The sequence below is a fragment of the Hyla sarda genome, chromosome 5, assembly GCF_029499605.1.
Source record: "Hyla sarda isolate aHylSar1 chromosome 5, aHylSar1.hap1, whole genome shotgun sequence".
NCBI classification, from domain to species: Eukaryota; Metazoa; Chordata; class Amphibia; order Anura; family Hylidae; genus Hyla; species Hyla sarda.
The window spans coordinates 141,583,857-141,728,035 of NC_079193.1; the positions used below are offsets into that span (position 1 = coordinate 141,583,857).

The window sequence follows — 144,179 nt, forward strand, 5'->3', positions numbered from 1 at the left end:
CAAAGACTGGCCCACCTTCTGTTCCACATAATTGTGCAGGTCTGGTACTGCCTTTTTCTCAAAGAAATTACTCCCCACCTCGGCTCGGCACAAGCCATCAGTTCTCTGAAAGGTGCAGAGTCCACCACTTGAAAAGGGAGGGACTGCAGTACCAGCAACTTGGACAGGAGCACATTCAGCTTCTGTGCCGTTGGATGAGTGGGCGCATACTGCTGTCTCTTGGACATGGCTTCGCTGATGGATTGCTGGCGGAATGACTGACTGGAAGTAGGAGGAACAGGAGCATCTGGACTGACAGAAGATGGGTATGACAGACAGCTCCCTTCGGCTGAGGTGGTAGAGCCTTGGCTGGCTGAAACCGTGAGTGGTCTGCTACTGGCTAATGCAGCAGGCTGGACCACCGTATTGGAGCCACGGTTCTCCCAGGCCGGTTTATGGTGACACTGCATATGTTGACGTATTGGAACCCTGGCCACGCTTCACCTTCTGCTGACACATCTTGCACGTGGCCATGTTAACCTCCTCCGGATGCATGATGAAAACCTGCCACACCACCAAGTAGCTGATTCCCCCCCCAACAGTCCACACTGACTGACTGCTACTGCCACCGACTCCAGGAACCCCTGTTCCACTACCTCCCGGGAAGGAAGGCTGCTGCAAAGCAGGTGATCTTCCCCGGGCATGTTTGTCTTCAGACTTCCTACTGCTGCCACCATGCTGACTCCTAACCATGCTACCACCTTGCTCAGCTGCTGCCTCACGGGCAACCTGCAACCGTCTTCTCCTGATGATAATGAAGCCCCTTCTGCACCCGGCTCCCAAGTGGGATCGGCTTCATCATCGAGTTGTGTCTGCACGTCACTGATGTCCTCCTCAGGTTCCTCAACAGTGTCATCTGCAGGAGCCTGAACGCTTGCAACACCACCTTCCACGCCACTCTCCTCATCACTACTTGCCCGCCTAGCGGAGGAAGCGGCGGATGTCTCCTTTAATTCTTGGCTGGGCAGAAGCTGCTGACATTCCTCTAGTAGATCGTCCTCACTAAATAGTGGAGCTGAACTCAGAGGATACGATACTTATGTAGGGGAGGGAACAGCATAGCACAGAGACAATTGGAGGACAGCGACTGCTCCCGGGCCATGCCAACTGAGAGTTGTGTCTGAGAAACCAACCGACTGTTGACTGGGAGTGTCAGATGTCACTTGTGATGAAGTGGTTGACCGAGTTAACCAATCAATGACGGCAGATGGATTGCTGGTCGAGACACGACCGCTAGCTGATTCCAGGAGCTCAGGCCTCTCACTGCGACTCCTGCTGCCACTCGCCCCTAGTCTGCTGCGACCTCATCCTACACCTGATGAATTTAGGCCTCTGCCACTCCTCTGTGCACGTCCTGGCATTTCTCCGCCTGAAATACTTATACACCCCTTGAGTGCGTATATGTTACATTAACCCCTTAAGGACCAGGCCAATTTTATTTTTGCGTTTTTTGTTTTTTCCTCCTCGCCTTCTAAAATCCATAACTCTTTTATATTTCCATCTACAGACCCATATAAGGGCTTGTTTTTTGCGTGACCAATTGTACTTTGTAATGAAACCTCTCATTTTACCATAAAATTATTTTACTCAAAAAAAAAAATTTTTTTAGGAGGAAATTTTTATAAAAACCACAATTTTGCACATTTTGGACGGTTTCTTTTTAACACTGTAGACTTTATGTTAAAAATTACATGTTCTTTATTCTGTGGGGCAATATGATTAAAATGATACCCATGGCTAGATACATTTATATTTTTGTACCGCTTAAAAAAATCAAAAACTTTTTGTACAAAATCAATAATCTAAAATCGCCCTATTTTGACCACCTATAACTTTTTCATTTTTCCGTATATAGGGCAGTATGAGGGCTCATTTTTTGCGCCATCATCTGTACTTTTTATCGATACCACATTTGCATGTATAAACCTTTTTAGATAATTTTTTATTATCTTTTGGGAATAAAATATGACTAAAAAGCTGCATTTTTGGACTTTCTTTAATTTTTTATGTTTACGCAGTTCACCGTACGTATTATTAACATTATATTTTGATAGTTTGGACATTTACTCACACAGCGATACTAATTATGTTAATAAAAAATAATTTTTACCCTTTTTGGGGGTAAGATGGAAAAAACAAAAATTTTTATTGGGGGAGGGGATTTTTCACTTTTTTTACTTTTTATTTTTACATTTTTCAACATTTTACATTTTTTTTTTTTACACTTTATAAGTCCCCATAGGGGACTATCTATAGCAATCATTTGATTGCTAATACTGTTCAGTGCTATGCATAGGAAATAGCACTGATCAGTATAATCGGTCTTCTTCTGCTCTGGTCTGCTCGATCTCAGACCAGAGCAGGAGATGCCGGAAAACGGACGGAGGGGACCTTCGTCTGCCATTACAGATGATCGGATCCCTGCGGCATCCCAGAGTTCCTTGCCCCATGTCCTCACATGTGAAGCCTCCATTTTAGATGCCCTGGAGCCTGGACCACACTAAATGGAGTTTAATTAAGCGATTAGTCTTATCGAATCGCGGCGATATTCAGATTCGTTACTGATCAATTTGTTTTAATGAAATTGGTAACGAATTTGAATTCATCAGATACAATTCGCTCATCCATAGCTGTATACAAAGGGAAGTTGAGTAAACCATCCACTGCTATGAAGAAAATATACATATATACTCACAGCAGTTAATGCAGATAAAAACAGTGTGTATATATATATATATATATATATATATATGTGTATATTATAGATGCAAATCATAAAATGTTGCAGTATCTTGTAATACCTTTTTTATTGGACTAACAGCATTTTGTAGAGACAAGCTTTCGGGATTCCTCCCTTTATCAAGTCCAAAGCAAATCTAAGCTCACAAGTAGAAGACACAGGTTACATCTAACAAATATGCAGGGGTTAAGACAATAGATGTGGAGAATTCACACTAAGATAGGCCATAAATTGTCTTGTTATGGGAACATAGACTAAATAGATACCACGCGTACCACTGGTAGCCACATACAATCCGGCCCTTGAAGAAATACGAAAAATTATCAAGGACCTACAGCCGATATTGGCGGAAGATGAGATGCTAAAAGAAATCTTCCCTGAACCTCCCATCTTGGCCTTCAGACAACCACACAATTTAAAACAAAAGCTGGTCAGCCGAAAGTTACCTACAGAAAGAACAGACACAGAGAATAGGACCAAACCCTGCAAGAAACCACGCTGCAAACTCTGCCAACATATCTGCACCAAGATGGAAGCCACCCACAACAACAAGACATATAACATTAGGGGACTTTACTCCTGCACATCCCCAAATGTGGTCTACATGATACAATGCACCAAGTGTGACATGGGATGCTACATTGGTGAAACCAGCCGGAAACTCAACCAAAGGATTAATCTACACAGACATTCCATCAACCACCATAAAGAAAATGACTACTGCACCCCTGTTAAACATAATTTTACCCAAACAGGCCACTCCATACATGACCTTACAATCAAGATACTGAGAGGGAACTTCAAAAACACACACGAGAGAAAGACATTTGAAGCCAAAATGATACTGTTTTTTTGACTCGAAAAACAGGGGACTTAATGTGGATTTGAGCCTCTTATCTCATTATCAAAATTTCTTATAACCTGTGCTGTACTGTATTCTCTTATAACCTGCACTGTGTTCTCTTTTACATCTCACTATGTCCTGCTAATTATCAGTCTCTCCCCTGCTCCCGCTCCCTCCCCCTTTTTCTCATTCTTATCTATTTAGTCTATGTTCCCATAACAGGACAATTTATGGCCCATCTTAGTGTGAATTCTCCACATCTATTGTCTTAACCCCTGCATATTTGTGAGATGTAACCTGTGTCTTCTACTTGTGAGCTTTGCTTTGGACTTGATAAAGGGAGGAATCCCGAAAGCTTGTCTCTACAAAATGCTGTTAGTCCAATAAAAAAGGTATTACAAGATACTGCAAGATTTTATGATTTGCATCTGCATCACTGGACTAATACGGCTACTCAAATTTACTATATATATATATATATATATATATATATATATGTATATATGTATCTGTCACAGCTGACACTGCAGAATGAACAGAAGAAAAAACAGTCCTAAGTGCATACAAGGTCTTTAGCAATGCTACGCAAAAAAATATATATTACCAAGTGGCTGGACAGGGACCTCCACGAACCTGACGTTTTGTCTAAAGAGACTTTCTGGGGCATAGTTTGGGTGGGGATAACATCTCCTATTTATCTAAGGAGTGACCAATCACTGGGTCAGCTGGGTAAAACATGTGAATTACTAAGAGCCAATGAGATAATGACCCGTCATGCAGAAGGAAGTGAAGTGGGTGTGTATGTAAACAAAGACCAGCCGAGAATAAAATAAATCACCCACATATTACATATCAAATCAGCACACCGATTGGAATAATGAACGCTACACCGCAAATATATACTGCAACATAAATTACTATTCACATATGACTGCATGCTGCTGTACTTACAGCTGCTAGATGGAGGCAGTAACCAGGCGGCATCTTGCTTGCATTTATCCCGAGATCATGCCACGAGGTAAAGTATACAGCCAGACGGTGTCATACTCTTGTCGGTTCTAACCGTCATGTGACACATGGAAATCAGCGCCATCATAGTTGAGTGGCCGAATATGCTGGCGCAGCATCTGGACGCTTGCATGTTTTGTAACATGCAAGCATGCGCAATAGCAGACAGGCTAGATAAAATCATTGTGAATAGACTAACTAGAATAAAGATAGTTCTGGGACACACTAAAAAAAAGGAGGAAGAAACAACCTCAGGAATTAGATAAGTATATAGTGTGAGGACAAAAAAATTTATAAAAAAATGAATTATGAGCAATGTTTTTGACACATATACAGCATATCAGGGGATTAACCTTGATAATATCTAAAAAAAAAAATTACACACATCTATACTTTTTTTCAATAATTATTTGGCATTGGGGACAGCCAACAAAGTAAGTGTTTCACAAAAACTTAACACCAACACAAAAAAACGGTGTCACTTAGTATCATCAGACAGATGGCAATTATAACAAGGACTATATATCAAATGCAAATAATCAATATGCAACTATACAATTTACATGATATGAACCTTAAATTATTATATTGAATATATTGAATACTTATACACATATTGCAGAGCTTTCTTATGCACAAAGGACAATAATTGGCTGATATATTTATAATATATATATTTCACAGGTGGTGTTTAAAATTGTTTAAGGATCCAACATGTCACCCAGTCAGAGGCTATATGCCCAGCAGAGGTGAGTGGATATGAGTGTTAGGCTCAGAATTTGTGTTAGGGTCCCATCCTAAATGAGGCCACCTCACCGTGGTGGATGGGGGACACACGTTTTGATCAAAAAGTGCGCTAAGAGACTCATTTTTTTGACCAATGTGTGCTGCTGCAATCCTCTTTTTTTTGCATACTCTGTATTTGCCACAGCAGTGTGCACCCGTGTATTAGGTTGTTGTACTGGCTATTTTTCTTTTTGCTTGTTTGTACAACTCAGGGGGAATGGCACCCTCTAGCTGTGCACCCCTCCCCCTTTTTCACAAGTGGTGTTTTAAATTGTTAAAGGATCCAACATGTCACCCAGTCAGAGGCTATATCCCCAGCAGAGGTGAGTGGATATGAGCGTTAGGCTCAGAATTTGTGTTAGGGTCCCATCCTAAATGAGGCCACCTCCCCGTGGTGGATGGGGGGACATGTTTTGATCAAAAAGTGTGCTAAGAGCCTAAATTTTTTGACCAATGTGTGCTACTGCAATCCTCTTTTTTTGTATTCTCTCTCTCTTTCTCTCTCTCTCTGTATATATATATATATATATATACATATATACACACACACATTGTACTGGAACATAAAACATATATAGTATACCGCAGAGACAAGACAGGTGAGGTGGGTGTTAAGTAAGAGTGCAAGGTGCAGACAAGTGTACAATCCGATGCTAGGGAATCTAAATGACAAACATTAAGACAGACCAAAAAAATAGGCTACCCAACCAGGATAGTAAGAAAGGTGAGAAAAAATGAGGAAAAAAACTATTGAAAACTACAAATGGATGTGGAAACACAATAAATGAAAGTGAGTAAATAACCATGCATACAAGATTACTAGTACTACATTCACACATGCATGAGACCATCTGAATGCATGGTATTATACTCATAGTTATAGACATATTCAATATACCATGATGTGTGCCAACATACCAGTGTCCGCATTGAGAAGTCTATGTATTCTGTGAGATGACAAGTAATCCAGAGGTATGAATTTATGCTTGAAATATAATCTTTAAATTTTTGGATAATCTTTACATTTCTCACAAAGCTTTCTTTGTGAGATGATACGGCTCCCTCACTGCAATATAGTATCGCGAGAGCGTCAGGTGACCAGAACGAGTTCCGATCCTATGCTTTAGCTTTGTTTACAAGCAGAGTCGGGGTGATACTGCGAAGATGGAGGTGTATTTCTTTTTTTGTATATACACATGGTGAGTCTCAATCCACTAAGTGTTGTTATGATAATGTGAAGATATGTGAAGTATTATATTTGTATAAGAAAATATGATCGTAGCTTGTATATGAAGATGTGCTCACAAGTAAGGAAGCACTATGATACAGTTTTTTGATGAGAAGAAACATGCATAGATTTTTTTATGTAATTTAGTATGTAAATGAGTTAAGCTGATGTCACTGATTGAAGACCATATAAAAGGAAGTAGTATCACTATTGTAATTTGCTTGAGAAAGGTCTCATTGAGAGACTGAAATGTAGCTGTCACATGAATGGGTGAGTAAAACAACCTTTTTTCATGCTACATTGGATTGCCACCTCTCTACTTTTGTGGATTGAATGCATGGTATGATAAATAAGCATGGTATATATAGTGAAACCATCTAAATGTCAAGTGACAACATATGTGGGAAAAAACTAACTGTACTATTGGGACTTCAATAAAGTGCAAGTGCACCTTCATAAAAATAAAATACATGGAGCAAACCATCAGGTATAAAAGAAGCATTATTGTATTAATATATTGTTGGAATATTGTTAAATGATATATGGTAATTACAAAGACTTCCAAGAATATATTTATGTGTAGATATAAAATGCATTAAGGAACTGATAAGACAATAAGTTAAGATCTCCGTGCATGAAAGAGAAAAATTCTCCAGAAAATCACAATTGAAGGCATTTACAAGAGAGCATCACATGTCAACGACCCAGGAATGCAAATTCAACAATACAATAGAGATGGAGAGAAATATAAAGAAATTTAGAGATTAAAAAACACAACACAATAATGAAGTTAAAAACAATGATTCAAATAAATAAAAAAAACACAGTATTCCATATGTGGTCTGACTAGTGATTTTTACAGTAGGAGAATTATTTCCTTGTTGTGGGCATCTATGCCCCTTTTGATGCACACCATAATTTTAATAGCCTTGGCAGCAGCTGCCCGACACTGGTCACTACAGCTAAATGAACTGTTAACTAAGACCCCTAAGTCCTTTTCCATGTAAGTCATCCCAAGTGTGCTCCCATTTAATACATAATCCCAGCCTGGATTTTTCCTCCCCATGTGCAAGCCTTACATTTATCAGTGTTGAACCTCATCTGCCACTTCCCAGCCCAAACCTCCAACCTGTCCAGATCCATTTGTAACAGTGTACAGTCCTCTATTGTGTTAACCACTTTACAGAGTTTAGTATCATCTGCAAAGATTGTTACTTTACTATTCAACCCATCTACAAGGTTGTTAATGAATATATTTAATAATCGAAATGAGGAGAGAATAGTAAAGTACTAGAGAGTATGGTAGGGTGTTTTTTTTGAATGGGTATAGTAGAGCTGCTGCACTTTGGATTGGTACTGGACTCCTGTGGGAAAACCAGTTAAGTAATGCAAACGGAAGGAAAAAAAGGCGGTTTTGGAGGCGCTGCTCAAGGATGGTCACGAACCGACAGACTCAGGCCAGCACAGGACAATAAATAATTTATTTGACAAATATGGGAAACGCATTTCGGCACATACCTCAGGTCCAATAAGACAGTGATAGAAAGACAGATATAAAGCTATTCACAATGTAGATAAAATATCAATTATATGCTAAGGGTTACATAAAAAACTGATACAAGTTGTTAAATTAATATGTAAAGGTGGAACCACGATCGTAAGGTGGACTTTTCTTTCTGTTAGCATATAGGAAAACTAGGACCAGGAGTTGTAAAATAAGAAGTAAAAGTCCATGTAGTTGTAAAGTAAAATCTAGAAAAACATGTAAATATATATATGGTTGTTAAAATAAGTCTTATTTGATATATTGATATGTTCATATATACACATCGTTCATATATACTCAGTCTATTTTGAGGCATGTGTAGGACTGAATATCAGAAGTAATTATTAGAAATGACTATTTTGGATAGGAATGAAATTAGTGTGTATATAGTAAGGAGGGTTCAGTACTATATACGATATATAACGTGGTGTAACAAGTAATTGGGAATAGTAGGTGCATAAAAACACATGTATCCTGTGTTCTCTTGGTGCTGGCGTAGTCTGGCTGCGCGTGCTGGGAGCGCGCGCATTATGCAGGGAATCCCGGCACGTCACTTCCGGCCAGCACCTACGTTGCCATGGAGCCACGGACACTAAACTGTCAGCGGCGCGCGGCACCAAGGAGCGTAGTGTTTGCTCTGTGTCTGCACTATAGTGTTGCGGCCAACGTTATTGACTCTGGTGCAGGGAGGAGGAAGAAAGTAAGATGTATTGTGGGTGATGGGATATGTATATAGGAATGGATTACTGCTTGGATTGTGATAAGTAGGTGAGAGTGGCTAGTATGCAGTATATGGGGGATTTGGCTGGCATGAAGTAGAATAGGACCTGATTCGGGGTATGACAGCAGTGGTACTAAGACCAATGGAGAGATGGAATAAGGTAATGGAGTGGGTATGTAACTGTAATTACCAAGGATACATACAGTGGGGCAATAAAGTATTTAGTCAGCAAATAATTGTGCAAGTTCTCCCACTTAAAAAGATGAGAGGCCTGTAATTTTTATCATAGGTATACCTCAACTATGAGAGACATAATGAGAAGAAAAATCCATAAAATCCCATTGTCTGATTTGGTTAATAACAAAAGTTCATCTCAATACTTTGTAATATAGCCTTTGTTGGCAATGACAGAGGTCGAACGTTTTCTGTAAGTCTTCACAAAGTTTTCACACACTGTTGCTGATATTTTGGCCCATTCCGCCATGCAGATCTCCTCTAGAGCAGTGATGTTTTGGGGCTGTCGCTGGGCAACACGGACCTTCAACTCCCTCCAAAGGTTTTCTATGGGGTTGAGATTTGGAGACTGGCTAGGCCACTCCAGGACATTGAAATGCTTTTTCCAAAGCCACTGCGGTGTGTTTGGGATCACTGTCATGCTGAAAGACCCAGCCACATTTCATTTTCAATGCCCTTGCTGATGGAAGGAAGTTTTCCGTTCAATGTTTTTTATTGAAATTTTATCGTATAACAACAATACAGTACAGGACAAATAGCGCTGAACATAGCGCCAGATGACAAAAACAAACAAAAGAAAAATAACAACAATAATGATTGTTTGATCTCTGGACATCTCAATAAAGTTCACAGTTAAAGCTCGGAAATTCAAGGCGCTGCTCAAGGATGGTCACGAACCGACAGACTCAGGCCAGCACAGGACAATAAATAATTTATTTGACAAATATGGGAAACGCATTTCGGCACATACCTCAGGTCCAATAAGACAGTGATAGAAAGACAGATATAAAGCTATTCACAATGTAGATAAAATATCAATTATATGCTAAGGGTTACATAAAAAACTGATACAAGTTGTTAAATTAATATGTAAAGGTGGAACCACGATCGTAAGGTGGACTTTTCTTTCTGTTAGCATATAGGAAAACTAGGACCAGGAGTTGTAAAATAAGAAGTAAAAGTCCATGTAGTTGTAAAGTAAAATCTAGAAAAACATGTAAATATATATATGGTTGTTAAAATAAGTCTTATTTGATATATTGATATGTTCATATATACACATCGTTCATATATACTCAGTCTATTTTGAGGCATGTGTAGGACTGAATATCAGAAGTAATTATTAGAAATGACTATTTTGGATAGGAATGAAATTAGTGTGTATATAGTAAGGAGGGTTCAGTACTATATACGATATATAACGTGGTGTAACAAGTAATTGGGAATAGTAGGTGCATAAAAACACATGTATCCTGTGTTCTCTTGGTGCTGGCGTAGTCTGGCTGCGCGTGCTGGGAGCGCGCGCATTATGCAGGGAATCCCGGCACGTCACTTCCGGCCAGCACCTACGTTGCCATGGAGCCACGGACACTAAACTGTCAGCGGCGCGCGGCACCAAGGAGCGTAGTGTTTGCTCTGTGTCTGCACTATAGTGTTGCGGCCAACGTTATTGACTCTGGTGCAGGGAGGAGGAAGAAAGTAAGATGTATTGTGGGTGATGGGATATGTATATAGGAATGGATTACTGCTTGGATTGTGATAAGTAGGTGAGAGTGGCTAGTATGCAGTATATGGGGGATTTGGCTGGCATGAAGTAGAATAGGACCTGATTCGGGGTATGACAGCAGTGGTACTAAGACCAATGGAGAGATGGAATAAGGTAATGGAGTGGGTATGTAACTGTAATTACCAAGGATACATACAGTGGGGCAATAAAGTATTTAGTCAGCAAATAATTGTGCAAGTTCTCCCACTTAAAAAGATGAGAGGCCTGTAATTTTTATCATAGGTATACCTCAACTATGAGAGACATAATGAGAAGAAAAATCCATAAAATCCCATTGTCTGATTTGGTTAATAACAAAAGTTCATCTCAATACTTTGTAATATAGCCTTTGTTGGCAATGACAGAGGTCGAACGTTTTCTGTAAGTCTTCACAAAGTTTTCACACACTGTTGCTGATATTTTGGCCCATTCCGCCATGCAGATCTCCTCTAGAGCAGTGATGTTTTGGGGCTGTCGCTGGGCAACACGGACCTTCAACTCCCTCCAAAGGTTTTCTATGGGGTTGAGATTTGGAGACTGGCTAGGCCACTCCAGGACATTGAAATGCTTTTTCCAAAGCCACTGCGGTGTGTTTGGGATCACTGTCATGCTGAAAGACCCAGCCACATTTCATTTTCAATGCCCTTGCTGATGGAAGGAAGTTTTCCGTTCAATGTTTTTTATTGAAATTTTATCGTATAACAACAATACAGTACAGGACAAATAGCGCTGAACATAGCGCCAGATGACAAAAACAAACAAAAGAAAAATAACAACAATAATGATTGTTTGATCTCTGGACATCTCAATAAAGTTCACAGTTAAAGCTCGGAAATTCAACACTGTAGGTCTGTGTTTCATTGCCTACCTTGACAGGTGTTAAATCAAAATAGTATCTTTTTCTTTATTATCCAATGTATGCTCTGGTCTGAATTGCTCCAGAAATTGGGTATGTTATATTCGGTAACATACCTCAGACACATCATCCCTATGAAAACTTATATGGGGAGAAAAAGTGTACCACACCTCTTTCAGAACAAATACCATGGACAAGGGGGAGCTCTAGAGCTTTTAAATATCAACACTATTAGGAGAGGCGGACCAACTCTGCCATCTATCTGCAAAAGATTGATACCTGCCCGATCCCAATGCTATTACTTTCTCAAATGAGTAAGTGGTATTCAATTTGCTAATTACATGGGAAATGCTTGGGACATGCAAGGTTTTCCAACCACTCAAGAGCACAGTTTTGGCTACTATACATATTATGCAATACAGGTCTCTAAAAGGGGGGGGGGGGACATCTTCTAAATTTAAAAATAACAATACTTGTTGTGGGGACCAAGGCACCTGACACGGGAAAAGGGATTGTGTCAATAGTTTGCAGGAAACCCAGAAGGTTTGTATTAAAGGGCAGTTCCACAAAATATGAAAAAGGGTCCCCTTGTGTCCACACCCTCGCCAACATTTATCAGACGCTGTGGGATATGCTTTAGAAATTTTTTCTGGCGTAAAATACCATCTTAGAATAGTTTTAAAAGCGCTTTCCACATGGGATGAGCACTGGAAGGCCCTGTGAATAGTTTTAAATGCCCTTTCCCAGGTACAAGCCTCTATCCTACGTCCCAAGTCCCTTTCCCAAAGTCTAAGAGGGTACTGCCTAGTACATTTATCGGAACCTATTAATAGTCTATAAATCGGTTTCAAGCCTTTCTGAGTGCCAGACAAATATATTTTAGTCAGGGGATCTATGCCTACAGAAGGATTGTTCAATGAATTAACCAGGTGTCTAATTTGTAGGTATTTGAAGAAATCCCTCGTGGAGATGGGAAACTTCTTGCGAATATCCCCAAATGACATTAGACTACCTTCTCTGCATATGTGTTTCAAGCTACCCACTCCTAATTCTCTCCAGTGTTTCAAATCCAGATCAGGGATGGTGGCCTGCAACAGTGATAAGGAAAGGTCATCTATCCTTCCCCTTGATTGTGAACCTACATGTTTCAAATAGAATTCCCAGGCTGGATAGGAAGCTTTCACAACAGGATTATGCGTTGGCGGAGGTGATAGATTCCATATAGGAATGTGCAGTACGTCATGTAGGGAGTAAGGGTAAACAGACTGTCTCTCTATTTGCGCCCAGGGGGAGATGCTATCATCTTTCCACCACTGCCTGAGGGCAGACACCAGGGTAGAGATATAATATCCCCTGATGTCAGGAGAACCCAGACCCCCTGCTAATTTATTTTTAATAAGTAGAGCTGGAGACAGCCTCGGTCTCCCTCCTGCCCAAATCAATTTAGATAGAAGTCGTTGTGCAGTAACAAAAAAAGAATGTGGTACTGGTATCGGTAACGTACGGAAAACATATAAAAGCTTAGGCAGGAGTAACATCTTGAATGCCGCCACTCTGCCCACCCACGACATTAAGTGCTTGGAGATAGCGTCAGCCTCAGTAGCCAGGGAAGACAAGAGAGGGATATAGTTAGCATTGTATAGTGCAGATATGGGATATGTAAGGTGAACTCCTAAATATTGGATATTAGATTCTCTCCAATCAAAATTATAGGTAGTCTGAAGGAAGTGTGCCTCTTCAGGCAACAGATTCATAGATAAAGCCTGTGTCTTGGCATTGTTTAAATGATAGTAGGACAATAAACCAAATTGCTCAATATGATGCACTACAGCTGGTATCGACCGTTTAGGGTTGGAAAGAGACAATATGACGTCATCGGCGTATAACGATATCACATGCGATGTTCTCCCTATCTGTATACCCCCAATCTCCCCGTCCAATCTAATAGCTTGCGCAAGGGGTTCAATAGATAAGATATAAATAAGGGGAGAAAGGGGGCACCCCTGTCTGGATCCATTGGTGATTGCAAATTCATCCGATACTGCACCATTTGCAAGCACCTTAGCTGAGGGGTTGGAATATAGAGAGACGATTGCCTGTCGTATATTGCCCCCAAATCCCATTGCCTCTAATACCGAGAAGGCGAAGGACCACCGAAGGCGGTCAAACGCCTTCTCGGCGTCCAGGGCCAACAATACAGCTGGGACAGAGTCTCTTTCAATATAATGCATCACATTGATCAATCGCCTTGTGTTATCAGAGGTTTGCCTCCCAGCCACAAAACCAGCCTGATCCAATGAGACCAAGGATGGAAGGACCACCGCTATTCTGGAGGCTATCAACTTAGCGAATATTTTTAAATCCTGGTTGAGTAATGATATAGGTCTATAGTTTTGTGGCAAATCATCCGATTTGCCAGGCTTGGGTAGAGTCGTGATCATGGCCTGAAGATTTTCCTTCGGGAAGGAGCCAGCTACTATCGCCTCCTCACAGAAGTCAAGTAAGTGTGGAGATAGTATGTCATTGAATGTTTTATAGTAGGCGCTGATAAATCCATCTGGTCCAGGAGCCTTACCAGCTGGGAGGGAGCGGATTATTTTCTGTATTTCACTAATCGTGATGGGGCTATTTAAATCAGATATTTGCTGCATAGATAAAGTGGGCAAATTCAATCGAGCCAGATAGTCCCTAGTAATAGAAATATGGTCTAATTGCTCGGGGATAGAGTCCTTCAAATTATATAAATGGGCATAAAAGGATGCAAAGCCATTGGCTATATCCTTGGGCGTGATTAATTTTGCGCCAGAGATAGGGTGTATGAGTCCGGAGATACGTGTTTTCAGTTGTCTAGTTTTCAGTCTAGCGGCCAATAGCTTACCAGATTTGTTATCTTGCGAGTAATAATGGGCCTGCAATTTCCGATGCGATTTCTCATAGCTGGTGAGCATATAGCATCTGAGTTCTCTACGTAATTCCGCTAGTTGGAGAGCCAAAGAATCAGATGGGGATTTTTTATTTGATTCTTCCACACATTTTAACTTGGCCAATAGTTTCTCCATCTTCTCCTCCCTATCTTTCTTAAGGACAGAACCGTATTTAATACACATTCCCCTAACTACCGCTTTGTGGCAGTTCCAAAGGGAAATCCTGCTTTTGACAGAATCCCCATTAAGTTGAAAATATGTAGTGATATCCTGCCTAATCTGTTGAGAAAATTTAGGGTGAGATAAGAGAAATGGGCTAAGTCTCCACATATAAGTAGGAGTGCTATGTAACTTGTCTTCCATAACCACCGAGACCGCCGCATGGTCCGACCACCTTATCGAGTCAATAGTGGATTCTCGCACAGAGGTTAAAAGGTGACTAGCGACCAGTATCATATCAATCCTAAAGTAAGTGTTATGTACCCCTGAATGGAAGGTGTAATCTCTCTCCGTTTCATGTTGGATACGCCATACATCATACATCCCAGATTCCCACACCCAGGGGGAGATATCTAGGGAGGATAATCTGGAGGACGAGGAGGTATCTAGAGTGGAATCCATAATAGAGTTTTAGTCTCCACATATCATAAGGGAACCCCACTTGGTACTATTAGCCTTCCTAAGTACCCTCTGTAAGAACCGAAGCTGTCCTGAGTTGGGGGCATATATAGAAACAATGGTAAGAGGGACAGCATTAATTGTACAGTACAATATAATATATCTGCCATTAATATCCAAAATCATATCTGACAATGAAAAGGAGACTGTGTTCCTTATTGCTATCATAACCCCTCTAGATTTGGTAGTGAAGTGGGAGTGAAAAATGTGGGGATATTGGGGGTGTTTAACCCTATATGCATCTTTTGCTAACAGATGTGTCTCCTGGACACAGATGACATCACTTTTAGTAGTCAATGCTTCTTTCCATAGGTACGAACGTTTGTGGGGAGCATTCAGACCGTTAGCATTAAGACTAGTAAATTTTATAACCATAAGGACATATGAAGATGATACACAACATAGCAAGTAAATCAAAATAATAGTGGAGATGTGTGCCCCCCAGCCAGCACACACACCTCCTGAATATATCGGTAAGGCAATTACAGTGAACAAAGTAAGTTAGCAAAGTAAAATGCAACAAAACAATAAAGGGCCATAACGTATATAGCAATATAAAAAAAAGAAAAAAGAGGCTCATGGAACAAGAGCCCACATTGTGGAAGAGGGCAAAGTCCACCTTGAAGCCCATAGTGAACAGTTAGCTCCGTGCCTGAAACAAGGAAAAAAAATCAGATATACATCCGAGGAAAAAAATAAATAAATGTCAAGTCACCTCTCATCTCACCCGACTGACCAGTCCTTTTTCACCCTGCGAGGTCGTGATCTGGGCGGTAAACCAGAGGGGGGAACAGCTTGAAGATTCCATTTGGAGAGCAAATCCTCGCCCTCCGTCAGCGATTTAATAACATGCATGGTGTCCCCTCTGCGTATAAGCAAGCGAACAGGAAAGCCCCATCTGTACGCTACATTAGCTGCTCTGAGAGCTTGAGTGATAGGCAGAAGCAGCCTCCTGGCTTGTAGAGTGGCATTAGAGAGATACGCATATACAGACACATGGTGATAGGGTGCGGGCAGACCCCCATTTTTTCTCGAGAACTCCAATACCTTCTCCTTCACTGAAAAAAAATGGATCCTAGCCAGGATATCCCTAGGAGTGGAGTCATCCAAATGCTGGGGTCTTGGGATCCTATGAGCCCGGTCAATCTCCAGTTCCTGCGCAGTAACCTCAGGTAGTATAGCTTGTAGTAAGGAACGAACATATGTAGGGATGTCAGCGGGGTGCACTGATTCAGGGACCCCTCTAAGCTTTAGATTGTTCCTTCTACTTCTATCTTCCAGATCAGCTATTTTTGCTCTAAGTGCTGCAACTTCCTCATCCAGATCTGTATGAGATTCCACAAGTGTGTTATGGAGTTCAGAGAATTCCTCTAGCTTCGTCTCTATGTGGGTTACACGGTCTCCAAGCTCCCCCACTGATGCCTGCAGCGGAGTTATGACCCCAGCTATGTCTGACAGAAAAGTCTGCCTGAGGGCCAACAACATGCTCTTCATAGTGGTATCAGTTAGTGTGAGATCAGCTACCTGGAGAGCTTCTAGCTTAGAGGGTGCAGCTTTACTGACCTTCGTGGTGTCTTTTCTTCCTTCAGTCCGGCAGCTCTCCTCCGGATCTGTCAGTCTTTGTTTCTGTCGCATCGGACTAGAGAATGGCGATATCGCTGCCTTCTGTGCTCCGCCATCTGTGCGGTCCGGCCAATCCCCGCCATCTTGTCCTCCTTCATCACTGCACACAGAGGTCCCCACTCGTGTCTGCGAGACATTATCCGCTCCCTCCGCTTCAGCAAGGCAATGCAGAGCGGGATCAGACAGAGAGCGACGCTAGTTAGACAGTCCAGGAGTGAAACCAGGGAGTGATCTTTCAGTCGGAGAAGCCGAGAGAGGATAGCCGCGCTGGCCGCCGCCGCCATCTTGGGAGGAAGGTATGCGCCTTGTAAAGTTGAATTTAACAAGGGTTTCTTGTTTGGAAACCCTCTTCCGGCGTCCTCTCATGGTTAGGGACCGTCAGGTAGCTGCAGGTGGTCAGATAGGAGTGTCGGAAGTTAGGTATAATAGCTGTTTCAGGCCGGGAAGACGGAGCTCACTCACAGTGCGACCATCCACCTAGGCTGTCAGGCCACGCCCCCTGGAAGGAAGTTTTCATGCAAAATCTCATGATACATGGCCCCATTCATTCTTTCCTTTACATGGATCAGTCATCCTGGTCCCTTTGCAGAAAAACAGCCCCAAAGCATGATGTTTCCACACCCATGCTTCATAGTAGGTATGATGTTCTTTGGATTCAACTCAGCATTCTTTTTTCTCCAAACACAACGAGTTAAGTTTTTACCAAAAAGTTCTACTTTGGTTTCATCTGACATGTACTGGCTTAAGCAGGGGGACAAGTCTGGCCCTGCATGATTTGAGTCCCTGGCGGCGTAGTGTGTTACTGATGGTAGCCTTTGTTACTTTGGTCCCAGCTCTCTGCAGGTCATTCACTAGGTCACCCTGTGTAGTTCTGGGATTTTTGCTCACTGTTCTTGTATTGTAATCACTTTGACACCACAGGGTGAGATCTAGCGTGGAGCTCCAGATCGAGGGAGATTATCAGTGGTCTTGTATGTCTTCCATTTTCTAATAATTGCTCCTAAAGTTGATTTCTTCACACCAACTGCTTTCCTATTGTAGATTCAGTCTTCCCAGCCTGGTGCAGGTCTACAATTTAAGTACATTTGAGTAAATTCTGATTGGACTAAGTGGATGTGATAAATCGAAGAAATGTGGTAAGAAAGTTTGTACATGATCATCTGGACTGAGAAAAGGGGGGGGGGAGACGGGGACAGGGGTGGAAGAGGGGGAACAGAGGAAAATTTGAGGGGATGTATTGAATCGCTGGGTGAGATGGGGGCTAGGTTGGATGTGTGGTGGGGATAAGCTAATCAGGAAAAGAGATACTACTGATCTGTAATATGTTATTGGAATAAAGTTGACCAGTAGTCATACATATATCACAGTGTTAGAGTTCAATACATTCGTTTAGACCTTCTGGATTTAAACAGCGTATTTTAAAAATCCAATAGGCTTCTCCTTCTGTTCAAAGTTTGTATTCTTTTGTCTGTATCACATGGAATCTGCTTGATTCGTGTGATACTGATGGAAGAAAAGTCTTTGTTGTGTTTCTCCGTGAGGTGACGGGAAACACTTTGCTTCAGATGGCCTTATGGGGGTGGCCATTAAAGCTTTTCCGCAATCTCTGGGTAGTTCTCCCGATGTACTGTATTCCACAAATGCATTCATTGAGGTAGATGACGTAGGAGGAACTACAGTTCAGATTCGCTTTGATGGAAAATGTGGTGGAAGTATTTCTAGAGGTGAAGGAGCATATGTTATGGGTGATACTTTCACAACAGAGACAGCCTTTTTGGCCACATTTGTAAGATCCCATTGGCAGAGGGGTTAGGGTTTGTTGTAGTGGCACCTTAGTTGTTGCTTACACCTAGTGTATATATTTTACCTTTTCCTTTACAACTACATGGACTTTTACTTTTTATTTTACATCTCCTGGTTTTACTCATTCGTCACGAAAAAATCGTAGTTTTCCTATGCGCTAACAGAAAGAAAAGTCCGCCTTACAATCGTGGTTACTCTACCGCATTTACATTAATTTAACACCTTGTATATGTATTTTATGTAACCCTTTGCAACTCGATATATATTTGATATTTTATCCGCATTGTGAATAGCTTTATATCTGTCTTTCATGTACTGTCGTATTGGACCTGAGGAAGGCACTCTGTATGTGCAAAAAACGTGTAGTCCGTATTTGTCAAATACATTTTTTATTGGCCGGTGCTGGCCTGAGTTTGGTTCGTGACCATCCTTTAGCAGCGGCCTCCAAAACCACCTTTTTCTCCTTCCGTTTATATTAAACAGAATGGGACCCAAGACTGACCCCTGTGGTACCCCACTAGTAACAGTCACCCAATCAGAATAAGTACCATTAATAACCACCCTCCTTTCCTATCACTGAGCCAGTTACTTACCCCTTAAGGACCGAGGTCTTTTTGGACTTAAGGACTGAGACATTTTTTGCAAATGTGACCTGTGTCACTTTATGCATTAATAACTCTGGGATGCTTTTATGTATCATACTGATTCTGAGATTGTTTTTTTGTGACATACTCTACTTTATGTTGGTGGTAATTTTTCACCAATACTTGCACCATTTCTTTGCGAAAAATTCCATAATTTAATGAAAAATTTTAAAATTTTGAATTTTTCTAACTTTGAAACTCTGCTTGTAAGGAAAATGGACATTCCAAAAAATTATATATTGATTCACATATACAATATGTCTACTTTGTGTTGGCATCATAAAGAGACATGTTTTTACTTCTTGAAGACATTAGAGAGCTTCAAAGTTTAGCAGCAATTTTCAGGACTTTCAAGAAAATTTTTAAATCTGAAAATTTCAGGGACTAGTTCAGTTTTGAAGTGAATTTGAGGGCCTTTAAGTTATAAATTAACCATGAATTAACCCATTATGAAAACGTAACACCTCAAAGTATTCCAAATGAAATTCAATAAGTTTGTTAACCCTTTAGGTGTTTCACAGGAATAGCTGTAAAGTAGAGGCGAAAACTCAAAATCTCCATTAACACTAACATGTTATTGTAGCCCCATTTTTTTTTTCATTTTTACAATTGGTAACAAAAGAAAAAGCTACACAAAATTTGTAACCCCATTTCTTGTAAGTATGGAAATACCTCATATGATGATGTAAAATGCTCTGCTGGCGAACTACAGGTCTCAGAACTGAAGGAGCAAAATTTGGCTGAAATGGTCTTTGGGTGGCATGTCGCATTTAGGAAGCCCTCATGGTGCCAGAACAGTGGGAACCCCCAACATGGCACTCCATTTTGGAAATTACACCCCTCAAGGAATGTAACAAGGGGTACAGTGAGCCTTAAGTCCCCACAGGTGTTTCACAACATTTCGTTAAAGTTTGAGGTTTAAATGAAAAATGTGTTTTATTACACGAAATTGCTGGTGTTAGCCCGAATTTTGCATTTTTACTAGGGATAATAGGAGAAAAATCACTCCAAAATTTGTAGCCCCATTTCTCTCGAGTATGGAAATACCACATATGAGGATGTAAAATGCTCTTCTGGCGAACTACAGGTCTCAGAAGGGAAGGAGCAAAATTTGGCTGAAATGGTTTTGGGGGGGGGGGGTCATGTCGCATTTAGGAAGCCCCCATGATGCCAGAACAGTGGGAACCCCCAACATGGCACTCCATTTTGGAAACTACACCCCATATGGACTCCATTTTTTGTTGTAGCAATTTTTTGACCCTTCAGGTGTTTGAGGAAAGTCTGTAGATAGAACTCAGCAGTGAAAATGAAATTTCAAATTTGGATGCATATTTTGCACTTTTAGCACCAATTTTTTCACTTTCACAAAAATATGAAACTAAGCCTGCCAAGGTATTCATCTAGGTGTATAATGAGAATTATTTTTAGTTTTTTTAGGGGTTTGGCAAGGTGGTGAAAATATAAAACTACACCGGGCAAAAGTATTCAATTAGGGGATGTGATGACTCGCTCTTGCAGTGAGGTGCGGTTAGCAGTATAGATGTACGGATATTTCCTGATATCCAGATCAAAGCTCCTCACACAGCTTCTCCTGGCTGTGTCAGCTGCCAAAAGACAATCCTCCTCACCTGTTGAGGGAGCCTAGCTTTAAGACCAAGAAAAGCCGTCCTGGATTGTGGGGAATGACCCCCACCCTACACTTAGTCATTCCTAGTAACGCCGTCCCATGTTGGCCTTCCAGCCACACTACAGACATAGTATCAGGCTGCAGCATAGCACAGATACTGGAAAAATATTCGGCTTTACTTCACCAAGGCCAGGAACCTTGGTGACACATAGAGTACATCAATCACCATCCCTTTTACCTTCTCACAGGGTATAGTGAGAATGGTTTTTAGTTTTGTTAGGGGTACAGCAAGATGGTGAAAATTAAAAACTACATCGGCCAAAGTATTCATCTAGGGGTGTAATTAATTTTTTTTTTGTTTTGTTAGGGGTATAGCAAGATGGTGAAAATGAAAAACGTCATCGGCCAAAGTATTCATCTAGGGGTGTAATATGAATTTTTAGTTTTGTTAGGGATTTGCCAATTTGATTTTTGGAAATAAAATGTAATGGAGGAAAAGGGGAAATTACTGAATTGCTCACTAATAAGTAATAATGTAATTTCAAGGGTGCGTTTAGGGTTATCCAAAGTAATTGTAAAAATAATTAAATTTAGATATCAATAGATGTATGATAAATTCTGAAACAGTCTTCAGTGCTTGAGGGGACATGTCTCACAGTGGTACTTTGTGTCTTTTCTAATGCCACCCTTGGAGCACACCCGACACCTTTTCTGTTGACTATGCCCCGATTCTCTACATGGGGAACTACTACAGGAAAATGTTGCCCTGGTACAATTCTGTTCTCAGATCCTGTGGCGCTGCTTCCCTCCCCCTCCTGATCCCCAAACAAAAAGGTCTTGAAGACGTTTTCCCTGAAATTGCAGGAATGTACCTGTATTTCCTGCACGTTTGTACAGCACAAATGCATTGTACAGGGCAATTTTGAGGAGTTGCAGTGCCAATTTTTTATACCAGGCCCAGGTTTTGCGAAGGGCAGTGTATGGCTGCAAGACCTGATCAGACATATCCACCCCTCCCATGAACTTATTATAGTCCTGGATACACACAGGTTTAGGGGCTCTATCTGTAGTACCACGGACTTGGACAGGGGTGGATCTGTCTGGGTGTATGGCGGTAAGTACAAGGACATCACGCTTGTCCCTGTACTTGACAAGCATCATGTTGTCCTTGCACACAGCCTTGCTTTCTCCCTTCTTCAATTTTTGCTGTACAAAAATTTTAAGCAGATCCCTTTGGTTTCGCCTAATGGTACCACAGGCATTAGTACCCTTGGCAAGCAGGCATCTTAGTAATGGGACACTGGTATAAAAATTATCAAGGTAGACGTTATACCCTTTATCTAGCATGGGGTGAACTAGATCCCACACTATTTTTCCTGTTGTTTTTAGTACAGGGGAACACTCTGGGGGATCTATTTTTGAGTCTTTCCCCTCATAGACTCTCAATTTGCGAGTGTAGCCTGTTGATCTCTCGCACAATTTATACAGTTTTACCCCATACCTGGCCCGTTTGTTAGGCAGGTATTGCCTAAAGTGCAACCTTCCCTTGTAGTGCACAAGAGACTCGTCCACTGCAATCTCTTTTTCTGGGGTGTAGGTTTCAGAAAATGTTCGTTTCAAATAGTTAATAAGGGGCCGAATTTTATATAAACGATCAAAATTTGGATCACTGGGGGGAGGGGGGCAATTTTCATTATTGGCATAGTGTAAAAATTTGAGGAGGACTTCAAACCGAGCCCTTGGCATGACAGAACGGTACAATGGAGTAATCAAATCCATACTCCAATATGAACGAATTGTGGGCTTTTTAATTATGGCCATGTTTAACAATAGGGCAAATTTTTTTTTAATTTTTTTTTTTTTAGCTCTAGTGGATTGGTTAGCGTTCACTGGTAAGGCCTGGCATGATATGCCTGTGGATGGGCCGCAATAAATTGCTCGCCATACCGATTTGTTTCCTCCACAATCATGCTTATCAAATCTTCTTAAAAAAAGAGCTAAAAAAAATCTGCTTCTTTTAACCCCGTGGTGTCAACATGAATGCCTGCAGTCGCCACAAACTCAGATATGGTACTAGGACCTGGCTCAGTACTATGCCTAGGACAGTGACGGGGAGGTTGCTCATCAGAATCAATAGAGGACGAGGAAGAAGAGGGCAAATAAAGTAACTTCACCGCTCTCTGAGCTCACTGGTGTATGTGCGACGCCTTGACATATTTGGTTGTGTTTTTTTTATGTACGAACACTAAAGCTATATATTTCTTTGTATTTTTATTTTTTTATAATTTTTTTTAACTTTTTTAAACTTTTTTTTTTTTTTTACGGAAACAAACTACAAACAACAAAACAGTGGCGAACTGTCACCGCTGTCCTGAATCCCTAGAACTAGTACAGGTAGAAAAAAAACAACTGTAACAGCACCACTGGTACTATATCACTAATAACTAATATATATATATTTTTTACTTTTTTTATATATATTTTTTAACTTTTTTAAAAAAAATTTTGTAACTACGGAGAAAAAAAAAAAACAACCTTTAATTTCTTCACTGTAGCCTGTTCACAGGTTACAGCAGCTGAATGAATGAATTAAAATGAATGAATATGAAAGAATGAATCAGCAGCAGGGTAAGGGGCACTGTAACACTTACTGTACTGTCACTGTTATATTCAGTGACAGTCACAAGGATCTTCACTGCAGCCTGTCAGTTCACACAGGCTGCAGTCTTCAGGCAGGAAGGGACACTGCTGGGCACTGTATCACTGCTGGGCAATGAATGGGCACTGTGGCACTGCTGGGTACTATATCACTGCTGGGCACTGTCACTATTATATTCAGTGACAGTGACAATCTTCACTGCAGCCTGTCAGTTCACACAGGCTGCAGACTTGAGACATAGCACACTTAGACTGGTGTTACGCCGAGCGCTCCGGGTGCCTGCTCCTCCCCGGAGCGCTCGCGGCGTTTTCCTCCGCTGACCAGGAGCCCTGCTCTGACACTGACGACGGGATGTGATTCGCATAGCGGGACGCGCCCGCTCGCGAATCGCATTCCAAGCCACTTACCTGTCCCGGTCCCCGGCTGTCACGTTCTGGCGTGTGCGGCTCCGCTCTCTAGGACGCGCGCGCCAGCTCTCTAAGATTTAAAGGGTTAGTGCACCAATGATTGGTGCCTGGCCCAATCAGTCTCATTAGCTCCCACCTGTGCACCTGTCTATATAACCTCACTTCCCCTTCCCTTCCTTGACGGATCTTGTTGCCTTGTGCCAGAGAAAGCGTTTAGTGTATGTCCCAAGCCTGTGTTCCAGACCTTCTGCTGTGGCCCCTGACTACGACCCTTGCTGCCTGCCCTGACCTTCTGCTACGTCCGACCTTGCTCTTGCCTTGTCCTTTTGTACCGCGCCTGTCTCAGCAGTCAGAGAGGTTGAGCCGTTACCGGTGGATACGGCCTGGTTGCTACCGCCGCAGCAAGACCATCCCGCTTTGCGGCGGGCTCTGGTGAATACCAGTAGCGACTTAGAACCGGTCCACCGGTACGGTCCACGCCAATCCCTCTCTGACACAGAGGATCCACCTCCAGCCGAATCCTAACAGTAGATCCGGCCATGGATCCCGCTGAGGTGCCGCTGCCAAGTCTCGCTGACCTACCCACGGTGGTCGCCCAGCAATCTCAGCAAATCACCCAACAAGGACAGCAGCTGTCGCAGTTGACCACCATGCTACAGCAACTTCTGCTACAGCAGCAACCATCTCCTCCGCCAGCTCCTGCACCTCCTCCGCAGCGAGTGCCCGCTCCTAGCCTCCGCTTGTCCCTGCCAGACAAATTTGATGGGGACTCTAGACTCTGCCGTGGTTTCCTGTCTCAATGTTCACGATTTTTTTTACAGGATTCTTCAGCTTTTATTAAAGCTTTTGACACACTGTATCTTCTTTCTTCTTCTGTAACTTTAAAGGAGTAGTCCAGTGGTGATTCAGTGGTGAGCAACTTATCCCCTATCCTAAGGATAGGGGATAAGTTGCAGATCGCGGGGGGTCCGACCGCTGGGGCCCCCTGCGATCTCCTGTACGGAGCCCCGACAGCCCGCTGGAAGGGGGCGTGTCGGCCGACACGCCCCCTCAATACAACTCTATGGCAGAGCCGAAGCGCTGCCTTCGGCAATCTCCGGCTCTGCCATAGAGATGTATTGAGGGGGCGTGTCGGCCACCGCCTCGTGCGGGGGTCAACACCCGCTATCTCGGCGGAGAGCCGGGGCCCCGTACAGAGAGATCACAGGGGGCCCCAGCGGTCGGACCCCCCGCGATCTCAAACTTATCCCCTATCCTTAGGATAGGGGATAAGTTTTTCACCACTGGACTACCCCTTTAACTCCGGCTCCGATCGCTACTTACACAGAAGTGAGAGCTTTGGAGCCGGCGTTACAGTAACAAAGATGCAGAGACACTGTGATTGGTCCTCAGGGACCAATCACAGTGCTTCCTGCGAGGACCAATCACAGATGGTCCTGGGATGTCAGGCAGAACTTGTCTCCCACCAGTAACCACGGTAGTTCTGCCGCACATCGCCGGGTTAACTGTATGATGTCTATTGACGGCGGAATGCACGAAGGACCTGCTTAATCCGCCGTCAATTGACGTGATTCTGCGGGAAGGGGTTAAACACATTCTCCCACAGCCCAATTCTTCTAATTTTATGCACTAACCTTTCATGTGGCACTGTATCAAATGCTTTAGAAAAATCCAGATATACAACATCCTGCGATTCCCCCTGGTCCAGTCTGGAGCTCACCATCTCATAAAAGCTGGTCAGGTTTGTTTGACAGGACCGATACCTCATAAACCCATGCTGATATGGGGTCATGTATTTATTTTTATCAAGATACTGCAAAATAGTATTTCTCAGAAAACCCTCAAACAATTTACACAACATGGAAGTTAAACTAACAGGACTACAATTTCCAGGGTCACCTTTTGATCCCTTTTTAAATATTGGCACTACATTTGCTATGCACCAGTCCTGGGGAACAGACCGTGTCACTATAGAGTTCTTGAATATTAGAAATAGAGGTCTGTCTATTACATTACTTAATTCCTTTAGAACACGGGGGTGAATGCCATCTGGACCTGGTGATTTGTCTATTTAGATTTTTTGTAGGCGGCACTATACTTCTTCCTGGGTTAGACAGGTGACCTGTATTGGGGAGTTTATCTTATCTTGCTGTATTTCACCTGGCATTTTATTTTCCTCTATGAATACAGTGGAGAAGAATGCGTTTTAATATATTTGCTTTTTCCTGATCCCCGTCTATAAACATTATTTTTTAAAGGGCCAACACTATTTTTGTCGCTTTTATCTGTTTTTTACATATTCTACATTTTTCTCGATATCTTTTAAATGCATCTTAACTGCCGTCTTGTTTTAGTAGTTTAAATTCTTTTTTTTTTTGTCATTTATTGCCCCCTTAACATTTTTATTCATCCACATTGGTTTTCTTCTATTCCTGACCCTTTTGTTTCCATTAGGTATATACCTCTTAAAGTGAGGCTTTAAGATATTAAGTATCCCATTAAGTGTCAGTATTCTTGTTTTTCCCAATTTATATTGTTTAGGGCTTCTCTGAGTTGATCAAACTTTGCCTTTCTAAAGTTCATTGTTTTTGTGGCCCCTCGAGAGATTCCCTTATTGCAGAACAAGTTATAATGTATTTTATTATGATCATATTTCCTAGGTGTCCTTCTACCTGCACATATAGTTACTCTGTTAGGTCTGTTGGTTAATATTAAATCCAGTAGGGCGTCCCCTCTGGTCGGTCCTTCATCATTTGGGACCGAAGATTGTCTTTAGCTATAGTCAGAAACCTGTTTCCTTTATGAGATTCACAGGTCTCAGTCTCACAGTTTATATCAGGATAGATAAAATTCCCCATTATTATCACCTCATTTTGATTTGCTGCCTTGTTTATTAGTCTCAGTAATTGATCTTCTGGCTTTTCCATTATATTTGGTGGCTTATAGCAAACACTTATTAGATACTGTAATTTTGATGTCCAAGAAGTCAATGTTGGTCCGGCTCACTCAATATGTAAGATGTATATTCAAATGGTTGTCCTTCAAATATGCCTTGAACAGGTCCAATTCTTCTGTGTTTCCCTGCCATATAAAAAGCACATCATAAATATATTGGCCCCATGATATTACTTTTTCATGAAGGGAGAGATTCAGATGTGAAGAGGGTCTTCTCCCATAGCCAAGGAACAGGTTGGGGTAAGAGGGTGCACCTGGCGCCCCATTGCTGTTCCCTGGTGCTGCAGGTAGAGGACCCCCTTAAACATAAAAAAATTATTTTTCAAAGCAAAAGTAAGAAACTCAAGAATGAACAATATCAGCTCGACATTCAGATCACTTGATTCCAGAAAAAAACCTGGTGGCTGCAATCCCATTAGTCTGACGGATGGAGGTATACAGTGACTCCACATGACATGTAACTAGGAGCATGTCATGCTCAAGTTGGACTCCTTCCAATTTTCTAAGGACATCGTTGGTGTCTTTAATATAAGAAGGCAATAATTCCACCAAAGGTTTTAAAAAGAAATCAATATACTTACAGATTGGTTCTGTCAATCCATTTGATTCCGAGACAATTGGCCGTCCTGGGGGTGTTGGAGTGGTCTTATGGATCTTCGGTAAAAGGTATATTGTATCCACCGTGGGATGCTTGTAAAATAATCCTTTGAGGGGATAAACAAGAATGCAAGGTGCAGACAAGTGTACAAACCGGTGCTAGGGAATCCAAACGACAAAAAGTAGGAGGTCTGAAAAATAAAAATACACAATTAATTAAGGCAGACCAAAAAAATTGTCTACCTAACCAGTATAGTAAGGAAGGTTAGAAAAAATTAGAATGAGATGAGCCGTCCTGTGGGTGTTGTTGCGTTCTTATGGATCTTACGTATAAGGTATATGGTAGCCACCGTCGGATACTGGTAAAGTAATCCTTTGAGTTGGAAAATTAGTACTACGAGGTAGTAGATGGTCCGGATACCTGCCTGTGGGAGAGATGTCCTGTTATTCAAGTTAAGATTGAAGAGTATGTAAAGTTTCTAGATAATTTTCAAAGAGGAGACCATGGTCATCAGTTTCGTGCAAAGTGCAGTTTCTTCAGAACTTCCTCCTGTTGTGGTGTAAGAGAAACATTAGAAAGATTAATTACCTTGGTAGTCTGATTTTATCTCGAAGTATTATATTGCTGTCTTGTTTGTCGTCGTTCTACTTGTCTCTGGTTATAATCAGTCCTACGGCAAGAACCCCCGTATCTACCCTGGCCCGATGTATTTGAGGAGGTATTGGATACTGCTCCTACTGAGGAAATGGATGACGTAGATACTGTACGTACCAAGTTTGTTTGATTCTGTTTCCAACGGTATACCCGGTTTTGTTGGAAATCTTGTAAGTCCCTTTGGAATTTCTTTACTTTAGTTGTTTAAATTTTAATTTCCCAGTCCTTAAACCATAGGTCCAGTTCCTGATTCCATAAACTAAATTCGTCTGTAGATAAATCAGACTTAATTTTTCTCGTAAGCTCCTCAATTTCATTCACCAACATGGTCAGAGTGGACATATTATGGCCCACCAACAGCTCTAAAAAGATTTTAGAGCAAGATGAACATGCCGCTTCCCATTGTTGCTTGAAAACTTCATTCTCTATAGGGAAAGAGGGAAAAACATGCACTCTTAACGCGTGCCAAGTATTTCTGTAATGTGGTTATTCCACCATGTGCATTACCTCTTTTGTAAGAGGTTTTTTAGTAGACGTTTCTGCTCAGATTTATGACTACTCTCTGCCCCATCTAAGAGTTCCCTGGAAAAAGCTGTCTCGGCCTGTGCTGTCCAGGAAATATCACAACTTTTGAAGTCCATTTTAAGGTAACAACAACAACAAACCTGTGAAAACAGGGAAACATTGAAGAGTATCTTTTTTTATTTTTATGTTTAATTTCATTTTGAAAAACTGGCCACTAAAGGTCTCACTACATGTCCCGGCCGCTCGTCTCTTATAGATTTCGGACTCATGCTGGCCTGGCATGAGTCTGAAATCTCATAACACAGCTGGGACACGTGACGAGCACAGCACAGCTCCCTGCCTGTCAGACAGACCGCAGCACAGCTCCTGACATAGCCGGCTGGTTCCACTTCTCTGTATGGCACATACTGTGTTATGCAGAGGAGGAGATTCAACAGCTGTCGGCCATGCTGTGTGCAGAGCCTCTATGCAGCGCTCCTTAAAGGGATCACAGCATAGAGGCAGAAGAGCGGAAGTGAGCCCAGGCAGGCTTAAGATGATGTTGTGCCTGCCAGGCTATGCCCCTTCCTCCCTCACACACGTCCAGCAGGAATGATATGAGAAGAAAGGTATTTAGAAGCTATTTTTAGGAAAAATTAAAGTATGGATAGTGTCATTTTGACATTTTGTCTTAAGAGACTTCTTCAGGGGTATAATCTGGGTGGGGATAACCTCTTCTATTTAGCTAAGGAGTGACCAATCACTGGGTCAGCTGGATGAAACATGTGGATTACTAGGAGCCAATGAGATAATGACCCGTCATGCAGAATTAAGTGAAGTGGGTGTGTATGTAAACAAAGCCTAGCCAAGAATAAAAGAAATCACCCACATATTACGTATCAAATCAGCATGCCGATCAGAATAATGAACACTACACCACAAATATATAGTGCAACATAGATTCCTATTCACATATTCCCTGGTAATGGTGATTACAGTAGGGCAAAAAAATTCTTATTCAGCCACCAATTGTGCAAGTTCTCCCACTTAAAAAGATGAGAGTCCTGTAATTTTTATCATAGGTATGCCTCAACTATGAGAGACATAATGAAATCCATAATATCACATTCTGATTTTTAAAGAATTTATTTGCAATTATGGTAGAAAATAAGTATTTGGTCAATAACAAAAGTTAATCTCAATACTTTGTTATATACCCTTTAACTTTCTGTAAGTCTTCACAAGGTTTTCACACACTGTTGCTGGTAATTTGGCCCATTCTTCCATGCAGATCTCAGCAGTGATGTTTTGGGTCTGTCGCTGGGCAACACAGACTTTCAACTCCCTCCAAAGGTTTTCTATGGGATTGAGATCTGGAGACTGGCTAGACCACTCCAGGTCATTAAAATGCCTCTTACGAAGCCATTCCTTTTTTTGCCTGGGCGGTGTGTTTGGGATCATTGTCATGCTGAAAGACCCAGCCACATTTCATCTTCAATGCCCTTGCTGATGGTAAGAGGTTTTCACTCAAAATCTCACGATTCTTTCTTTCCTTTACACGGATCAGTCGTCCTGGTCTCTTTGCAGAAAAACAGCCCCAAAGCATGATGTTTCCACCCCATGCTTCACAGTAGGTGTTACGCCGAGCGCTCCGGGTTCCCGTTCCTCCCCGGAGCGCTCGCCTCATCTTCGTTGTTGCAGCGCCCCGGTCAGATCCACTGACCGGGTGCGCTGCGGTCCCGCCTTCAGCCGGGGTGCGATTCGCGATGCGGATAGCGCCCGCTCGCGATGCGCACCCCGGTCCCCGTACCTGACTCGCTCTCCCTCGGTCCTGTCTCGGCGCGCGCGGCCCCGCTCCCTAGGGCGCGCGCGCGCCGGGTCTCTGCGATTTAAAGGGCCAGTGCACCAATGATGGTGCCTGGCCCAATCTTCCCAATTAGCTTAATTGGCTCCCACCTGTGCACTCCCCTATATCTAGTCTCCTCCCTTGCACTCCCTTGCCGGATCTTGTTGCACTTGTGCCTAGTGAAAGCGTTCCCTGTCTGTTCCTAGTCCGTGTTCCTGACCTCCTGCCGTTGCCCCTGACTACGATCCTTGCCGCCTGCCCCCGACCTTCTGCTACGTCCGACTTTGCTTCTGCCTACTCCCTTGTACCTCGCCTATCTTCAGCATCTTCAGCAGCCAGAGAGGTAAGCCGTTGCTAGTGGATACGACCTGGTCACTACCGCCGCAGCAAGACCATCCCGCTTTGCGGCGGGCTCTGGTGAAAACCTGTAGTGGCTTAGAACCGGTCCACTAGCGCGGTCCTCGCCATCCCTCTCTGGCACAGAGGATCCACTACCTGCCAGCCGGCATCGTGACAGTAGATCCGGCCATGGATCCCGCTGAAGTTCCTCTGTCAGTTATCGCTGACCTCACCACGGTGGCCGCCCAGCAAGCCCGACAGATCGCCCTTCTAACCCGTCAGCTGTCGGAAATGTCCACCATTTCGCACCAACTTCAGTCGCAACTTCTCCAGCAATCTTCTCCTCCGCCAGCTCCTGCACCTCCTCCGCAGCGAGTGGCCACTCCTAGCCTCCGCCTGTCCTTGCCGGACAAATTTAATGGGGACTCTAAGTATTGCCGTGGCTTTCTTCGCAATGTTCCCAGCACTTGGAGATGATGTCGGACCAGTTTCCTACTGAAAGGTCTAAGGTGGCTTTCGTAGTCAGCCTTCTGTCCGGAAAAGCCCTGTCATGGGCCGCACCGCTCTGGGACCGCAATGACCCCGTCACTGCCTCTGTACACTCCTTCTTCTCGGAAATTCGAAGTGTCTTTGAGGAACCTGCCCGAGCTTCTTCAGCCGAGATTGCCCTGCTGAACCTGGCCCAGGGTGTTTCTTCCGTTGGCGAGTACGCCATTCAGTTCCGTGCTCTTGCTTACGAGTTGTCCTGGAATAGTGAGGTTCTCTGCGCGACCTTTAAAAAAGGCCTATCCAGCAACATTAAAGATGTTCTGGCCGCACGAGAGACTCCTGCTGACCTACATGAACTCATTCATCTAGCCACTCGCATTGACATGCGTTCTTCCGGATGGCGTCTGGAGCTCCGCCTGGATATGGACTTTGTTCGCACGAAGCGTTTTTTCTCTCCGGCTCCTCTCTCCTCTGGTCCTCTGCAATCTGTTCCTGTGCTTCCCGCCGCGGAGGCTATGCAAGTTGACCGGTCTTGCTTGACACCTCAAGAGAGGACACGACGCCGCATGGAGAATCTTTGCCTGTACTATGCCGGTACCGAACACTTCCTGAAGGATTGTCCTATCCGTCCTCCCCGCCTGGAAAGACGTACGCTGACTCCGCACAAAGGTGACACAGTTCTTGATGTCAACTCTGCTTCTCCACGCCTTACTGTGCCTGTGCGGATATCTGCCTCTACCTTCTCCTTCTCTACTATGCTCTTCTTGGATTCCTGATCTGCAGGAAAATTTTTTTTGGCCTCTCTCATCAACAGGTTCTACGTTCCTGTGACCAGTCTCGCCAGACCCCTCTACATCTATTGTTTTTACAATAAAAGATTGGACTGTCTCGTACGTTTCCACACAGAACCCCTCCTAATTTGCATCGGACCTCATCACGGAAAAATTGAGTTTTTTTTCCTCAGGTTCTTTGGCCCCAAGAAGAGGGGGAGACCCAAGGGGGGGGGGTACTGTTACGCCGAGCGCTCCGGGTTCCCGTTCCTCCCCGGAGCGCTCGCCTCATCTTCGTTGTTGCAGCGCCCCGGTCAGATCCACTGACCGGGTGCGCTGCGGTCCCGCCTTCAGCCGGGGTGCGATTCGCGATGCGGATAGCGCCCGCTCGCGATGCGCACCCCGGTCCCCGTACCTGACTCGCTCTCCCTCGGTCCTGTCCCGGCGCGCGCGGCCCCGCTCCCTAGGGCGCGCGCGCGCCGGGTCTCTGCGATTTAAAGGGCCAGTGCACCAATGATGGTGCCTGGCCCAATCTTCCCAATTAGCTTAATTGGCTCCCACCTGTGCACTCCCCTATATCTAGTCTCCTCCCTTGCACTCCCTTGCCGGATCTTGTTGCACTTGTGCCTAGTGAAAGCGTTCCCTGTCTGTTCCTAGTCCGTGTTCCTGACCTCCTGCCGTTGCCCCTGACTACGATCCTTGCCGCCTGCCCCCGACCTTCTGCTACGTCCGACTTTGCTTCTGCCTACTCCCTTGTACCTCGCCTATCTTCAGCATCTTCAGCAGCCAGAGAGGTAAGCCGTTGCTAGTGGATACGACCTGGTCACTACCGCCGCAGCAAGACCATCCCGCTTTGCGGCGGGCTCTGGTGAAAACCTGTAGTGGCTTAGAACCGGTCCACTAGCGCGGTCCTCGCCATCCCTCTCTGGCACAGAGGATCCACTACCTGCCAGCCGGCATCGTGACAGTAGGTATGGTGTTCTTTGGATGCAACTCGGCATTCTTTCTCCTCCAAACATGGCGAGTTGAGTTTTTACGAAAAAGTTCTACTTTGGTTTCATCTGACCATATGGCATTCTCCCAATCCTCTTCTGGATCATCCAAATGCTCTCTAGCAAACTTCAGATGGGCCCGGACATGTACTGGCTTAAGCAGGGGGACATGTCTGGTACTGCATGATTTGAGTCCCTGGCGGCGTAGTGTTTTACTGATGGTAGCCTTCGTTACTTTGGTCCCAGCTCTCTGTAGGTCATTCACTAGGTCTCTTCGTGAGGTTCTGGGATTTTTGCTCACCGTTCTTGTGATCATATTGACACCACGTGGTGAGATCTTGCGTGGAGCCCCAGATCGAGGGAGATTATCAGTGGTCTTGTTTGTCTTCCATTTTCTAATAATTCCTCCCACAGTTTATTACTTCACACCAAGCTGCTTGCCTACTGCAGATTCAGTCTTCCCAGCCTGGTGCAGGTCTACAATTTTGTTTCTGGTGTCCTTCAACAGCGCTTTGGTCTTGGCCATAGTGAAGTTTGGACTGTGACTGTTTGAAGTTGTGGACTGGTGTATTTTATACTGGTAACAATTTCAAACAGGTGCCATTAATACAGGTAACGAGTGGAGGACAGAGGAGACTCTTAAAGAAGTTACAGGTCTGTGTGAGCCAGAAATCTTGCTTGTTTGTAGGTGACCAAATACTTTTTACAGAGGAATTTACCAATTAATTCATTAGAAATCCTACATTCTTCATAGTTGAAGTATACCTATGATTAAAAATGTCAGGCCTCTCTCATCTTTTAAAGTAGGAGAACTTACACAGTTGGTGGCAGACTAAATACTTTTTTGCCCCACTGTACCATTCACAGATGTATTCCCTGGTAATGGTGATCCTATTTGGCTCATCGTTGCTTTTTTGTATTTTTAATTGTACTTTTTGTCTGTTATGCATTTATGTTTAATTCATTCTTTTCAACTGATATAACCTTTATATTATATCTTTACAAAATCACAAACTCATTCAAATCCCCCAAGAAGACTGGTCGCCCTCGAAAGACAAATGCAAGAGAGGACATGGGTAATCGTTTCAACGCTGCAGCTGGAATTGCTGCCAGTTCAGCACTAAACAGGGTAAGGATCTGTCTCGTCATACAGTATCTGGACTAAAAGCCCACTCTGCAGTGACCAAACCTCTCATTAGCAGAAAAAATCAAAAGGCTAGACTCACCTTTGCGGAGGAGCATGTTGTATGTACAGAGAAGTGGTCCAGAGTTCATTTTAGTGATGAAAGCAAGTTTAATTTATTGGGTGTGATGGGAAACATCATGTTCATCAACAAACTGGGGAAAGACTGAACCCAAAGTGTGTGAAGAAGTCAGTGAAAGGTGGAGAAGGAAGTGTCGTGGTTTGGGGAATATTTTCTGCAGCAGTAGTTGGACCTCTCATATAGCTACATGGCAGAGTGAATGCAAGTGTGTATCAGAACCTTCTTCAACAACACATTCTCATAGAGTAAAGTTTTTGGACAACCAGTATATATTCCCTGATGACAAAAGGAAGAATGGAGAAAAACTGGGAGGAGTGTACCTCCAAACACGGGCAGTCAGGAAGTCAAAGGAAACCGATCAGAAAATGGGACTGTTAAATAAACCTCAGCAATACACCCTGTGGATTGAGGTGAAATTAACCAAAACAAAAATATCTTCCTCATATGATATTTCATAGAAAACAAAGAACAATATGCCCTGTGACATCTCTGGGAAACCAAGCCCAGGAATATCTAGCCTGGGAGAGGAATGAGGAAAAAGGCAGGACCCTGTTACATCCTATACTGAGTACTCTGGGCCTAGACGGCATAGATGCCCTAAAAAGGGTGGTACCGTAAAGCAGGAACCTCCTGTTATATACTGGGATATCTTACACTGAGAGTGAAGCTAGAAGGTAGCCAGCTTTGGCTCTCCCTAATTGCCTAATTACCACCTTTGGACAAGGTTCCCATGGTCAAATAAGGAGGCATATATAAGAAAAAGAACCTAAGGGATCAGACAAACTACACCGTCTATTAGTCTTTGCATTCATTGTAGCCTTGTCTACCTGCTATAGCCTATCTTTTCTCTGGCCTTAAACCAGTTTTAGAGTTACTGTCAGTCCATTGCACTCGCCACCTCAAGGGGTTAACTCACAAATCTTGCTGTAGCTCTCTCATTTGGTCCCGCCCCTAATCGTCATTGGAGGCTCTTAGCTGGTTTAAGACGCCGGCTCGCATACAGAGCATGTCCTCCCTTGATACCAGCCAGTTGCTCTACCAATGCTGGGCCTGTTAGCATGAACAATCAAATTGCCTTGCCTGTAAGTGCATTTTTGTCTTTAGGGGTAAGATGAGACTTGGTTGGGACATAGTGTCCATTGTCCTTACTTCTCATTGGTCTCATTTTGTTTTAGGCAGCACTTTATCTCCTTCCCCCTGAGTTATCTCCTAAGATCATTTTGACATTAACGCCTGGTGTGTCATTAGACACTTTCCTATTTTTTATAGGAGTTGCGCAGTTACAAATTGACAATCAATTTGACATGGAATCATAGATAAAAGTAATAGACACATACATATTTTTCTGTTTCACAACAAGCAATACAATTCACATTGTTGGTTTTTTAGTTAGTTTTCTCCTCAAAAAACACTGCCAAAAGATAAATGGACACTGTCAGATACAAAAACTTTTGATATTTTGTAAACCAATAGGTTTTGCAATTGCTTTCATTAGAAAATTTTCAGTATTTCATACTGGAAAAGCCAGTCAATCAACTGCCCCCAGCATGGACACATACTTGACCTGCTGTGTCCATGCGTCATCACCTATGTCATGGATACACTTCCTTGATTGACAGCTGTGAGCACAGGGCAGGAAAAAAATCCTCCCACTGTCAGCTTGTGTCCCGCTACTGCAAGTGAGGACAAACTGAGAGTTGTAGTTTTGCTAATGCTATGGGAGATGTGAGCAGACAGCATATTGAGGGAGGGGGCGGAGACCTGCACAGTGGGGCCATGCCCCCTCACTTTGAGATTAATTCAGACTAGTGAGCTAAATTAAAAATGTAATAAAAAATAAATAAAGGTGCTAAACACAGGTCAGGATTAGGTAATACTGAGTAATATAAAAAAAAAATTGTTGTATCTGACGAGTACGCTTTAACTATCAAATACATTGCAAAAAGTATTTTTTTGTTGTGGTGCTTTTCCTTATGCATTTTAATTTGTTCTTGCCAATTCTTCAAAACACTACACATACTACAGTACACATAGGATGACATTTTTCCAGGGATGTTTTTATTGAAAGATTTTCAATAGGGTACAGAAAGGAAAAATACATATTTGTAACAGGTGACTTTTTCTATGTAGTACGCTTGCATTATAATTAGATTAAGATAGAGATTGAGGCAGTGAGCCAGAATATGAGGGTCCTACTCAAGGGAGCAGTCAAGGGGACAGGAGAAAATAACCGTAACAACGAAGTGTCTCTCTCATGTTAATTCCCTCCACCTCTAAAGAGATCATCTGTCCTAGATGTCTATATTTCTCTCCAGCATCCGCCCCTCCACAGGCCTTATCAATGCCACATACAAGGCAGATAAACTTAGCCAGAATTCAGGAATGTCTCACACTAATGCATGTGTATGCTTTTTCCATAAGACACATTGTTAACTGTCATCTGGATGGTGATTACCGTAAGGTTACTGAGATCTGATATGGTTTTGGTACGTAAGTGCCACTGTGAGGAATAGGAGAAACATCAATGTCTTCAGGATCCTTGTCACATTTAAGGTTAAACTTCTGTAGAAGGTAGGTAAGGAACAAGAAAATTTCCATACGTGCAAGTCCCTCACCAAGACAAACACGTTTACCTAAAAAAAAAAGAAGTATATATACATATATATGTTTTTCATAAAGAATATACAATTTATGTAATCCCACTCCCCCAAAAAAAGACAGTTTACATGGCAGATTTTACAGTATGTGTTGGAATGCAGAAACTTGTCTATTTGTATAATGAGTTTGTGTTTAAAGGAGAACTCCAGAATATAAAAATTGTCCCCCATACTGCCGGCAGCAAAAAAATAAAGATGTACATACCTTCCTCTGCTCCCCCGGGGCCTCCGGTAACCGGCTCCGGTCTCCGCCGCGATCCTCTTCCTGGTTGCTGGTTGTTGATGAGTCATACTGCGCTCAGCCAATGACCGGCTGCAGTGAAGTCCTGACTCGGCCGGCGATAGGCTGAGGGGCAGTGTGAGAACGCTTCAGGACACAAAATTCTTCACTACACTGGCACCTGCTGCCGGGGCCGAAAACGTCACATTGCCGCTCAGCCTATCGACGGCCGAGCCGGGACTTCACTGCGGCCGGTGACTGACCACCGGCAACCAGGAAGAGGATCGCGCCGGAGACGGTTACCGGAGGCCTCTGGGGAGCGGAGGAAGGTATGTACATCTTTATCTTTTTATTGCCAGCAGTATGGGGGACAATTTTTATTTTCTGGAGTTCTCCTTTAAGCCTTGCTTCTTGGGTATAATTCCTCTTAATATGGCATCTGATGGAAAAAGCCTTGATTTTGTATGTTTCTATAAGTAGAGGCTCAAAGATTTTTTATAGAGTTCCATATAAATCATCAGTTGTTTGGAACCATATGATTTTGTGCATTATGTCTAAGAGATGCTACAATGATCATTACCTATTGAGAAAGGGATAAAAGCTTCAGTTTTCTTCAGTTTGCCTTGCTCATCTAAGAAATGTGTTGGATCAAATAACTTTGGATTCTTAAAAAATCTTGGATCCTTTAAAACAGAAGTTATCATGGGAAACACCGTCACGCCCTGTGGAACAAAAACATGCATTGTAGCAGAAATAAACAAGAACATTTCAACACCAAATATCCTGTTCTTCAAAAAGCATTGACAACTTTGCTAATTTAGTGCTTAGAGTGTTACGTAAGAAAATGCTTAAGGCTGGGTCCACACTACGTTTTGTCCCATACGGGAGCGCATACGGCAGGGGGGAGCTAAAAGCTCGCGCTCCCGTATGTTACCGTATGCGCTCCCGTATGTCATTCATTTCAATGAGCCGACCGGAGTAAAACGTTCGGTCCGGTCGGCTCATTTTTGCGCCGTATGCGCTTTTACAACCGGACCTAAAACTGTGGTCAACCACGGTTTTAGGTCCGGTTGTAAAAGCGCATACGGCGCAAAAATGAGCCGACCGGACCGAACGTTTCACTCCGGTCGGCTCATTGAAATGAATGACATACGGGAGCGCATACGGTAACATACGGGAGCGCGAGGTTTTAGCTCCCCCCTGCCGTATGCGCTCCCGTATGGGACAAAACGTAGTGTGGACCCAGCCTAAGTCAGTGTAGTAATGTGCCCTAATACGTTCTGATCTATGTATTACTTTGATGAGTCTTTTTGCATTCCTCTGGGAGGCTTGGGACTTTTCGCCTGGAGCACAATGAGCTCCTTCCCTCCCCTCTCTCTTGTCCCTTGCACAAACATTTTTACATGTGCAAAGCTTTCTACCTAAAATGCATGATCTATATTATTCTAATGCAGCCATGTGGAACCTTTATGGTGGAAGTACAGAAGAAAAACCTGTATTTTGTGCCAAACAATAAACATTCTTACATTTGCACAGCTTTGCAACCAAAGTGCATGCTTTTTATAACCCTAAAGCAGCCATTTGGAACCTATATGGTTAAAATACATCTTTGCAATCTTTAGATTTCCTTTCTTAGACAAAAGGCAAAAGTTTGATAAAAGCTAAACTTTATGAATTTTGAAACAAAGATTTATATTTGTTTATCAATTGAAAATTGTTAAAGGTATTATCTGAGTTATATAAAAAAAAAAAATTGGTTAGCGTTTAAGATTATGCTAATAGAAATAAAATAAAAAAATAGTAGGCTAACTCCTGCTGTTTGCCACTTTCAGCACCAGCACTGTGATCCTTTCCTACTGGCTTATTTTATATGGCTGTAGTGATGATGTGTCTGTATATCCACATCACTTTTAAAGCTAACCACTAGCATCAGTAGTCTTGTTCACTATACTGCTAAGGCCAGTTAAATGCATATCAAACATATTTTAGTGGCAGTGCCCATTTAAATGTATTGAATTCAAAACGTCATGTACTTACATAAGAATAAAGTAAATCATAGTGTGGCTATGTTTAATGAAAATATATTAATAGACCAGTTCTAAACACTGATTTTTTTTAGATAAAAGCCCAAATTTTTGTGGCATTCTGTGAGATGTAATATTTTAATCTATAGTGCAACAAGAAATGCTTTTATGCTTATCCCACAAATCTGTTTTTTTTCTCAATTTCATAATACATTATATTGTAAAATAAAGCGGTGACATTTAAAAATTACTACTTTTACTGCAAAATGTGACTAAGGCTTTGTAGAAAAAAAAAATTATAAAACAGCATTATGGATCTTAGAATGCAGGAGGAAAAAAGGGGAAAAACGAAATCCCTGTGACAGGAAATGGTTAAAGGAGTAGTCCAGTGGTGATTCAGTGGTGAGCAACTTATCCCCTATCCTAAGGATAGGGGATAAGTTGCAGATCGCGGGGGGTCCGACCGCTGGGGCCCCCCGCGATCTCCTGTACGGAGCCCCGACAGCCCGCTGGAAGGGGGCGTGTCAACCTCCGCACGAGGCGGCGGCCGACACGCCCCCTCAATACAACTCTATGGCAGAGCCGAAGCGCTGCCTTCGGCAATCTCCGGCTCTGCCATAGAGATGTATTGAGGGGGCGTGTCGGCCGCCGCCTCGTGCGGGGGTCGACACCCGCTATCTCGGCGGAGAGCCGGGGCCCCGTACAGAGAGATCGCAGGGGGCCCCAGCGGTCGGACCCCCCGCGATCTCAAACTTATCCCCTATCCTTAGGATAGGGGATAAGTTTTTCACCACTGGACTACCCCTTTAATTACAGATGCTTAAAAATACATACTCCATCTCCTTTACACTATATGCTGTGGTGGTGAAATGAGTGGTATAGGTAGTGGCTGATGTATTTAAAAGGGTGACAAAGTTTGGTTCTATGCATCCTCTGACCTTTGGTATATGGTACCCTCTGAGAACTGTGTCCTGGTTGGTGGCTCGTGGTACTCCTAATGGTGTAATATCTGTAAATCTCTGGATCTCATGAATCACTGCATCAGTATATGGCATTTTTATCCGATCCTCTATTGAAGGGCATCGTGAATTTCCAATGACCTGGTGAATCTCTTCTTGCATTTTTTCTGTGGAGTATTTAACAGCAAATTAATTTATACAAAGAAATTGTAATTCCCACTAGTAAATTCCAGATAAAAATGTCTCATAGAAAAAAAAGCAAAACCTGGGAACAATAATTACACACATCTGCTCTCTTAGTACTTTGCAGAATGTATGTCTTTTGTAAGTAAGTGTCACTTAGGAGCACCTTCTACAGAAGGGGAAGGGTGTTCCTCCTTCTTTGCGACTGTCACCGATTAGAATAGAGAGAAAAGGTACTGAGGAGGCAGTGTCTTCACACAGACCCATGCACCTCCTTGTGACACGCACCAATGAACTGCACTCTTGTAATCATGGCTCACTTATCAAGCTTCTAGAAAGAGAAAGAGGTCAGTGCAGAAGACTAGAGCATGGAGAGGACCCACAACCTGAATCATGTCCATCAGGAATGGCAAACACCTGCCACTGAATAAGCAGTTAATTGTAAGACTTTTTTTTTATTACATCAAAATAATGTTTTTTAAATTGTGGATTTAGTACTGTTGCAATACTGTGCAGAGGATTCAGTCTGTTTAGCTGTTTTTAGATCATGGTTTGTGTCTCTTCCTAGCAGACGCTTCAGTGCTGCAATCATACTTACTTTAATGTATTTCCTTGGTTAACTGTTCAGATGGAGGAAGAAGAGAAACAACATTTTCCATTAACAGCCACTGATGTGCACTCAACATTTCTAGCAGGTTGTGATCTGTTATGTATGCAGCTAAGACTTTCTTTTGTTCAATTAGACTTTGCATTATGTACTATTTGCTGTTCCAGCAAGTGGCTACATCTGGTTGCAATCATTTGGGTGACATTCCAAAGTTTTCACAGCCTGTAAGGGCATGTTCACACTGCTGTCGAGCTCTGTTAGGAGGTGCTCCATTGGAAGTTCAGTCAAGTTTAGCAGAGAAAAAAAATGCTTCTGTAAAATTCCTGTAAAATTACCGGGTCACCAACAGACCCCATGCAAGTGAATGGGGTCTGTCTGGACCCAGCACTAGCAGTTTGCATCCGACTTGTTTAAGGGTCCATTTGGCTCAAGGAAAAAAAAAAAGCCGTTTGGGAATTGGCAAGCGAAGAATACATGAAGTGACCCACTATTTCTCTCCCTGTTGCTGTTATTTCTGAAATGCTATGATTCAAAAGAATCCCATGCATGTGTGCCATGCATGGGATTCTTTTGAGTCTACTATTTACCAAAGCCTTTGCCATGATCAGTGCATTATCTTGGAAAATCAATTACATTTTTGCATTTTAGAAGTTTCTCTGCACTGTAAAACAAAGCATACTTGTTGGAGTGATGTCTGAGCTCCAAATGTCTGTGGTGAAACTTAACAATGCAAGAAGAAATGGTCCTGCACATCTGCCTATAAAAGAAAGGTGTCTGTGGAAACTCAACGAGAATAATCCATGGCACTCCAGGTTACAAAATTGCAAGAATTTTATTTACACAACATCAAAACATGTAGAATCAGAAACAGATAATAGTCCATATTGAGGACAAACTTCTGATTTGCTCTATAGCAAACTTCATAGACGTAGCTGGCGTACACAGAAAAAATGATGTATAATAATGTTTTGAAATGCTCTGGATCTTTTTCAAACCCATATGTGTATGCCTATGCGTGGTGTGAAGGAAAAGTCAGCAGGAGTTCAGAAAACTCCTAGATTCATGACTATTTGGGATTAGGGAACAGATGTGAAACGTGTCAGAGATGCTTTCCCTGATCCAAATAAGGAATAATTGGTTTACAAATCCTGTAATGACCAAGCTGCTGAATTCATACAGTAGCTTTTGAATGATTTGTTTATTCTTATTATGTCAAGAGCTGTAGACCCCCAAATATAGAATATTAATAAATGTCTATAATATTTTAGAACACGTGGTTGAAAAATAACTAATTTGTTCAAATATACATTTTCCAGTTTGATATGAAAGGATTTATATGTTCATTGCTATTATTTCTAAGGCTATGTTCTCATCAGCATTAGGAACTCCGTTTGAGAGCTCTGTTTGCTGATTCCACTAAAATGACAGGGTAAAAAATCCTGCATGTCAGGTTGATTGTCCACTAAAATCATGCATAATAACAGACATCTAACCAAACCCCAACAAATCCCATTTATTTTTAGTTCATGAATCTTGCCTGTTTTTAATCTTGTTCAAGAACTTGATGATTTAAGTGAGAAGATACTCTAGTCTTATTTTCAAAAATCTTTTCCCACTGCAGCTCACTGATTGGGTCTAACTTCTCCCATTTTTTACTTTGTTTTATTTCAGATCCTCCCTGGGTCAATGTTAAGATTCTTATAAATTAATCTAAATAAATTCTTAGGTCTTATATCATAGGCTCTCCACAACACCTAGGGCCAAGTAGGTATACACAATAACCGCCTGGTTCCTCTTTATCAAGATTCCTAATGATAGGGAGGGCGCAGCTCCAAATCCCCGGAAGGTAGTATCCACCCAGGCTCACGGAACAAAACAAAGAAAAAGGGGTGCTTGCGCGCAGGAACCAAGAATCGGTAAAAAGTAGGGTAGTAAATAAAACTGAATCAACTCACTCCTCCTTGGGGGGACCAAAGGATGGTATAATGGTGCCCCCCTCCGCATCCGCTTTGTGCAGGCTCCCAAATAGCATTCACAAAATTCAGGTGATGGTAAAACTTCATAGGAGACCACTGGAGGCGTGCGTAGCAGATAATGATTTATTCTAATAAAGTGCTAAAATATATTATAAAACTATGGCAACGCGTTTCTGGGAGATGTAGTTATTAAAACTCCCCTTCATCAGGCCGTACAATAGGAAAGGTACATCACAAGTTTATATACAAAATAACAATACTCACGTGGTCTTCAGTGGGCGCTGCCGGCGTGTTTGGGTGAGCTTCCGGTTTTTCAGCGGTCTCTCATGACGCCGGCGGCGTCACAGGAAGTGCGTCACCATCAGACCGGAAGCCACTCCCCCCACGGCACCGCGACACGCAGTGTGCGGTCCATGGGCCGGATGCGCAGGACGCTCCATAGCTTCCGAACTTCCTGTGCCGCTGGAACGCAACATGCGCTCCATTGGGCTGATACGGACATCCGGCCGACGGAACGCACAGCTCCACACCTACAAGGGCAAGCAACATCCGGCTTTTGGTACGCACTATACTATTCAATTAAATATATTTAGCCTCATCCAAACAGCCGACAGCCTCCCTAAAGGCCCATATGCAATTCACCAATTCATACAATACCCATTAAAATATATATATATATATATATATATATATATATATAATAAATACATAGCACACAGTGCAAATATATATATATATATATATATATATATTTATATATATATATATATATATATATATGCATACATATATATATAGATACAACTACCTAAATACTAGATGGAGAAATACTAATATATAAATAGATAAAAACTATATTTTATAAATAAATAGGCATCTGTGTCAGAGGGAGATGCACAAGGACACTCAATATACTGTCTCCAAATCCAGCACATCTCCCTATGGCACAGATACCTACCGTATATACTCGAGTATAAGCCGAGTTTTTCAGCACGATTTTTCGTGCTGAAAACACCCCCCTCGGCTTATACTCGAGTGAACTCCCCCACCCGCAGTGGTCTTCAACCTGCGGACCTCCAGAGGTTTCAAAACTACAACTCCCAGCAAGCCCGGCCAGCCATCGGCTGTCCGGGCTTGCTGGGAGTTGTAGTTTTGAAACCTCCGGAGGTCCGCAGGTTGAAGACCACTGCGGCCTTCGACATCATCCAGCCCCCTCTCACCCCCCTTTAGTTCTGAGTACTCACCTCCGCTCGGCGCTGGTCCGGTGCAGCAGAGCTGTCCGGTGAGGAGGTGGTCCGGTGGGATAGTGGTTCCGGGCTGCTATCTTCACCGGGGAGGCCTCTTCTAAGCGCTTCGGGCCCGGCCTCAGAATAGTCACGTTGCCTTGACAACGACGCAGAGGTGCGTTCATTGCCAACGTACTTCTGCGTCGTTGTCAAGGCAACGCCTCTATTCCGGGCCGGAAGCGCGGAGAAGAGGCGCCCCCGGTGAAGATAGCAGCCCGGACCACCTCCTCTCCGGACAGCCCTGCAGGACCGGACCAGCGCCGAGCGGAGGTGAGTACTCAGAACTAAAGGGGGGTGAGAGGGGGCTGGATGATGTCGAAGGCCGCAGTGGTCTTCAACCTGCGGACCTCCGGAGGTTTCAAAACTACAACTCCCAGCAAGCCCGGACAGCCGATGGCTGCCCGGGCTTGCTGGGAGTTGTAGTTTTGAAACCTCTGGAGGTCCGCAGGTTGAAGACCACTGACGGCGAATGATGACAAGGGGATGATGAAGGGGGGATGTGTGGGATGATAAGGGGATGATGAAGGGGGGATGTGTGGGATGATAAGGGGATGATGAAGGGGGGATGTGTGGGATGATAAGGGGATGATGAAGGGGGGATGTGTGGGATGATAAGGGGATGATGAAGGGGGGATGTGTGGGATGATAAGGGGATGATGAAGGGGGGATGTGTGGGATGATAAGGGGATGATGAAGGGGGGATGTGTGGGATGATAAGGGGATGATGAAGGGGGGATGTGTGGGATGATGACAAGGGGATGATGATGAGGATGTTAATGACGGGTCTGGATGATGACAGGGGGGGGGGGGATGATGTATTTCCCACCCTAGGCTTATACTCGAGTCAATAACTTTTCCTGGGATTTTGGGTTGAAATTAGGGGTCTCGGCTTATACTCGGGTCGGCTTATACCCGAGTATATACGGTATATTCCCCCCTTTTGATCTGATCAATGGGGGTAATTTTCAACCCTGAGGGGTTGCCTCCATGAATTTTAGCAAAATGACATGACACACTTTGGAGCTCATATTTAAGATTAATATTGAACCTGTGGTGGTTTAAACGTTGTCTTAAAGTGTTGGTGGTCCGCCCTATGTATTTTATCTGCTACGCACGCCTCCAGTGGTCTCCTATGAAGTTTTACCATCACCTGAATTTTGTGAATGCTATTTGGGAGCCTGCACAAAGCGGACGCGGAGGGGGGCACCATTAGACCATCCTTTGGTCCCCCCACAGAGGTTTCTTCTTTATTAACTTTTTAACATTCATATAAAAAATTGAAACAACCACCCTAATAGCCTTAATTTTATTGTAAATAGTTTTTTATTTAAAAAAAACTATGTATATGAATAACATTTTGTATCACATCTAAGTATTAATGAATACTGATATGAGCAAGTCTCTTGCAGTGTCTCTGGGCTCGTGCTCCCTGTTAGGCTGGGTTCACACTACGTTTTTGCCATACTGTTTTCAATCTGTTTTTCTAAAGAAAACCGTATGGCAAAAAAACGGATGGAACAGTATGGAAAAGGTAAACCGTATGCGTTTTTAAACAGTATACTGTTTTTAAAAGTGCATACAGTTCCGTCAGTTTTTATAAAAAAAAAATGCGCATGTGCAAAGTAAAAACTTATACGTTTTTCCCGTATGGAACCGTATACATGTGCGTTTCCAATTGACGTCCATGTTAAAAAAAACGTATGCGGTTGCAGTACGGTTTTTAAACCGGAGACAAAATTGTGGTCAACCACGGTTTTGACTCCGGTTTAAAAACCGTACTGCAACCGCATACGTTTTTTTTTAACATGGACGTCAATGGGAAACGCACATGTATACGGTTCCATACGGGAAAAACGTATACGTTTTTACTTTGCACATGCGCATTTGAATCCTAAAGTCCCCACCCAAGACCCCTCCCATTAAAAATGGACAAAATTTTCAAAAACGTATGTTTTTTTTTTTAAATAAAAACTGACGGAACTGTATGCACTTTTAAAAACAGTATACTGTTTAAAAACGCATACGGTTTCCTTTTTTCCATACTGTTCCATCCGTTTTTTGCCATACGGTTTTCTTTAGAAAAACGGATTGAAAACAGTATGGCAAAAACGTAGTGTGAACCCAGCCTTACACGGTGCCTGTGCCTCCCTTCCCCTTTTTCTTTATCTAATACAACATATTCCATTTAGATAAAGAGAAGAAAAGTAAACTATAACATGTATGGGGGGAGGGAGTGAGAGGGGTTGTGAAAGAGGATAATAATGGAGTGCAATTACTCTCATTGCATCCATCAATGTTTTCCATTGGTCAAATAAAATAACCAAGATAACTGTGATAACAGAAAATAACTGCAGAACAATCAGAAAAATATCAAGGGACCTTCTGAACAACCAAGCCACCTGGTAACATGTAGAATTTGACAAGTAATATCTAAGATTACCTGGTTTAGAGTCAGGATTAATGTGGTGACTTTTAAATTTCATTCTTCTACGCCTACTCCTCCGCTCCAATCCATATAGGCTTAAAATGAGTCATGTATACAACAGTACCACATTATTAAGCAGATAATTAGGTATAGACATTGAGTGATACAAAAGGAAGAAACAATATCATATTCATATTTTATTTAACAAGCAGTAGCTTGCATGAAGGAATTTTACAGCGAGGTGTCCGGGTTTTGGTAATCATCTTCGTCTTCTTCCTCATTCGTGTTAGGTAGGACAGATATGGAGTGTGAGTGTTGTCTTGGAAAATGTACCAACCATGAGTTCCATAATTTAATAATTTTGTTCCCTCTACCCATTTTCCAAGCAATTCTTGTTTGTATTCTTAGTGGATTGAGACTAAATAAATAATTTCTTCAATGCTTGGAGTTGTCACACACTTCCAATTTATTGCTATCATGGTTCTATTAGCAATGAATATGTGTTACTGGGATTTTAAAAGCTTGATTTATGTTCAGTAAGAGGAGTGCTGGAGTAAGAATGTCTGATTTGTTTGTGATAGTTTGCAATAAAACCTTAAGGTCTGATTGTAGATTGTGTAGCTTTGGGCATTGCCAAAAAATATGTACCTCTATTTCCGCATCCCTGCCAGCATCTGTCTGAACAATCCGGGTAGAATTTATGTAATCCAACCAGTAAAGTACCATTGTACCATCGTGACAGTTTTAAAATATTGTTCTCTATGGTTTGAACATACAGTGGAAATTTTAATAGGTTCATATGCTTTAGACCACTCATTCATAGTAAACATATTGGGGTTAATTTATTAACGTGATCCCAACTCTTTTTTCTCGGGTTTTGTGCCCAAATTGTGTCGCATGTTCCATGCCTCATTAGCCCGCGAAAACACATGTGTGTGTTACATAACATGAAAATATGGAGTCATACATATGGAGTCATGCTGATATGGAGTCATACATATATTTTTATCAAAATACTCCAAAATAGCATCTCTTAGAAAACCCTCAAACAATTTACATACAACGGAGGTTAAATTAACAGGTCTATAATTCCCGGGGTCACTTTTTTTTTTTTTTTTTTTTTTTTACCCCTTTTTAAATATTGGCAAAACATTTGCTATACACCAGTCCTGGGGAACTGTCCCTGTCACTATAGAGTCCTTGTGTTGTGTTATGGTGGTATCAGATTTTAAGTTACAGAGTTGCTCATAGTAGGATACAATATGGTTAGCTATTTCTTGGGGATTTATAATTTTTTCCCTATTGGAATAATTTATTAGGTGATGTATTCTATGTTTGATAATTGGGCCTTTAGCTCTCAGGGCTGTCAGTTTGGAAGATCTATTAAGGAGGCTGTAGTTGTTGGAATTAGTTTTTTACTAGCTTTTTTCCAAAGTCCTTAACTAAAATGTTATATAGATTTAATCTGGCCTCTCTCACCTGCATATATGCCAGGATGGAGCTGTTTGTTTTATGCTTGGATCGGGATAGTTTTAATTTTTAAGGGCCTCCTGTAGTTGGTGTTTGCACTCTATGTTGTGTTTGGCTGTATTGCTGCATGATGATGACCCTTATAAATGCTTTGTGAGTTTTTCAGATGAGCATAGGGTCTTCCATAATGTTATGTTAGGTGAGGTTAATTATGAATTAATTGAGCCTCCAGGTGGGTGGGCTTGTAAGGAATCTGGAGTTATGAATTTGTAGAGTAATGGGTGCATGGTCGGACCAGGAAGTTTCTTTTATATCCGATGTTATGTTAAGACGTATAGGCATTGGAGAAGCCGTCCAATTTAAAGCACAACTGTCACAAATTTGTACCCCCATAAACTAATCAGGGGTCACAAAGTTCTTTAGAATTACTCTCCAGGTATACGTCTTACTGCTTTCTAGCAGCTTATATCAGGCTAAAAAATGCTTTATAAGACAGCCAGCAACAGTCAGATAGGCGTGGCTATGGCCCACTGCCGCCATGCCTATCTCCTGTATGTCATCGCTAGGACCGCTGGGTGATTGGTCCCAGCACATAGGCCCCTTTATTTTCCTTATCTGTGGCGGCGAACATACAAATGTATAAGTAAAACAAGTGCCCGTTCTCCTATTCTCCTATCAGGTTACAGTGCCGTCAAAGGTTAGTTTGCATAGCAAGCTGAACATGACGCTGTGCACTGGGGCCTGGAGCGAGCACTTTCTATAAAAACTAGCTGCCTGTGCTAGTGCCAGTGATGTGTAGAAAACTGTCTCCTGGTGCTGCAGGTCGCAAGTACTCTCTCCTGATGGCCCCAGTATGTTGTGATTACATCACCGGCACTGCAGGCGGCTAGTTTTCATAGCAAGCGCTCCCTCCCAGCCCCAGTGCACAGCGTAATGCTCTGCCACTTGCCATGCAAACTGATCCCCTGTGACGGCACTGTAACCTAATAGGGGAATAGGAGGACGGGCACTTGTTTTACTTATACATTTGTATGTTCGCCACCACAGATAAGGATAATAAAGGGGCCAATGTGTTGGGAGCAATCACACAGCGGTCCTAGCGATACAGATACATACAGAAGATATCCGACTGTTGCTGGCTGTCTTATAAAGCCTGAAAATAGCTGCTAGAAAGCAGTAAAAGGTATACCTGGAGAGTAATTCAAAAGAACTTTGTTACCCTGTGATTAGTTTATGGGGGTACAAATTCATGATAGTTGCGCTTTAAGGATAGGATTATTGCTTTTGGCAAAATTACTTTCTAGTAGGAATAAAACATCAGGTTTGTGTTTGTTTACCTCGTTTCTCAAGAAAACTCCTTTTTTGAGGGCTGTTTAAACCCCTAACGTTGAAACTTAACAGTGATAGGGTAATTTCTCGGTCGCGCTCAGCGAGAAATGTGTTGTGTGTAGAAAACTTAAACGGATTTACCTTAATTAAGTGGATGGAAGAGGAGCAGGCGGGGAAACGTTACTTTCAGTTAAATCGGATCTGCTTAAATATAAAAGAAGATGGGAAAACAAAATAAAAGGGAATGACAGGTTATGCATATTAAAAGAAATCAGACAGTAGGTGGTGGAGGTTGTTCAGGAGCACAAAATGTAGGTTCAGATGGAGGAACAATAATCTAAGTCAAGTTACAGTTTGAGACATAAAGGTAATAAGTGTAGAATGTAGCAGGTAGCCACATGCAATTTGGGGCAAATTGCAAAGGAAGAAAGAAAATAGAAGTGTACGAAGATACCTGGAGAGACGCAATGATTGTCACCATAAGTAAGGAAAGGTAGTCCCTGCATGGCCACGCCCCACTCAATGCAAGTCTATGGGAGGGGGCGTGATGGCCCCCTCCCATAGACTTGCATTGAGGGGGTGTGGTCGTGATGTAATGAGTGGGGCATGACCGTGACGTCCCGAGCCTTCGGCGCTGCACCCGACACTCTAAACGAACACCAGGTGCAGCAGGGAGATTGCAGGTGTCCCTAGAGGCAGGACCCCCTTGATCATATATCTTATCCCCTATCCTTTGGATAGGGGATAAGATGTCAAGGTACGGAGTACCCCTTTAACTATTTTAGAGCACAAAAGTTGCTGTAATAGTTGCAGACTTGCCAAATTTATCAAACGGCACATGGATTTTGATACATTTCGCTGATGCAACTCCTCAAAAAGTCGCAGTTTTTGTGCGGACATGCGACTTTTGTGTGAAAAGTCACATACACCCTGACTCGCACAAGAAACGTCGCACAAAAAATGTAGGGCAGGGGTGAATTGACTTGAGAAGCCATCTATTTCTGGGACCTTTTTACAGTTTTGAGACATTCACACTTAGTAAATCAGTGACCACTGCACAAAGTGCTCTAAATGGGTAAAAATCACGGAAATGTTTCTAAAGCAATTGTCGCACAAGAAGTAGCATGGACCCATTGTGTGACATTTTGTGCAGTCAACAGATAAAAAAGCCATTTAAAAAGCTTTCTAAATGTCTTGATAAATCCCACCCAAAGTCTTGAATGTATTTGGTTAGGTCCTGTGTAGGCACACTTTCAGGTATGCCACGAAATTTTAAAGGGGTTATCCACCATAAGGTGATTTTCGTACGTATTTGGCAGACAGTAATGGACATACTTAGGAAGGATCTGTGCTTGTCTTGGGGCTAAATGGCTATGTTGTGTGATTACCATAACACTGTGGCTAGCTTTTTGTGAACTGGTATTTCCTGTGTGAGTTTTCTTTTTTTGACTACAAATCCCATAATTCCATTTTCCTCCCTCCCACACATCAGCCACCCCACCCATTGAAACATAAATGAGCTGCATCCATTTAAAAGACCTGTGGTTTTCAATCAGGATGCCTACAGCTGTTGCATTAGTTGCAGATTGATCTCTCTCCCACCAAGCGATCACTCCACCCATTGAAGCAGACAGGCTCCCTGTCATCAGCTGACTAGTGAGTCAGGTCTCGGCCGCATTACAACCTGGGAGAAATCTGAGACAGCAATCATTTTGAATGCTGTTAAAAATAAATATTGGGGTAAAAATCAAGAATTGTGAGAAAACCATCACACACAGGTACAGAAACTATTATGAACTAACCAAACTTTACAGCACGTAGCATAGTCAAATAAAAAAAAAAAAACCTGGAATACCCCTTTACGTTGTTCCTTTGACTGCAATCTTAAAGGTTAGCCATTTTTTGTTCCATCCTGTGGATATGTGAAGTATTATCATTTAACTGGTCTTTTACATAATTTTTAGTTTTGGTTATGATGCCCATTTTGTTTTCAATATTTGCCACCCTTGCTTCAAGTCTACAAATATTTTCACTATTCTGCGCAGTGGCTTTATGAAGCTCTGTGGAAAAGTTTTTTGTAGTAGAGACTCTTTTATGTACCGTAATTGTCAGTAGCATGCGTACCTGAGCACGGGATCATGTTGAGTTCTTCCTTAAATGTGGATGATTCTTCTGTGTCTGCTGGTACCTCTGCAGGTGATTGAGCATCAGGTTTTTGAAATATAGCCTGATCAAATTTTGGCTTTTTTATTTGGCCAACTGGAACATTTTGGCTTTATGTTTTGTTTTTGTTAGAGAAAGAAGAATCAGAAATGTCAATCAGTTTTCAAGCTTATTGTCTTGTTTGTCCAAGTTAAGCAGAGGGAGAAATCTGTTTTCCGGAAATTTTAGGCCTAAGAGTATCGCCAGTGGCGTTTTGGCTTTCTGTGAGCTAAAGGGTGTTGCCACTGGATGATTCTGGTTGGAGGTGGGGATAGGTTACAGAGATTGTCCTAGTCTTGTATGAAAAAAGTGGATTTGCATTGTGATTTGTCTTGTAGTGAGAGTTGCTCCCCCTTCACCATTGCATGGTAAGGGATACTGGAGTTAGTAGAATTGCAGCATAGGGACAGTGGAAAGATATTCCGATGAGTAGTTAAATAATGCAAGGATATAGGGGGAGATTTATCAAAACCTGTGCAGAGGAAAAGTTGCCCATAGTAACCAAACTGCTTGCTTCTTTCATTTTTAACAAGGCCTCTGCAAAAAGAAAGAAGCAATCTGATGGGTTGCTATGGGCATCTGTGCATTTTTTCCTCCGAACAGGTTTTGATAAATCTCCCCCATAGTGTCTATGACACCAATAGTAGGTTAGTTGCAGTTATCTGTAGGTGCCACAAGTCAGCTTAAGGGTTAATGTTGAGGCGGGGATATTGTCAGAGTCATGTGTGGATCCCTCTTACCGATTTCGTGTGCAGGAGTTGCTGTTCCCCCTGTTATCAGTAGCTGTCAGAGAGCGGTGGTGTGGCTGGTGCTGAACAATCCCGGCAGCTCAGTCGGGCTGATCGGGAGCATCGCGGTGAAATCGCGATCTTCTGATCAGCTAGAATGCGAGCGGAGGGTGCCTTACCTGCCCTCGTTGTGTCCGATTGGCGATTGATTGCTCCAAGCCTTAAATCCAGGCTTGAGCAATTGACCGCCGATAACACTGATCATTGCCGAGTTAATGCACGACAATGATCTGTGTAGCAGATCTGTGTGTGCAGTGCTATAGCCACTATAGGGGACTATAACACTGAAAAAAAAAAAGTGTGGAAAAAAAAGTTTATAAAGATCATTTAACCCCTTCCCTAATAAAAGTAAGAATCACCCCCCTTTTCCCATAAAAAAAAAAAACTGTGTAAATAAAAAGAAACGTGGTACGCCGCGTGCGGAAATGTCCGAACTATAAAAATATATTGTTAATTAAATCGCATGGTCAATGGTGTGCGCGCAAACACATTCCAAAGTCCAAAATAGCGTATTTTTGGTCACTTTTTATATAATGAAAAAATTAATAAAAGCGATCAAAAAGTCAGATCAATACAAAAATGGTACCAATAAAAACTTCAGATCACGGCGCAAAAAACTAGCCCTCTGACCGGTACATATGCAGAAAAATGAAGAACTTAAAGGGGTCAGAAGATGACAATTTTAAACAAAACATTTTCCTGCATGTAGTTATGATTTTATTCAGAAGTAATGCAAAATCAAACCTATATAAGTAGGGTATCATTTTAACCGTATGGACCTACAGAATAAAGATAAGGTGTCATTTTTACAGAAAAATGCACTGCGTAGAAACGGAAGCCCACAAAAGTTACGAAATGGCATTTTTTCTTCAATTTTGTCGCACAATGAATTTCTGTTAGAATTGGTGGCCCAAAAACTAAGCCAAAATATGGAATTTTAGGTGCAAAATTGAAAGCATTATGATTTTGAGAAGATGAGGAGGAGAAAATGAAAATGCAAAAACCAAAAAAAACCTGAGTCCTTAAGAGGTTAAATATCTCTCAGTATCAATTTCACCTCTCAGTCCCAATTAAATTTGTGAGGACCAAACATACAATCAAATATCTGGGAAAGAGATTCTCCCTGGCCCCTTGATTTACAGAAGGTATGCAATAGTATGGAAATCTTATATATTGTTTCTGATTTTAAAAATTAAATACTAAAATGTCTCCCTTTGCCTCAATATTTTGTTGCTCTCTGGGTCTCTCCACCCGTGCCCCCACCAATAGCTTCAATATAGATTATGACCAATTAATTCTCATGCCTAATTATGTCCCAGACTGTTGTATTATATCAATGATCTATATTCTTTTCTAGGTTTTCGATAAACAATAACATCATTGGCATATACGAAGATTTTGTCCTCTTTCCTCTGTGTCTCACCCCTAATCCTTCAATCTTACTGAATTATTGCCATCAAAGGTTTCAACACCAAACTAAAGAGCAGGGGAGAGAGAGAACAACCCTTGCCTTGTTCCTCTCAAAAGAGAAAAGTCTTCTGTACCTTCCACATTAATGAAAAACGGTGCCCGGGCATTCTTATATGCCATTTTAACCATCACAATTTTTTTTTTGATAATATTAAAAGAAAGGGAACTAAAAATTCAATAATACATTGAAATGATTGAGGTATCAAATCAAAATCTTAATTTAGGATTTTCCTAGTGTTATGACAGAAAATACAGATTTTATAAAGACAGGAGGCGAGTATCAAAGTGCATTATCTTTCTTTTTAATGCTCAATAGCAGAAAGAAAAGAACATGTACACATAACAACATGAAAGAAAAAAGATACATGGTCTCCTAGCAACCCTGCCAATCCCTAAGGATAATAACCAATCACATTAAAGTATCAGTAATATTAGATGACTCCGGCTCCACCTCTCTTTCTTTATGTCGAAACTGGAAATCGGAACTGGATATGGATCAACTTAACGACCAACTCATGAAGCCATCACTCTTCGACCGGCAGACCTCGACGACTGTCATCTCGAACAACCCCATCAGAGAACAGAATGGTGACTTTCCAATTGAAGGAAAGCAGTTCCAACCACGACCTAAGTCGCAACAGCCTAACAGACTAGAATCCTGAAAAATACAACGTAAGATACTATAGGGATGGGAAAGAGAGGGATGATACTCCCCTCCTGTCTTTATAAAATCTATGTTTTCCATCATAACACTAGGAAAATCCTAAATTTTATGGCAGACAGGAGGCTTGTATCAAAGTGCAAGTTTAAAGTAAATCATAATACAAGCATCTGAAACGTACAACAGAATAACATTATAACATTATAAACAACAGAATAACATTATAAAACAGACATTGAAACATGACTTTCAGACCTAAAGTAAAACGTTCTGGAAGTAGTTTCTGATGACCAATTCGCCACCTTCAATATATCAGAAAGGGAACCTCCTGTCTGGACTACTTTGGTAGACATGGCACTTCTAGTAGAGTGTGCCTTAAACTGAGATGTGTCAATACTGGCCATGTACATAGTCTGCCTAACCCAACAAGCCAAGGTTTGTGAGGAAACTGGTAGGTGAACAGAAAGAAATTGAGAAGAGTGAAGTTGAGAGAGAGAGAGAAGAGGACCTGAGCGAAGCCGTTCTATTCTCATAAGACTTTAAGCAGGAAAGTGATCTGGACAGATAAAAAAACGACCATAAATCTGTTTTTGTACAGCGATATAAGGAGAATTGAACTCTATGAGCAGTATACTGTCTGTGAGATATCGAGAGCTCTAACATCCCAAATGCGTTTAATAGAAACTAGACAAAGTAACATTGACAATTTTAAGGATAACAACTTAAGAGATAAGTCAACATTGTCTTTCCAAAAGGAAAACCTGTTTAGGATAAGCGAAACATCCCAAGTAATCTGATATCTTCTGTACCATCTATCAGAATATGGTGTGCTGAGATAGCAGATCTATATACATTAATAGTTCTATATGCCTTACCTGAATCAAAAGCCTCAGAAAGGTAATTCACAACACAGGATACAGGGGCATGTACGGGATCCACTTGTGAGAACCAACGAACCCAAAATTCCCAGGCTGATTGGTACACCGATCTGGTACCTGGAGCCCATGCATCTCGTATGAGGTCTCTAGTCGACCGTGAAATTCTGACACCAGATGATGATGTCCCGAAATCAACCATGTTATCAAAGGGTAACAGACCAGACATCACTAATGGGTGAAATTCTGACCTCGGACCTTGAAGAACTGAAGGAAATTGGGGACAAACCATTGGATAATCTATGGTCATCTCCAGAATTTGGGGAAACCAAGTCTGAGTCGGCCACCAACAATACTCTGGGAATCATCGCAAATGGAGGGAAAGCGTACAGTGTTTCTTGTGGCCAATGTTGCAGGAATGCATCCGTTGCCCAAGCCAACAACCCCACAACGCGAGCAATAGCCCTCAGGGAACCTTATCGCTGCGTAATAAGGCCCACATTTCTTTGCGAATGACAGATAATTTCTTGGTCGGGAGACTTATGGTTGCCGACTGGGTATTTACTAGAAATCCCAAGAATTCTATTTCTTTGGAAGGAGAAAACACTGATTTCTTGTCGTTTATTAGAAACCATAACTCTGAAAGAAGTGAGACGGTCCAATTTAGGTGTGTTAACCCCTGTGGTTTTGTGTGTGCCATGATAAGTATATCGTCGAGATAAATTATTAGACCCACTCCCCGATCCCTTAATAAAGCCACTACTGGTTTCATCAGCTTGGTGAAACACCAAGGGGCTGATAAAAGACCAAATGGGAGGCATGTAAACTCCCACTTTTGGTCGTCCCAGATAAACTGAAGATACTGATGGAAAGAAGGGTGAATTGGGACTGTGAGTTAAGCATCCTTTAAATCGATCCTTACCAACCAGTCTTCTGGTAACAAAAGGTCTCTGAGTAAATGGATTCTCTCCATTTTGAAATGATGATATACTACTTTAAATCGATCCTTACCAACCAGTCTTCTGGTAACAAAAGGTCTCTGAGTAAATGGATTCCCTCCATGTTGAAATGACGATATACTACATACTCGTTCAGTGTTCTTAAATTGATTACCGGCCTGTGGCCGCTGTCCTTTTTCTTCACTAAGAAAATGTTGTTTAAGAGACTGGGATTTTGCATGGGAACTGATTTTATGGGCTTTTTTGCCTTAAGTTCCCGAATTTCTGACTGGATCAATTCCATATCTGCCTCTGAAAACTGAATGACATGTGGCCATTGGTATTGTACTGGTGTGGCCTTGAATTCCATTTGATAGCCCCTCACTACTTGCAAGATCCGTTAGTCTGATGTAATCATTGACCAGGCGTGGACAAAATACCGCAGTCTGCCCCCCCAATGGAATGTTCGTAGTTTGGAAGCTGGCATGACTCACTTGCACCTCTCGCCCTAGGGAAACCGCGTGGTCCACCTTGAGCCCTCCAGGGCCTTCCACGGGCTGGGAAGATGGGAGCGAATGGTTGTGTTGCGGCAACTGTGGGAAAGTGTGTCCTATCTTGATTGTACTGAATTGGGCCTCTATTGTAGGGTCTATAATAGGAGACCCAGCCTGAAGAGCGGCCCCTTCCTCTTTCAGCCTTTCCGAAAACCTTACTGTGCAAGGATTTTTTCAGGGATGTTTGAGCTTTATCCAAGCTGGAGTACAATCCAACAAATTTGTTAATATTTTTATTTATTTTTATCAATGAATCTCCAAAGAGAAGACCCTCAGATGATGGGCCTGGTTCATCCGTCGCCAGATGTGTCGATTGTGGATCCAAACGCATTAGAATGGATCTGTGACGTTCAGAAGACAAGGCCTTATTGGCATTACCCAAAAGGCACATAGCTCTCAGAGCCCAGCCTCGGAGGACCTCTGTGTCAACTGGTTCACCTGTAGCTACCTCTTGTTCTGACATATTAAAAATTTTGGAGAGGCCCCAATAAGTCCAACATTTTGTCCTGAACGGACCGGAAAGATCGATCAATCCCTTTCTTGGAATTTTTCCCTGTTTTAACCAAATATTTGATCAGGATTGGGTCCAACTCTGGGGTCAATGCTGCTTTACTATCGATGGAGGGTTGGGGACATTCCACCCTGAGTTTGTTCCTATAACTTTTATCTAATGGTTTTATGATCCAGGATTCAATATATTTTGAAACCTGTGGCAAAGGAACCCAATCCCCGGATCGCGGATGTTTGATATCATCTGGATCAAAAAACAGGACCCCTTGTGTGTCCAACACAGCATGGGTAGCATTATCACTGTAATAGGACCAGATGGATATTTTAATTCACCTATATATTCCTCCTCGTCTTCATTGCTGAAAACGTCAACATCTGAGGTTTCCGAAGCCACCTCCGACTCCTGATCAGAGTCATCTACATAGGAATCTGGTTTATTCCTTTTCGATCATGATGCCCGAAACACCGTTTCCACCTCACGGACAGAGGGTCTGTCACTGCCAGCCCGGCCCAGAAACGCGTTGTGTGTTAATAAAACAGTTAATCTTACTTTCCCTGGTCAAGTTCTTTGGAATCTTCATCCTATTGGCTGCACGGACATCTAAATCCAAGACCCATAGTGTGATATCTTCTACTCATTCATTTTTGTCTCTCATGAGGCACTGTGGTCTTAGGTATTTTCCTTCTCCGGATAGTTAATCCCAAACATCATGGGACACCGAAGAGGTATCTCTGTCTGAACAATAATTTCTCTTCCTGTCAGACCTGCTGGGTCTTATCAAGCATGAGGCTTGGTTAGATTTGGATCGATCTGCCTGCGACATATTAGCAATATCAATCGTATCCTGGCGGGATTGGGCAATAGCCATAGAAACCGATTTTGAAATATTGTCATTCATGGAAACCATGGCTGAGGCCAAGGCAGAATGTACAGAATGGTTCACTTATTGTTGAATTTGATCAGTAGTCAAAAATTCAGGGTACTGTAACTGGGAAGATTTATCTTCCAGAGCCATATCTATCTTGTCATGAGACAGATTAAGCAATTGTAGAATAAGGACAAATCACACACTTTAAAGCACTGTGTACAGTATATGACAATTGGGAAATATGCATCCAGTTATGCTTGTGGGCTGTGGAGAGAAGACAAGGAACAACAATAAAGAAATGTTAAATAATGTAAAATAGGGTAATAAACAATAATAGTAATATTTCAAATGTGCCTACAAAAACATTTCAGTGCATGCCAATATACGTTAATATGCGCTAATATATGTGCAAATTCCACTCCTGTATGTGCGCTGTGCAGCTACGGGAGCACACGCGCACCTCTTGCGAGAACAGCGCCGCAGTGCGACGCGCAACTACAGGTGTGAGAAGCGCGAAGCTGTGATCGCGAGATGATGGGGACTAAGAAGAAGATGTCACTGCTACAATGGCGGAACCTACTATACCAATGTAACGGGACTCAGAGAGGCTGCGCTGCATCCACTCTGAGGACGGATCAGGAATTGGACACCAGTGTACACACTACATACACCGAATCCAAGGGGACTAAATAGGAGTGAAAAAACCAAATAGTAGTAAAAACACAGGGCACTACACAGGATGTCTAAACAGCAATCTGACTATGACCGCAGTAATACTATGCTGGAAGAAAAGAATTGGGGAATTGGAATACAATTCCCTTATTCAACATGGAAACATAGAACCCAATGAATGTCCATATAAGATTAACCCAACAAATAAAAACACTCACAAGAATGTGGATAACAAGGCCGCGATGTTTATTGAACAGTATAATAAAATAATAATAATTCTTTATTAAAATAATTTTTATCTATAAATGTAAGAAGTAAATAAACAGAAGTAAATAAGAAGAGTACAATTAATTAAAATAAATAAAAATAAAAAAAACATGTCCACTCGAGAATCGAGCGACTAACCCTAAGATAAATATTGCGACTAGAAAATACCTAAAATGGAAAATAAATTGGAGGGGGGGAAGGGAGGGGCAGCTTTAAAACCGCCGTCTGCAGCGCAAGACGCGGTGATGAAATAAATAAATTCCAGAAGGTACCTCGAGAGGCGGCTAGCCAATCAGGTAAGAGATAATAACTGTCAATGCACATGCATAAACAGTTATTATAATTTTTTTTATACTTTATTTAATATATATATATATATATATATATATATATATATATATATATAATAACAATAGACCTATGAATAAAATTAGTGGTTTACCCAAACATTGAACCCAATATGGGTTCATGTTTCCATGGTGCCCCAATCTTTATTCATTGGGGTCCTTACAATACATCACACTACTAAGACAGCCAAAAAATACTTATCTTGATCCCTGCTATGAGCAGAAAGAAAGTGGGAGAGGTGGAGCCAGAGTCATCTAATATTACTGATAATTGGATGTGATTGGTTATTATCCTTAGAGATTGGCATGGTTGCTAGGAGACCATGTATCTTTTTTCTTTCATGCTATTATGTGTACATGTTCTTTTCTTTCTGCTATTGAGCATTAAAATGGAAGCTAATGCACGTTTAAACGAGCCTCCTGTCTGCCATAAAATGACAGATTAAGTTTGTCATCTGTTTAACCAGTAGAGATAATCATCCCGGTTGGTTAGCGCATTCAAATATAAATTAAAAAAAGAAAAAAAAATACAATAAAAAAAAAAAAAAGAAGCAAAGAAAAATGTTCAGTATTGAACCTAAATATAATATGAGCAAGAAAATAACAAGCAGATGGCTGCGTTTGTGGTGTCTCTATCAATATATGATGAAAGATAGTCATAATTAATAGCGTATATGTATTTCCAGTTATTTGCTATAATAAAAAATTTGGTAATCGAAGGAAGACTATTCATGCCTCCAAATGATTGTGTTATTACATACCTCTGGTACAGTAACAAGAACGATAATGTGTAGATAGTCGTTCTACAATCTGTCGGTTTGTCGTCTCCGCGTGCTCCAATATAATCAAGCAATACACAACAATAGGTGGGTGATTATGTGCCTGAGCTTCTTCATTTCTAATATTAAACCTTTATTACAGTTTAGGGCAGTGATTCCCAATCGCGGTGCCGCGGCACACGTGTGTGCCGTTCAGCACTGCCCGTGGTGCCGCGGGATTTTGCCGTGATTTTTTTTATTTTTTGCTATATTTCTTTTTTTTTTAAATGTCCCGCCCCGGCCTGACGGCGCAGGGGGGACGGGAAGTCTGCGTGCGCACTGCGCACACAGCATCCCCCTGCATCTCCTGTGTTCCCCTCCGTCTGCCGCGTGACCCGTGTTCTCCTCCTTCCCCCTCTGTTCCCTGTGTCCCCCGCGTCCCCCTCCTTCACTCTCCGTCTCCTGCGTCCCCCTCTCCCTTGCGGCGCAGTGAGCCGGATATGGTGCCCTGGGGCGGAACGAGCTGCACCTGCGCTGGACTCCAGTGCCTCCTGTGGAACTGCAAGCTGCGCGGGCCGGCTTGCTTAACCCCTTAATGACGCAGGACGTATTTTTACGTCCTGCGCCGGCTCCCGCGATATGAAGCGGGATCGCGCCGCGACCCCGCATCATATCGCATCGGTCCCGGCACTAATCAACGGCCGGGACCCGCGGCTAATACCACACATCGCCGATCGCGGCGATGTGCGGTATTAACCCTTTAGAAGCGGCGGTCAAAGCTGACCGCCGCTTCTAAAGTGAAACTGAAAGTGACCCGGCTGCTCAGTCGGGCTGTTCGGGACCGCCGCGGTGAAATCGCGGCGTCCCGAACAGCTGATCGGACACCGGGAGGGCCCTTACCTGCCTCCCCGGTGTCCGATCGATGAATGACTGCTCCGTGCCTGAGATCCAGGCAGGAGCAGTCAAGCGCCGATAATGCTGATCACAGGCGTGTTAATACACGCCAGTGATCAGCATAGGAGATCAGTGTGTGCAGTGTTATAGGTCCCTATGGGACCTATAACACTGCAAAAAAAAAGTGTTAATAAAGGTCATTTAACCCCTTCCCTAGTAAAAGTTTGAATCACCCCCCTTTTCCCATAAAAAAAATAAAACTGTAAAAAAAATAAAAAATAAACATATGTGGTATCGCCGCGTGCATAAATGTCCAAACTATAAAAATATATCATTAATTAAGCCGTACGGTCAATGGCGTACGCGCAAAAAAATTCCAAAGTCCAAAAAAGCGTATTTTGGTCACTTTTTATACCATTAAAAAATGAATAAAAAGTGATCAAAAAGTCCGATCAAAACAAAAATCATACCGATAAAAACTTCAGATCACGGCGCAAAAAATTAGTCCTCATACCGCCCCGTATGTGGAAAAATAAAAAAGTTATAGGGGTCAGAAGATGACATTTTTAAACGTATAAATTTTTTATGATTTTTTCAAGAAGTGCGACAAAATCAAACCTATATAAGTAGGGTATCATTTTAACCGTATGGACCTAAAGAATAATGATAAGGTTTAATTTTTACCGAAATATGCACTGCGTAGAAACGGAAGCCCCCAAAAGTTACAAAATGGCGTTTTTTTTCCGATTTTGTCGCACAATGATTTTTTTTTCCTTTTCGCCGTGCATTTTTGGGTAAAATGACTAATGTCACTGCAAAGTAGAATTGGCGACGCAAAAAATAAGCCATAATATGGATTTTTAGGTGGAAAATTGAAAGGGTTATGATTTTTAAAAGGTAAGGAGGAAAAAACGAAAGTGCAAAAACGGAAAAGCCCTGAGTCCTTAAGGGGTTAAGGTACCGTACCCTTTCAACCCCTCTGTTCACCTTCTCAACCCTGTCTAAATCCCCCCACCGTCACCCAGGTCCACCCTCTACCTCCCCCCCCCCCCCGACCCCGTCACTCATGTCCACCCCCCCTGTCAGCCATGTCTGCCTTGTCTACCTCCCTGTCCATCTCTATCACCCATGTCCACCCCCCCTGTCACCCATGTAATCCCTCCCTGTCACCCATGTCCACCCCCCCCGTCACCCATGTCCACCCCCCCCGTCACCCATGTCCACCCCCCCAGTCACCCATGTCCACCCCCCCAGTCACCCATGTAATCCCCCCGTCACCCATGTCCACCCCCCCTGTCACCCATGTCCACCCCCCCTGTCACCCATGTCCACCCCCCCGTCAGCCATGTCCACCTGGTCCACCTCCCTGTCCATCTCTATCACCCATGTCCACCCCCCCCTGTCACCCATGTAATCCCCCCCTGTCACCCATGTCCACCCCCCCGTCACCCATGTCCACCCCCCCCTGTCAGCCATGACCGCCTGGTCCACCTCCCTGTCCATCTCTATCACCCATGTCCACCCCCCTGTCACCCATGTCCACCCTCCCTGTCACCCATGTCCACCCCCTCAGTCACCCATGTCCACCCCCCCTGTCAGCCATGTCTGCCTTGTCCACCTCCCTGTCCATTTCTATCAACCATGTCCACCCCCCCTTTCACCCATGGAATCCCTCCCTGTCACCCATGTAATCCCCCACTGTCACCCATGTAATCCCCTCTGTCACCCATGTCCACCCCCCTGTCACCCATGTCCACCCCCCTGTCACCCATGTCCACCCCCCCCTGTCACCCATGTCCACCCCCCCGTCACCCATGTCCACCCTCCCGTCACCCATGTCCACCCCCTCAGTCACCCATGTCCGCCTTGTCCACCTCCCTATCCATCTCTATCACCCATGTCTACCCCCCTGTCACCCATGTAATCCCTCCCTGTCACCCATGTAATCCCCCCCCTGTCACCCATGTAATCCCCACTGTCACCCATGTCCACCCCCCCTGTCACCCATGTCCACCCCCCCTGTCACCCATGTCCACCCCCTCAGTCACCCATGTCCACCCCCCCAGTCACCCATGTCCACCCCCCCAGTCACCCATGTCCACCCCCTCAGTCACCCATGTCCACCCCCCCAGTCACCCATGTCCACCCCCCCAGTCACCCATGTCCACACCCCCCCAGTCACCCATGTCCACCCTTCCCTGTCACCCATGTCCACCCTTCCCTGTCACCCATGTCCACACCCTCAGTCACCCATGTCCGCCTTGTCCACCTCCCTGTCCATCTCTATCACCCATGTCTACCCCCCCCTGTCACCCATGTAATCCCTCCCTGTCACCCATGTAATCCCCCCCTGTCACCCATGTAATCCCCCCCTGTCACCCATGTAATCCCCCCTGTCACCCATGTCCACCCCCCCTGTCACCCATGTCCACCCCCCCAGTCACCCATGTCCACCCCCCCAGTCACCCATGTCCACCCCCCCCAGTCACCCATGTCCACCCCCCCCAGTCACCCATGTCCACCCCCCCAGTCACCCATGTCCACCCCCCCAGTCACCCATGTCCACCCCCCCAGTCACCCATGTCCACCCCCCCAGTCACCCATGTCCACCCCCCCAGTCACCCATGTCCACACCCCCCCAGTCACCCATGTCCACCCTTCCCTGTCACCCATGTCCACCCTTCCCTGTCACCCATGTCCACCCTTCCCTGTCACCCATGTCCACCCTTCCCTGTCCACCCTTCCCTGTCACCCATGTCCACCCTTCCCTGTCACCCATGTCCACCCTTCCCTGTCACCCATGTCCACCCTTCCCTGTCACCCATGTCCACCCTTCCCTGTCACCCATGTCCACACCCTCAGTCACCCATGTCCGCCTTGTCCACCTCCCTGTCCATCTCTATCACCCATGTCTACTCCCCCCTGTCACCCATGTAATCCCTCCCTGTCACCCATGTAATCCCCCCCCCTGTCACCCATGTAATCCCCCCCTGTCACCCATGTCCACCCCCCCTGTCACCCATGTCCACCCCCCCCTGTCACCCATGTCCACCCCCCCTGTCACCCATGTCCACCCCCCCTGTCACCCATGTCCACCCCCCCAGTCACCCATGTCCACCCCCCCCAGTCACCCATGTCCACCCCCCCAGTCACCCATGTCCACACCCCCCCAGTCACCCATGTCCACCCTCCCTGTCACCCATGTCCACCCTTCCCTGTCACCCATGTCCACCCTTCCCTGTCACCCATGTCCACCCTTCCCTGTCACCCATGTCCACCCTTCCCTGTCACCCATGTCCACCCTTGCCTGTCACCCATGTTCACCTTCCTGTCACCCATGTCCACCCCCCATCACTCATGTCCACCCGCACTCACACATGTCCCCCCACCTATCATTCCCATCACCCATGTCCACCCTCCTGTCATCCATGTCTGCCTTGTCCACTCCCCTGTCCATCCCTGTCACTCATGTCTACCCCCGTAGTCTACTGTCACCCATGTCCACCCTCCTGTTCATCCATCTGTCCCTTTGTTACCCCAGTCCACCCCTCTCTGTCACTCCTGTCCCTCTTTTACCCCCTTGTCCACCCCTCTGACCCCCTGTCCACCCTCCTGTCACCCATGTCCACCCCCTGTCCACCCCTCTGTCACCCCTATGCCCCCGTCACCCATGTTCACTCTTCTACACCCATCTATCACCCTTGTACACCTCTCTACACCCCTCTGTACACTCCTCTACACCCCTCTGTCACCCATGTTCACTTCTCTACAACCCTCTGTCACCCATGTACACTTCTCTACAACCATCTGTCACCCATGTACACCCATCTGTCACCCATGTACACTCATCTATACCCCTCTGTCACCCATGTACACTCCTCTACACCCCTCTGTCACCCATGTACACTCCTCTACACACCTCTGTCACCCATGTACACCCATCTGTCACCCATGTACACTCCTCTCTAGCCCTCTGTCACCCATGTACACTCCTCTACACCCCTCTGTCACCCATGTACACTCCTCTCTACCCCTCTGTCACCCATGTACACCCATCTTTCACCCATGTACACTCCTCTACACCCCTCTGTCACCCATGTACACCCATCTTTCACCCATGTACACTCCTCTACACCCCTCTGTCACCCATGTACACTTCTCTACACCCCTTTGTCACCCATGTACACCCATCTATCACACATGTACACTCCTCTGTCACCCATGTACACTCCTCTCTACCGCTCTGTCAGCCATGTACACTCCTCTCTACCCCTCTGTCACCCATGTACACCCCTCTGTCACCCATGTACACTCCTCTACACCCCTCTGTCACCCATGTACACTTCTCTACACCCCTCTGTCACCCATGTACACTCCTCTACACCCGTCACCCATGTACGCTCCTATACACCCCTTTGTACATTCCTCTACATCCCTTTCACACATGTATGCTCCTCTACACCCCTGTCGCCCATGTACACTCCTCTACACCCCTGTCACCCATGTACACTCTTCTGCACCCCTCTGTCACCCATGTACACTCCTCTACACCCCTGTCACCCATGTACACTCTTCTGCACCCCTCTGTCACCCATGTACACTCCTCTATACCCCTCTGTCACTCATGTACACTCCTCTACACCCCTCAGTCACCCATGTACACCCATCTGTCACCCATGTACACTGCTCTACACCCCTCTTTCACCCATGTACACCCATCTGTCACCCATGTACACTCCTCTACACCCTTCTGTCACCCATGTACACCCAAGTACACTCCTCTACACCCCTCTTTCACCCATGTACACTCCTCTACACCCTTCTGTCACCCATGTACACCCATCTGTCACCCATGTACACTCCTCTACACCCATCTGTCACCAATGTACACTCCTCTACACCCCTCTGTCACCCATGTACACCCATCTGTCACCCATGTACACTCCTCTACACCCCTCTGTCACTCATGTACACTCCTCTATACCCCTCTGTCACCCATGTACACTCCTCTACACCCCTCTGTCACCCATGTACACCCATCTGTCACCCATGTACACTCCTCTACACCCCACTGTCACCTATGTACACCCATCTGTCACCCATGTACACTCCTCTACACCCCTCTGTCACCCATGTACACCCATCTGTCACTCATGAACACTCCTCTAAACCCCTCTGTACACTCCTCTACACCCCTGTCACCCATGTACGCTCCTCTACACCCCTGTCGCCCATGTATGCTCCTCTACACCCCTGTCGCCCATGTATGCTCCTCTACACCCCTGTCACCCATGTATGCTCCTCTACACCCCTGTCACCCATGTATGCTCCTCTACACCCCTGTCACCTATGTATGCTCCTCTACACCCCTGTCACCCATGTATGCTCCTCTACACCCCTGTCACCCATGTATGCTCCTCTACACCCCTGTCACCCATGTACGCTCCTCTATACCCCTGTCACTCATGTACGCTCCTCTACACCACTGTCACCCATGTACACTCCTCTACACCACTGTCACCCATGTACGCTTCTCTACACCCCTCTGTACACTCCTCTAAACCCCTCTGTCACCCATGTCCACCCCTCTACACCCCTCTGTCACCCATGTAAAAAAAAAAAAGAAAAAAAAGCTTGGCGCCTAATAGGTTTGTTTTGCAGGTTTAACGGTGAAGAATTGTGTGTGGAATAAATCGTGATGATGGCCCAGACCAGATGGAGAAGAGAAGGCAACGATGCAAATTAGAGAAGACGTCATTGGTGAGTTGCTGTATAAAGCAGCACTTTAAACTACATACCCACTGATAAATAGATATAGTGCATTGCGTTTTTTACCGTTTTTTCTTTTTTTTTTTTTTTCTTGCTCGTCAACCTCGGTAGGGGTGCCCCGTGGAAAAAAAAATTTCCGAGGTGTGCCCCGACCCGAAAAAGGTTGGGAAACACTGGTTTAGGGAAATGTGTCAGCCAAGCATTCCCAAAGTTTTCTGACCTTGGTGCCTCTGTTCATGCACCATGCGAACTCCTGTTCATTGATGTAATATCTCAAAACCATATCTACAATTTCTTTAATCTCTGGGGTTTTCTCTGTTTTCCAATAATTGGCTATAAATGTTCTGGTGGCAGTACAAATGTGACTGATTGGCGTTCTAAATGATACATGAAGTTCAACAGGTATATTTCTGGGGTAAGAATATCTGATTCAGATGTCAGTGTGAAGAATAAAAGCTTCAATCTTGGAATATTTTCCTTAGCTTTGGGCATTCCCCAAATATGTGTAGCATATTACCTGCCATATTACAGTTTCTCCAGCATAGGTTAGAACAGTTTATGTAGCTTCACTGGAGTATAGTACCATTGTATGAGGTCTTGTAATATTGCCCACTATGGTTTGAGCACTCAGTAGATGATTTCAGTACATTGTAGGCCTGATAACATTCATTCAAAGTAAAAAGTATTCTTTAGTATATGTTCCGCTTTCTGAAGTATGAAAATATTTTGGGGAATTGATCTTTATTCAATAGATCATAGATGTTTTTTTGGGCTTTTTTGTAATTTATCTGATGTGGGGTTGTAATGAGATCCAACAAGCTTTGTTTCATAGACGTTAGAGGGATTTTTTTTCCCAATACCTATCTACAACTTTATATGTAGCTTTGACTCGGGCCTGTTAAGGCGAATCTTCGCTTTAATTTGATAAAACTCAATAATTTCCCACTATCTACCATGTCATCTATGTACATAATTCCCTTGTTTTGCCATGCTAAAGTGGATTTTATATTAGATATGTGGGGAAGTATGGATATTTTAATTCTGGTTTCAGGCTGATTATATTCCTTATGCTTTAAAATAGATGGGAGTTTGTAGGCCGTGAGCGAAGATTGGACAGTGAATAAAGATTTGAAGTTCATATCTCTAGTTTGTTTTGCGTTTGTCAGTATAGTGGCCCAATCCGGAATTTTAAGGATGGAGCTTTCTATTAACGCCCATGGTTTCTGTTGAGCGGTTGGAGACAGCCAGTGTAAAGATTGAGCCAATAGGGATGATTTGTCTACTAATCTATTTGCTATTAGTTCACATACATTTTAACATCTACATTTAGTAGGGATATCAGGATATCTAAAATTTGCAGGTGTGGTGGATCCCTTCCGGGTTTTGAAAGTGTAATCATTCGGGCCTTTAACATATCCATCAGAAACGGCCCATCTATAAAGGTTCTGTGAAAGATGTAGTGAGTCTCGATAATAGAGTGTCAAGGAAGGTTTGGTAATATTCTGTACTGAAGCCATCTGGGCCTGGGGGCTTTCTTTGTTTGCATGGATTTGATGGTTAATTTGACTTCATTATTTGTGAATGGAAGTGTCAGTTTGTCAGCTATGTCAGTCTACATGTGGTGGTTCACTTTGGTTAAAATATTGCTCATTGTCAAACATTGAGGGCTGGTGGGTGTTAGGGTCATGCTTTAGGTTATAAGTTTATTATAGTATGAGGCTATAGTGTTGGCCATGTCCATGGGGTTAAGAGTTTTTTCATTTGTCTCATCAAGAAGTAAGTACTGAATCTTGTGTGCTGTTTGAGGGCCTTTAGCTCTCTGGGCTGTGAATCTAGTATTTTTGTTTAGCAAACTATAGTAATTTCCCTTTGATTTTTCCGATTCTTTTGCAACATCTCTCATTAAAATATTGTAAAGCTTTAGTCTAGTTTCTCTCAGGGCCTGTGTGATCTGTATGGAATCATCTGATTTGTGTTTTCATTCTACTTCTGTGAGGTTGGTTAGTGTTTTGTTAATCTCTGCATTATGTTTCTTTTTGAAACGGGCAGCCTGCTGAATAAGGATTCCCCTATTTATGCGCTCTCTCTGTAAGTGGATTATCTACAGAATTATTGTAAAAATATTCTTTAAGCTCTTTGTTTATTCTTTTTTGAGTTTCTGGCAAAGAGATAATGTAAGAATTCACTTTCAATGATGGGTTGAGTATGTTATATCTTAGTGATTAGAGATGAACGAAATTTTAAAAATACAACACAGAACCCTAGGGGGTCACCAATTCCTTCTCATGGTGTGTCTATGTTAAAATATATGCTTTATTAAACTCAATTAAAATGTATGAAGGGCAATAAGATTAAAACTACCGTCTTTGTTGTCTTGTTTCGTTATTTATAAATTCCTTGACATCAAAAATGGTGCACGGTAGCATTAACTGGTGGCAGGGCTATTGTATGTACATTCAATGATCAATAGCATCAGCATATGAGACTAGAAATATCCCATTTATTTATAGGGTGATATGATTAGGGTTCGTGGTTCTTTAATCACTAAGATGGGATATCCCACTATCCTTTTGTACACTACAGTCTGTGGGCTTAATGTAGCCTTAGTGACCAAACAATAAAGCTACCTATCTGCTACCTGTGAGTTTAGTTTTACAGCCTTTTACTTACAAAAGCTGATCCATTGTGGGCTTTTTTTTTATTTATTGATGTCAATATACTGTGTTAGTCACTTACTTGTAATGTCTGGATATTTTAGCAGGATGATGATCGCGTATCTCAGTGAGGTGCTCGTGGTCTCTGTCGCAGCCAAAAACATTTGGATCAGATTGCTAATTAGATTTTCATAGTTGAATTCTGTAGTGGAATTGCCTTTTTCCTAGGAAGAAAAAAGTTAGAGTTAACAGGGAATTTACTTAATCTCATTTATGCTAGACTAAACTACCAAATTTATGTAGAGGTACAGGGCTTCTAATGCATTACTTCAGACCCTTTCACTTTTTTCACATTATATTTTGTGGCCTTGTTCTAAAAATCAATCAATCAAGTTTTCCCTCCATCAATCTGCACTTAATACCTCATAATGACAAAGGGTACACAGAATGTTAGAAATCTTTACTAATTTATTGAAAAGAAAAAACAAAGATATTGCACTTGCATAAGTATCCTTTACTCAGTACTTACAGTCCCTTGCAAAAGTATTCACCCCCTTGACTTTTTTTGTATTTTGGTGCCTCGCAGCCTGGAATTAACATGGATTGTTTGAGGATTTTGATCATTTAATTTACAGAACATACCCACAACTTTGAAGATCTGTTTTTTTTTTATTTATTTATTGTGAAGCAAATGACAAATAGAAGAAAATAACAGGAAAAAGTCAATGTGCATAACTATTCACCCTCCTAAAGTCAATACTTTGTAGAGCCACCTTGTGCGGCAATTACAGCTCCAAGTCGCTTTGGATAAGTCTCTATGAGCTTGCCACATCTTACCACTGGGATTTTTGCCCATTCCTTCTTGCTAAACTGCTCCAGGTACTTCAAATTGGATGGTTTGCGCTTGTGAACAGCAATCTTTCAGTCTGACCACATATTTTTGATTGGATTGAGATCTGGGCTTTGACTAGGCCATTCCAACACATTTACATGTTTCCCCTTAAACCACTCAAGGGTTGCTTTAGCAGTGTGTTTGGGGTAATTGTCCTGCTGGAAGGTGAACCTCCATCCTAGCCTCAAATCATGCACAGAGTGGTACAGGTTTTGCTCAAGAATATCAATGTATTTAGCACCATCCATCTTTCCCTCAACTCTGAACAGTTTTCCAGTCCCGGCTGTTGAAAAACATCCCCACAGCATGATGCCGCTACCACTATGTTTCACTGTGGAGATGGTGTTCTTTAGGTGATGTGATGTGTTGGGTTTGCGCTAGACATAACATTTTCTTTGATGGCAGAAAAGTTCAATTTTAGTCTTATCAGACGAGAGCACCTTCTTCCATACATTTTGGGAGTCTCCCACATGCCTTTTTGCAAACTCAAAACGTGCCTTGTTGTTTTTAGCTTAAAGTAATGGCTTTCTTCTGGACACTCTGCCATTAAGCACAACTCTATGGAGTGTACGGCTTATTGTCATCCTATGTGCAGATACTCCAGTCTCTGCTGTGTAACTGCAGCTCCTTCGTTGTTACCTTAGTTCTCCGTGCTGCCTCTCAGATTAATGCCCTCCTTGCCTGGTCTGTGAGTTTTGGTGGGCGGCTGTCTCTTGGCAGGTTTGCTGTTGTGCCATGTTCTTTCCATTTGGTCATGATAGATTTGATGGCGCTCCTGGGGATCATCAAAGATTTGGATATTTTTTTTTTTATAAAATAACCCTGACTTGTACTTCTCAACAACATTGTCCCTTACTTGTTTAGAGAGTTCCTTGGTCTTCATGGCACTGTTTGGTTACTGATGCCTCTTGCTTAGGTGTTGCAGCCTCTGGGGCCTTTCAAAAAAGGTGTGTAAATGTATTGACAGATCATGTGACACTTAGATTCCACTTAGGTGGACATCATTTCACTATGCGACTTCTGAAGGTAATTGGTTGCACCAGAGCTTTTTATGGGCATCCTAACAAAGGGGGTGAATACATCCACACATGCCAATTTTCAGTTTTCTATTTCTAAACAACAGTTTTATTTATTTTTCTCATTTCACTTCACCAACTTCATCACAAAATTCAGATTAATAAAGCATTGAACTTAAGGCTGTAATGTACCAAAATACGAAAAAAAAGTCAAGAGGGTGAATATTTTTGCAAGGCACTGTAGTTGAGGCACCTTTGGCAGAGATTACAGCCGTCAGTCTTCTTTGGTATGATGTCACAGGGTTTCCACATAAGGCCACTGTCATACCGACTAGATTTTGTGGAGTACCGCAGTGATGGTTGACCTTCTGGAAGTTTCTTCCATCTGCACAAAGTTTCTTTGGAGCTCAGCTAGAGTGACCATTAGCCTTGGTCACCTCTCTTAGCAAGGCCCTTCTCTCCCGATTACATAGTTTGGTATGGCGGCAGGCTATATTAAAAGTCCTGATTGTTTGAAACTAATTTAAGAATTCCGGAGGCTTGATTTTGTAGCCTTCTCCAGATATGTGCCTCCACACAATTCTGTCCCCGAGCTTTACAGGCAGTTCTTTTCATCTCATTGCTTGGTTGTTTCTCTGTGCATTGTCAACTGGGAGTTAACCACAAGCAAGTCTTTCCAAATCATGTCTAGTCAACTGAATTTACCAGTCCAAAAAGCACCAAAAAACATATTTACACAATAATAAAAAAAAAAAATCAAAACTGTAGAGGTTGCCTAAAAATGCAACCCACAGTATGCTGCAGAAACCCCACTAACCCATAGAGCATAACAAACAACACAACATAAAATGCTATGTGTGATAACAGCCTTGAAAACAAACTTCCCAAACTGCCAAGCTTACCTGGTTCATTTTTATGAGAAAACAATCAATATAATCTCTTGGACAATTCTCATCAAGGGTTTCCTCATGTGCTTTCACTTTCTCCATAGCATGCTTTCTCAATTTGTCAAAGTTTTTGAAAAGTCTTACATGTGGGCCTGGTAAATGCTTCAGCAAGTTTGGAGCTAAATCAAACATCTGTTAAAAAAGAAAGTAACATTCATACTTTTTATATCAATATACAGTTATGCACATAGGTTCAAATTCCCCAGGAAGATTTTTTAGGATGTGTGAAGTGGTCAAACATGCATGTCTGTTATTAGAAGACTAGGGCTTCAGGGCAGCTTTGGTTTAAGACATAAGCCTTGGATTAAAATTACTGTCTCTCTCAGCCTGCATTACAAAAAAAAAAAGTTTATTTGGTCGCACTGCAAGTTAATGAAACCCAAAAATCGCCATAATCATGCTCTAGATTAACTGATTGCCGACTAAGGACAGTCCGGTGTATGACGTGGGCTCCCGACTCGAGCCCGTGTCATACTGGCCAGCCCCATCTGATTCCTGTAGCTGGGGAACAGCGTTAAAAGACAACTGCAGCGGCATTACACTTATCCCCTATCCACAGGATAGGGGATAAGTGTTTGATTGCGGGGGGTCCGACCGCTGGGACCCCCCCCCCCCGATCTCCCTAATGGGGCGCTGCTATAAGCCCTCATGGTGAGCGCTAATGCGCGTAGCGTCGACCTAGAGGTCGACGGTGACGCCCCGTCTCCTCCCCGTCCCCATACAGTTCTATGGGGGATGCGGGGAGGCACGAATGCTGCCTCTCCCATAGAGATGTATGGAGGAGGTGTGCCGGCCGCAACGTCATGCTGCGGCTGGCACGCCCCCTGCACGGGACAGCCGCGGCCCCGTACAGGAGATCGCCGGGGGCCCCAGCGTTCGGACCCCCCGCGATCAAACACTTATCCCCTATCTTGAGGATAGGGGATAAGTGTTTGTATCGCTGCAGATGTCCTTTAATAGCCGACATGCGGTGATTGCCACGGCCGGCTATTAACCCTTTAGGGCTTACATCTTCTTCACTGCCGACTCCTGCACTGAGAAAGATAAAGCCTGGCAGGGCGCAGAGCACACATTGATCTGTTTGAGAAATCTAATGATTCCTCCTAAAAGTTCCCTAAGGGGACTAAAAGTGTAAAAAAAAAAAAAAAAAAGTTGAATAAAAAGTTACACCCATTAACCCCTTCCTTATTAAAAGTTTAAATCACCCCCCTTTTCCCAAATTCCATATAAAAAATATAACCATAATATAAATAAACATGTGGTATCGCCGTCTGCATAAAAGCCTGAACTATAAAATTATATTGTTAATTAAACCACACGGTCAATGGCGTACGTGCAAAAAAATTCCAAAGTCCAAAATAGCGTATTTTTGGTAACTTTTTATATCATAAATTTTTTTTAATAAAAAGCGATCAATACAAAAATGGTACCGATAAAAACTTCAGATCACGGCGCAAAAAAAGAGCCCTACCATGTCTTCCATATGCATAATGTCATTAACCTTCCCTATCCACGATACCACCGAGGGAGGCGTCCTTTTTTTCCAGAGCGGAGCAATACAAGCTCTGGCAGCCGTAACCAGATATCTGAGCAATGATCCTTTATGATGTAACAAAAATAATGCTGGTGTCAGTGCAATCTTCATCTGAGTAATTGTACCTATTAGTTCTATGACTCTTTTCCAAAAAGGGGCCAGTTCAGGACAGGACCAGAATATATGAAACAGTGATCCTGTTGAATTGCCATATCTCCAACACTGTTGACTCAGATGGGGCCAAATCTTATGTAGCATGCTGGGGACCCTGTACCATCTGGTAAGGATTTTAAAGCCTGCCTTTTGGTAATTTGTACAAATAGAAGAACAGTGTACTAGTGTAATTTTTTTTGTCTAATCTGGAATAGACAATGACATATCCAGGTCTTTTTCACATTTTTTTACATTCCCATTTACATTTAGAGGGTCATCTAAAGGAATAGACCAAATTGCGTAATCTTGGAGAGGGAATGTCGCACTGGTTCAGTGGCCCTGCAAAGCTTCTCAAAAGCTGTATCTGTTGTCTTAAGCAGCGGAGGTGCCAGTAGTGTTCTTAGAAAGTGGAAGAGTTGCAGAGAGTGGAGTGTCTGCAACTCTTCCACATGCTTTATGAATAGAACAGACAAGGGTCTGTTCTATTCATAAAGCATGCGTGCAGAAGGCCACATGTTTGCAATTCTCAAATGGTGGTCCCTAAAGAAATCCGCTGCAATCCATTGTTTGAATATCGGGTCAACTCACCCTGGCTAGAATTGGGGACTACCCAAAACTGGAAGCCAGTTGAGTCCAGAGGGACCATTTTTGCCTAATTTTTGTGTCCGCGCACACTCTGAGTGTAGCCCCGATGGTTGGGTGTTTCATCAATTTCAATGGCAGATTCTCACACCATGGAATGGCTTTTAGAGGGAACTTAGTTTCCAGCTGTACAATTAGCACCCAAGACTTCGCCGCTGACGGGTTACACCAATGGAGGACTCATGCCATATGCGATGCCATATAGTTCCCTTTAATGTGGGGTAGACCTATCCCCCCCATTTACTTTAGGTCATTATAAAGTTGATAGGTTTAAGAGCGGTGGTTTCCCACCCCAGATAAATAGCCGTCGTAATGAAATAACCTCCATAAAAAACTGAATGGAATTGTAATTGGTAGACATTGCATTAATTATAAGAATTTTGGGAGTATCGACACTTTAATAGCGCAACTCTATTAAACCAGAAGATGGACAATTAAGCCACGTCAAGCATTGGGTGGGGAGCAGATGCAGTAGTGGAATAAAACTAAGTTTAAATAGGTCACTAGGATCAGATGAAATTAAAACCCCTAAATATTTTATGTCCTGATTTGTCCATGTAAAACTAAACGAGTGCTTTAGCTGGGAAACCATTACCGTTGAGAGGGGTTATTAAGTGCTTCAGATTTTGAGTAGTTAATTTTGAAATTAGAATGTTTAGCAAAAACTTCAAATTCATGCAACAAGGTCGGGAGGGTAGTACCAGGTTTGGTTATAAAAAAATAAATCAGGAGGTCCGCATAAGCTGCTACTTCCACCTCCCACCTACCTCTAGGCCCTGAATATCTTGTGCTGGTCTAATTCTGCATAGAAATGGCTCCAAGATCAAAACAAAAATTAAAGGGGATAGGGGGCAGCCCTGCCTTGTTCCATTACATATTTTAAATTCCTCAGATAATGTGCCGTTTACCTGGACCCTGGCCGTAGGGTTGTCGTACATTGACAAAACCCAGCGCATAAAGCTTTCCTGCAGTCATATGGCCCGGAGTGATTCTTCCAAGAAGATCCAGTTCCCCCGATAGAAGGTATTCTCAGCATCCTGTTAATGCCCCTTGACCCGGCCAGCTGGATCAAATCAATAGCTTTAATTGTATTTATTCGGCCTCCCTGCCAGTCGAAAAAACTGCTTGATCTGGGTGGAAAATGTACTCCAACACCACCGCCAGTCTCCCGGCCAAGATTTTAGCGAACAGCTTAAGATTGCAATTTAAAAGAGATTTAGGTCTGAAGCTTCCCTTCCTTAGGGATAATAGTGATATGTGCTCGGGTGCCATTGGCTGGAAGTGAGCCCTCTAACGAAAGAGAGTTATTTGCTGCCAAAAAATGTGTCTGAAGTATGTTTATAAATCTCTTGTAGTAGCCCAGGGAGAAACTGTTCGGGCCAGGTGCCTTCCCTTCCGGTGTTGATCTTATTGCCTGGGCTAGCTCCATTTAAAAGAAATTTGACTAAGGGGCTTAATCTCTACTGTAATCAGTGCGTGGTCATAAAAAGTAATGGTATCTATAGCTGTGGAGAGTAGAATTTCGAAATCTTTATGTTTAAAAAAAAAAAAGTAATCTAATCTTGAATATGCATCATGTGGTACAGAGTAGTATGTAAAATCTAACAAATGCGCCAGGTATCAATCATTTGATATTCATGCAGTATATTTTGACATGTTCTTAACATAGTCTTAGGAAGGGAAGATTTACCTTTTGAATTATTTATCCTAGGATCTAGTGTGAAATTGAAATCTCACACTAAAATCAGAGTACCTTCAAAAAAATCATCCAGTTTGGCCAGAATTACCCTTAAGACCCCACCCTGTTTTATATTTGGTAGATATACTGAGGCTAAAGTATAAGTTTGTATTAAGACATTCCCTTTGATAAACAGAAAGTGCCCCTCCTTTTGCATATCTAGTTGTTCCCACGGAATATCTTTTGAAATTAAGATAGTTGTACCTTTTGATTTAGTGTTGGGTGTAGCTACAATATCCACATGGAAAGTGTCTATTGGTCAGTTTGAAACGATGATGCTAATGAGTTTCTTGTAGGAAAACAAAGTTTAATCGTTTTTTTCTTAAGTAATTTAACATAATTGACCATTTCCCGCTATTTAGTAGTCCCTTGACATTCATGGACCCAACCTTTATACTACCCATGTGTACCATTCTCTATAATGTTAAGTGTGGCTAAAAAAAACACACCAATCACTGAAAAGAAGGGAGAGGAGACAAAAAAAAATCCCTCACCCCAGTAATAATACAATAATTCAATAGTTCCATATATACCACTATGGTGGTAAACGCACATGGGGGACATTCATAGTTGTTGGTGTAGGTGAACGATTATGGTGTAAATGTGTAAAATGTATTAAATGGTAACATTGCATTTGATAAATTATGTACACGTTTCCTGAAATTTGAATGTAGTACCTCATTTCTGTGGTTAACTTGTTGCACAAGAATTTGAGACTTTTTACACCATGGAACAAAAATTTGTGACTTTTTATTCCATTGCGCAAACATTCGTGACTTTTTACCACCAAAAAAAAAATAACCAAGATGTGCCCTAGAAGAACAGCTTTCTGATTCTGTTTTATGCTCTGTTTTGATTCCACAGCCTGTGGAAAAAAAAAAGCTGCACTCAGCGTGTCAATTAAGCCTGACTGTGCTGGGAGGGAGCGCCAAGCTTGATTGGAATCCACCATGTCTTCTCCCCTATGAATGTACATAAAAATAAGGCATCATAGGCAGCATAGAAGAACAATGTCAGAACGCAGTTCTCCTTGACTGTCCGGTACTGGAGGGGCAGTTTGGACCTGCCAAGTTCCCTTTAAAAGGTTTGTCCTGGATTAAAAAGTATCCTTTCAAGTTAATGGCCCTAACAGTCAGCTAGTGGCTATGTGTGGGCCATCTCCTGTCATGATAAGGGGGGCAGGGAACAGGGAGTTAGTGAGCCCTAACTGTCCCTACAACCGCTGTCCCTTCCTATTGCCATCTGCCCTAAACGACCGATCAACAACCGCAAGGACGAACCCTATAATGCGCTAAAGTGCATGGGCGTCAATGCAAACAAAACAACCCAAACTGTACATGTCAGGAAACAAGTTAGAAACATAACGGGAATACTACAAAGCTACAAACAGATATACCATGCAGGATATAGCATACTAAAAAACAGTTTAAGGACCAGGATCAAGATAAACGTCAGACATGATAATATGAACAGACTCAATATGAGGCTAAGTATACTGGAGACAAAAACAGGAGATGCAGGGGATGAACTGGTTAACTGAATGTCAGAACACTAAACAGGCCAGGAAATCAAGAGCACTGTTCAGACTGGACTCTGAACAAGGAACACACTAGACACCTCACTTCAATCATGGAGGAACAACAATACTAAAGCCAAACAGTCTCCTAGCTAGCAGGCACACTCCACAGTGTGAACATGATACAAGACTAGGAGGAAACAACAATCCTAACTACAAGCATACTAGGGTACAGAAACAAGGCTATCTCACTCCTAGATAGCTTTATTAGCACAAGGCTCCAAACATGATTCTATCCTAGGAGATCCAGGATCAAACAAGGGTCAAAACAGGACTGACAAATGCACAGTGTTAACACAGACTACAAAATACTACAAAAATACTAAAACCCGACAAAGGTACTAAAACAAACCAGGCTAAAGTCTAGATATCAGATAGGACAGATAATCATGGTTATAAATCAGGATGCATGTGATCAGACCGACATAGTGAACATACTGCAAACATGGTCAGAATAACCGATGTAATTACCAGCCCAGAGCAGCACCTGATGAGGTCTTATATATCCTCCCAGTACTGAGGGGCTGGAAGGTTTACTCTTCCCAAACGAGGCAGAATAAACACAGAAATTGTTCAGACAGAAACATAATGTCTAAACAGGACCCAAAGCAGAAAAAATACAGATAATCGGACATTACACCTCCCTTTTTTTTATATATATTTTTATTAAATAATTTTCAACATATAAAACAAAATAATCAGAAAACAAAGCATCACATTAGCATGACAATAAAAGATGTTGCGTTACAAGGGCCGATAGATGCCGATGGAATAATACAATGATAATGTCCTGGCAGCAAAACAGGAAATCAAAGAAAACAAGATACATCAAGGAACATAGACAGCAAGGGGGGTCCCAAGACTCCAACAAACCCTGCAGTGCAGAAATTAGCGACCAGAACTGAAATGAAAGCTAACTGCCCAGGGATCCCAGCCAGTTAACCAATTCAGCAAAAATCCTCAGCCTCCTCCCCTCTCCACCCCCAAACTAAGTTGCGCAAATGACACCTAAAAGGCACTGCCCTCTCCCGACTTCCAAGGGATTGCACAACGGAGTAGCAAGAAAGATATAGGTTGAAAATGAACTTAAGCATCTGGTAAATGCAAAGCACCAAAAGTACCCTTAAGCGCTTCGATATTATACCAGGTGGTATGCCGAAAGGGACGAACAATATCTGCTATCCCTTGAGAGTCAAAGTGAGATGCAATAAATGAACACCATTTCTTAAAAAAATATCTTCGTGCCCAAGTCCCTGTGTCTCTCTGCATCCAACCTGTCAACCCCCATGAAAACTTTTAGTTGAGAGATGAGCATTGGCAAATCTGGAGTATTTGTTTCCAACCACATGTTATATAAACATCTCAGGGCAGCTAGGAGCACAACATTTATTGAGGGACCCTATCTACCCCCCCCCCCCCCGATGCGCACAATTGGTGGAATAGTAGTGTCTGAGGCGTGAAAGGGAGCTGCACTTTACAATTGTCTCAAATATAGGCACACACCCTACGCCAATAGTCAGCAGTGAATGGGCAGTCTCATACCGCATGATAGAGATTTGTGAGCGGTGTCTGGCATTTTGGGACACTGTGTGATTCTATCTGGAAAGGTTGACGTAGGAAGGATATTGAATCCATATAGAGCCGCATGCGCCATTTTGAAATAGGTCTCCCGCCACCTTTTATTAATGAAATTTTTACGGACCACCCCCCAACCTGCTAGAATTGTGGCTGCAATGCTGTCGTCTCCCATCCACTGCTCCAAAGTGTGGAGAATCTTCTCTGGATCTACTTTGTAAAGACGAGTATGGAAAGAGAGGTAGAGTGTAGATATAGTCGCCCTCCTCGGTGCATCTCCCACAATGTTGTCCAAGGCGTGAATGGGTGCCTCCCGTGTGAGATCCCTAAGTCTGGATGTGCAGAATGTATATACCTGATTGGCATGTAGTATGTGGGAGTTGAAAAGAGGTGAGCATTTCCCCCGGAGTGAGCCACCTGCGGTCCTCCGTATGTATTACAGTTGTCACTCCCCTAGTACCCCAATGGTGCAGCCAGGAGAAGGATCTACACTGAGGAAAGTATGGATGGTCAAGCAAAGGCATTATTTTTGAGAGAAGGAAAGGGAGGCCAAAGATCTTCCGCACCTCCTTCCACGCCATGATGGTGACCCTGAGCAACGTTGACCCCTTGACTGTAGCAGGCAGTTTAGCGTAAGATTTGAGTAGAAGGCCGAGCCATGAAGCCAGTCCATCATGTGGCGGAATAGACAAGCTATATTATATCTCCTGACATTCGTAAAATTTACTTACCTCTCCGTTTTGCCCAGCATGAATTCTTTGCAACGCAATTCTGGGACGCTTGCCTTGCTACAGGAAACGGGTGAAAGCTGAATTGAGGCGCTGGACATCATCATGTTTTAGTAGAAGCGGGAGAGTTTGTAAGGAGTATAATAAACGTGGGAAACTAATCATTTTAATTAGGTGGCATCGCCCCAGAAAAGAAAGCGTAAGTTTTCCCACCACTTCAATTCTGCGAAAAGCCGCTTAAAAAGAGGGACATAATTCAGGGAGTAAAGCATGTCAGTCGTTCGTTCAATATGAATTCCCAGATAAGTGATAAATGAAGTAGTCACCTCTACTACCATATCTCTCCCTCCAGTATCTCCCGTGTAGGTGTCGCTCCCAGGGTCAGTAGTACACTTTAGAGGCATTTATTTTGTAGCCAGTAAACCTACCTACTCTCATCAAAAAAGTCGAGTATCTTGGGTACTGCCTCTCTCGGGTTGTTAAGGTAAAGGAGAATGTCATCAGCAAACAGATAGTTTTATTTCCTGGGAGCCTACCATAATGCCCCTATACAGGTTTGTGGACATTAGGGAATACGCCAAATGTTCGATCGCCAAGTCGAACGGTAAGGGAGACAGAATAGTCGTCCAGGTGCAGGTGTCGCCAAGAGTCCGTCAACCCGATCAGAGTTAGAAAAGGAGGGCATACTATGTCGCTGTGGTGCACAGATAGTGTTTGCAGAGAGGAACTTTTGCAATCAATAAGTGGATCTACCACTGAGTTTAGGTCCCCACCCAAGATTGTGAACGGCCCGGCCGTTCATTGAACAGTATCTGCTAGGGAAGTAAAAAAGGAATGATTATCACCATTAGGGGCATATACATTATAAATACTATAAGTGTCGCCATTATGCTCAAGCTGCACCTGAGACAGACGGCCTTCCGCATCTCTCTCAATAGAGAGTAGGCAATGTGCGAACGATTTATGAAACAGAGTCAATACTCCAGCTTTGGCCTCTGCCGGTGAGCCCAAGTCCTTACCCACCCAGAGTTTCTGCATTCTTGAAAAGTCTGCCTCCTCAATGTGGGTCTCTTTTAGGAGAACCACATCAGGACGCAAATGTTTCAGAAAGCGCAGAAGTTTAATCCTCTTTTGAGGAGACCTCAGCCCCTTTACGTTCCAAGAAATCATTCTACACATACAGTCATGGCCGTAAATGTTGGCACCCCTGAAATGTTTCTAGAAAATGAAGTATTTCTCACAGAAAAGGATTGCAGTAACAAATGTTTTGCTATACACATGTTTATTCCCTTTGTGTGTGTTGGAACTAAAAAAAAAAAAAGGGAGGAAAAAAAGCAAATTGGACATAATGTCACACCAAACTCCAAAAATGGGCTGGACAACATTACTGGCACGCTTTCAAAATTGTGGAAAGATAAGATTGTTTCAAGCATGTGATGCTCCTTTAAACTCACCTGGGGCAAGTAACAGTTGTGGGCAATATAAAAATCACACCTGAAAGCAGATAAAAAGGAGAGAAGTACACTTAGTCTTTGCATTGTGTGTCTGTGTGTGCCACACTAAGCATGGTCAACAGAAAGAAGGGAAGAGAACTGTCTGAGGACTTGAGAACCAAAATTGTGGAAACATATCAATAATCTCAAGGTTACAAGTCCATCTCCAGTGATCTAGATTTGCCTTTGTCCACAGTGCGCAACATTATCAAGAAGTTTGCAACCCATGGCACTGTAGCTAATCTCCCTGGGCGTGGACGGAAGATATAAATTGATGAAAGGTGTCAACGCAGCCCCAAACAAGTTGCAAAGATATTCAAGCTGTCCTGCAGGTTCAGGGAGCATCAGTGTCAGCACAAACTATCCGTCAACATTTAAATGAAATGAAATGCTATGGCAGGAGACCCCACTGCTGACACAGAGACACAAAAAAGCAAGACTACATTTTGCCAAAATGAACTTGAGTAAGCCAAAATCCTTCTGGGAAAACGTCTTGTGGACAGATGAGACCAAGATAGAGCTTTTTGGTAAAGCACATCATTCTACTGTTTACTGAAAACGGAATGAGGCCTATTAAGAAAAGAATACAGTACCTACAGTGAAATATGGTGAAGGTTCAATGATGTTTTGGGTTGTTTTGCTGCCTCTGGCACTGGGTGCCTTGAATGTGTGCAAGGCATCATGAAATCTGAGGATTACAAACGGATTTTGGGTCACACTGTACAGGCCAGTTTCAGAAAGCTGGATTTTGGGTCTTCCAGCAGGACAATGATCCCCAACCATATGTCAAAAAGCACCCAGAAATGGATGGCAACAATGTGTTGGAGAGTTCTGAAGTGGCCAGCAATGAGTCCAGATCTAAATCCCATTGAACACCTGTGGAGAGATCTTAAAATTGCTGTTGGAAAAAAGGCGCCCTTCCAATAAGAGACCTGGAGCAGTTTGCAAAGGAAGAGTGGTCCAACATTCCAGCTGAAAGGTGTAAGAAGCTTATTGATGGTTGTAGGAAGCGACTGATTTCAGTTATTTTTTCCAAAGGGTGTGCAACCAAATATTAAGTTATGGGTGCCAATAATTTTGTCCAGCCCATTTTGGGAGTTTGTGTGACATTATGTCCAATTTGCTTTTTTCCTCCATTTTTGGTTTAGTTCCAATACACAATACAAAGGGATAAACATGTGTATAGCAAAACATGTTACTGCAATCCTTTTCTGTAAGAAATGCTTAATTTTTTTTGAAAAATTTCAGGGGTGCCAACATTTATGGCCATGACTGTAATTCACGACAGCCCCCAGAGCGGAAAAGAAGAGCGAGGAGGAGACGCCCACAAGAAAAGACTTCCACTGCTGGTGAAAAGATTGAGAATTGGAAGCCCAGGCGGAAAATGATAGAGAAGAGAAAGGATGATCCAGTAAAACATAAAAAAAAAAAAAATAACCAGAATGATAAATGAAAACACATAGTGGTGCCCAGTATGGAGGAAGGGCAACCACCAATCGTGTAATAGACCTCACTTTTTCGGGCGCATGTGGAGATCAGATCCCCCACCCCAGGCCCCCCTTTAAAATACAGCTATACTGTAGCGTTCCGATCCATTGGTAGTCTAGGATAAACAGCCCCCCCCCCCCCCGGACAAGATAGAAAAGTACACTTGACAAGACAGAACAGAATTACTCTCCCACCTGGAGACAATGGAGGTTAATACATCAAACTCGGAATGCCTCTACATCCACTTGTATGGTGGGACAGAAAGCAGGTGAACAGAAGGTCAAACAGATGCTATCTTAGCAGATATCTTAGTAACAAATCCTCCCCTCGGGAGCAGATCAATGAGGAATATATAACAACTTAGCTCCTTTTCTAGAGATATGTCTCCCCCGGACTAACAATAATCAAGACTAAGCAGTTGAGAACTGTTAAATACTGGGCTCCCCCAGTTGCTAAAAAGGAGCACAACAGTCACTAGATAATACTAAGTTTGAGGAGGTTGATCTGCTGCGACTCCCCGCCAGTTTCCTCTGTTTCCTAGTGTCTTCAGCAGAGCCTGGATGACTATCTCTGCGTCTGAAGAGCCTGGAGGAGGTGTCACTCCGTCCCTTAGGTGATAGAGAGCGTCGATGAGGGGAACGGGGGTGAGGAGGAGGACCTGGTTCCGTCAGAAGATCCCGAAGAGCCGCAGAGCAGACGGTGATTGATGAGAGGTGAAGGTCCCATCCGAACGGAAAACTTTCAGGGTTGCCAGGTATTGCAGTTGGAAGCTTTTCTTCGCTTTGTAAAGTTCCGTGCAGGATTTCCCATAAGCTCGCCTCCACTTGGCAAGTTCAGCTGATAAATCTTCAAAGAGCAGTATTTTTCTATTGCGGAAAGTAAGTGGGGCAGTGCAACGTCGAAAGGACTTGAGAAGCTCCACCTTGTCATTATAGTCAAGCAACTTGAAGATAACTTTTCTTGGTATGCCTGCGGAGCCAGGGTGGGAATGAGAGTCAGCTGCAGGCCCTCGCCCCAGTCGATGTGCTCTTTCCACCTGACATTTATGCTGGCAGGTCGTTCTAACAGAAACCTTGAAGATCAGATGGACGAAGGGATTCACTTACCCCCACCAAGCGCAGGTTATTGCGGCAAGAGCGGTTCTCTAAGTCCTCCAATTTTTCACTAACATAACAGTTTCTGACTGCCTCAGTCTAGTAGCAAGGCCACTGTTCTCATCCTCCAAAGCAATAATTCGTTTTTCTACCTCATCCAATCTGCCAGCATGAGTCCCCAATTCTGACTGGATATGTGTTAGTATATAATGTATGGTATTCTCCAGCGTCTGTTGAATGGTAGGAATAATCAACTTGACCAGCGCTGTCGCCAAGGATTGCAGGTCCATGGGTGTGGATAGCAATATGTCCGCCGCTGCAGCGACTGCTTGTCGTGGAAACTGAGGGAGCATGCGTGAAGACCCCTCTTCAGGCGTGAATATTGGTTGGTTCCAAGATACTTCCATAGCAGCCTGAGATACGATGCCCCTGCGGGAGACTGGGTCAGTTCTGTAGTAGAATTGTGAGCCGCTGTGGCAGAGCCCTGCCGTTGTGTACCTTTGTGGAGGAATTTCTCCATCTTGAGCAGAGGGAGTGTCCACTTAATAGGCAGAGGGTACAACAGGTATAAAAAAAACTCTGCTAGGTGTCACCCTGATATTAGGGCAAATAGTGGGGAAAACTATGTAGAGCTGGAAGAAATGTGCAGCTGCAATCTACAGCTGGGCTATGTGCAGCAGAGGGATGGAGAGACTTGTAAGGTGAGGGGCACTGGAGATGTAGTATCCCCTCACTGTTCCTCTTGTAGCATGGCTGGGGCTGAGAAAATGGCCCCTTATGCAATGTGGGGCCGCCGAGTACAGTCCTCCTGACCAGACCCCTGGGTGACTCACCGCATGCAGACCCAGTCTGCAGCCTCCCGGCGAGTAGAGTGGTGCCAGGAGGAACATCCCACCGTGTGCGGGGATCACAGGCCTTCTGCCGCCTGCCAGGGAAGATGGCCGCTGTGTGGAGGAGCGCAGGAGCCGTGCTGCAACGGGGCACCACACGGATCTACGGTACTGCTGCTGGATCTCTGGTGGAGATGTGGCAGTTCCCGGGGCCCTCAGGAGTGACAGCGGGGAGGCTGAGTTGTGGCAGTCGGTCTTCGGTGCGGGTATGGGGCCCGGGACATGGGGAGCTCTGTCTCCCTGCTTTTCACATACCCGCGCCGGAACCTGAAGTTCAAACCTCCCTTTTTGTGATGGGATGGCGGCATTGGTTATCGGCCAGAGTGGGCGGGAGAAAGCTTTGCACATACAGCAGCAGCCACTTCCAGTGCAGTTAACCCCTTCCCGACCTATGACATACCTGTACGTCATGGGTGGCAAGGTGTTCCCGACCCATGACATACAGGTACGTCATGAACATTTTTGCCGCTACTCGCGGCATCCCGCAGCGCCCGGAAAGATGGTGGCTATCACTGATAGCCAGCCATCTTACCATGCGACCATGGGGGGTTTCATCCCCCACCCCCACCAGTCAAATCTGACTAGCTGATAGCAGCATTTCGCTATCAGAATACTTAGCAGCGCGGTGTGTGAGTCCGGATCACGGGGATCGGGACACACACCGCTCTGCTAAGTGTCCCTGACCCGTCCCCCGGCGTCACTTATCCGGCCATGCGATGTCCCGAGCGGTCCCGACGGCGAGCGGCGGTCCCGGCGGCGCTGCGTCCCGGAGGTGAGTTTCCGGCAGCAGGGCGACATCTTTATTGGCAGCAGTGAGATCGCCGTAAAGCGATCTCACTGCTGCCTCTGGGAGTTTCAAAACTGCAACTCCCAGCATGCCCAAACAGCCTTTGGCTTTCTGGGCATGCTGGGAATTGTAGTTTTGCAACATCTGGAGGTCTTCAGTTTGGAGACCACTGTATAATGGTCTCCAATCTGTGCTCTTCCAGATGTTGCAAAACTACAAATCTCAGCATGCTCAGTCTGTCCAGGCATGCTGGGAGTTGTAGTTCTCTAACATCTGGAAGAGCACAGATTGGAGACCATTATACAGTGGTCTCCAAACGGTGGACCTCCAGATGTTGCAAAACTACAACTCCCAGCATGCCCAGACTGTCCAAGCATGCTGGAAGTTGTAGTTCGGCAACATCTGATCCTTCAGATATAGCCGAACTACAACTTCCAGCATGCCTGGGCAGTCTGGGCATGCTGGGAGTTGTAGTTTTGCAACAACTGGAGGCACACTAGTTGGGAAACATTGTCCGTTTCCTACCTCAGTGCCTCCAGCTGTTGCAATTGTTGCAAAACTATAACTCCCAGCATGCACTGACAGACCATGCATGCTGGGAGTTGTAGTTTTGCAACAGCTGGAGGCACACTGGTTTGGAAACACTAAGTTTGGTTGCAAAACACTTGAAAGTTTATTACTTAACTTAGTGTTTCCAAACCAGTGTTCCTCCAGCTGTTGCAAAACTACAACTCCCAGCATGCAAGGACAGCCAAAGGGCATGCTCGGAGTTTGCAACAGCTGGATGTTTGCCCCCTCCCCCCAATGTGAATGTACAGGGTACACTCACATGGGCGGAGGTTTACAGTGAGTGCTGCAAGTTTGAGATGGCGCAAACTTGCTGTGAACCTCTGCCCATGTGACTGTACCCTAAAAACACTACACTACACTAACACTAACCTAAAATAAAAAGTAAAAAACACTACATATACACATACCCCTACACAGCCCCCCTCCCCCCAAAAAATGAAAAACGTCTGGTACGCTACTGTTTCCAAAATGGAGCCTCCAGCTGTTGCAAAATAATAACTCCCAGTATTGCCGGACAGCCATTGACTGTCCAGGCATGCTGGGAGTTTTGCAACAGCTGGAGGCACCCTGTTTGGGAATCACTGGCGTAGAATACCCCTATGTCCACCCCTATGCAAATCCCTAATTCAGGCCTCAAATGCGCATGGCGCTCTCACTTTGGAGCCCTGTCGTATTTCAGGGCAACAGTTTTGGGACACATATGGGGTATCGCCGTACTCGGGAGAAATTGCCTTACAAATTTTGTGGGGCTTTTTCTTCTTTAACCCCTTATGAAAAGGTGAAGTTGGGGTCTACACCAGCATGTTAGTGTAAAAAAAAAATTTTTTTACACTGACATGCTGGTGTTGCCCTATACTTTTCATTTTCACAAGAGGTAAAAGGGAAAAAAGACCCTCTAAATTTGTAATGCAATTTCTCCCGACTACGGAGATACCCCATATGTGGGCGCAAAGTGCTCTGGGGGCGCACAACAAGGCCCAGAAGGGAGAGTGCACCATGTACATTTGAGGCGATTTGCACTGGGGTGGCTGATTGTTACATCAGTTCTGAAAAACGCAAAACAATAAATATCCATATGTGACCCCATTTTGGAAACTACACCCCTCACGGAATGTAATAAGGGGTGCAGTGAGCATTTACACCCCACTGGTGTATGACAGATTTTTGGAACAGTGGTCTGTGAAAATGAAAAATAAAATTTTTGATTTGCACAGTCCACTGTTTCAAATATCTGTCAAACGCCAGTGGGGTGTAAATGCTCACTGCACCCCTTATTAAATTACATGGGGGGTATAGTTTCCAAAATGGGGTCACATGTGGGGGGGGGGGTCCACTGTTCTGGCACCATAGGGGCTTCCTAAATGGGACATGCCCCCCAAAAACCCTTTCAGAAAAACTCACTGTCCAAAATCCCATTGTCGCTCCTTCCCTTCTGAGCCCTCTACTGCGCCCGCCGAACACTTTACATACACATATGAGGTATTTCCTTACTCGAGAGAAATTGGGTTACAAATTTTAGGGTGATTTCTCTCCTTTTACCCCTTGTAAAAATTCAAAAATTGGGTCTACAAGAAAATGCGAGTGTAAAAAATGAAGATTTAGAATTTTCTCCTTCACTTTGCTGCTATTCCTGTGAAACACCTAAAGGGTTAAAACACTTACTGAATGTCATTTTGAATACTTTGGGGGGTGCAGTTTTTATAATGGGGTCATTTATGGGGTATTTCTAATATGAAGACCCTTAAAATCCACTTCCAATCTGAACTGGGCCCTGAAAAATTACGATTTTGAAAATCTTGAGAAAAATTGGAAAATTGCTGCGGAACTTTGAAGCCCTCTGGTGTCTTTCAAAAGTAAAAACTTGTCAATTTTTTATGCAAACACAAAGTAGACACAGTAATTTATTTGGAATATCCATTTTCCTTTCAAGCAGAGACTTTCAAAGTTAGAAAAATGCTAAATTTTCAAAATTTTCATGAAATTTTTAGATTTTTTTTACCAAGAAAGGAGGCAAATATCAGTGAAATTTTACCAATAACATAAAGTAGAATGTGTCACGAAAAAACTATCTCGGGATCAGATTGATAAGTAAAAGCATTCCAGAGTTATTAATGTTTAAAGTGACAGTGGTCAGATTTTCAAAAAATGCCCAGGTCATGAAGGGGTTAAAGGAGTATTCCAGGAAAAAAAAAACTTTTTTACATATATCAACTGGCTCCAGAAAGTTAAACAGATTTGTAAATTACTTCTATAAAAAAATCTTAATCCTTTCAGTACTTATGAGCTTCTGAAGTTAAGGTTGTTCTTTTCTGTCTAAGTGCTCCCTGATGACACCTGTCTCGGGAAACGCCCAGTTTAGAAGAGGTTTGATATGGGGATTTGCTTCTAAACTGGGCGTTTCCCGAGACAGGTGTCATCAGAGAGGACTTACACAGAAAAGAACAACCTTAACTTCAGAAGCTCATACGTACTGAAAGGATTAAGATTTTTTAATAGAAGTAATTTACAAATCTGTTTAACTTTCTGGAGCCAGTTGATATATAAAAAAAAGTTTTTTCATGGATAACCCCTTTAACTTTTTGGGGATGGAGCCCATTATAACCCTAAGGACGGGAGCATTTATTGCAATTCTGACCACTGTCACTTTAAGCATTAATAACTCTGGGATGCTTTTACCTTTCATTCTGATTCTGAGATTGTTTTTCTGATTCTTAGATTGTTTTTTTGTTAGTGGTAATTTTTTGTCGATACTTGCATCATTTCTTGGTGAAAATTCCAACATTTGATGATAAAAAAGGAAAATGTTCCATTTTTCAAACTTTGAAGCTCTCTGCTTGTAAGGAAAACATACATCCCGAATAAATTATATATTGATTCGCAAATACAATATGTCTACTTAATGTTTGCATCATAAAGTTGACATGTTTTTACTTTTTGAAGACATCAGAGGGCTTCAAAGTTCAGCAGCATTTTTCCAATTTTTCAAAAAATTTTCTAAATCTGAATTTTTCAGGGTCCAGTTCAGTTTTGAAGTGGATTTGAAGAGCCTTCATATTAGAAATACCCCATAAATTACCCCATTATAAAAATTGCACCCATCAAAGTAATCAAAATAACATTCAGAAAGTTTGTTAACCCTTTAGGTGTTTCACAGGAATAGCAGCAAAGTAAAGTAGAAAATTCAAAATCTTAATTTTTTACACTCGCATGTTCTTGTAGACCCAGTTTTTGAATTTTTACAAGGTGTAATAGGAGAAAAAGCCCGCCAAAATTTGTAACCCAATTTCTCGAGTAAGGAAATACCTCAGGTGTTCAGAGGGCACAGTAGAGGGCACAGAAAGGAAGGAGCGGCAATGGGATTTTGGAGAGTACATTTTCCTGACATGGTTTTTGAGGGGCATGTCACATTTAGGAAGCCCCTATTTGCCAGAACAGCAAAAAAAAAAAAAACACATAGCATACTATTTTGGAAACTACACCCCTCAAGGCACGTAACAAGGGGTCCAGTGAACCTTAACACCCCACAGGTTTTTGACGACTTTCCGTTAAAGTCGGATATGTAAATGGAAAAAAAAAATTTCACTAAAGTGCAGTTTTCCCCCCCCCAAATTTACAATTTTTACAAAGGATAATGGGAAAAAATGCCCCCCAAAATTTGTAACCTCATCTCTTCTGAGTATGGAAATACCCCATGTTAGGGCGTAAAATGCTCTGCGGGCGAACTACAATGCTCAGAACAGAAGGAGTCACATTTGGGTTTAGGAAAGCAAATTTTGCTGAAATGGTTTTTGGGGGGCATGTGGCATTTAGGAAGTCCCTATGGTGCCAGAACTGCACAAAATACCCACAAGGCATACTATTTTGGAAATTACACCCCTCAAGGAACGTAACAAGGGGTACAGTGAGCCTTAAAACCCCACAGGTGATTGACGAACTTTCGTTAAAGTTGGACGGGAAAATGAAAAATTTGATTTTTAACACTGAAATGCTGGTGTTACCCAAAACTTTTCATTTTCACAAGGAGTAATAGTAGAAAATGCCCCACAAAATTTGTAACCCCATTTCTCTCAAACAAGGAAATACCTCATATGTGTATGTAAAGTGATCTGTGGGTGCACTAGAGGGCTCAGAAAGGAAGGAGCAACATTGGGCTTTTGAAGAGCGAATTTTGCTGAAATGGTTTCTGGGGGCATGTCGCATTTAGGAAGCCCTCATGATGCCAGAACAGTAAAAAAAAAAAATAAAACACATGGCATACTATTTTGGAAACTACACCCCTCACAGAACTTAATAATGGGTGCAGTGAGCATTTACACCCCACTGGCATTTGACAGATCTTTGGAACAGTGGGCTGTGCAAATGAAAAATTACATATTTCATTTTTACGGATGACTGTTCAAAAAATCTGTCAGACACCTGTGGGGCGTAAATGCTCACTGTACCCCTTGTTACATTCCGTGAGGGGTGTAGTTTCCAAAATGGGGTCACATGTGTAGGGGGTCCACTGTTCTGGCACCATGGGAGCTTTGTAAACACACATAGTCTTCAATTCCAGCCTAATTCTCTCTCAAAAAGCCCAATGGCGCTCCTTCTCTTCTGAGCATTGTAGTTCGCCCGCAGAGCACTTTACTTCCACATATGGGGTATTTATATACTCAGAAGAAATGGGGTTACAAATTTTGGGGGGCTTTTTTCCTATTACCCCTTATGAAAATGAAAAATTTGGGGTAACGCCAGCATTTCAGGGAAATTTTTTATTTTTTATTTTCATGTCCAACTTTAACGAAAATTTGTCAAAGACCTGAAGGGTGTTAAGGCTCACTATACCGCTTATTACGTTCCGTGAGGGGTGTAGTTTCCAAAATGGGGTCCCATGTGGGTGTTTTTTTTTTTTTTCGTTCATGTCAGAACCGCTGTAACGATCAGCCACCCCTGTGCAAATCACCAATTTAGGCCTCAAATGTACATGGCGCTCTCTCACTTCTGAGACACCTAGTTCGTCCGTAGAGCATTTTATGTACACATATGGGGTATTTCCGTACTCAGAAGAAATTGTGTTACAAATTTTGAGGGTCATTTTCTCCTTTTACCTCTTGTGAAAATGAAAAGTATGGGGCAACACCAGCATTTTAGTGTAAACATTTTAAATTTTTTTTACACTAACATGCTGGTGTAGCCCCCAACTTTACCTTTTCATAGATTTGTAGTGCAATTTCTCCCGAGTACGGAAATACTCCATATGTGGCCCAAAACTGTTGCCTTGAAATACGATAGGGCTCTGAAGTGAGAGAGTGCCATGCGCATTTGAGGCCTAAATAAGGAATTTGAAATAGGGGCGGACCCGGTTACCAACAGTAAAACCCTACAGCAGTGTTTCCCAAACAGGGTGCCTCCAGCTGTTGCAAGACTCCCAGCCTTCCAGGACAGTCTATGGCTGTCCGGTAATACTGGGAGTTGTGGTTTTGCAACAGCTGGAGGCTCCCTTTAGGAAACACTGCCGTATGTGACTTTTTTCGACGACATATAAGGGGGTGTATATGTAGTGTTTTACTTTTTATTATTTGGTAGTGTAGTGGAGTGTTTTTAGGGTACATTCACACAGGCGGAGATTGACAGTAAGTTTTCCGCTGGGAGTTTGAGCTGCAGCAAAAAATTTGCCGCAGCTCAAACTTATAGAAGGAAACCCACTGTAAACCCGCCCATGTGAATGTGTCCTGTACATTCACATGGGGGGGGGGGGGCACCCCAAACCTTCAGCTGTTAAAAAACTACAACTCCCAGAATGCACTGACAGACTGTACATGCTGGGAGTTGTAGTTTTACAACAGCTCTAGGCACACTGGTGGGGAACCACTGAGTTAGAAAACAGACTCTAGCTCAGTGATTCCGACCAATGTGCCTCCAGCTGTTGCAAAACTACAACTCCCAGCATGTATGGCATGTCAGTGCATTCTGAGAGTTGTAGTTTTTCAACAGCGCGAGGCACATGGGTTGGAATCACTGAGTTAGGAAACAGACTCTAGCACAGTGTTTCCCAACCAGTGTGCCTACAGCTGTTGCAAAACTACAATTCCCAGCATGGACAGACAGTCAGGGATGCTGGGCGTGTAGTTCTGCAATATCTGGCCCTTCAGATGTTGCAGAACTACAACTCCCAGCATGCCTGGACAGTCTGGGCATGCTAGAAGTTGTAGTTATGCAACAACTGGGGAAGAACAGTTTGGAGACCGCTAAGTAGTGGTCTCCAAACTGTAGCCCTCCAGATGTTGCAAAACTACAACTCCAAGCATGCCCAGACTGTCCAGGCATGCTGGGAGTTGTAGTTCTGCAACATATGAAAGGCCAGATATTGAAGAACTACATGCCCAGCATCCCTGACTGTCTGGCCATGCTGGGAATTGTAGTTTTGCAACATCTGGAGGGCTACAGTTTAGAGACCACCTTATAGTGGTCTCCAAACTGTGCCTCTTCAGATGTTGCAAAACTACAACTCCCAGCATGCCCAGACAGTCAGTGCATGCTGAAAGTTGTACTTTTGCAACATCTGGAGGACCACAGTTTAGCGACCACTACACAGTGGTCTCCAAACTGTGACCCTCCAGATGTTTTGCAAAACTACAACTCCCAGCATGCCCAGACAGCCTTTGGCTGTCTGGGCATGCTGGGAGTCGTAGTTTTGCAGCTTTTAGAAGGCCACAGTGAAGATCACTTACCGCTATCTTCACTGCAGCCTTCTCCGCCGCACTTTCCGGCCACGGCTCCTCCTGCTGCCGCCGCTGCTCGTGGATGCCACCTCTCCCGCCTCCACCGGTCCGGGTAAGTCGATCATTCTTATTTTCCGGTCTGAATTGACCAGCGATTTGCTGCGATCGCAGACATGGGGGATCTCAGGACCCCCCTAGGCATTGCCACGGGATGCCTGCTGATAGATATCAGCAGTCATCCCGGTCCGATCACCGCCCGGTGAGCGGCAGTGATCGGAAATGCCGAGGGCGTATGGATACGCCCTCCGTCCTTAAGTGACGGGACGCGGGGGCGTATGCATACGCCCTCCGTCCCCAAGGAGTTAAGTAAAAAAAAAAAAAATCTCTGCTGCCCTGATTTTCACCTGGTAAGAAGCATTTTTTTGTTATATTCTCCTGGAATCTGAAAATAAATTTGAGTCATGCTCTATTATATGATCTATGTATGGAGTTATTGTCTGTAGAGGAGAATAGTTTCTTCCTATGGTACATGACAAATGATATGGTGGTACACAGTGTCCCTGAAATTCTACACACACCTTTATAGCTTCTTTCACATAGCTTTACCCATGCAATATGCTCACCTGAGCCCATGGTGCGGTGACCATTTGGAAAGTCTCATTCATTAAAGCAAGCAGGTCTAAAAAATCCTTATCCTCATAATCATAACGCTCTTCAAAGACAATGGAGCAGACAACATTGGATACAGCCAAACTTAACAAGAAAGTTGGGTCAAAGAAAGTTCCTATGAAAGTATAAAAATGTGTCATATGGATTACTCTTACAGTGTGCCAAAATAAATTATAATGGCAGAAATAATAGGTTAAAATAAGATTGTGAATGAAATTAAAGAATTTGCAATACCACTTCTTTTCTGGAACTCTTCTCCTAAACATCGTGCTTCCTCCTGTACACGTTCTTCTAAACTTCTCTTCCCCATTCCAAAATTTCTTAAAGTACTTATGGTGAACCTTCTCATTTGTTTCCACCTCTCTCCATTTGTGAATATCACCCCTGTATTATAAAAATAAATAAACTCATTTGGGTGTAATAATTTTGTGGAATCACAGATGTGTTATGAGACCGTAAAGGCTTACCATGGCCTTTAAAAACCATCTCTGGAATTGCAAGACTTGGTCGGTCACTGAACACTTCACCTTTCTCCATGTAAGCTTCTCTCAGTACATCATAACCATTTAGGATCAGCATCTTTTTAGGCCCTAAATATGCCATGGACACTGGGCCATATTTAGATCCAAACTAGAAAAAAAATCATATTTAATTGAGACAATTTAGAACATAGTTAGTTTAAAATGTTTTAAAAAGAAAAAGACACATTTAACCCCTTAAAAAAGTGATGTAAACGTACATTCTGATAACTAGTATTTAATGCACCATATGTAATCGAAAGCAGTTTCTGTGCTTGCATTCACTCATTGGACCACCCACAGCATGATCAATAGGGGACAATGAGTGAAAAATGTGTCTCCTCACCTGCCTCCTGACGCTCCCGGGATCTTCATGTATAGTCTGCCCACAGAGGTAGACTTTACAAGTACATCGCCAGTATCACTAATCAGTGCAATGCTAAAACATGGCACTGAACAGCAATAGCAATCCAAAGATAGCGATAAATAGTCCCCAATGGCCACTTTAAAAATAAATAGTAAAAAAAAGTTTTAGAAAAAAGTTTGTTTTTAAAAATCAATAAGCCCCTCCCCCCAAAATATAAATCACTAATGTTTCCCATTTTACAAGTGTAAAAACATTTCTAAACATATTTTTTAGTAAATGCTAAAACTAAAATATTAAAATATAATATGAATGATCCTGTACAATGTAAACGTTAAAATAAAAGTCCCAAATTGCTGATTTTTGGTGACATCAAATCCCACAAAAAGTGGAATAAAAAGTGATCAAAAGGTCATATATATGCAGAAGTACATATATATATTGATATAAACACTATATACACTGCTCAAAAAAAATTAAAGGAACACTAAGATAACACATCCTTGATCTGAATGAATAAACTAATCGGATTAAATACTTTCGTCTTTACATATTTTAATGTGCTGACAACAAGATCACACAATGGAAATCAAATGTATCAACCCATGGAGGTCTGGATATGGAGTCACACTCTAAATCAAAGTGGAAAACCACAGTACAGGCTGATCCGACTTTGATGTAATGTCTTTAAAACAAGTCAAAATTAGATTGTGTGGCCTCCTCGTGCCCGGATGACCTCCCTACAATGCCTGGGCATGCTAGTGATGAGGTGGTGGATGGTCTCCTGAGGCATGTCCTCCCAGACCTGGACTAAAGCATCCGCCAACTCCTGGACAGTCTGTGGTGCAACGAAGCGTTGGTGGATGGAGCGAGACATGATGTCCCAAATGTGCAAAATAGGATTCAGGTCTGGGGGCCAGTCCATAGCATCAATGCCATCCTCTTGCAGGAACTGCTGACACACTCCAGCCACATGAGGTCTAGCATTGTCTTGCATTAGGAGGAACCCAGGGCCAACCGCACCAGCATATGGTCTCACAAGGGGTCTGAGGATCTCATCTCAGTACCTAATGGCAGTCAGGCTACCTCTGGCGAGCACATATGGAGGGCTGTGCGGCCCCCACGACACACCATTACTGACCCACCGCCAAACTGGTCATGTCGGAGGAAGTTACAGTCAGCAGAACGTTCTCCATGGTGTCTCCAGACTCTGTTACATCTGTCACATGTGCTCAGTGTGAACATGCTTTCATCTGTGAAGAGCACAGGGTGCCAGTGGCGAATTTGTCAATCTTGGTGTTCTCTGGCAAATGCCAAATGTCCTGCACGATGTTGGGCTGTAAGCACAACCCCCACCTGTGGACGTCGGGCCCTCATACCACCCTCATGGAGTTTGTTTCTGACCGTTTGAGTGGACACATGCACATTTGTTGCCTGCTGGAGGTCATTTTGTAGGGCTCTGGCAGTGCTCCTCCTTGCACAAAGGCGGAGGTAGCGGTCCTGCTGCTGGCTTGTTTCCCTCCTACAGCCTCCTCCATGTCTCCTGATGTACTGGCCTGTCTCCTGGTAGCACCTCCCTGCTCTAAACACTATGCTGACAAACCTTTTTGCCACAGCTCGCATTGATGTGTCATCCTGGATGAGCTGCACTACCTGAGCCACTTGTGTGGATTGTAGACTCCATCTCATGCTACCACTAGAGTGAAAGCACCGCTAGCATTCAAAAGTGACCAAAACATCAGCCAGGAAGCATAGGAACTGAGAAATGGTCTGTGGTCACCACCTGCAGAACCACTCCTTTATTGGGGGTGTCTTGCTAATTTCCTATAATTTCCACCTGTTGTCTGTTCCATTTGCACAACAGCATGTGAAATTGATTGTCAATCAGAGTGGACAGTGTGATTTCACAGAAGTGTGATTGACTTGGAGTTACATTGTGTTGTTTAACCCCTTAAGGGCTGAGCGGTTTTAAGTTTTTGCGCTTTTGTTTTTTCCTCCTTACCTTTCAAAAATCATGACCCTTTCAATTTTGCACCTAAAAATCCATATGATGGTTTATTTTTTTGTGCCACCAATTCTACTTTGTAATGACATCAATCATTGTGCGCCAAAATTGAAGAAAAAACACCATTTTGTAATTTTTGGGGGCTTCCGTTTCTACGCAGTAAATTTTTCAGTAAAAATGAAACCTTATCTTTATTCTGTAAATCCATACGATTAAAATGATAACCTTCTTATATAAGTTTGATTTTGTTGCACTTCTGGAAAAAAAATCATAACTAAATGCAGGAAAATTTATACGATTAAAATTGTCATCTTCTGACCCTTATAACTTTTTTATTTTTCCGCGTATCGGGCGGTATGAGGGCGCACACCGATCTTTTACATTGATCAATGGTTTCTCATAGGAAACCATTGATCAATGATTCTGCCGCTTGACTGCTCATGCCTGGATCTCAGGCACTGAGCAGTCATTTGGCGATCGGACACCAGGAGTCCTACAGCTGTCCGCGATGCCGCAATTTCACCGTGGCGGTCCCAAACAGCCTCCTGAGCTAACCGGCAACATTTTACTTTCACTTTAGCCTTCCACTTTGAACGCCGCATCTAAAGGGTTAATAGCACGTGGAACTGCGATTAGCCACGGGTCCCAGCCATTGATAGAGGCCAGGTCCGACCCGCTGTGGCCCCACGTTATATAACAGGAGCGGACTCAGTACGTACAGGTACGCCCTGAGTCCTTAAGGGGTTTAGTGTTCCCTTTATATTTTTGAACAGTGTGTGTATATATATATATAGAGAGAGAGAATAGAATAGGGTAATTTTAAACTTATTTTATTAAAGCAGTGCAGGACAAAGCCAGGTTTTATTTTGTGTTTCTGTTTTTCATTTTAAGAGACATAGGGGGAGATTTATCAAAACTTATGCAGAGGAAAAGTTGCCCAGTTGCCCATAGCAACCAATCTGATCGCTTCTTTCATTTTTAACAAGGCCTCGGCAAAAATAAAGAAGCCATCTGATTGGTTGCTATGGGCAACTCAGCAACTTTTCCTTTGCACAGATTTTGATAAATCTCCCCCCATAATTATTTTATTTTTCTATCCATGGAGCCATATGAGTGTTGCTTTTTGTGAGACCAATTGTACTGTCGAATTGTAAAAAAAACAACATGCAGTTTTACAACTTTTGAAGGGTTTTGTTTTCATGTAGTATACGCTATGGTAAAATTGACATAATCTTTATTCTGTGGATCAATTTGATTAAAACAATACTCATATTGATAGTTTTTCTATCAATGTACTACTATTAAAAACAAACTTTTTTGTTTTGTAAACTTTTTAAGCAAAATAAGTAAAAATTTGTCCTAATCTGGCCTCTATAACTTTGTTTCCCTTATATTGGGCTGCATGAGGGCTCATTTTTGCGCAGTGATTTTTGTTTTGATGGATCTTTTTGAAAGCTTTTTATTGATTTTTTTCCTGACATATGATGAGACTAAAAATCAGCAACTCTGGCATATGGAATTTTTTCCATTTGCGTCACTCAGCCTGCGGGATGATATGTTAACATAAGTTCAGACATTTTCGCATACAGCGATTCCAGATACGTTTTTTTTTTGTATGGGAAAATAAGAGTGATTTATATTTTTATTGGAGAGGATGCCTTAATATACTGCTCAAAAAAATAAAAGGAACACTTAAACAACACAATGTAACTCCAAGTCAATCACACTTCTGTGAAATCACACTGTCCACTCAGGAAGCAACACGGATTGACAATCAATTTCACCTGCTGTTGTGCAAATGGAACAGACAACAGATGGAAATCATAGGCAATTAGCAAGACACCTCCAATAAAGGAGTGGTTCTGCAGGTGGTGACCACAGACCACTTCTCAGTTCCTATGCTTCCTGGCTGATGTTTTGGTCACTTTTGAATGCTGGCGGTGCTTTCACTCTAGTGGTAGCATGAGACGAAGTCTACAGCCCACACAAGTGGCTCAGGTAGTGAAGCTCTTCCAGTATGGCATATCAATGTGAGCTGTGGCAAGATTTGCTGTGTCTGTCAGCGTAGTGTCAAGAGCATGGGGGCGCTACCAGGAGACAGGCCAGTACAACAGGAGATGTGGAGGAGGCCGTAGGAGGGCAACAACCCAGCAGCCGGACCGCTACCTCCGCTTTTGTGCAAGGGGGAACAGGAGGAGCATTGCCAGAGCCCTGCAAAATGACCTCTAGCAGGCCACAAATGTGCATGTGTCCACTCAAATGGTCAGAAACAGACTCCATGAAGGTGGTATGAATGCCCAATGTCCACAGGTGGGGGTTGTGCTTAACAGCCCAACATCGTGCAGGATGTTTGGCATTTGCCAGAGAACACCAAGATTGGTAATTCGCCACTGGCGCCCTTTGCTCTTCACAGATGAAAGCATGTTCACACTGAGCACATGTGACAGAAGTGACAGAGTCTGGAGATGCCGTGTAGAACGCTCTGCTGCCTGCATCATCCTCCAGTATGACCGGTTTGGTGATGGGTCAGTAATGGTGTGGGGTGGCATTTCTTTGGGGGCCACACTGCCCTCCATGTGGTTGCCAGAGGTAGCCTGACTGCCATTAGATACCGAAATGAGATCCTCAGACCCCTTGTGAGACCATATGCTGGTGCGGTTTGCCCTGGGTTCCTCCTATTGCGAGACAGTGCTAGACCTCATGTGGCTGGAATGTGTCAGCAGTTCCTGCAAGAGCAAGGCGTTGATGCTAAGGACTGGCCCGCCCATTCCCCAGACCTGAATCCGATTGAGCACATCTGGGACATCATTTCTCGCTCCATCCACCAACTCCACCACAAACTTTCCAGGAGTTGGCGGATGCTTTAGTCACCTCATCAGGAGCATGCCCAGGCATTGTAGGGAGGTCATACGGGCACGTGGAGGCCACACACACTACTGAGCCTCATTTTGACTTGTTTTAAGGACATTACATCAAAGTTGGATCAGCCTGTAGTGTGGTTTTCCACTTTGATATTGAGTGTGACTCCATATCCAGACCTGCATGGGTTGATAAATTTGATTTCCATTGATCTCCATTGATCATTTTTATGTGATTTTGTTGTCAGCACATTCAGCTGTGTAAAGACGAAAGTATTTCATACGATTAGTTCATTCATTTAGATCTAGGATGTGTTATCTTAGTGTTCCCTTCATTTTTTTGAGCAGTGTACATTTGTAAAAACATTAAAAAAAATACCATTAATAGCAATCATTAGACTTCTATGTACTGTTCAGTACTATGTAATATCATAGTACTGATCAGTACTATCAGGGATCTTCTTGTATATCTTTGCTTCGGAGTATGCACAGGAAGATCGGCTATCTAGCCCACCTGAGGAAGGTGAGAGACCTCCAGTGGCCAATTGTGCTCATTAGACCCCTGAGGTTGCATGATCGTTTATGATTGCCATTATTGGCCATTATTGGTAAGTTTCCTGCTATGTAGTGCCATACATTTAAGGTGCATGCACTTAAGTGGATAAGGGTATTGACCCACAAAATAAGATTACATGTGATTTTTTCCATAAAGTGTACTACGTAAAAACAACCTCTCAAAATAGTTGTTTTCTTTCACTTTTGCCTCACAATTTTTTTTTGCATACATTTTATTGGAAAATAAAAGGTTTCATTACAAAGTACAATTTGTCTCTCAAAAACAAGTTCATATGGGTCTGTGAATGAAAACATAAGAAAGTTATGGCTTTTAAAAGGGGAGGAGGGAAAAACAAAAATGCAAAAAAGGAAATTGGCTGTTTCTTTAACCTCTTAATTATGCAGGGCGTACCTGTACGCCTTGCGCTCGGTCCCAGTATATAATGCGGGATCATGCCGTGACAGCCAGGACCCTGGGCTAATAGTGTTTTGCTCTGATCGTTGTGCCGTGCACTTTTAACCTTTTCGACGCGGCATTCAAAGTTGCTTGCCGCATCTAAAATGAAAGTAAACGCTTCCCAGCAGCTCAGTTGGGCTGATCGGGACCATCGTGGTGAAATTGCGATGTCCCGATCAGCTATAACACGAGCTGAGGTCCCCTTACCTGCCTCCGTCGCGTTCGGTCGGCGATTGATTGCGCCAAGCCTGAAATCCAGGCTTGAGCAATCGACCGCCGCTAACACTGATCTTTGCCGTGGCAATGATCTGTGTGTGAGATCGGTATGTGCAGTGTAATAGCCACTAGGGGGGCTATTACACTGCAAAAAAAAAGTGTGAAAAAAGTTAATAAAGATCATTTAACCCCTTCCCTAATAAAAGTAAGAATCACCCCCCTTTTCCCATAAAAAAAAAAAAAACTGTGTAAATAAACATATGTGGTATCACCGCATGCGGAAATGTCCGAACTATAAAAACATGTCATTAATTAAACCGTACGGTCAATGGCGTACGCGCCCAAAAATTCCAAAGTCCAAAATAGCATATTTTTGGTCACTTTTTATATCTTGAAAAAATGAATAAAGAGCGATCAAAAAGTCCAATCAATATAAAAATGGTACCGATAAAAACTGAGCCCTCATACCGGCCTATACGTGGAAAACTAAAGTCATAGGGGTCAGAAGATGACAATTTTAAACGTATACATTTTCTCGCATGTAGTTATTTTTTTTTTTTTTTTGAAGTAATACAAAATCAAACCTATATAAGTAGGGTATTATTTTAACAGTATGGACCTACAGATTAAAGATCAGATGTTATTTTTACCAAAAAATGCACTGCGTAGAAACGGAAGTCCCCAAAAGTTACAAAATGGCATTTTTCTTCAATTTTGTTGCACAATGAATTTTGTTTTCCCCTTCGCTGTGGATATTTTGGTAAAATGACTCATGTCAATGCAAAGTAGAATTGGTGGCGCAAAAAATAAGCCATAATATGGAATTTTAGGTGCATAATTGAATGCGTTATGATTTTTAGAAGGTGATGTGGAAAAAATGAAACAGCAAAAACAGAAAAACCCTGAGTCCTGTTGATCCATAGGAAGGCAAAAAAAACTTTTGGAATAAGATGCCAATTGCCACATACCAGGAGGAAAAACTGACTCTAAATATGGTAATCAGAATATTTATACCTATAAATCTAGTATCCATAAATTGTAATATATTTTTCAAGAAAAACATCCAGGCCTTCCTTGAACATGTTTATTAAGTCAGGCATCACAACATTATGCGGCAGAGAGATCCATAGTCTCACTGCTCTTACAGTAAAGAATCCCTGCCTGTGATGATGGTGCAACTTTCTTTTGTCTAAAAGTAGAGGATGCTCCCTTGTCATGGTTATCGGCCTAGGTATAAAAAGATCACTAGTAAGATCTCTGCACTGTGCATTCTTATATTTGTACGTTATGATTAAATTGCCCCTAAGACATCTTTTCTCCAAAGTGAATAACCCCTAGCTTGATAGCCTGTCTTGGCACTGTGATCCACCCATACCATTAATGACCTTGATGTGCCTCTTCATACCATTAATGACCTTGACATGCCTCTTTTGATGCATCCATTGACTTTATTAGCCTTGGCAGCTGCAAGTATTGAAATTCTACTCTGTAATCAATTTACAAAGTCATTAGGAAACCTATTGGGGGAGAGTTATCAAAACTCATGTAGAGGAGAAATGGTGTAGTTGCCTATAGAAAACTTATGAGATTGCTTCTTTCATTTTTAAAAAGACCTCTGAAAAATGAAAGCTGGAATCTGAAAGCTGGTTGCTATGGATAACTGCACCACTCTACCTCTACACAGATTTTACTAAATCTCCCCCATAGAAAAGAAGTGGACCTTTCTTAAGGGTGTATTCACACGTACAGTATCCTGCACATATCTGATGTGCAGGATTTTAAAGCTGCAAATTTTATGACTGAACACATCTCCAAATCTGCAGCATCAAATACTGTGCAGGATACTGTACGTGTGAATAGACCCTAAATCAGTTTCCTAGAATTGCGATGACAGATTTATTCAACTTTACATTGTTCACAGACCATACTATGCTACCACTAGACTCAATCGATTCCAACCAGACTATGTTGATAAATGGCCCAAATGCTCTTTTATATCTGCCGCATAAAAAGTATCACTGTTACTGACCTTAAAGGGGTACTCTGCCCCTAGACATCTTATCCCCTATCCAAAGGATAGGGGATAAGATGTCAGATCGCCGGGGTCCCGCTGCTGGGGACCCTGGGGATCGCCGATGCAGCACCCCGCTATCATTACTGCGCAGAGCGAGTTCGCTCCGCACGTAATGACGGGCAATACAGGGGCCGGAGCATCGTTACATCACGGCTCCGCCCCTCGTGTCGTCACGGCCCACCCCTGTCAATACAAGTCTATGGGAGGGGGCCCCTGCCATAGACTTGCATTAAGTTGACGGGCCGTGATGTCATGAGGGGCGGAGCCATGACGTCACGCTGCTCCTGCCCCTGTATCGCCTGTCATTACGCACAGAGCGAACTCGCTCTGTGCAGTAATGATGGCGGGGTGCCGCAGCGGCGATCCGCGGGGTCCCCAGCAGCGGGACCGCGGCGATCTAACATCTTATCGCCTATCCTTTGGATAGGGGATAAGATGTCTAGGGGCGGAGTACCCCTTTAAGAAAAAAGATAACATGTCAGTTTTACCACACAGCTAACGGTATGAAAAGAAAACCACTCCAAACTTTGTAGAATTTTTTTTTTCAATTTTACTCCTCAAGTATTTTTTTGTTTTTTGTTTAAGCTTTTCTGTATGTGAGTTTGGTTCAAAGACTTAATAAAGCAAGCTTTGTTTTATCCATACATCTGAAGTGCCGGACATTTCCTTCTTTATGCTAACCATTATATTTCTCTGCACAAAATGAAGCTTTGATATGACTGTGTGCATTAAACTTAACTAGGAAGATAAAAGCTTTGGATTATTACTTGTAAGAACAATGTAAGAACAACAAGCCAATATGCAGAACAACATAGTAAAGTCTGGAAATGCTATTAAATAAAGTATCCCACTGTATACTGTACAACTGCTAGCTGGCTCTTCCAGCATACCTTTTTTATTGGTGCCTTTAACCCCTTAACCCCTTAACGACACAGGACGTATATTTATGTCCTGCGCCGGCTCCCGCGATATGAAGCGGGATCGCGCCGCGATCCCGCATCATATCGCGTGGGTCCCGGCGCTAATCAACGGCCGGGACCCGCGGCTAATACCACACATCGCCGATCGCGGCGATGTGCGGTATTAACCCTTTAGAAGCGGCGGTCAAAGCTGACCGCCGCTTCTAAAGTGAAACTGAAAGTGACCCGGCTGCTCAGTCGGGCTGTTCGGGACCGCCGCGGTGAAATCGCGGCGTCCCGAACAGCTGATCGGACACCGGGAGGGCTCTTACCTGCCTCCTCGGTGTCCGATCGACGAATGACTGCTCCGTGCCTGAGATCCAGGCAGGAGCAGTCAAGCGCCGATAATGCTGATCACAGGCGTGTTAATGCACGCCAGTGATCAGCATAGGAGATCAGTGTGTGCAGTGTTATAGGTCCCTATGGGACCTATAACACTGCAAAAAAAAAGTTAAAAAAAAGTGTTAATAAAGGTCATTTAACCCCTTCCCTAATAAAAGTTTGAATCACCCCCCTTTTCCCATAAATAAAATAAAACAGTGTAAAAAAAATAAAAATAAACATATGTGGTATCGCCGCGTGCGTAAATGTCCGAACTATAAAAATATATCATTAATTAAGCCGTACGGTTAATGGCGTACGCGCAAAAAAATTCCAAAGTCCAAAAAAGCGTATTTTGGTAACTTTTTATAACATTAAAAAATGAATAAAAAGTGATCAAAAAGTCATATCAAAACAAAAATCATACCGTTAAAAACTTCAGATCACGGCGCAAAAAATGAGTCCTCATACCGCCCCGTACGTGGAAAAATAAAAAAGTTATAGGGGTCAGAAAATGACATTTTTAAACGTAAAAATTTTCCTGCATGTAGTTATGATTTTTTCCAGAAGTGCGACAAAATCAAACCTATATAAGTAGGGTATCATTTTAACCGTATGGACCTACAGAATAATGATAAGGTGTAATTTTTACCGAAATATGCACTGCGTAGAAACGGAAGCCCCCAAAAGTTACAAAATGGCGTTTTTTTTTCGATTTTGTCGCACAATGATTTTTTTTTCCGTTTCGCCGTGCATTTTTGGGTAAAATGACTAATGTCACTGCAAAGTAGAATTGGCAACGCAAAAAATAAGCCATAATATGGATTTTTAGGTGGAAAATTGAAAGGGTTATGATTTTTAAAAGGTAAGGAGGAAAAAACGAAAGTGCAAAAACGGAAAAACCCTGAGTCCTTAAGGGGTTAAGGACTCAGCCCACCTTAAGGACCTGAGCATTTTTTGCACATCTGACCACTGTCACTTTAAGCATTAATAACTCTGGGATGCTTTTACTTTTCTTTCTGACTCCAAGATAGTTTTTTTGTGACATATCCTACTTTGTGTTAGTGGTAAATTTTCGTCAATACTCGCATAATTTCTAATAAAAAGAAAATTATGCATTTTTTTTAACTTTGAAACTCTGCCTATAAGGAAAATGGACATCCCAAATCAATTATATATTGATTCACATATACAATATGTCTACTTTATCTTTGCATCATAAAGTTGACATGTTTTTTGTACTTTTGGAAGACATCAGAGAGCTTCAAAGTTCAGCAGCAATTTTCCAATTTTTCTCAAAATTTTCTAAATCTGACATTTTCAGGGACCAGTTCAGTTTTGAAGTGGATTTGAGGGGTCTTCATATTAGAAATACCCCATAAATGGCCGCATTATAAAAACTGAACCCTCAAAGTATTCAAAATGACATTCATAAAGTGTGTTAACCCTTTAGGTGTTTCACAGAAATAGCAGCAATGTGAAGGAGAAAATTTAAAATGTTCATTTTTTACACTCATGTTCTTGTAGACCCAGTTTTTGAATTTTTACTAGGGGTAAAAGGAGAGAAACCATCCTAAAATTTGTAACAATGGGATTTTGAAGAGGGAGTTTTTCTGAAATGTCACATTCAGGAAGCCCCTATGCTGCCAGAACAGCAAAAAAAACAACAACACATGGCATACTATTTTGGAAACTCCTCACCCCTCAAGGAACATAACAAAAGGTACAGTGAGCCTTAAAACCCCACAGGTGTTTGATGACATGAATTTTCGTAAAATTTAGATGTGTGCACTAAAATGCAGTTTTTTCCCCCAAATTTGCCATTTTTACAAGGGGTAATAGGAGGAAATACCCCACCAAATTTGTAACCCCATCTCTTCTGTGTATGGAAATACCCCATGTGTGGGGTGCACTGCGGGCGCACTACAATGCTCAGAAGAGAAGGAGACACATTTGACTTTTTGAAAGCATAATTTGCTGAAATTGGATTTGGGGGCATGTCGCATTTAGGAAGCCCCTATGGTACCAGAACAGCAAGAAAAAGCCCCACATGGCATACTATTTTGGGAAACAACACCCCACAAGGAACGTAACAAGGGGTACAGTGAGCCTTTACACACCACAGGTGTTTGACAAATTTCCGCTAAAGTTAGATGTGAGAAATAAAAATTTGATTTTTTTTCACTAAAATGCTGGTGTTACCCCAATTTTGTTACCCCAATTCTTTGGAACAGTGGTCTGTGAAAATGAAAAATTTTATTTTTCATGGACCACAGTTCAAAAAAATCTGTTAGACACCTGTGGGGTGTAAATGCTCACTGCAACCCATATTACATTCCGTGAGTGGTGTAGTTTGGGGTCACAAATGTGTGTGTGTGGGGGGTTCAATGTTCTGGCACCATGGGGGCTTTGTAAACACACATGGCCTTCAATTCCAGACACATTCTCTCTCCAAAAGCCTAATTGCGCTCCTTCTCTTCTGAGCTTTGTAGTTTACCCTCAGGGCACATTATATCCACATAGGGGGTATTTCCATACTCGGAAGAAATAAGGTTACAAATTATGGGGGGCCTTTTTCCTATTACCCCTTGGGAAAATGAAAAATTTGGAATAACACCAGCATTTTAGTGAAAAAATAAAAAATTTTCATTTTCACGTCCAAATTTAACGAAAATTCTTCGAACACCTGTGAGGGGTGTGTTTTCCAAAATGGGGTCACATTTGGGTGTCTTTTTTTGCATATATGTCAGAACCGCTGTAACGATCAGCCACCCCTGTGCAAATCACCTCAAATGTACAGAAATACGAGTACGGAAATACCCCATATGGGGCCTTAAACTGTTGCTTTGAAATACGAAAGGGCTCCGAAGTGAGAAACAGGGTGCCTCCAGCTGTTGCAAAACTCTTAGCATGCCTGGACAGTCAATGGCTGTCCGGCAACACTGGGAGTTGTTTTTTTGCAACAGCTGGAGGCTCTGTTTTAGAAACCGTGCCATACCAGAAGATAAATAAAAATAATAGGAAATTTTTATAATAACAGTTGAAACAAAATATAGTAGAATACCAAACTTGTCTTTTCCAAACTTTGTATTTTCCTATGGTGCACCCCTCCCCCGAACATACTTGCATAAGCAACGCATCATAGCAATTCATACAAGCATGGTTTATGCTTGTTCATTTACAGTATCCTGCCATATTTGATGTGCAGGATTTGAAGCGGAAATGTTATGCTACAGAGTTTATTGCAAACAAAATGACTGAACACAGCATCAAATCTGCAGCTTTAGATCATCATATCATATCATCACATCATCAAATATGTGCAATATACTTCATATGTTAATACACCCTAAAGCTAAATTATCTATTTGTTTTCTATAGCTGTATGAAAAAAAAATTATATTTTTTTAACTGACCTGGACAAACTCTTCTACAATATTCCGGAAATTGATCTGTAGCATATTCCCGATGAGAGGTAGTGGAGTAGGTCCTGGAGGAAACTTAGATTGTTGTCTTTTTCTTTTAGCCCACATAGTCACCAGGAATGTAAGTACAAAAACCAGCAACATTGTTCCAATCCCAGGGATCTCCATATCTGCAATTCTGTGTTGTAATTCCCGCTCTGCAGAAAAGACAGGCTTTCTGTAAAATGTGCACAGTAAACAGTGGGAAGTGTATATGTGTGTCCTTGTGTAAATGTGGCCCCACCTCACTACCGGAATGGGAGAAACCCTTCCCCCATATAGCTCCCTCCTCCTGACTGATTACACTAAGAAAGAACTTAAAGGCTTTCAGAGCTTGACGGGGAAAAAGAGCAATTTGTACACATATTAAGCTCTGTTAATGGGTCTGTATTTGATTTCTTCTATAGAAGAAGGCACATGACAAAAGAACAGGCACATGACAAAAGAACATGGATCGGAGACTGTATCAAAGACTGCAGTGTGTAGTGTGCTTGAGTGGGAGAACATTAGAGAGAAGGTGCAGCCTGTCACTCTGGTTACATTACAATATGCTTTTCTTCTATGATTTTTATAAGCATCTGTGCTGTCAGTCACTCTTTATATAAATTTTTTTTATTGATTAACTTTATTTAAAAAAAAAAAAAGGCATACATGGATATGTGTGTAAACAAGCAAAGGAATCAAAATGGTTATTTGGAGGATTACCATTGAGAAAATTAACATGTATGTCAAAGTATAAGGTATTATGTAGTAGTCTAAATGTGTAGTCTATCCCTAATAGTTGTATATAATACAACTGAAAAACATGATAAAGAGGACCCACAAACTTCTAAAATATAGGTTGTACAAATGTGTAACATAAGGCATAATGTACACAAAAAAATACAGCCACACACTGCAAGCACTAAAGGCCTTTTTAAAAGCAACAGGCACCAAATCTCTATGATTGTCGCTCATTTACAGAACTTATATGTGGCTCAAGCTATTGTGTGGCTGGGCCATATGAACAATCTTTAGATAATTTATGCAGACCTATAAATGTATTATTATAGGCCGCACATCACTTGTTAACACATGTTTAACCTATAACAATGACTATTGACCACACAAAAGATGTGACCAGCCTTTTCCTCTTTTGTTTGCTAATTTCTTGCCCTTTTATATTGGCCAATTATAATAACACTCATTTATACAATCATTCTCCCATGTAAAAGGCCCTTAGGACACAAGTGAACATTAAATACAAAGGATGGGGCAAAATTATAGGCTCAGCATTCATAACTATGAAAACATAACATATTCATTGACATGAAAAGATATACTAAAAACACTAAAAATGTTCAAAGTCATTTCCATTGGTGACATGGCAGATGTCTAGATGGTAGACCAGTTTGGTCCAGACGCATGCTAGCATATCCTAGGATATAAATTCCACTGTTTCAGTGATGTTTTTCTCAGATTAGAGGAAAATCTGGCAAACATTCTATTTGTGGCATAAACTATTCCTTTAACATGTCAAGGTTAGAGTCTTCAGTGACAATATCCTCACCAAAAAGAAGGGACTCATTGCACTGAACAGGTTTACTTTGAGTCCCTCATGTGTTCGGTAAGGACACTTTTTTTTGAGCCCCAAATTCTAACGATTCACCTTCCCACTGAGGTTAACAGTTAGCATCATCACTAAACACCAGCCTGTCAGCAAAATTGCCTTCTTCCAAACCATGTTTCGGTTTGTTGTCTGGTCTAACTCCTGAAGAATGTTTTTGTAAGATACCCCATACCGTGGTTTGTGGCACCTATAGTTCCGTACTTGTCAGCCTATTTGAGTTTTTAGGACTATGCCTATACATTCAAATCCTGTTCCCTGTCTTTATTGAAGTCTGTATTGCTTCAACCAAAGCAAAATGCTATTTATTTGCTTAGAATATGTACCAAATTTATTCTAAAAGTTTTGCTGTGATGGGTTGATTTGGGTAACTAAACCAGTTTTGATTTGATTTTCAGTCACTGATCATTTACTACTGGTGTTACTTAACCAACCTTATTTTTGCACCATTCTTTTTTAACCTACCTATATATATTAATTATTTTGAATTGCACTATTCTTATAGTTAGTCCTGTCAATGTTACCTCATATCAGCTACTACCTTAACATTAAACAGGTTCACCCTAGGCCTTTTAACATTTCTTCAGGGCATGAAGGGTGTAGCTGTACTTTATTTAAAAACAGCTTTGAACAGATGGGTAGAGTGCACAACCAAAATGAAGACAGCTCCCTCTACATACAATGCAAAAAACAAAATGCTTATCAACACTTTCATCTAAGTTTTTGCTAACTACTGCATGATACGACTGTGTATATGTAGCAATAAGGTTGGGATTCTACACAACTTTTGTGTGACTTTTTTCTTCTTCTTGCAAACAATGCCATAAAAACTACCCTATCATTTTGCACTTCCAAAATGCAGCTTTTGTTGTGTTTTTTTTTCAACATATTCATATTCATTGTTCATTGTTTACATATTTAGTTTTTTTTTTAATGGAAAAATGGAAGTCATTAAAACTTTTATTAAGGAAGGGGTTAAATAATTTATTAACCTTTTTTTAATTACTCTTTACACTATGTTAGTCCCCATAGGGGACTATTACATGCAATCCTTGGATTGCATACACTGAACAATGCTATGCCATTGATCAGTGTTATCTGTGCTCGACCTGCTGACTGGAGCATCGAGGGACAGATCGGACAGGGAGGAGGCAAGTAAGGGCCCTCCCGCCATCCTCTCAGCAGGTCGGGACACCGCTATTTCACTGCAGCGGTCCCGAACAGCCCGCTGAGCTATCCGGGATGACTTTTCTCCCATTTTAACCTAGTAGATTTCCGAGGCTGTCAGTTCCTGTGTCCTGTGTAAAGTACAAGTATAGTTCTTTAGGATCTGTTATTGGTAGTTGTTAGGTCCCGTACCATTTGAGAAACCTTGGCGTGGTGTGCGGGCTCAAGTGTGTCCTTCATATAAGGATATACTGGCTAATGTCTCAATTTTACATCAGTTTTGAGGGTTAGCTAATGTCATTGTTTACATTAACCACAGTTGTGAAACCACATTGTGATCCATAGGTGCAGGTCCTCCACTTCAACGTAGGTGCACAACTGCACTTGGAGTTGAGCACCTTGTAACACCTTAGATCACATCAATGTAAGTGTTTGTTTAAAGTCAGTCATGTTTAATGCATCCACATACACATTTATCTGGTGTCAGGATGCCATTGTGGTACTTGTGACCGTTTGCAGGCATCCTCCATTGCATGCAATTTTTGCTGGGGATCGCCCTTAGAAACGGTTTACAAGTGCAGGACCTCTGCCCCAGCAAAGGTGCACAACTGCACTTGGAGTTGAGTTTTTCTGCTATAACCATGTTCATGCAAATATAAGCTGTTATGTCTTTGCTTAGGGCTTATACTAATGCACCCTTTTATATTGCTGGGTAGCATTAGGGTTTCACCTGTGAGGCCTGCTATAAATGAACCAACCAGGGTGGCGCTTGTAGCTTGTCTACTCCCTCCCATTGTATGTGTGCTTAGATTCACACTGGAGGTGACTGAGGAGCAATCTGCAAGTCGGGCCTATGGCTGCCGTAATTTGGTTCCTGGTTTTATTTATCTGGCCAGGTAGGTTAGTTGATAGGACCCGCACCATTTGAGAAACCTTGGCGTGGTGTGCGGGCTCAAGTGTGTCCTTCATATAAGGATATACTGGCTAATGTCTCAATTTTACATCAGTTTTGAGGGTTAGCTAATGTCATTGTTTACATTAACCACAGTTGTGAAACCACATTGTGATCCATAGGTGCAGGTCCTCCACTGCAATGTAGGTTCACAACTGCACTGGAGTTGAGCATCTTGTATCACCTTAGATCACATCAATATAAGGATCTGTTATTGGATCATCTTGTTATTAGTGTTGAGCGCAAATATTCGAAATGCTAATTTTTACCGTGAATATCGGCACTTCGCAATTTCGCGACTACTTAGAATATTGTGATATATATTCATAATGCCAAATTTTTGGTTATGCAAATTTATGCAAATATTTATGTGAATATCGGCACTTCCAGACTGGACACTGATCCCTCCCTTCTTTTAGGTGAGATATAATTGCGCATACGCACTATGCAAATTTCATTATGAATTTTCGCATGGAAAAAAAAGAACATTCATAGTGAATTTGTGAATTTCGCGAACATAGGATAAATATTCGTCCATATCTGTTTAACTTTCCGGAGCCAGTTGATATATATAAAAAAAAGTTTTTGCCTGGAATACCCCTTTAACCTCTATTGAGGTTAGACACAGTTCATCCTCCAATGAAAATAAAGAGGATTTTGCCCAGTTGATGTGGAGTCCTCATACTACCCTAAATTCCTTGACCACTTCCATTACCCTAGGAATCGTTCAAATCGGGTCACAGATGAATAGCAGGGTATCGTCAGCATATGGTAGCATTTATCTCTGTCTCCAATAAAGTTTTTCATGTATTCCAAACCCTTTAATGTCTTCCCTCCCTCTAATTGCCGCTACCAATGTTTCATTATAAATGGCAAACAACCGTTTTTATAAAGTAGTCATTTTACCCACTTAAGAAATTGCACACCTAACCAAACACTTCACAGGCTCTCCACAGAAATCTCCACTGCACCCTGTCAAAGGCCTCCTTTTTTTCTGCATATTCATGAAAACTCTTAATATCATCAAATATCAATCTTTACGGAAAAAAACTTGGTTTGATCAGGGCTGATTATACCATCTACCACACTGGCCAATCTCGCCGCCAACACCTTGGCATCAGAATTCAGCAGCGGGATTTGGTGGTATGATTGAACTCTAGTGGTGTCCCCCTTCTTCTTTGGAATAAGCATTATGTCTGCCTCACTAACAAGAGTTTTGCAACATTACAGAATTACTTTCAACAGAAGAAGAAGGGGGAAGGGGGGGGCAACAACTCCTCTGAAAATTCTCTATAAACTTCATATGGTATCCCATCCTTCCCCGTTGTTGACTGCACTCTACAAGTGCCAAGGGCCGACTGCAATTTTACCAATGTAATAAGGTGATTTATGTTGAGTCCTTGTTCTGCAGTTATTTAAGGTAATTTAACTTTGGCAAAAGATTCATCTAAGAGGTCTTCCCCCAGTGTTCCCTTAGACCTGTAGAGATCCATATATAACCACCAAATGTTGTGACTAATTATTTCCGGATTATTTAAGATCATACCTTCTGCAGATTTAATAGCTGAGATATCTTTTCTAAGCACTACTACTTTCCTGAGCATTTACAAACCTGGCCAAGGCTTTACTTGGTTTCTCATTTTCAGCAAAGTGCGTCTGTCCCCGAAAAAAAAATTTTAGATTTTTTTTTTAATACTAAAGGATTCCTCTTGTGCCGTGTTTAGGCAGTTAAAACTACTCTTAGAGGGATTCTTAGTAAATTCTACTTTTTTGGTTAACCATGTTAATTCATTTATCTTCTTGTTCTTTAAATATTTTTTATTATAAATAATTTTGCTATAGAGCAACTCTTTTAAGGGTGTGTTGACACTGAGGAATGCACGCTGAAAAAAAATCGCTAGTAGTTAGAAATTCTCTTATGCGTGGAATTTGCTTGGAATACCCACGGAATTTGCGCATGAAATACGCGAGGAAATTAGAGAAGGAAGAAGAGGGGAGGGGAAAATCGGTGGGAGGGCCAAATAGGCCATTTTGAGACTGCTAAGCAGACACGTGTGAAAGAAAGGTCCCTATATATAGGTGCAAAATGTAAATAAAAAGATATCCAAGAGACTGCAAGTGGATCTTGATGTCCTGATTACTGAGGTAAAGTTTTTAACTGGCTGTTATTAACTATTGATCAGACATGTGCTCTGGTGTACTTTAGTCCAACATGGTGGGAGTTGTAGTTTTGCTTAGCTGGAAAAAACTCTGAGTTGAAAACACTTACCTATACTATATACTACATTACGTTACTACATCACGGGGGTTGTAGTTTAGCAGCAGATGGAAGCGCCCATGTGTGGGAAACACTGATCTAGACTATATACTACGTTATGTTCCTCCAGCATGGGGGTTGTAGTTAAGCAACAGCTGGAGGTTCCCCTGGGTGGGAAAAACTGACCTATACTATATACTATGTTATGTTACATTCAGCATGGGGGTTGTAGTTTAGCAACAGCTGGAGGTGCCCATATGTGTGAAACACTGACCTAGACTATATACTACGTTATGTTCCTCCATCATGGGGGTTGTAGTTTAGCAACAGCTAGATGGGAAACACTGACCAATACTATGTTATGTTACGTTCAGCATGTTTGTTTGTTTTTTTTGGGGGGGGGGCTTTTTTATTTGTTTTTTATTTAATAAATATTTTTTCCAATGGAAATAATAGTTGTTTTGCTTTTTTTTTGCATTATTGTCAAGACATGTCCAATGGTGTGGAGTTGTAGTTTACCATTGCAAATAATCATATATTTTTTTTTATAACATCTTTTACTAAAATGAAGAGAGCTGAATGTTTGCTATTGTCTAATTAAATATTTCAATATATTTATTTTTTTACTACTTCAGCAAATGGTGTACAGTTATCTCCTGATGTCCTTGGTGTTAAGTCCCAGGTTGTATTTGTACATTCACTGTCAGTAATCAGCTGATGAACGGAACAAGATACCTGCTTAAGTTATTCTACACCTCCCACTGATAATGTACAGGGTACACTTAAACTAATCCACCTTCATATATAACCATATCTGCACTTCCCACCCACATAAAAAAAAAAAAAAGCACTGTTTCTGAAAGTGAGCCCCCAGCTGTTGGGAAAAAAAACTACCCCCAGCATTGTCTGACAGCCATTGACTGTCCAGGCGTGCTTGTAGTTTGGGAACTGCTTGAGGCACCCCTTTTCTGGAACACTGCTGTAGCTGACTAAGCTATTTGTAATCCAAACTTAGTTCATCACAAACAACAAAAAAGTTTAATTAAAAGAAATTTGTCAAAATATGATAACATTTTTATTAACGAACAATATTTTGTTAAAAAATAACTTGGCGGTAGATTGTGTGCAAAAGGTAGCACATAAGCCATCGTTTTACAGAGGGAAGGGGAAGACCACACCGGTAGGTATTAGATGACTTGCTTGAAGGTATCCCATGAGGTGAGGACATCTATGGAGATCGTTGACAAACTGCTTCAGGGATGTTTGATGATCACCAAGGCTGATTAAACTTCGGGGGACATGAAATAGGCAGCGAATGTTTCTCTCACAAGTACAGCACGGTTGGATGGACAACCTGAGTCCCAGTTGATGTGTGTCCACTTCTATGTCGGGGCTATCATAGTCCTGGACATAGTTGTGGAGGACATATGTGGATTTGATGACTGCATCAACTGTGGCCTCATCCAACTCCATTGCACAGGTGAAGATCCTCCACTTCCTACTCATGATCCCGAAGGTGCACTCCACGAAGTGTCATGCCCGGCTCAGCCTTGCGTTGAAAACCCTCTTTCGGGCATTCAGTCCCCTCTGTGGGTATGGGCGCAGCAGGTTATTCATCAGAGGAAAAGCCTCATCCGATACCATGACGAAGGGGATTGGATGCATGTACTGGATGCATGTAGAGGTCTTGGTGGAGGCAGAATCACCTGATCTTGCAAAACTTGCTGCCCAAATTCAGATGTCCTCAGCACCCATGAGTCCCCAGAACTACCATAGGTGTCGATGGCAATGTACTTATAATTGGCATCAGCCACCGCCATCAGGACCAAAGAAAAGTACTGCTTGTAATTGAAGTACTGTGAAGCCGCGGTGGCTTCTGCACTCGTACTTGCTTCCCGTCGACGGTGCCTATGCAGCTTGGGAATTGTGCTACAGACTGAAAGCCTGCTGCTGCTTGTAGCCACGTCTCCTGGGTTGGACTGGGTATTGAAATGGGTTGCAAGATCACTTGGCATGTTGACTTCACAATTCCAGAGATGGTTGATTTACCAACCCGGAATTGGAGGTGCAACGATGCAAAACTCTCCCCTGTTGCAAGAAATCTGAAAGAGATAGAAAAAGAAAATTGTACAATTTCAATAAAACATGTGGGAAAAAAAAGAGGTTTACAGCTTACACCAAAACTCAAAATCAAAGCCTGTTGCACCAGTAAATTAAATTTAATATTATATAGTACAACATGCTGGGATTTGTAGTTTAGGGTCAGCTGCAGAGGTGTAGATTTCATCTGGGCATGCTGAGTGTTGCATGTACCATAAATCTTTGAAAAAAAAAAAAAAAACAGCCTATGGCTTTGCATCTGTCCCAAAACTACAACACCATGCGAGGAGCATCATCCCCTTTTTGGAAAATAAAAGACAATCATTTTAACCTGTTAAGGACCCAGGGCATACCTGTACGTCCTGAGTCCGCTCCCGTTCTATAACGGGGGGCCACGGCGTGGCCCCGCGTCATAGCGGGTCGGGCCCGGCCTCTAACAACGGACGGGACCCATAGCTAATAGCGCGCGCCATTGATCGCGGTGCCGCATGCTATTAACCCTTTAGACGCGGCGTTCAAAGTTGAACGTCGCGTCTAAAATGAAAGTGAAACCATGCCGTTTAGCTCAGGGAGCTGTTCGGGATCGCCACGGTGAAATCGCGGCATCCCGAACAGCTTACATGACAGCCAGAGGATCCCTACCTGCCTCCTCGCTGTCCGATCGCCGAATGACTGCTCAGTGCCTGAGATCCAGGCATGAGCAGTCAAGCGGCAGAATCATCGATCAGTGGTTTCTTATGAGAAACCACTGATCAATGTAAAAGATCAGTGTGTGCAGTGTTATAGTCCCTATGGGAGCTATAACACTGCAAAAAAAAAGGGAATAAAGATCATTTAACCCCTTCCCCTAATAAAAGTTTGAATCACCCCCCTTTTCCCATAAAAAAAAACAGTGTAAATAAAAATAAACATATGTGGTATGTCCGAGTTATAAAAATATATCGTTAATTAAACCGCACGGTGAATGGCGTACGCGCAAAAAAATCCAAAGTCCAAAATAATGCATTTTTGGTCACTTTTTATATCATGAAATAATGATTAAAAAGCAATCAACAATTCCTATTAATGCAAAAAGGGTACCGCTAAAAACTTCAGATCACGGCGCAAAAAATTAGCCCTCATACCACCCCATATGCAGACAAATAAAAAAGTTATAGGGGTCAGAAGATGACAATTTTAAACATATAAATTTTCCTGCATGTAGTTTTGATTTTCTTCCATCTACAAAATCAAACCTACATAAGTAGGGTATCATTTTAACCATATGGACCTACAGAATAAAGAGAAGGTGTCATTTTTACCGAAAAATGTACTGTGTAGAAACAGAAGCCCCCAAAAGTTACAATATGGCATTTTTTAAAAATTTTGTCTCACAATGATTTTTTTTCCAGTTTCGCTGTAGATTTTTGGGTAAAATGACGTCATTACAAAGTAGAATTGGTGTCGCAAAAAATAAGACATTATATGGATTTTTAGGTGAAAAATTGAAAGAGTTATGATTTTTTTAAAGGTAAGGAGGAAAAAACGAAAATGCAAAAACGGAAAAACCCTAGGTCCTTAAGGGGTTAAATAAAAAATAAATAAAAAACTTACCTCAATGGGATCATCAATCGTTCTGTGGGACTGATGGCTTGACGCATTCTTGTATCCTGAAGCTGGAGGTGAAGATCAAGAATGTTCATCAGTTTGTCAAAGGCCTCCATAGGCATCCTCACAAAGTTTATGCACTTTTCAGGATACCTATAAGTAAAGAAAAAATACGTAATAAGGATTTTCTTTACAAAAATAAAAAAGAATAGTGGTGTGTGGAAAATCATAAAACTTACCTTCTAAGCTCATCATATAGTCTCTGAGTTTGTTGATGGGGTGCACCCAGTATCTTCTGCACCTTCCCTGAGTCTAAATACAAAACATTTGAAACAGTTTTGCAAAACACTTTAAACATAACAAAAACGCAAAGGTCTGCACATTAATTAATTATTATGCAAAACATGCTTACCATACGTTGCCGGCGACGATGGATGACATTCACCATTATCGTTAATAATAGTCGCAGTTCTGGGTGGTGAAGTGTTATGCGACATTCCTCCATGGTACCCTGTTCTGACATTTTTAATGGAGCAAATTACACAAGCTTTTGTCACTTCTGTATGCTGATACTCAAAATGGTTGCCGAGTAAAAAAATTGGTGGAGAAATGGGTGTTGAATGGGTGTCATCCGTTTTTCAGGGGTGGATTTTTGAAAAAATTCCACGCAAATTCTGAGCATATTCCGCGTGAAAACGGTGTCGGGCAGGAAAAAAAATTCTATTGATTTCAATGGGATTCTGCTCACGGATTCCGCTTCAAGAATGAACATGCTCTTTGTTCAAGTGGAGATGAATTCCGCGAGCGGAATTTCCACAGTGTGAACTGAAAAGCGGAAAATACATTAACTACTATGACATGTTCAATTTATTGAAGCGGAAAATTCATGAGGAATTACTTGAGTAAATTCCTCGCGAATTACTCTGTGTGAACGCACCCTAAGAAAGCCTTCAACATGTCCCACACTGTCTGTACATTAACTGTACCATTATTTTCTTCATATACTCTTTCCTAAAAGAGCTAAAATGTGCTGCCAGTGTGGGTTAAATCTGAACTCCCTCCCAATACGGCCTCTTGTATCGTTTAGTTTTAATGTTATAACAACTGGGACATGATCTGAAACAGAGTGCATCCCCAACTTAATATTTTGCACTAACCGACCTGCTAAGCAGTTTCCCAAAGTAAAATCTATTCTAGAGACTGGTGGGATTTATTAAAACATGTGAATGCTTTTTTCTCAGGTTAAAAACATCTCCATAAATCACCCCTGCCTACCTCTTCTGCAAATTTATCAAGTTTTGTCTGCACATGGGCACTAGTGCATAAAACTCCCTACTATTCTTCCAATCTTATAACACAGTTAGGCTATCTATGTTCACACAGGCAAAAAATGTGTGGACTATCTGGTGGGTGCTAGGACTGCTTGGAAATGCACCGTCTTTTACGGACTCTGCAAAAGAAACTTGACTATTCTTTGCAGATGCCATATGTTTCTGCCAAAAATTCCGCCTTGTGAACAGTGTAGCAGAATCCCATTGAAATCAGTTGATTGCCTGTGTGAACCCAGCCTTAAAGTCTCCACAGACATAGACTGGCACTTCCTCTATATCTATGAAAAAACTCACAAGATCCCTAAAAGGCTAGGAAAAGGGGTGAGGGATAAAGATGAATGCAAAACAGCACACCTCTTCTCCCTCACCCCCAGACCCCTTAAATTCCAACAAATAACCCTAACCATCTATAAAAATAAAAAAAAACAACCATACCCCCTCAACCCTCCTCCCAGCTCCACCAGGCCAGACCAAGATAACGTCTCCCATCTAAGCTCCATTACTGACAAGATGCGATACATGACAGAATCATATAGGAAAATCCCTTAAGCACCTTATTAACATTTTCACCGCCCCACAGCTGCCATTTTTTTACATGCCTTCCTTAGGCTAAGTTTCTACTTGGTTTTTTGTCCTGCGTTTTTAGGTTTGAAAAAAAAAACGCCAGTGCAATTTCCTGCGTCTGGCGGTTTTTTCGTTTGTGTGGAAATTGCATTTTTGGCCCCTTTGGCGTTTTTTTTTTTTTGGTACCCAATTTGTTGGGTACCAAAAAAAAAAAAGCATGCAGTAGTGATGGAAAAAAATTTATTTAACAAATTTTTTATAATGAAATTTTAATTACATGTGTGTGTGTTTCACTTTTTTAGGTAGTACTACTACTCCCAGCATGGAATACACCATTTCATGATGGGAGTAGTAGTACCTGTACAAATAGCCATATCGCCCGATGCGATCGTCCATAGTATAGCAAAGATGCGGAGCGTCTCTATACAGCGCTCGCATCTCTGCACTATACTCCGGCCAGTGATGTGAATAGAACATCACTCATTCATATTTTCCGCCCAGAGTGGGGATTGGACGGATGGTTGCAGCCAATCACAGCTCTCAGCGGGAAATATGAATGAGCGATGTTCTATTCACATCACTGGAAGGAGTATAGTGCAGAGATGCGAGTGCTGTATAGAGCCACTCCACATCTCTGCAATAGATACCCGCTGTGATCTCTCCTTAACTGCAGGTACTACTACTCCCATCATGGAGCACACTCTGTTCCATGTTGGGAGCTGTAGTACCTGCAGTTAAGGAAAGATCACAGTGGATGTCACTCCTGACACCCGCTGTGATCTTCCTGTATAATGTATAGATGCAGCCGGCCACTCTTCTATGGTCCCCTGCACTGACATATATATACACCTATTCATATTTCCCACAGAGGGTTGTGATTGGCTGGAACCATCTGGCCAATCATAGCTCTCTGCGGGAAATATGAATAGGTGTATATACGGCAGTGCAGGGACCATAGAAGAGCGGCCGCATCTATAAATTATACAGGTGTATTGCAACGGAACTGGGGCGATCTGTCAATTAGTACAGGTACTGCTACTCCCATCATGAACAGTGTGTGTTCCATGCTGGGAGTAGTAGTACCACCTAAAGAATAAAAAGTGAAAAACACACACACGCTACATTTTTATTATTGTTGTCTAAATTTTTTGTACCCTGCCCACCCTCATAAATTGATCCCTGTTTAAAAATGAATAAAAATTTTGTTAGAAAAAAGATAAATTTCGTTAACCCCTTAAGGACCGGAGGTTTTTCCGTTTTTGCATTTTCGTTTTTTGCTCCTTGCCTTTAAAAAATCATAACTCTTTCAAATTTACACCTAAAAATCCATATGATGGCTTATTTTTTGCGCCACCAATTCTACTTTGTAATGACGTCAGTCATTTTGCCCAAAAATCTATGGTGAAGCGGGAAAAAAAATCATTGTGCGACAAAATTTAAAAAAAAACGCTGTTTTGTAACTTTTGGGGGCTTCCGTTTCTACGTAGTACATTTTTCGGTAAAAATGACACCTGATATGTATTCTGTAGGTCCATACGATTAAAATGATACCCTACTTATATAGGTTTGATTTTGTAGGACTTCTGGAAAAAATCATAACTACATGCAGGAAAATTAATACGTTTAAAATTGTCATCTTCTGACCCCTATAACTTTTTTATTTTTCCGTGTATGGGGCGGTATGAGGGCTCATTTTTTGCGCCGTGATCTGAAGTTTTTAACGGTACCATTTTTGCATTGATAGGACTTATTGATCGCTTTTTATTCATTTTTTCATGATATAAAAAGTGACCAAAAATGCACTATTTTGGACTTTGGAATTTTTTTGCGCGCACGCCATTGACCGTGCGGTTTAATTAACGATATATTTTTATAATTCGGACATTTCCGCACGCGGCGATACCATTTATGTTTATTTTTATTTTTATTTACACTGTGTTTTTTCTTTTATGGGAAAAGGGGGGTGATTCAAACTTTTAATAGGGAAGGGGTTAAATGATGTTTATTCACTTTTTTTTTGCACTTTTTTTTTGCAGTGTTATAGGTCCCATAGGGACCTATAACACTGCACACACTGATCTTTTACATTGATCACTGGTTTCTCATAAGAAACCAGTGATCGATGATTCTGCCGCATGACTGCTCATGCCTGGATCTCAGGCACTGAGCAGTCATTCGGCGATCGGACAGCGAGGAGGCAGGTAGGGGCCCTCCCGCTGTCCTGTCAGCTGTTCGGGATGCCGCGATTTCACCGCGGCTATCCCGAACAGCCCACTGAGCTAGCCGGCATGCTTTCGGTTTCACTTTAGACGCGGCGTTCAACTTTGAACGCCGCGTCTAAAGGGTTAATAGCGCGCGGCACAGCGATCAATGCCGCGCGCTATTAGCCACGGGTCCCGGCCGTTGTTAGAGGCCGGGCCCGACCCGCTATGACGCGGGGCCACGCCGTGGCCCCGCGTTATAGATCGGGAGTGGACACATGACGTTCCAGTACGTCATGTGTCCTTAAGGGGTTAAATACAATTCTTTCCATCACTACTGTATCTTTTATATATATATATATATATATATATATATATATATATATATATATATATTTTTTTTTTTTTTTTTTAATGGTACCCTACAAATTTTATTTAAAAAGGTATCACTTTTTTGGATCGCTAAAGTCCAAAAGAGAATAAAAACCGCCTGAAAAAATGCCAAAGTTGAAACCCACATGGCGTTTATCTTGGCATTTTTTTTTACTCCCATAGACTTCTATGGTAGAAAAACACCACGATTTCAGGGGAAAAAACGCCAGTGGCTCAACTTGCTGCGATGTTGCAAAACTGCCAAGGAGCTGAAAAATGCCAAAAAAAGAGTGAAAAAACGCCAAAAGGATTAAAAAAAAATGCCAAGTGGAAAAAGAATTTTGCGATTTCTCATTGATTTACATCTAACATCTGGTCACAGAATTTTTTGGCCGAAAAAACGCCATGCGGCAGAATTGGCGTTTTTCTTGGTGTTTCATTTGACTACATAAATCCCTCTCTTTCCAACCAGATGGAGATTTCTACTGCCTCAGAAAAAAAAGTTGAGTTTTTTCATTAACGATCACCCTCAACCTGGCCAGAAAGATCAGAGAATACGCCATTCCTGCTGCTCTCAAGCACTTCTTTGTTTTGGGCACACTTAACCTGTGTCTCTCTAGAGAAATCTGGGTGGGAAGCATTTTTTTTTCTCCCTGATACCTCAATTCTCCCACCTTTCTTGCTCACCGTGTAGTCCTGTTTGCGTCACGGACTGTGCTGTAGCAGGCACATCAGTGCTTCAAATAAAACAAACAAGATGTCCAGCGCAGATATAGAGCAAAAAAATCTCCTTCTTTATTGATTAACCTCTTCAGGACACAGGGCGTATATGCCCTGCATTCCGCGTCCTTAAGGACACAGGGCGTATCCATACGCCCGTGGGAATTCCTGTCCCCACCGCTAGCCGGTTGGGGACCGGAGCCGGATGCCTGCTGAAATTGTTCCCTTATGGGCATGCTGGGACTTATAGTTTTGCAACAGCTGGAGGCACATTTTTTCTATGGAAAAGTGTACCTTCAGCTGCTGTATAACTACAACTCCCAGCTTGCACAAACAGCTAAAGTGCATGCTGGGAGTTGTAGTGGTGCATTTGCTGGTTGCATAACTACAACTCCCAGCATGCCCATTGGCTGTCGGTGACTGCTGAGAGTTGTAGTTTTGCAACAGCTGAAGGCACACTGGTTGTGAAACTCAGAGTTTTTTTTTACCTAACTCAGTGTTTCACGACCGGTGTGCCTCCAGCTGTTGCAAACTACAACTCTCAGCAGTCACTTTACACCATGCACCGTATATGCTGGGAGTTGTAGTTTTGCAACAGCTGGAGGCACACTGGTTGTGAAACACTGAGTAAGGACACAAACTCAGTGATACATAACCAGTGTGCCTACAGCTGTTGCAAAACTAAAACTCTCAGCATGTACAGTCTGGCAGCGCATGCTGGGAGTTGTAGTTTTGAAACAGCTGAATGTCCCCCGTCCCCCCCCCCCCCAATGTGAATGTACAGGGTACACTCACATGGGCGGAGGTTTGCAGTAAATATCCGGCTGCAAGTTTGAGCTGCGGCAAATTTTCTGCCGCAGCTCAAACTGCCAGCGAGAAAGTACTGTGAACCCCTGCCCGTGCGACTGTACTCTAAAAACACTACACTAACATAAAATAAAAAGTAAAAAACACTACATATACACATACCCCTACACAGCACCCCTCCCCAATAAAAATGAAAAACGTCTGGTATGCCACGGTTTTCAAAACGGAGCCAGTATTACCAGACAGCCACTGACTGTCCAGGCATGCTGGGAGTTTTACAACAGCTGGAGGCACCCTGTTTGGGAATCACTGGTGTAGAATACCCCTATGTCCACCCCTATGCAATCCCTAATTTAGGCCTCAAATGCGCATGGCGCTCTCACTTTGGAGCCCTGTCGTATTTCAAGGCAACAGTTTAGGGTCACATATGGGGTATCGCCGTACTCGTGAAACACCTGTGGGGTATTAAGGTTCACTTAACCCCTTGTTACGTTCCCCGAGGGGTCTAGTTTCCAAAATAGTATGCCATGTGTTTTTTTTTGGGCTGTTCTGGCACCATAGGGGCTTCCTAAATGCGGCATGCCCCCAGAGCAAAATTTCCTTCAAAAAAGCCAAATGTGACTCCTTCTCTTCTGAGACCTGTAGTGCGTTAGCAGAGCACTTTTCACCCCCATATGGGGTGTTTTCTGAATCGGGAGAAATTGGGCTTAAAATTTTGGGGGGTATTTTCTGCTATTACCCTTTTTAAAAATGTTACACTTTTGGGAAACCAAGCATTTTAGGTAAAGAAAAATTTTTTTTTTTACATATGCAAAAGTCGTGAATCACCTGTGGGGTATTAAGGTTTACTTTACCCCTTGTTATGTTCCCCGAGGGGTCTAGTTTCCAAAATGAACAAAACAATTAACATAGACATATGAGGTATGTGCTTACTCGAGAGAAATTGGGTTTCAAATACAAGTAAAAATTTTCTCCTTTTTACCCCTTGCAAAAATTCAAAAATTGGGTCTACAAGAACATGCGTGTGTAAAAAATGAAGATTGTGAATTTTCTCCTTCACTTTGCTGCTATTCCTGTGAAACACCTAAAGGGTTAAAACGCTGACTGAATGTCATTTTGAATACTGTGGAGGGTGCAGTTTTTATAATGGGCTAATTTATGGGGTATTTCTAATATGAAGACCCTTCAAATCCACTTCAAACCTGAACTGGTCCCTGAAAAAAAGCGAGTTTCAAAAGTTTGTGAAAAATTGGAAAATTGCTGCTGAACTTTGAAGCCCTCTAGTGTCTTCCAAAAGTAAAAACTCGTCACTTTTATGATGCAAACATAAAGTAGACATATTGTATATGTGACTAAAAAAAAAAATTTTTGGAATATCCATTTTCCTTACAAGCAGAGAGCTTCAAAGTTAGAAAAATGCTAAATTTTCATATTTTTCATCAAATTTTGGGATTTTTCACCAAGAAAAGATGCAAGTTACCAAAAATTTTTACCACTAAGTAGAATATGTCACGAAAAAACAATCTCGGAATCAGAATGATAACTAAAAGCATTCCAGAGTTATTAATGTTTAAAGTGACAGTGGTCAGAATTGCAAAAAATGGCCGAGTCCTTAAGGTGAAAAAGGGCTCAGTCCTTAAGGGGTTAAAGGGCCAGCATATCATAGAAAACAATGAAGCTTTTCAAAAGCTTGTATGCACTCTTAGTCATACATAAAATCATGGGTGAGCACATCGTACTTATAGGGAAACGGCATCAACCCAGGTGGAAAATCAGGGTGGAACACATGCTTAACCCTTCACATCAACACATTAAAAGCATATGTTTGTCTGTACAAAGATGTGTAAAGATATCTATGCTATTGTGAAAACTATATTAACCCATACATATACAAAATATTTTCCAAGATGTATGTGCTATAAAACATAAGCACATCAGTAGGTACATAATATGTGTATGTATAGGGCAAAAGACAAAGATATTTATAAGTACAAAAGAAGACAGGTAATGGTATAGAGATATTTTAAATAACAGATCTCACATATATATAAAAAACAGTAACAAGAACGAGGGAGAAAAAGATCAATAATGGCGTATCACATTGTTGTCTATTTAATCCAAGAGTTACCCTTGTTTCCAATTTCATTATTCAGAGAACTTCCCTGTTTAAAAGTTAACGTCTATGATCGCCTCCCCGATTGCCAGGAGGCCCCTGGATGGAGTCCTCCTGTCCTCTGCCAGCGAATATGCTATGTCACCACCTCTATTCCCCGCCTAGGGAATTGACTTCTCAGGGCTTTCTGCATCAGGTAGCCAGTCAGCCATTTACCTGCCGCTACTTTACCAGCCCTCATCCTCCAGTGGCGCAATCACAGAGGACACATCCTCCAACCCTCCATGTGACCTGAACAAATCCGGACAGGCAACGGGAGAAGGAACATATCAAGCCGAGGTGGTTAGGTTGGGGCTACTAAGGCATAGGAAGTGGAGCCATCAGGAGGGGAGAGGAGCAGAGCACGGACGCCAAAACTGCCTTCACCACGTCTGCAAGAATCTTCCATCTGGTAGTATGTAATGGCATCAGTGAATAGGATTTGTGTGATGCTCCAAGGTTAAGTTGAAGTTACCCAAAAATAATTGGCAATCTGAGGTTCCATATAGTATGGCCCACGAAATTATCTACACCAAAACACTTGAGACCATAAAAAATAAGATTCACATAAAAAATATAGAATGTAGGAGATGGAGTCCAACTCAATGTGCAAGTAAAATCCATTTTATTGGCAGACAAGTGCAGGAACACAAGGGTAATATAACATCAAAAATATATATTTTATTAGGTTACAACAAAGACATTATATATAAAACAATACAAAAGAGGCACAACAGAATACTCAGGCAGAAGAGTGGAGGATGAGAGCAAAAATATATAACATATAGTAATATCAAGTAGGTAGGGATGCATGTACAACACATGTATATGACATGTGGAAAGAGTCCTAGGATTAATGGCCAGGACTGTACAAAAAAGCGTGCAAAAATAGCAAAAAGGTGCATCTACCCCAAAATTTATTGGGCAATACTGTCACATTAAATGAGCATACATAGGGTCAATGCAAATAGCAGGTCATATAATACAGTGACACACCAAAAAGGAAAAGCAGCACAATGGAATATTGATCATGCACCCTATCAGGCAAATGTCTCTCATCTCCTAGGGGAGAAAAAGTCATACAAGTTCCCGGACCCCCACTGCATCCCCTACAGATCTCCTTGACCTGTGTAAGGGGCCCAAAAATTTCCAATGGCAGCCCTGTATTACTTATAACTAGGTTTAACCCCTTAAGGACACATGACGTACTGGAACGTCATGTGTCCACTCCCGATCTATAACGCGGGGCCACGGCGTGGCCCCGCGTCATAGCGGTTCGGGCCCGGCCTCTAACAACGGCCGGGACCCGTGGCTAATAGCGCGCGGCATTGATCGCTGTGCCGCGCGCTATTAACCCTTTAGACGTGGCGTTCAAAGTTGAACACCGCGTCTAAAGTGAAACCGAAAGCATGCCGGCTAGCTCAGTGGGCTGTTCGGGATAGCCGCGGTGAAATCGCGGCATCCCGAACAGCTGACAGGACAGCGGGAGGGCCCCTACCTGCCTCCTCGCTGTCCGATCGCCGAATGACAGCTCAGTGCCTGAGATCCAGGCATGAGCAGTCATGCGGCAGAATCATCGATCACTGGTTTCTTATGAGAAACCAGTGATCAATGTAAAAGATCAGTGTGTGCAGTGTGATAGGTCCCTATGGGACCTATAACACTGCAAAAAAAAAGTGCAAAAAAAAAGTGAATAAACATCATTTAACCCCTTCCCTATTAAAAGTTTGAATCACCCCCCTTTTCCCATAAAAGAAAAAACACAGTGTAAATAAAAATAAACATAAATGGTATCGCCGCGTGCGGAAATGTCCGAATTATAAAAATATATCGTTAATTAAACCGCACGGTCAATGGCGTGCGCGCAAAAAAATTCCAAAGTCCAAAATAGTGCTTTTTTGGTCACTTTTTATATCATGAAAAAATGAATAAAAAGCGATCAATAAGTCCTATCAATGCAAAAATGGTACCGTTAAAAACTTCAGATCACGGCGCAAAAAATGAGCCCTCATACCGCCCCATACACGGAAAAATAAAAAAGTTATAGGGGTCAGAAGATGACAATTTTAAACGTATAAATTTTTCTGCATGAAGTTATGATTTTTTCCAGAAGTGCGACAAATTCAAACCTGTATAAGTAGGGTATCATTTTAATCATATGGACCTACAGAATAAAGGTAAGGTGTCATTTTTACCGAAAAATGTACTACGTAGAAACGGAAGCCCCCAAAAGTTACAAAATGGCGTTTTTTTTTTTCAATTTTGTCTCACAATGATTTTTTTTCCCGTTTCACCGTAGATTTTTGGGCACAATGACTGACGTCATTACAAAGTAGAATTGGTGGTGCAAAAAATAAGCCATCATATGGATTTTTAGGTGCAAAATTGAAAGAGTTATGATTTTTTAAAGGCAAGGAGCAAAAAACGAAAATGCAAAAACGGAAAAAACCCCGGTCCTTAAGGGGTTAAAGGGTGAGAATTGCATGGAATATTGAAGGCTCTTGTGTACATTTTTTTGACACGTGCTTATACCACATAAGCCATTAATAATAATCTTCCCCTTGCATGTCTTTAATAGCAATATTTTTTTCTTAAAGGCATTCTTAGAGTACTTTTGTCATGCCAACACCTGTTAAATCATCTCTTTCAATGAACACCAAAAATATTTTTTGTATTTTCACCTCAACTGATTCATTTCTATATTTTTCCTTGACTGGAACAAAATGTCCCATCAAAGTTTGTTGCTCCTTATTAGGGTGCATTCACAACACAATTTTGCAATACGGTTCCCGTATACGGTTTTTGGGCAAAAAAAACATATGGAACAGTATTGAAAAACGTATCCATTATCTTTTCATGGAAAACCGTACGTTTTAAAAAGCATCCGGTTGTGTCAGTTTTACAATCTTTACTGTTTTGTCCGGTTTTCAACCTGATTAGAGAGGAGCGAACTTACAGTAAATTCGATTCGTCAGGAACTTCTCGGCTCGGCAGTTGATTACTTATCCTGCATAAATTAGTTCAGCTTTCAGGTGCTCCGGTGGGCTGGAAAAGGTGGATACAGTCCTAGGAAAGAGTCTTCTAGGACTGTATCCACCTTTTCCAGCCCACGGGAGCACCTGGAGCAACTGCCGAGCCAAGAAGTTCGTGACAAATCGAATTTACTGTAAGTTCGCTCATCTCTAAACCTGATCAAAAACCGTAGTCTACCACGGTTTTTTATCAGGTTTCAAAACCGTATCCAAACCATATACGTTTTTTTTTAACATTGTGGTCAATGTAAACCGTACCAAACCGTAATTTCATACGGTTAGGTCCAGAAAACGTAATCAGTTTTTTATTTCTGCACACGTGCAGTGCATACCCAAATGTCAACCCACCTTCTAGAATCTTCTATCTGGGAGTGCCCTGAGGACCCCACCCCCTTTCCTCCAGCAGCAAGACCTATTTGCCTCATGATCTGGGAATAGAAGACATCTTGTTGCTCCTTGCTCCTCTCCACACAGCCATATTGTGCTTCCAGGTCAGTAAATTTGGCAGCCATTTTTTTTTTAATCCTTAGATTATGCAAACCATGAAGGCTCATTACATGTTTGTATAATCATATTCTAGTTTTTTAACACATAATAATTTTTTTTAAATGTTTTGGTAATGTTTAGTATTATTTTTAAAACAGTATGCTGAACAACAATTCTTTATCTAATTTTACATTTAAATTCGCTTTCAGCCAGCATGCTTCTCATGCAAAGTCTTTATGGCCATGCTGGGATTTGTAGTACATAGACCTCTGTATGTATGTATGTAACGACTATGAATTTTAAATCCTGCCTGCATGCTTTTAATGTAAATTTTATATGGACATGCTGGGACCTGTAGTGCCTAGGGCTCTCTAGTTATGTGCTTTCGGCCAGCATGCTTCTCATGCAAAGTCTTTATGGCCATGCTGGGATTTGTAGTACATAGACCTCTGTATGTATGTAATGACTGAGTTTTAAATCCTGCCTGCATGCTTTTAATGTAAAGTTTATATGGGCATGCTGTGATTTGTAGTTTTCAAGGTCTGTAGGAAGTATATTTTGCATAGTGTAAATATATGTTTTTATTATTGAAACACACCAAGGTAGTGTTGTACCTTGAGTTTTGTTTGTTTAATTATTAGATTTTTTGATTATTTCCCAAATCTCACACACACATATTTTTTTTATTATTTTCTAAGCTTGATATTTTTTCCAATAAATTTAAAAATAAAATGTTTAAATTTATTCTTTATTATTTAGCTTGGAAAATGCTGTCCCCATCTTTCAGCCAGGATTCAGAGGAGTTCTCTGGGGTAATTATTATTATTATTATTATTATTATTATATTTTTTTTTTTTTAATACTAAAATAAATATATATATATATATATATATATATATATATTTATTAGTGTGGCAAGGAAAGTGTGTATTTCCCTTGCTAACTCTGGAGAATCCACCTGTGGCCTGATTAATGAGGTATCAGGAAGGGAAAGAGTGTTTTAAAAGGGAAAGAAACAGAATAGTTGTGGCTCTCCCTGGGAAACAGCACGTTGCTGTAGGGGGAGACACTCGGACCCTGTTGAGGAAGCACACAGCTGGAATCTGTGAGTGGTCCAAGAAGTGGTGTGAACTGTGAGTAACAGGTTGCAGGAGTCACATGTTTAACTAACTGAGGGTAGCTCACCAGATAGTAGTCAGGGCATGCTGATATGTGTAGTCAGTGACCAGACGGTCTAGGATTTTATTTTGTTCCTGCGTTATGTTTGTTTTTCCCCTGCAACCTGTCTAAATAAAGCTGGCAAGGTGCCAGGCTTGCATGAATAACCGTAGTATGCCTGTTTATTGAGTGGAAACGTGTCCTTTGGCAGTGTCCAGGACGATCCCGGAGCTAATCCACAAGGAGGAATCCTTACAATTGGTGTCTGATGTGGGCAAACATGTTGCTAGGAGCAACCAGTGGTCGAGTTGCAGTGAAGTTGTTGCCAAGAGAAAATTACCGTGCATGTTGCCAGGGTGTACTCTTTCTCAGAAAGGAGACAGTGGGACGAGCCCAGCTGGGGAGTACAAGAGCAGGACTGAGCCTGTGGTGAAGATGTTGCATGAGGCAACAGATCGCATCAAGCGAGTGGGCGCTCTTTCTCAAGTAAGGAGACAGGTGGACGGGCCACCTGCAGAGTGCAAATGAAGTTTTGAGACTGTTAAAGGCGTTGCTAGGGGCAACGGAAAATTTTGTTGGCAATCGGCTGACAATTTTGGCAGAGGACTGTGCTGTGTTGCAAGATGGATGTCCTGATAAGTGTTGTGTTGCAGACGGCTGCAGCGCAAGAGGAAGCAACCTTTGCAGAGTTTTAAAGGATTGCTATGCATGAGGCATGGCCCAAGACACACTGGGGAAACATGGTGTTTGGATTCATTGGAGGAGAGGCCCAAAAAGTTCATTGTGAACTGGATCCAACGATCTTACGGGACTATGAGAAAGTCAAGACAGAGATCCTGACTCAAGTGGGAATAAGCCAAGCTGCAAGACTACAGTGTGCACTTCAGCCTAACAGTGATGCTGGGTTTAACCCCTTAAGGACCATGCCATTTTACACCTTAGGACCAGAGCGTTTTTTGCACATCTGACACTGTCACTTTAAACATTAATAACTCTGGAATGCTTTTAGTTATCATTCTGATTCCGAGATTGTTTGTTCGTGACATATTCTACTTTAACATAGTGGTAAAATTGTGTGGTAACTTGCATCCTTTCTTGGTGAAAAATCCCCAAATTTGATGAAAAATTAGAAAATTTTGCATTTTTCTAACTTTGAAGCTTTCTGCTTGTAAGGAAAATGGATATTCAATTTTTTTTTATTTTATTCACATTTCCAATATGTCTACTTTATGTTTGCATCATAAAATTGACGTGTTTTTACTTTTTGGAAGACACCAGAGGGCTTCAAAGTTCAGCAGCACTTTTCCAATTTTTCACAAAATTTTGAACCTCGCTTTTTTTCATGGACCAGTTCAGGTTTGAATTGGATTTGAAGGGTCTTCACATTAGAAATACCCCACAAATTACCCCATTATAAAAACTACACCCCCCAAAGTATTCAAAATGACAATCAGTAAGTGTTTTAACCCTTTAGGTGTTTCATAGGAATAGCAGCAAAGTGAAGGAGAAAATTCACAATCTTTATTTTTTACACTCGCATGTTCTTGTAAACCCAATTTTTGAATTTGAAGGAGCGACAAGGGGATTTTGGAGAGTAAGTTTTTCAGAAATGGTTTTTGGGGGGCATGTTGCATTTAGGAAGCCCCTATGGTGCCAAAACAGCAAAAAGAACCCACATGGCATACCATTTTGGAAACTAGACCCCTTGGGGAACGTAACAAGGAATAAAGTGAGCCTTAATACCCCACAGGTGTTTCACGACTTTTGCATATGTAAAAAAATATATTTTTTCCACTAAAATGTGTTTCCCCCCCAAATTTCACATTTTTGCAAGGCTTAATAGTAGAAAATACCCCCCAAAATTTGTAACCCCATCTGGAGGCACCCCATAAGTGAACCTGAAGTGCACTACGGGCGAACTACAATGCTCAGAAGATGAGGAGCACCATTGAGCTTTTGGAAAGAGAATTCGTTTGGAATGGTAGTCAGGGGCCATGTGCATTTACAAAGCTCCCCGTGGTGCCAGAACAGTGGACCCCCACATGTGACCCTATTTTGGAAACTACACCCCTCACAGAATTTAATAAGTGGTGCAGTGAGCATTTACACCCCACTGGCGTTTGACAGATCTTTGGAACAGTGGGCTGTGCAAATGTAAAATTAAATTTTTTCATTTTCACGGATCACTGTTCCAAAAATCTGTCAGACACCTGTGGGGCGTAAATGCTCACTGTACCCCTTATTACATTATGTGAGGGGTGTAGTTTCCAAAATGGGGTCACATATGGGGGGGTCCATTGTTCTGGTACCATGGGGGCTTTGTAAACGCAAGTGGCCTTCAATTCCGGACAAATTTTCTATTCAAAATCCCAATGGCGCTCCTTCTCTTCTGAGCATTGTAGTGCACCCATAGAGCACTTTACATCCACATATGGGGTATGCTCTTACTCAGAAGAAATTGGGTTACAAATTTTGGGGGTCCTTTTTTTTATTTTCCCTTGTGAAAATGAAAAATTTAGGGTGACACCAGCATTTTAGTGAGAATTTTTTTTTTTTCATTTTCCCATCCAACTTTAATGAAAAAATTTTCAAACACCTCTGGGGTGTTCAGGCTCACTATACCCCTTGTTACGTTCCGTGAGGGGTGTCGTTTCCAAAATGGGGTCACATGTGGGTATTTATTTTTTTGGGTTTATGTCAAAACCGCTGTAAAATCAGCCACCCCTGTGCAAATCACCAATTTAGGCCTCAAATGTACATGGTGTGCTCTCACTCCTGAGCCTTGTTGTGCGTCCGCAGAGCATTTTACACCCACATATGGGGTATTTCCATACTCAGGAGAAATTGCGTTACAAATTTTGGGGGTCTTTTTTTCCTTTTACCTCCCGTGAAAATAAAAAGTAAAGGACAAGACCAGCCTGTTAGTGTAAAAAAAAAATTTTTTTTTACACTAACAGGCTGGTGTAGACCCCAACTTTTCTTTTTCATAAGGGGTAAAAGGAAAAAAAGCCCCCAAAATTAGTAGTGCAATTTCTCCTGAGTACGGAGATACCCCATATTTGGCACTAAACTGTTTCCTTGAAATACAACAGGGCTCTGAAGTGAGAGAGCGCCATGCGCATTTGAGGACTAAATTAGGGATTGCACAGGGGTGGACATAGGGGTATTCTACGCCAGTGATTCCCAAACAGGGTGCCTCCAGCTGTTGCTAAACTCCCAGCATGCCTGGACAGTTAGTGGCTGTCCGGAAATGCTGTGAGTTGTTGTTTTGCAACAACTGGAGGCTCTGTTTTGGAAACACTGCCGTACAATAAGTTTTTTATTTTTATTAGGGGGACAGTGTAAGGGGGTGTATATGTAGTGTTTTACCCTTTATTATGTGTAAGTGTAGTGTAGTGTAGTGTTTTTAGGGTACGTTCACACTGGCTGAGGTTTACAGTGAATTTACCGCTAGGAGTTTGCGCTGCGGTGAAAAATTTGCCGCAGCTCATACTTGAAGCAGAAAACTTACTGTAAATCCGCCAGTGTGAATGTACCCTGTACGTTCACATGGGGGGCAAACCTCCAGCTGTTTCAAAGCTACAACTCCCAGCATGTACTGACAGACCGTGCATGCTGGGAGTTGTACTTTTGCAACAGCTGGAAGCACACTGGTTGGAAAACCTTCAGTTAGGTTCTGTTACCTAACTCAGTATTTTCCAACCAGTGTGCTTCCAGCTGTTGCAAAACTTCAACTCCCAGCATGTACTAATCGCCGAAAGGCATGCTGGGAGATTTAGTTATGCAACAGCTGGAGGGATCGCAACTACAACTCCCAGCATGCAGAGACAGCTGTTTAGGCATGCTGGGAGTTGCAGTTTTGCAACATCTGGAGAGCTATAGTTAAGAGACCACTGCACAGTGGTCTCCAAACTGTGGACCTCCAGATGTTGCAAAACTACAACTCCCAGCATGCCCAGACAGCAAACTGCTGTCTGGGCATGCTGGGAGTTGTAGTTTTGCAAGATCTGGAGGTGCACAGTATAGAGATCACTTTGCAGTGGTCTCAAACTGTAGACCTCCAGCTGTTGCAAAACTGCAACTCCCAGCAAGCCTAAACAGCTCTCTGGGCATGCTGGGAGTTGTAGTTTTGCAACATCTGGAGGGTTACAGTTTAGAAACCACTATAGTGGTCTCAGACTGTAGCCCTCTAGATGTTGCTAAGTAACTCACCGGCTTCCGTCGGATCCATGGAGCTGCGTCGCGGTCCTCTTCCGCCGATCGTCGCCCGCTGCCGTCGCCGATGGGTAAGTGGATCTTCGGCGCCGGTCCCTGTCGGTTTCCCCGTCGGTTTCCCCGTCCTTCCCCGCCTATTGTGGGTGGGCAGAACGGGGAAACCGAAAGTAAACCCCTCCGCCCCCGATCTGCTATTGGTAGTCGCGTCTAGACCACCAATAGCAGAGATAGGAGGGGTGGCAACCCTGTCACCTCACTCCTATCGCTACAGGGGGATCGTGGGTGTCTAGGACACCCGCGATCCCCCTTCTATTCCGGGTCACCATAGACCCGTAAAGACCCGGAATCGGCGCAAATCGCAAGTGTGAATTCACTTGAGATGATCGACGACTTGGGGGGGGTCTAATGACCCCCCTGGGCATTTTGGCGGGGTGCCTGCTGATAGATATCAGCAGTCACCTCGACCCGGTCTCAGCCCGGCGCGCGGCGGGGACCGAAATTCCCATGGGCGTACAGGTACGCCCTTGGTCCTTAAGTACCAGGGAGCAAAGGCGTACTTGTACGCCATTGGTCCTTGAGGGGTTAAAGTTGCAGAGCAAGTGGAGCGATGTTCTGCAGCAGAGAAGCTGGTGAGAGGTGTTCAGCACCAGCCCTTAACTGACTGGACGGCAAGAGATTCTGGTAAGACTGTTTCAGGGGTTATAGGGGCCATGTTTAGAGACTATGAGACTGTACATAAGGATGATGGGACTGTGCATAAAAATGCTGAGTCTGAGAGTGGTTCCCTAGTTGACTGTGTGAACGGTGTTCAAGGTGGTAACCCCTCATGAAGACTGATGAGACTGTTCACACTGTGCAGATCGGATTAAAAAAATCTGGTGAACAGAAAATGTTGAATGCAGGACTGGGGGAAAATTTTACAAAACACACTTTGTCTGAGTAAGGTCCTAGTGCTATGAACTGTCCTGTACATTTTGAACATGTGCAATCTGATAATGTTTTTGTTGAAAAACTTATGTTGTGTACTGCTGCCACCTCTGACAGGACAAAAGAAAACCTGTGTGAGCATGCAATAGAAGGTAAAAATATGATGGTTTCGTTAAAACCTAGTTGTGTAATAAGTCTGGTAAAGTCCAGCAGCAGAAAGCCAGACCTAGCTACAATGTCTATGCAGGCCGGTATTTGGGGTTATAAAACGGTTAATGTCTGTATTTCTACTCCCTATGGTACCATAAGTCACAAGGTTGCAATAGAGCCCTCCTCGGAGTTTGATGTAGTACTGGGGACGGATTTTCCATTTTTTTCAGCAATTATGGGAAGACTGTCAGGTGACTAGAGCAGGTACACCTGATAGGCCCACAACACTTGGTCTGCACAACACACTAGTGGAGAGTTACGGGGAGTGTCAGCAGTCACTAGATATATGTCAGATAGATCGTGAGTCAAGTCCAAGAGGATCCAGAGACTCAAGTGACAAGTGTACCTCTGACTGAAACAGAATCTTCAGTAAAACCAGAAATGGATCAGGTACAGGAACATGGGTTCCATCTGCCAGCTGAAGATGAGCCCAAGGTGGGGCTAGAATTGCGTGGTCATCTGGAAGAGGTGACCGGAAAAGAAGCTACAGATATGTCTGTGGATAATGCAGAAGTACTGAAGAGAGTACATGTGGAGCTGGGTGCTGCGCTTACTGTCACAGACAGTGCTGATTGAAGGAGATGTGACGTCTGGACCAGAGATGGATCATGACCAGGAAGGTCGAACCACTGAACCAGATGTTGTTGCAGACCCAGGAGCCCTAGACCTTTTTGCTGGGCAGCGGAGAGACAGTGTTGAAGTGAAAGAGAAGTCTGCCAGTGAGCAGAGAGACAGTCCAGAGAGACTGTCCAGGAACTACCCTGAAGCCCAAGTGGCCAAGACCCTTGAAAAGGGGGAGACTGCTCCTAAAGGTGAAGAGTCTGAACGAGTTGGCTTGAAGGAAGAGACAGGCCAAGGACAGGTGACTGTCAGAGGACAAGAGAATGTCTCAAGGTCCAGCAGCGAGAATAAGGAGACCGCTGTAAGTAAGAGATCTCGGAAAAAACGCGCTGGTATTGGTAAAAAAAAAAGGGAGCAGATCCAGAACCTTGAAGAAACCTTACAGATGGTTTCTGCTAAATTGTCTCAAAAGGAAGTAGTAGTTCATCACCTGATAGAGGAGAAAGAAAAAACGCTTGCAGACTTGAATAAAGAGCAGGAAGTGACGCTTCAGCTGCAGAAAGATATGGAGCTCCACAAAAGTGAGTTTGCGGCTCTGCAGGATGAACTGTCCCGCTCCCAGGGTCTTATGACCAGCAAGGAGAGAGAATTGGAGAGTCTGGTGAAGCAGATCTCATTCAAGGAAGAAGTGAATGTGCTGTGTGAGGCATATCTGGCCCTACAAAGTGATCACAAGGCTAGGTTGGTAGCCATGGAAGAGCTGGAGAAGGAGAAAGTGGTATTGGCTCATAAGGTGCAGAGCCTGGAGGCGCAGAACGAAACGCATATTAAGTCTCACGCAGCTGCCTTGGATTCACTGAGTACTCAGCTCTCTGAACAAGAGGCTCAGCTAAAAGTCTATGAGCAGAAAGTGTCCAAGATGGCGCAACTGAATAAAGACAATGAGCAGATGAGAGAACTGCTGCTGTCCCTGGAGAATACTGTCAAAAATTTGACAGAATCGCTGGAATGTGAGAAGATGAACTCTGCTAAGCTCAAGAGTGAGCAGCAGAAATGTTTAAAGCTGGAAGGGGACATGAAGGTCCTAAAAGAAAGTAGACACCAAGCTATAGTAGAACTGTCTAACAAGAGGTTAAGTGTCTCAGATGGAAACTGAGGCCAAAGCCACAGCAGTCCGTGTAAAAGAAGAAAAACTGCTTGTGGGGCAAAAACTACTGGAGACAGGGATGCTTTCTCTAAAAAAGGCGGAGTCTGAACAATGGACGCAATAAACAGTGGAGTCTGAAGACCATGAGAAGAAGCCATATGAAAGGTCATCTGAAGCTGAGACTGAGGTGAAACCATATGGGAAGTCCTTTAAAGCTGCAGAGATATTGACATTGGATGGTGAAAATGCTGAGGCAGAGAAGTTCTCTGAGGTAGAAGTTAATCCAAAGATAAGCTGCAAGTAAAGTCAGTGACACATCTGAAGGTGCAGGTGAAAAACTGCCTAAAGGAGCCAAGAGTTCTCAGCCTAAAGATGAGCCTGTGAAGGTCGGTGTCCCTAAAGAAAGGGCTAATAAGAAAGCAGAGTCCTTAAAAATAGGTCACTGTGATAGAAGACTGGGTCATGGTAGAAACCCTGAGAGGCGCTGAATTAGTTCCAGAAAATACCGGAAGAAAGTCGGCAGAAGTAGAATTTGGAGAAGAGTCCGTTTCAAGGAGAAGATGGACATGTGCATTAAAGGGAAGACTCCTGAAATTGTCGAGGATGTCTTAGAAGTCCTGCAAATGGGTGATACAGGCTCGGTTGGCCACCAGCAAAGTTTGGACGATGGTCATAACGGTGACAGAAGACAAAGGCCTGGAGCATCTGTCTTGTCTGCACCTAGTGTCCAGAGTACTGCACAGACCAAGATGAAGAACCTGGTGTTGGAAAGGTGTGACATGAATGGAGATTTTTACAAGGAATTTGTCAAAGATGACCAAAAGTCTTGTCCTCGGTGGCTGATGAAAGTGCGACTGAAAGAAGGGTTCACCATTGAAGTGGTGCAGATAAAATCTGCTGATGAAGGAAGCAAAGTGCCTCAAAACCTGTTGGACGGAGTTGTTCAAGGAAAAGGAAAGGCAGTTGGACTTTTGAATAAAAGTGCTCCTTCCCGGTGGTCTGAGCAGAGCGGGGGGGGGGGGGGGATATATGTGGTAGTGGGGTAAGGAAAGGGTGTATTTCCCTTGCTAACTCTGGAGAATCCACCTGTGGCCTGATTAATGAGGTATCAGGAAGGGAAAGTGTTTTAAAAGGAATCACCAATAAGAATTCCTTTACTATCTGGGCATTCTCTAATCCTAAAATCTAGTGGTTCCAAAACAATTTAAAAAAATTAAAAGGGATAACGGGCAGCCCTGTCTATTTATTTTGAATGGATTGGACAAGAGACCATTGATCAGTACCGAGGCGCTAGGAACCCTATATAAGGCAAAAACAGAATCTACAAATTTCTGTGTAAGACCAAATTTTAACATTGCAGATTTCACATAGTTTCAATGCACCCTGTCGAATGCCTTCTCTGCATCCCGGGAAAGATGCTGAGAAGGCTTCTTGTTTTTATTTGACCAATTTATCAGGTCAATGACTCTTCACACCCCATCATATGCCTGTCTACCCAACATAAAGCCAGCTTGGTCGGGATGAATAGTTGATCACAATTTTTATGTTACTATCAGCACTTCCAGACTGGATACTGATCCCTCCCTTCTTTTAGGTAAGATATATTTGCGCATGCGCACTATGCAAATTTCATTTTCAATTTTCACATGAAAAAAAAAAAAGAACAAACATAGCGAATATGCGATTTTCACGAACATAGGACAAATATTCATCCATATATTTGCGAAATATCGTGATTTCGAATATGGCCCCTGCCGCTCATCACTACTGTGGTGTAGGTTTACATACCCTTTATTGAAATCTGAACATTCACTGAGGGGACATTGTAAATATGTACCGTATTTATCGGCGTATGACACGCACTTTTTAGGCTAAAATTTTTAGCCTAAAGTCTATGTGCGTGTTATACGCCGATAAACCCCCAGGAAAGTCAGGGGAGAGAGGCCGTCGCTGCCCGCTTCTCTCCCCCTGCCTTTCCTGGGGTCTAGAGCGCTGCTGCCGGCCCTTCTCTCCCCCTGGCTATCGGCGCCGCTACCCGTTCTGTCTCCCTGTGCCGGCGCCGACAGCCAGGGGGAGAGAAGGGGCAGCGGCACCCATTGCCGGCGCCGCTGCCCCGTTGCCTCCCCCCATCCCCGGTGGCATAATAACCTGGGTCGGGTCCGCGCTGCTGCAGGCCTCCGGCGTGCGTCCCCTGCGTCGTTGCTATGCGCGGCGCACTGACGTCATGCGCCGCGCCGTGCAGCGCATAGCAACGACGCAGGGGACGCGCGCCGGAGGCCTGCAGCAGCGCGGACCCGACTCAGGTTATTATGCCACCGGGGATGGGGGGAGGCAACGGGGCAGCGGCGCCGGCAATAGGTGACGCTGCCCCTTCTCTCCCCCTGGCTATCAGGGGGACAGAACGGGCAGCGGCGCCGATAGCCAGGGGGAGAGATGGGTCGGCAGCAGCGCTTTAGACCCCAGGAAAGGCAGGGGGAGAGAAGCGGGCAGCGACGGCCTCTCTCCCCCTGCCTTTCCTGGGGGTATATCGGGGTATACACGCGCACACACGCAGCCTCATTTTACCATGGATATTTGGGTAAAAAACTTTTTTTTACCCAAATATCCTTGGTAAAATGAGGGTGCGTGTTATAGGCCGGTGTGTGGTATACCCCGATAAATACGGTATGTTGATGAAGGTCTGAAGGCACCATAAACCCGTATAAGACACTGAAGTTCACCAACTTTAGGCATGAAGATTAAAAAAATAGAGAAAATGTGAAACAAAGAAAACAACTCAAGAACAATACAACGAGGCCGTACTGATCGCTCAGGAGCAAGCCGGGTGAGCTTGCTTCGGAATTTCTAGTTGGACAGGTAAAGCGGCCAGATTAAAGAAATACTTAGGATTAAATTCACATATTATAACTTTAGGTAAGAGTGATGAAACGTTCAGGTTACCGACCACATTTTTTTTAATCCATTGGTTCTCGGCTAAAGGGGTAAAGGTTGGTTCAGTTACAGCGATATCCCATTTTTCGAGAATTTCTTTAGCTTTTAAAGCATCCAGGAGGATGTGGCTAGATCCATTTCTCCAAATTATCAGTTTAGTTGGAAACCCCCACCCGTACTTGATGTTGTTGTCCCGAAACACTTTGGTAATTGGGATGAATGCACGCCTTGCAGCCAATGTAGCTGGAGAAAGGTCTATAAAAATAGAAACATCTTTATAGGGGTCAGGCAAACATTCCAGCTTCCGGACTGCAGATAGAATCTTCTCCTTAGTCTTGCAATAACATCTCTCGAGACAGTATCAGGTAAGTTTTTAGGCTTGGGAAGTCTGTGGGCTCTGTCTATAGCCAAATTTACCTCCGAGATGTTTTGCACTAACATCTTAAACATTTCTTGTAGGAATTTGATGAGGTCAGAGTTGGGAACGTCTTCTGGAATCCCTCTGAATTCAAGGTTATTGCATCTGTGACGATCTTCCAGATCAACTAGTTTGGCCTTCACTATATAGGCTCACTATATAACTCAAAGGAGAAGTGTAGATCACAGTTATATGTATAAACAATATCAAAGTCCAGAACTTATCTCAGTCTAGTAGAATCCAGGAGCAACTGGTACCCACACGGTTAAAGTCCAGTCCTGATAACAGCTTCCGACCTTTCCAAAGAGTTCGAGCGACCAACTTCCAGGTACAGTTATGAAGATCTGCTTTGTGTTCTCCTCTGTATGCGAGGTCACCCAGGGAGTCCTGTAATCACGCTGGACCAGAAGTCGCTGGTCTTCTCTTCTGGTTTTGCTTTTGCAGGTAAAGGATTAAAGCACAGTCTCAAAAAGGTTGTAAATTGAAGAAAAATTAAGAATTTTCTTACTTTCTTTTCTGATAATGATAATTTCTTATCACCGGTGTGCTCGCCTTAAGACATGTTTGTGCAGGTTAGCGGAGCTCGGTGAACGGAGCTATACTGGTAAGCCACAGGATCAGCTGTATAGTGGGGCCGCCGAGAAAATCACCCAGAACTCCCGTTCTATAGGTCGGAATCTTCTGAACTTTCGTGTTAAGCTTCTGATGATATTCCGACACCACTCTGGTAAATTTGAATAGGATCTGTGACGTTTAACTGCTTCTGATTGCTAGTGAATGCGTGTCAGCGCTCCCTTGTTCTCTGCGCATGCGTGCACGCATGCGCAGAGAACAAGGGAGCGCTGACACGCATTGCGGGTCAGTACATCCTTACGGCGCTCAGTGCGCCTGTGCGAGATACCAACGTCACATGACCGGAGTCTTTCTTCCGGTCTGGCCACACACAGAGAAACGGAAGCAAACATGGCGTTCCTCGTGATATATGTTTACAAACGAACTGGTGAGTAGGCAGTGCCATAACTACCCTCGACTCCTCCCTCTGCGACATTATATATGTGATTTTAAACACTAAATACACTATATGTGACACTAACACTGTTTAGTATATCGCCCTTATGGCGTCTTAATATGAATTTTATTCACTATGTTTTAATTTGTTTTATGATTACTTGTGATCACGATATTTTACACTGTTTTGATATTGTAACTTGATTAATTATGCAAAACTATTGCACATGTTTCACCCCTATATATTGTAAGCACTTGCACATGTTATTTGCTTGACAAAGACCGTGAGAGACGGTTGAAACGTCGTGGCATCTGATGAATAAAGCCTGACACGCTTTCATCTAAGTCGGTGTGCTGCTGTTTTGCTTTGCTATATATATATATATATATATATATATATATATATATATATATATATATATATATATATATAAAGGAATCTCACTGCAGCACACAGATGAAGTCAAAAAAATCAAGAGTGGTTTATTCCATAAAAAAGTGTTTTCACAGCAAGGTAAGTTTCGACTAGGCTCACCTAGTCATTTTCAAGCAGTGCACATCCACATGGTAATCACACATATAAATAGGGGTACCAATCAACCAGTACCAAAATACATCAATTAATTCATCAAGTGTACAATGTTAAAATTGCAAAAACCAATTCAGATTTTTTTACATATATAAAGTGCATACAAAAGCCAAAGTGCATAGTGCATAATATCCATAAATGCACAGTGCTAATGTATAAATAAATAGTTTAAAACTGGTACTGCCGAAATAGTTCATATTAATAACTCATATGTAATTGGGGGGGTGGAGACACCTCTAACACTCATCCGATGCTACTCATATCTCGCTCCAGATTCCGGCATCATAACAAAGTCACTATGCATTCGTGAGCCACCACACGCTGCGTCCATAGAGTCTGTAGTGATTTCCGGGTTCAGGACTTTCGGCGAATCGGCTTGCACGCTTCGTCGCGTGTATCACGCAACCTGCGTGTCCACGTCACCATGTATGCACAGAACCTCAGGCGAATGCTGTGCCTGTGCATTCTGTGCGACGGGCTTACTGGCACCCCCTTTGACCATGGCAAATCTGCCCATACTATAGTTAGAGACCAATATTAATAATTTATACATATGTATCATGCCTGTGGCTATAATTGACTCACCATGTAACATCCCAGTCACTTCAATGTCCGGTCCAATTGTGTATCTTAATGAAAAGACACCATTTGGACTGTTTCTAGTGTGGGCAAAGACACCCGGCTCCCTCAAAATCTATGCGGATGTTTCCGGATGTCAGCCCCACCAAAAAAAAAATTTTTACGGAGAACTTCAGCATCTATGATCAGATCCCTGTCATTTAGGACACAGATCCATCACTCCAGTCCTGAAGAACTCCTCTCAAGACACATATTCATACATACATACATACTCCACTGACATGATCAGGGGGTCTCTATGTATAGCAATATGTCCTTACCATGGCCAAAGTATGCCAGATGCCCAAAACATTTTTTTTATGTATCAGCTGTCCTGAACCCAGTTATCATCAACAAAATATATGGGAAAAATACAATTTATTAAACAATGCAAACAATAAATAAATAAAATAAAGAAATATAAATAATAAAGAAACACAATCAAAATAGCATCAGTTGAGTGTTCTTAGATGTCTCCATGATATCTGAAAAAAAAGAAATTATTAACACTAGCTCTCAAGGGATGTGCATTTATATACCAATTGTTACACGAATAGACACACCGGCAAGAAAACCCCCTCAGACTCTACCTATTCAATATCGTCATGGAGGTCTTGAACTCCACATTTAACCCATTCGGTTTCAAAGTTTTCAGTCTAAAGATCCACTTTAATTCACATTTCTTTAGGATGGCCTGTCTGTCGCCACCCTGTTTCAATATCGGGATATGTTCCAGGATCATAAATCTTAAGTCACGCTCACTATGTCCCTTCTCTGCAAAGTGACTCGGTACAGGAAGGTCCCTTTTTTCTTCCTGATTGAGTAGCGATGCTGATTAAGTCGTCCCCACATAGAGGAGGCCATATGGGCACCATAGTACATATAAAACATAATAAGAATCACATGTCATGTAAAACTTTATTGGATATGCCTCACCTGTACTGGGGTGTGTGAATACACCTCCCTTCTGCATGAGGCTGCAATTCACACAGAGGTGTTACTCTTATGTCTACTTTCACCCCTTACCACTCTTTCTTTTTGCTTCAAAACTAACTCTTGTGAATAGCCCCGTAAAAGAAAATTGTTC

The 144,179-nt window shown here is 42.6% G+C and overlaps 1 protein-coding gene across 1 annotated transcript; it reads right to left on the reverse strand.

Moving 5' to 3' along the window:
- Nucleotides 1-36,362: 36,362 nt before the first annotated feature.
- On the reverse strand, nt 36,363-108,209 carry LOC130273485 (cytochrome P450 2C23-like). The gene is made up of 9 exons (XM_056520406.1): nt 107,929-108,209; nt 94,653-94,815; nt 94,420-94,569; nt 94,140-94,300; nt 72,500-72,676; nt 69,772-69,913; nt 40,165-40,352; nt 37,783-37,924; nt 36,363-36,958 (listed from the first exon to the last, which is right to left on the reverse strand). The coding sequence occupies exons 1-9, from the start codon at nt 108,103-108,105 to the stop codon at nt 36,777-36,779; spliced, it is 1,482 nt and encodes a 493-aa protein (XP_056376381.1). The 5' UTR covers nt 108,106-108,209; the 3' UTR covers nt 36,363-36,776.
- Between the last annotated feature and the right edge of the window lie 35,970 nt (nt 108,210-144,179).

What these genes read in the sequence shown, in the direction of transcription:
- LOC130273485 (XM_056520406.1), bottom strand. Translation starts at nt 108,105, where the DNA reads ATGGAGATCCCTGGGATTGGAACAATGTTGCTGGTTTTTGTACTTACA. An exon ending in AGAGTTCCAGAAAAGAAGTG is followed by an intron (nt 94,301 to 94,419) that starts GTATTGCAAATT and finishes ATACTTTCATAG; the next exon opens with GAACTTTCTTTGACCCAACT. An exon ending in GAGGGTACCATATACCAAAG is followed by an intron (nt 37,925 to 40,164) that starts GTCAGAGGATGC and finishes TTTGTTCCACAG; the next exon opens with GGCGTGACGGTGTTTCCCAT.